The sequence below is a fragment of the Mytilus trossulus genome, chromosome 10 (genome assembly GCF_036588685.1).
Source record: "Mytilus trossulus isolate FHL-02 chromosome 10, PNRI_Mtr1.1.1.hap1, whole genome shotgun sequence".
Classification (NCBI taxonomy): Eukaryota; Metazoa; Mollusca; class Bivalvia; order Mytilida; family Mytilidae; genus Mytilus; species Mytilus trossulus.
In genome coordinates this window covers 11,620,031-11,764,209 of record NC_086382.1, presented here as the reverse complement: position 1 = coordinate 11,764,209, position 144,179 = coordinate 11,620,031, and the positions used below count along the sequence as shown (strand labels likewise).

The 144,179-nt window shown below is 31.7% G+C and overlaps 2 protein-coding genes across 3 annotated transcripts; one reads left to right on the top strand and one right to left on the bottom strand.

Annotated features, from left to right (window-relative positions):
• The first annotated feature begins 41,284 nt into the window (after positions 1 to 41,284).
• On the top strand, positions 41,285 to 48,756 carry LOC134687695 (carbonic anhydrase 4-like). Its single transcript, XM_063548152.1, has 9 exons — positions 41,285 to 41,294; positions 41,755 to 41,808; positions 42,113 to 42,145; positions 42,928 to 43,104; positions 43,725 to 43,873; positions 46,399 to 46,470; positions 47,220 to 47,283; positions 47,783 to 47,940; positions 48,463 to 48,756. Exons 1-9 carry the CDS (start codon positions 41,285 to 41,287, stop codon positions 48,742 to 48,744), a joined length of 999 nt encoding a protein of 332 aa, XP_063404222.1. The 3' UTR covers positions 48,745 to 48,756.
• Positions 48,757 to 65,849: 17,093 nt separating this feature from the next.
• On the bottom strand, positions 65,850 to 139,380 carry LOC134686036 (pyrokinin-1 receptor-like). 2 transcript variants are annotated; one of them, XM_063545734.1, is made up of 5 exons: positions 139,020 to 139,144; positions 94,939 to 95,578; positions 69,739 to 70,278; positions 68,286 to 68,411; positions 65,850 to 66,482 (listed from the first exon to the last, which is right to left on the bottom strand). In XM_063545734.1, the coding sequence occupies exons 2-5, from the start codon at positions 95,333 to 95,335 to the stop codon at positions 65,896 to 65,898; spliced, it is 1,650 nt and encodes a 549-aa protein (XP_063401804.1). In that variant the 5' UTR covers positions 95,336 to 95,578; positions 139,020 to 139,144; the 3' UTR covers positions 65,850 to 65,895. The 2 variants fall into 2 exon arrangements, with proteins under 2 accessions (XP_063401804.1, XP_063401806.1); XM_063545736.1 differs by lacking the exon at positions 94,939 to 95,578 and having other exon boundaries at positions 139,020 to 139,380.
• Between the last annotated feature and the right edge of the window lie 4,799 nt (positions 139,381 to 144,179).

Below are 144,179 nucleotides of genomic sequence, written 5' to 3'. Positions count from 1 at the left end.
AAAATGAAACGTTACCCACGGGAACAGGTGAAAATAAATGCATGAACTGATACTGGCCAGTAATAAAAGGGTAAAGTGATAATAATTTAATTTGATTCCAGCAAACAAGATATGTGTTGCGGTTGATAGTAAATAAACAAAGATAAAATTGAGAATGGAAATGGGGAATGTGTCAAAGAGACAACAACCCTACCAAAAAAAAAAACAACAGCAGAAGGTCACCAACAGGTCTTCAATGTAGCGAGAAATGCCCGCACCCGGAGGCGTCCATAAAAAGTTTTTTATTACTAATAGTAATATAACAATGACGTAAACACAAAGTGGTTGTAGCTGACTGTTCATGTCGTATAACGTAAACCATTTCACAATAAACAACTAATGTAATTTTGTAAAAAATAAAATTGAAACGACACTGTAAAAACAAATGCAAATATCAGGACATACCTGCTCCATGAATTCTCTTCTTAAAAAACAAATTGCTTACTTTTAAAAAGTAAACGCTATACCTGAAACCGAGACTGCTGACTGGTAACCATCTGGTTTTGCTGAATTTATGTTTGCTTATGATTTGAAAAACAATAACTATTTATAGAATTTAAATGTTAAAAAGCCTCTATTGAAAATATGAAAACGAAAAGGTGGAGGACTGGAAAACCCTCTAAATCAAGCTTTGTAACAAAACGGCAGGAATATCAGTATAAACAGTTTCTTCCCATTGGAATACAGACAATTATATGTAAAAGTATACCTCGAAATTCAACCAATATGCTATCAACAAGAAACTCGAACATATTGATATCTTGTTCCTTTGTGAAGAATGTTTTAACTTTTTGTTAACCATTAGCATAATATGCCGCATGGTATCCCAAAGTAGTAAACGTATAGCGTGTTTTACCATGCTCTGTAGATATATTAGCAATACTGATTAATTCTTTTAGACGACTTTACATTTTCACATGGGGAATAGTAGGTAAAAAGTAAAAGATTGACAATCAGCCTTAAGTTCTTTAGACTATTTGTTTTACGTTTTTATAAAGACCCTCTTTCACAGTAGACAACATGTTTGTCAGTCTAATGGACAGTTCGTTTGTCGAACATGCAGATGTTCCTGCAATGTCCAATAGTTTTTATGGATTTTTTTTGGGTACTTATATTTAAAACGTTTCCATCAGTTTGAGTTTGTAAGCCAGATTTGTTTTTTTCTCTATCGATTGATGAATTTTGAACAGCGGTATACTACTGTTGCCTTTATTTGAAGCTTATAAAATACACACAATGTAAGTCCTCCGATTTGCTGTTCAATGTTGTCCTCACAGAAGTCACGCAGGTCATATGATTCGTCAAAATCTCATTCGTGTCAAATGATACGTTTTTGTATGTTGAAGTGTGCATTTGAAATCTTTAACAAAAGTTCGTAGTAGTACGATTTGAATTCAAAGACACTATTATTTGAAGCTTGGTATGAAGAAAAAACAACATACACATCGTTTCATTATGCTTTTCGTATCGTCTTTAAAAGTTAAACAATGATATTAAGTAAGATATAAGCCTCTAACAGTCAATTCAGTAACCTATTGAACTGTTACCGGTTCATGTCCATTACATTACACCAATGAATGTTGATACTGTGGATTCATTTAGTTTCGTGGGTATCAATTTTCGCGGATGGTTGAAAACTTGCATATTCGTTGATATTTGATTTCGTGGTTTTGACCGTCTCTGTATACAAGCCTATTAAAAATGTGCATTACGTTGAACATTTGATTTCGTGGTTCACATGTACCACGAAAATTGGTATCCAACGAATAATAATGAATTCACCGGTGATATTTAAAGATTATACTTACACATACTGGGTCATGTTTATAAACTGACCATTCATCAGTGAATCTATGGGTTGCTTTACATATCTCACAACGATATTTTATAATCTGTTTTTTTACTAAACTCATTTAATCCTTTATAATACTCTGGCCACATTTCCACATTTTCACAAATTTGGCATTTGACATCTTGAATCTTCTACTTATTATTTTGTTTATTTCGTCTGTCACAAAGGCAGCAATGTCATTGTACAAACCTCTTTTAATTTCCGTTTGGAATTCTAAAATCTGTATTTGAATCAAATTTGAACATGTCATTAAAAGAAGCTTTCTTAACTTTGTTGTCTTCAGTAACTCAAAGACTACAGTACCTCTGAAAAGAGCAACTTTGACGTTTTTCTTGTTCAGTGTTATCTAATTCTACAATCCGAAACTTCCTGCTCAGTGAAGCAATCAAATGATTGATAAGATGTGGTGGTAGAAAACTAAATTAAAAACATAACCAGGTGGATTTCTTACATGCATTATAGGTAACAATCAACAGCTTATATATGTCATATTCTGGTTTTAATTTGACCATGCAAGGAACATAGAAGCAAGGTTGTGACTCAACACTGTTTCTGGTTGCAGGTATGATAATATCAAATTTCTCCATAATATTAAAGATATCATCTTTATGTTGGTGATGTTGATACAAAATGATTTTTTCATGTTTAACGATATCGTCTAAAACCTCTGTGTGTAATATTCTTCTAAAATTTAAATCATCAAATTTTTCCTTCATTCTATGCCTGCTTACATCGAATTGAAATTTCTTTGCGGTTACTATACACTTGAATGCATCAGACAGCCACTGTGTATCTAAATGATAAAATCGGGAAGATCCGCAAAATAGACTATAGCTCTTATTTCATGTTGAAATTTCAAAAATAACATTAGTTCTTTATCCTTCATTGGCATTAGAGTTTCGCGAGATATTTAAGTTAGTTCTTTAAAGACTATAAATGGAATGAGTAACACCATCATCTTCTCCTGAAGATATTTGTCAAGCTGAATAAATTTCAATTGATATTCTTTATTCCATGATTGCATTCCTCTGGCTAAGTTTAAGATGGCCTGTTTAATTTTTTGGAACACAAAATCATCATCTTTTGTATTTGAAATGAAGTATTCAGATCGAATATGTTCACATGCATCATCTTAAACATCTCTCACATAGCTTGTTATCCGCTTGTTGCATTCAATCTCTATCTGTAATAGAACAATGTTTTCTTTTTTTTTAACTCTGAAAAAAAAAGAATTTTGTAAGAATTTCAATAATTGTGTGTTAAACATTATGTAAAGTAAAAAAAAAATTTTTTTTATATTTTGTATCTTCTTTAGGCTTTACCAGGACTGGATCAAATAATGATTTATATTGCATTAATGTGTATGGAACTGTTACACACCCTTTCTCTCTTTGAATGTCTGACTTTGTCTTTTTGTGAATCAACAAGAATCACTGGTGGATCTAGAATTTTTGTAGACTGTTTCGTAGTATTTTCATCTATCTTAGCAGTAAAATGTTCAGGTCTATTCTGCTGATCACCAAGTCTACAGTAGCAATGTATTGAATTCATCCACAACTGAATTATTCCTCAAATATAAAGATTGCAGCATGTTCATGTTTTAATCCGTTTTAAATACATTCTATATTGTAATTTCGGTAATCACTACATAGTAGGGACTTTCAAATGTTCAGAAGAGGCTTTAAGCTGGGTAGAGGCAGTGATACGCTTGTTAACAATTTGACTATCTGTGGAGTGTAGACGAATTGAAAATCTCATTTCGGAGAACATTCGTGTAGTATATGCGTCATACTACAACTACATTATTGGCTGCATTGTCTGCCGTTAAGAACACAAACTGCTTTGCGAGTACTTGGAGTTTATTTTTATTCTAGAAACGGAAATATCATTGACCCTTTTATTAATTTCACAATAGTTTTCAAAATGAGATATTTGAATTTTAACAGTACTCATAATTTTACTCAATTAACCGTTCTATATTATTAAAATATGTAGGTATTTGGCTTAAGATGGAAGAGTCATTGAATATAATAGATAAGTTAACAAAATCAATACCTCTATTTATATATTTTAATTTAGTAATTGCGTTTATAACTTTCAGGTTAATCGATACTAAGAAACAGACCTTGGTGACAAAAGGATTAAGTATACGGGTGTATTCATAAAACGGGTTAAAAAGGAAATCTTATCAAACTACAACAAAATAGCATATAATTTATCTATTGGTATCTGACCCAACTTGCTACAAAAGTGGGACGAGAGATACCAGAGGGACAGTCAAACTCATAAATCGAAAATAAACTGACATCGCCATGGGTAAAAATGAAAAAGACAAAACAGACAAACAATAGTACATAGTACACATGACACAACATAGAAAAGTAAAGAATAAGCAACACGAACCCCATCAAAAACTAGGGAAGATCTCAGGTACAAATGATAGTCACAAAACTCCGATTTGATTTAACCATAGACAAAGCAGAATACATGTAGTATTATCAAATATTTCACCTAAATAAACTTTTCATAGAAACCAGGATTTAATTTTGTATTTTCGCCAGACGAGCGTTTCGTCTAGATGAGACTCATCAGTGACGCTCGAATCCAAAAAAAGTCTAAAAGGTCAAATAATGTACGAAGTTGAAGAGCATTGAAGATAAAAATTCCTGAAAGTTTTGCCAAATACAGCTAAAGTAATCTATTCCTGAGGTAGAAAGGCCTTAGTACTTCGAAAATGCAAAAGATTTGCAAACAGGTAACTTATAAATGTGACCATATTAATGATGATTGAGCGTTTATAAAAATTTAGCCTTCCCAAAAATATCTGTCCGTTTAATATAGAACTATAAACCTCAGGCAGTAGTCTACTTACTCAGGAGAAAAATGAAAATATCTTTATAAGAGGGTCGAAAAGATTCCGTAGTGTTTATATAGTAAATCACGACGACATAATATAAACACCACCATCTAGGTTCAGTTATGTTTTATTTTTAATTTATTTTTGGCTTTTTCTTTATAAATTTCTGTTGGTTTTTTTTGTGTGATTTTGCTTTCAATTTATTTCTTTCAACTTCTTAAACGTTACGTAACTTTTCTGTACAATTTATATCGACATCGACATCGACCCAGTGGTGTAAATAGTTATCAAAGGTACCAGGATTAAAATTGCGTACGCCAGACGCGCGTTTCGTCTACATAAGACTCATCAGTAATGCTCATATCAAAATATTTATAAAGCCAAACAAGTACAAAGTTGAAGAGCATTGAGGATCTAAAATTCCAAAAAGTTGTGATAAAACCTTTGGGTCTTTTGCACAATGTAGGGGACATATGACCCTAAAAAAAATCAACCGGAAGTGACATTGTGTAACCCGGAAGAAGCCATGTTTGGGCTTATTTCATGGAGAAGTACCTTGCAACTATATATTTTTTTAAATATGCATACTTAAACCTTTCATGTAAGATCGAGAGTGACCTTCCCAATATCTCCCAATTGATACGATATTCCCGTGCTTGCATTTCCTATCATGATTTTCTTGATAGAGGGTTGCTGCTTACAAGGAAGCTATTAAACCAAGAGTTCCAAATGGTGAAGTTGAAATCATCCCTTCGTAAATTTTACGGACGCCATCACGAGTTGGTTGACCGTTATGGGATAACCATTTCACAAATGATATCGGATATGTTCCTTACGTCGTAACTACAATCCCCTTCCCTTTCATGAATGTGACCTACCGAATTAGACTATTTACCGGATTTGTAATCACATAAGCAACACGACGGGTGCCACATGTGGAGCAGGATCTGCTTACCCTTCCGGAGCACCTGAGATCACCCCTAGTTTTTGGAGGGGTTCGTGTTATTTATTCTTTAGTTTTCTATGTTGTGTCATGTGTACTATTGTTTTTCTGTTTGTCTTTTTCATTTTTAGCCATGGCGTTGTCAGTTTGTTTTAGATTTATGAGTTTGACTATCCCTTTGGTATCTTCCGTCCCTCTTCAATAAATTGGAAGTACCAAATATCTTCCTCTTTAGAGGCAGAATTATATAGAAATTCCATATTTTTGGAATCAGTGGAAATAAAACTTTCGATTTAAAATACTCGTTTTTTTTGCGGGCTGATTACTCTCTGGCCAAAAAGACACCCACCCCATGTCTCAAATATATATTGATGTCGATATTGACTGGCTGCTTAGTAATTGTAATCTCTGGATTGAAGGAAATAGTCAGAATACAATTCTTTGATGGATGGATGGCGACATTATGAGATTGTATGTATGTAAAAGGCGTGTTTCATATATAAAATATATAGAATAGATTTATCCCTCTATAAAATGGCAAACGAAAAACATTTTAAGCATGCAATTGTTATGACGTCGAATATGTAGTTCACAAAAAATCAAGTATGATAGTTCAATAAACGTTTATTTATAGATGACGGTTAAAAAATAAGAGATTCTTTACATTTTGTTAATATATCTTTTAAAATTACTGATTCATAAAATCTGCAATTGGAATAGAAAAACTAAAAAAAAACTCCATACCCTATTCAAATATTCAAATACTGGTGCATTGGAACATGAAAAGCTGTCATCATACTGTATTCAATATCTTTGATTTTAAAATATAAAATTACTGGTTACTGATTAGATAGGATACTTGATAAAAGTTACTTCGGAAAAAAACCACCATTTACAACAAAATTTTCTGAATTTGTTCGTACACAAGTTTAGATAATATTGATAAAAGTAAGGTTTCAAGTCGCTTAGATTACGTTGACCTCAATTGGTTTGTCTATAATTTTTATTTCCATGTTTTCCATTAAGTTCTAAACTGTTTCGGATTCTTTTTATTCTATTTTTCAAGTACATCGCAAAATTAAGATGGTAGGATGTTTTTGTCTATTTCTTAAATGCAAAAATTTAAAAATAAAGTTGGGAGGAAAAACCATTGAGACATTGATTTCCTTAAAAACAAATTATTGATTTTACCAAAGGTGAACTAGTGTATAAACCTTCACTTAACAATAAGAAATCTTCAGTATGTTTTATAGTATTTATTAGTCAGTACTGTATCTGTAGTATTGCCGTTTGCGGAAAACTGTCATACACCTACGATTCGGATTACAATTACACCTACAGGTAGAATATTAATATTGGGCTTTCTCAAATTGTAAACATTAACCGTCGATCCAAAACAATGTAACGATAGTGATTGTTTTCTGTAGTTGAACAACGATTTCTTCTAATATATTTGCAGCAACTTGTGTTAATATTAATTATTGTATACGGTGATATCCAGGTTGAAAATATTATATGTGTACGAAGTTTGATAGAATAAACTAACATTATTTTAAGAATAAGTTTAACATGAGACACACAAAATACCGCAATTGTCGATGCAGTAGCTAGATTGGGACAATTGCTGAAAAAATTCAGCAATGCCATGAGATAGGATATGTGTAATCAACCATGGAGCATGTTAACATGTGTATGCTAAGACATACTTTCTCTTTTTTATTTTGTTTTAAAGAGGATGGGGAAATACAGCGGACGGTAGTTTTTGAGCTATTTATTTTTCATAAAAATTTCACTTGCCGTTCGGTATAATTTTGAAATCTTTCATTTTCCCTAAAACTACTTTTGTCTACATTTTTGGTTTCAATTGAAAATTCGAATGAAAAAAACCCAGTTTTCAACGAACTTCTCTATGTCGGGAACATGTTTTAGACTGTTCGCCAGTTGATTTAGTTCAAATGTAAGAATAGGTGTATTCAAATAGATACAAATTTGCTATATATGTTTTCAACAGTAACAAACAAAAAATAACGAACGAGTTCCAAATTGTTTTTCTTTTATGCAATTATTATGATAGCGATCTTGGGATTCATTAAGTATAGACGGTTTTTTTTTCGTGGTGTCGATAATTATACGGTCCCATTTACATGGGTGAGACTAGTATGCTCGAAACATGAGTCTTAACCCCTATTCCGAGACTGGCACTATTTTCATGAATTTGTAATATAGAGTGCACTGACGACACAGGGGTCGATTCAGAAATTTTCAAAAGGGGATTCCAACCAAAGATAAAAGGGGGGTGTCCGACCACATGTCCCTATTCAAAAGCATTGATCGGCAAGAAAAGGGGTGTCCCAACACCCGGCACAGCCCTTGACCTCTTACTGCGCTGTTGTTCATTTCAACACAATGTTTCAGTCAGTACCAACGCAAATCTATTCAATTGAGTGTTAGGGATAAAACATGCAAAAGTGTAGCAGGCGTGAAGAAATTGTTAAAAAACACAATCTATGTAAGTCGGCAGGGAAACAGTTGCAGATACAAATTTGCAATCGTGCATAACAAAAACGACACCCACATTACTATTTCAAATGAAAAAGTTTGTAGAGTATCCTCTGAATAATATTTCTGCTGGTTTTCGTTTAATAACCATTGCAATAAAAGTACCCTGTATCGCGGGGAAAGTCTATTGCTCCTGCTGATAAAATATCGTATATCTACACTTTCGGTCCTTATAAATTGTTGTCTTCCAGTGTTCAAATATTCGGTTTTGTGCTGTCCTGATGGTAAATCAAGAAAAGCGCTTCTGACACATAAAATTTTAACGTGTTGCTTACATCTTTTTTCTTAATGAAGACACCATTTGCTATTTCGTATCTGTTTTGTTGGTTTGTTTTTGTATGTTGAGATGACCCATTGTTTTTGTCACCTGAAATTGTAAGTATAAAATGTAATCCTAGGTATAGACCTAGTTTCCGCAAATGTCTCTTGACATTATTAAAAGACTTTTGTCTTGCACCAAATTGTATATGTAGTAATTTTGAACTAAAACGAACTGTTGGTTTTATAAAAGGTTTTACACTTTATTCACTTACTCTTTGTTGAAAAATATACATTTATAATAGCCGTTTCAATCCCTTGAATTGGTTATCTGACGGTTGCCAATATTTCAATTTTAAGGTTAGCAATTCGATATGATTTGGAATCAGTGGTTCTTTATATCATAACTGATAGGGAAATTGGAACCAATGAGATTACTAATATACTGAACTTTTACCAGCACACTTGAGTTTGTGACTCCACCCGTCAACTCATTTGAATAATTGATTAATTTTGATCGGTACAACTCTAGGTCTCGTGCATGATGGTAGTGAACATGATTTTCAAATATTGGTATAGATACTGGGGTGTTTTTGAGACTGTTGATGCAAAGTTTAATCCTGGGTTTGCAATATATGAAGTACAAGTATTACACATTAACGGAAAACTGTCATACACCTACAATTCGGATTACAATTACACCTACAGGTAGCATATTAATATTGGGCTTTCACAAAGTGTAATCATTAACCGTCGATCCAAAACAATGTAACGATAGTGATTGTTTTCTGTAGTTGATGAACGATTTCTTCTAATATATTTGCAGCAATTTGTGTTAATATTAATTATTGTATACGGTGATATCCAGGTTGAAAATGCTATATTTGTATGAAGTTTGATAGAATAAACTAACATTATTTTAAGAATAAGTTTAACATGAGACACACGAAATACCGCAATTGTCGATGCAGTAGCTAGATTGGGACAATTGCTGAAAAAATTCAGCAATGCTTTGTGATAGGATATGTGTAATCAACCATGGAGCATGTTAACATGTGTATGCTAAGACATATTTTCTCTTTTTTAATTTGTTTTAAAGAGGATGGGGAAAAACAGCGGACGGTAGTTTTTGAGCTATTTTTTTTCATAAAAATTTCACTTTCCGTTCGGTATAATTTTGAAATCTTTCATTTTCCCTAAAACTACTTTTGTCTACGTTTTTGGTTACAACTGAAAATTCGAACGAAAAAAAAACCAGTTATCAACGAACTTCTCTATGTCGGGAACATGTTTTAGACTGTTCGCCAGTTGATTTAGTTCAAATGTAAGAATAGGTGTATTCAAATAGATACAAATTTGCTATATATGTTTTCAACAGTAACAAACAAAAAATAACGAACGAGTTCCAAATTGTTTTTCTTTTATGCAATTATTATGATAGCGATCTTGGGATTCATTAAGTATGGACGTTTTTTATTTCGTGGTGTCGATAATTACCCGGTCCCATTAACATGGGTGAGACTAGTATGCTCGAAACATGAGTCTTAACCCCTATTCCGAGACTGGCACTATTTTCATGAATTTGTAATATAGAGTGCACTGACGAAACAGGGGTCGATTCAGCCATTTTCAAAAGGGATTCCAACCCAAGATAAAAGGGGGGTGTCAGACCACATGTCCCTATTCAAAAGCATTGATCGGCAAGAAAAGGGGTGTCCCAACACCCGGCACAGCCCTTGACCTCTTACTGCGGTGTTGTTCATTGCAACACAATATTTCAGTCAGTACCAACGCAAATCTATTCAATTGAGTGTTAGGGATAAAAAATGCAAAAGTGTAGCAGGCGTGAAGAAATTGTTAAAAAAACACAATCTATGTTAGTCGGCGGGGCAACAGTTGAGGATACAAATTTGCAATCGTGCATAACAAAAACGACACCCACATTACTATTTCAAATGAAACAGTTTGTAGAGTATCCTCTGAATAATATTTCTGCTGGTTTTCGTATACTAACCATTGCAATAAAAGTACCCTGTTTCGCGGGGAAAGTCTATTGCTCCTGCTGATAAAATATCATATATCTACACATTTGGTCCTTATAAATCCTTGTCTTCAAATATTCAAATATTTGGCTTTGTGCTGTCCTGATGGTAAATCCAGAAAAGCGCTTCTTTTTTTCTTAATGAAGACATCATTTGCTATTTTGTATCTGTTTTGTTGGTTTGTTTTTGTATGTTGAGATGACCCATTGTTTTTTTACCTGAAATCGTAAGTATGAAATGTAATCCTAGGTATAGACCTAGTTTCCGCAAATGTCTCTTGACATTGTTAAAAGACTTTTGTCTTGCACCAAATTGTATATGTAGTAATTTTGAACTAAAACGAACTTTTGGTTTTATAAAAGTTTATACATGTACACTTTATTCACTTACTTTTTATTGAAAAATATACATTTATAATAGCCGTTTCGATCCCTTGAATTGGTTTTCTGACGGTTGCCAATATTTCAATTTTAAGGTTACCAATTCGATATGATTTCGAATCAGTGGTTCTTTATATCATAACTGATAGGCAAATTGGAACCAATGGGATTACTTATATACTGAACTTCTACCAGCACACTTGTGTTTGTGACTCCACCCGTCGACTCATTTGAATAATTGATTATTTTTTTTATCGGTACACCGCTAGGTATCGTGCATGGTGGTAGTGAACCAGATTTTCAAATATTGGTATAGAGACTGGGGTGTTATTAAGACTTTTGATGCAAAGTTCAATCCTGGGTTTGCAATATATGAAGTACAAGTAATTAATGTATATAATACTAGAGCATCCTGTGTCATATGCAGCTCATGAGACATTTTTAATAATCGTGATTAATAGTGACTAGTCATATTTAATGTCTCTTGATTCGGCGTATATTAAAATTTACAATTAGCATTTCATACACTCATAACATGTCTGATTATAACTATGTATTTACTGCTGATATCTTTCTTTCATAAAATGACTATATAATATATATAAGATATTTGTAAAGTTCGAAAGCGAAAGCATAATTTGAAGTATAGCCTAGATATAGACTAACAGAAATGTTGTTTTGTTGTTGTCTTATAGATATACAACCCTTGTAAAGCTCTAAAGACATTAAAAGAGGGACGAAAGATACCATAGGGACAGTCAAACTCATAAATCGAATATAAACTGACAACACCATGGCTAAAAATGAAAAAGATAAACAGACAAACAAAAGCACACATGACACAGCATATAAAACTAAAGAATAAGGAACGCGAACCCCACCAACAACCAGGGGTGATCCTAGGTGCTCTGGAAGGGTAAGCGGATCCTGATCCACATATGGCACCCGTCGGGTTGCTCATGTAATAAAATACCCGTCTGGCGTATTAAATTATAATCCTGGTACCTTTCATAAAAGAGGGACGAAGGATACCAAAGGGACAGTCAAACTCATAAATCTAAAATAAACTGACAATGCCATGGCTAAAATTTAAAAAGACAAACAGACAAACAAAAGTACACATGACACAACATAGAAAACTAAAGAATAAACAACACGAACCCCACCAAAAACTACGGGTGATCTCAGGTGCTCCGAAAGGGTAAGCAGATCCTGCTCAACATGTGGCACCCGTCGTGTTGCTTATGTGATATCAAATCCGGTAAATAGTCTAATTACATAGGTCACATTCACGAAAGGGAAGGGGATTGTAGTTACGACGTAAGGAACATATCCGATATCATTTGTGAAACGGTTTTTCCATAACGGTCAACCAACTCGTGATGGCGTCCGTACAATTTACGAAGGGATGATTTCAACTTCATCATTTGGACTCTTGGTTTAATAGCTTCCTTGCGAGCAGCAACTCTCTATCAAAAAAATCATGATAGGAAATGCAAGCACGGGAATATCGTATCAATGGGAGATATACTCTGTATGCAGGTGCTGCTTGAATAATAACTATTTACACCACTGGGTCGATGCCAGTGCTGGTGGACGTTTCGTCCTCGAGGGTATCACAAGCCAAGTAGTCAGCACTTCGGTGTTGACACGAACATCAGTTGTGTGGTAATTTTTATTAATTACCAGTTACGAAACTTTGAATTTTTCGAAAAACTAAGGATTTTCTTATCCCAGGAATAAATCACCTTATCCGTATTTGGCACAACTTTTCAGAATTTTGAGTTCTCAATGCTCTTCAACTTTGTACTTGTTTGGCTTTACACCTGTTTTTATCTGAGCGTCACTGATGAGTCTTATGTTGACGAAACGCTCGTCTGGCGTATTAAATTATAATCCTGGTACCTTTGATAACTATTTAAACCACTGGGTCGATGCAATTACTGTTTGCCGTTTCGTCCCCGAGGGTATCACCATCCCTGTAGTCAGCACTTCGGTGTTGACAGGAACATCAGTTGTGAGGTTGTTTTTATAAATTTTCAGTTACAAAACTGTGAATTTTTCGAAAACCTAAGGATTTTTTTATCCCAGGAAAATATTACCGTAGCCGTATTTCGCACAATTTTTTGGAATGTTGGGTTCTCAATGCTTCAACTTTGTACTTGTTTGGCTTTATAACTATTTTGATCTGAGCTTCATTGATGAGCTTTATGTAACCGAAACGCGCGTCTGGCGTATTTTATGAAAATTCTGGTTCCTTTGATAACTAATTATAACAAAACAAGTAAATAGTCTAATTCGGTAGGTCACATTCTCGAAAGGGAAGGGGATTGTAATTACGACGTAAAGAACATATCCGATATCATCTGTGAAACGGTTATTCCATAACGGTCAACCAACTCGTGATGGCGTCCGTAAAATTTTCGAAGTTCACCATTTGGAACTCTTGGTTTAATAACCTATCTTTGTTTCATTATTCATATCTGTTTTCCGGGCTGATGACTGTCATGCCCAAAAGGCACCCATCCAATATGGAATGATATATTATTAAAGTCTATATATATTGATGGCTATTTAGTAATTATAGTCTTTCAATTGAAGGAAAATGTCAAAATATAAATTTTGGTACTGTCGGCTACTATATGGGATTGTATTTTTTCAGTATTGAAAAGGCGTGACTCATATACTAAATAATAAAATGGTCAAAAAGAAACAATAGAAGTATTTGATGATGTCGACTTTGAAATTCAGAAACAATAAATTATGAACAGTTAAATAAGGAATAATTATCAGAAGACAATAAGAAACCATGAGATTTTTTTTCATCCTTTTTACATCTTTTTAGACATAGTTTTGTACAATTACTGATGAGTAACATCTGTAGTTGAGACAAAATAAAAATGTGCAAACCATATTTTTACTATTTTGTATATTTTAAAGTGTGTCTAATCTATAGACAAGTACATGCATTTATAGTTAATGCAAAATTAGAACAAAAAGATAGGGTTGTGTTTCCATTTCCTAAATTTAAAATAACTGATTTAAGAAAAATTGTTGCAACATTGATATATATTAAGAGAAACCACACACACACCTTGAAGAATTTTGCCGTATTTTCAGGAGTTGGCATATTTTTGGAAAGCGGGAATAGAAAAGGTTATAAAGCTCTTAGAAAATATCTCCACTTTCTTTTTCAGAAAATCGTCGTTTTCTTCTCCATCTTCCTCGTTTTCTTTCTTTTACGATAAATGTTTTTTTTGTAAAACATATACATTGAAATGCAGTAAAAGTAAGAAATCTATAGTTGAGGTACTCATGCTAATTGATTGAGCTATCAGAAACATCATTTATAGTTTGATAATACTATATAAAATCTTTTTAGATGGCACTGTGTTGAGCTGATTACTATACTATAGGCCTTCTTAAAACTTAAAAGACGTTTATAAATAAGTAAGGCTGATGGGTGGTGCACCAAATTGAAAACAAATGGAATGGTTTATGTAGAAATAAGATTCACTTAAAGTGACTCATTTTCCATAAATGATTCTTCAAAGAGACATAATAGGGAAATTTCAGAGTGAAATGAATTGATCAAAAGAAAACCAGGATGTTAGAAAAGGTGGGAAACTGCAGAAAGGATCATAACTGTTTTCGTTTTTTACTTGCCAATGCCTAGGTCTTACATAAAATTAAATAATGTACCAAAAGTCAAATGTCTAAGGATGCTACCATTTGATTTAAGGGCGAGGGCTAGAACTAAACATGTTGTCATGCATTTTTTTTAGTTGTAATCATTGTGGGGGGGGGGGGATTGGACCGGGATCTGTCTTTTTTAAGCTCGGGATTTGGGGATCCGGTAATTCTTTTTTTTTTCGAATTTCGGGATTTCCCGATTTTGATTTATTTAAACTCGGAATTTCATGTTCTTAAGCCCAGGATTTCGGGATCAGGACCCCTCCTACCCTTCCTCATCTGACATTATTGTCCTGTATTTTTATTTTTCATTCTTTAGGGACCTTCAATTTTGGGTTATTCAGTGAAAGGACATCATCGATATATCGGAAAGTGAAATTAAAGAATTTCGCAAGGCGCTTTTTCTGTTTGTCTTTTAGAAGGGTTTGAATGAATTCTGCTTCATACGAGTACAAAAACAAATCGGCTAGTAGGGGTCCACAATTAGTATCTGTTTAATTAGACCGAATGTTAACGTTCAAAAACGCTTTGATGCTCGTGACGTTACATGCGTCCAGTCGGAACGAATATTTTATGGCAAATAACACGGCAAAGAGGGTACAAAAGGCATATCTTTTTTGCATTTACCCCGGCGGCGGTAAAAAATGAACGATATTCATTTGATAACAGTAAATTGGTGAAAAATACACTGGCTACCAACCAATTAAAGCCCAGGATTCTAACATGAGGTGTAATTATGAAATAAATTGTGAGAAGATAGGTTTTATTATATGTTTTAAGAAAAAAAATTATGATGTCACCGAACTCATTTTCTTGCTAAAAGTAAAAAAAAATATAAATTTCTAACTAAAAGAGTCATCTCCCCTTAAATGGCTGATTTGAAAAAATAATTCTAAAAACAAACAAAAAAGATATTTGTTTAAATATTTTGAATAATATGATAAATCACCAAGTTTTCTTTATATAAATAAACAGTCTTATCATTAAATTGCTAATCTATTTCCAAATTTGCAGATTTGAGCAAATAACTAGACCGATCTTGTACTGTGATTGTGCAATCCAAGATGGCGGTATACCATTAATCTACCTGAAAATATTCTCGAGACGGGCATTATTATAATTGTGAAGTCATAGAACGAAGACAAATGGTTGGAACCTATTTTTTAGATTTAGACTACAAGAAATTTTGTTTAATAGATCATGTTGATGTTTTATATACACAAAGAAGAAAGTTAAGCACTCCATGATAAATTGCAATATATTTTGTTTACCAAAATGTTAATTTGAATATAAATATAGATTTTAACAAGTTCAATGTTCCTTTAAAAAGATGTGATCATACAGGTTTGACCGGTTATTAAGATATCGACGTATCATACACATGAACCATGCCTCACATGCAAATTACAAAATGCAGTTCCCGCGCTTCAAATTTGAGTATTTAAGTCCGGCGATTTAAAAATTTATTCACACTCTGTGAACATGGTACGATGACGAATATCGCAGGCTTAAATATGGCAGATTATCGGCATGCGGTCATCAATGTTATCTTATAAAACTATTGGACGTCAGATAGGCTACCATTATAATGTAGTCAGCAAGCTTGTGCGGAAACACATCCAAACCAATCACGTTAAAGACTTTCCAAGATCCGGTTGACCATTGGTAACATCGAAGCGCGAAGACAGGGCACTGCAACGCCTGGTTAGACGAATGCCATTCGCAACAAGTCCTCTTCTTAAAAGAGAATGGTTACCTCATAGACGGCTATCAACTAGAACCTTGAGGAACCGGTTGAAATCAGCAGGACTGAAGTCAGCATATACCCCAAGGAACATCAAAGAAACTGTCCCTCACGGTGGAGGCTTTCTGATGGTATGGGGATGCATCTCTCATGACTGCAAATTGGACGGTAGGCCATCGGGTAAAGGCAACCGAACCACCTGTACAAAATTAACGTCAGTTGGAAGCAGCGTTGCACCGGGAATGGCGGCAAATATCACAGCAGGAAATCCGACGACAAACTGGAGGGATGAGACGCAGGGTTGAGGCCTGCATTCAATCACGTGGTGGTTTCACCCGATATTGAATACTGAACTTTATGGGTAACGTTAACAGATTTGTAATGGACGTTTTCTAAGTGAAATGACATTAATATCATGCCTAACGAACTCAGAAGGTCCATACTTAAAATGGACACGTTTCAGTGTTTAAACTGGACTTGTGCTTTTGTGACAATCTATTCATTAAATTATCATTTTTGGTGCAATTTTTTGTGTAGTTCTCAAAGCTTATGTTGTGTCCTTACAGGCTGCATTACTAATTATGGCACCAATTGTCCAAGGATCCCTTGTCCCTTATCGTAATATTTGTCAATTCGAAAAAACGTTTGGGTGCTGAACTTTTTTCTTTATGTATAGATACACAATCCGTTTAAAGATCAATATACAGTCAACCTAGCTTCGAGTACGGATATTTGTTGATTTAGCGGGCTTATGACTGTCATGCAAAAAATGCACCCGTCCTATGTCGAACTAACATATTGACGATGATATTGGTGGCTGCTCAGTTAGTGTATTCTTAGAATGACGGGAAATGTCAGTCTTAGAATAAAATTGTTGGTATTGGGGATGCCATATGAGATTGTATATAGGAAGTATTGAAAAGGCTTGTCTTATATATGATATAATTTCAAGCTTTCTTTCTATAAAATAGCTAGCAAGAAACATTACAAGCATCTACGTTGTGATGACGTTGACTTTGTAATTCTGAATGAAGTACGAAAAGTGTAATAAGCAGTTATTAACAGATGTCGATTATTACAACACATCAAATGTTTCTTTTTCATATTTTGAAATATTTCATGCATCAATTTGTAAAATTACTGATACGTTACATCTGCAATTAAAATAATCAACAACAAAAAATACCATATTCTTTCCATTTTGTAAATTTTAAAATGTGTTGAATCTAAAGACATGCACCAACTATTTAAATACTGACGCATTTTGATCATTAACAGCTGTCATCAAACTTGTATTCAATTTATGTGATTTGAAAATATGAAATAACTGATTACTGATAAGATAGTATAATTTATAATAAGAACTAAGAAAAAAAACACATTTACTACAAAACTTTTTGAAATTGTTTATAAACAAGTTTAGACAATTCTGAAAAGAACCCGAAACAGTTTAGAACTTAAAGAAAAACATTGAAATACAAATTCAAATCAAATCTATCTAGTTAGTTCATCGTAAGGCGTCTTCTGAGCGACTTAAAATCTTTTTATCAGAATTATCTTAACTTGTTTATAACAATTTTATAAAAGGTTTGTTGTAAATTGTTTTTTTTTTTCGAAGTAATTTTTATAAATTATACTAACTAATCAGTAATCAGTAATTTTACATTTTCAAATCACAGATATTGAATACCAGTATACTGACAGCTGTACATGTTCACAATGCGTCAGTATTTAAATAGTTGGTGCATGTCTATAGATTCAACACATTTTAAAATTTACAAAATAGTAAGAAAAGGGAATGGATTTTTTTTGTTTAATTATTTCATTTGCAGATGCAACGTATCAGTACTTTAACAAATTGATATCACGAAACATTTCGAAGACGTATAAAAAAAAATTGATATGTTATAATTTTCATCTGTTAATAACTGCTTATTAAACTTTTCGTACTAAATTGTATATAACTGTCAGTCTTAATGGAAGTTTCCGTCTAGTTAATCTGTCTATCTCTAAGATTTTACTGAGAAATGATATTTTGATAGCCCCAATATTTTACCAAGAAGTGTGACATACGAAGGTCAATTAGTGCTTTAGAGGATTTTTATAGTTTTATACTTCCTGGGGAAAATAACCAGATGTCTGAAAATCTGTTAAAGCAAGTAAAACCTGTACGAATGGACACCTATAAAAAAAAGTGTAAACAGTAGTTACTTATTCATGATATAATGTAGAAGTAATATTTGAAGCAGCCTCGTTTTCAACATAACTTTATAGATAATTTTGAATATTATTTGTTTAAGTAATGCCCTAACTTATCAATGGTACATTGTAATATGTTTGCTTTTAAAAGCAAAATCAGTTCTTTCATAAAAAATCATGGCTTATTTAAGAAAAGCTGTAATTCATTAATGGAAAGTAGACTTCCAAAAATAGAAATAGTATATAAGTTAGGCTGAAGAGTGATGCACCAAGTTGGAAACTAATGCGAAGTTTTATGTCGAAATTAAAATTAAATATCAACCGGTAAATATAATATACCTAATAAATACCAATGAGTCAACTCTCCATCCAAGTCACAATGTGTAAAAGGTAAACCCTTGTCTCACATCGAACAGAACGCTTTACAGGGCCCCAAATGCCTAGTATAAAAAACAATGCAAATTTGCTACGTTCAGCAAAAGAGTTTTTAATTGCCCTTCATTAATGTGTTATAGTGATTGAGATGTTGGTCGCATGTAGGAAGACTTTTAATTATATTATAAATTCTGACATTGTCCACAGGAAAAGTAAACGAAAGACCAATAAAACAAACACAAAATAGGGAAAGTGTCTGTAAGTTCATTAGAACCTGCGCGTTGTGTTATATTAATAACTTGATTACTTATTTGCACTGTTGATATTATTACAGCTACATGTATGTGCTTCTATATACTTTTGACATAAAACAATTTTTTGATTTAACAAAAAGTTACCTAGTGTATTAATCTACATTTAACTTGAATTACTGCAGTATGTTTCATAGTATTCAGTAGTCATAACATTGGGCATTAACATAGTTACATGACATTGATCTTGCCCTTATAAAACAAATACCATTTTGTATAATTATATATTCATGTTAACAAAAGGTATTGCTATATGTTCATTTACTTTTTATTGTAATACATAAAATTTATATTTATAGCATACGTATTCTATCCGTTTGATTGGTACACCGCTCCTTCTTGCTCTGTCTCGTGCATGTATTAGAGAATTAGTCTTTTCAAATATTAGTATAGATACTGAGATGCTTTTTTAAAGTCAGTTTTTGCATGGTTTAATACTGGATCCGCAATACATAAAGTACAAGTAACTTATGTATTTAAGACTCAAGCATCCTCTGTCAGATGTAGTTTTGAGACCTTATTTCAAAGCCTTATAAAGAGTGACTGGTCTAATTCAATGTCTTTTGACTAAATACATGTTAATAGTTTACTTTTTTAAATTGTTATTTGGATGGAGAGTTGTCTCATTGGCACTCACACCACATTTTCCTATATCTATCAATTTATAACTAGCCCTTTATACACTCATGCATTGTCTGATTAAAATCATGTATTAACCTTTGGTATCAACTGGTAAATATAATATACCTAATAAAATTCTAAAATATTCTAGAGACGGACATAATTGTGTTTGTGAGGACCCAGAGCGAAGGCGTAGGTTGAACCCTAGCAGTGATATAGACTATAGGAACTGTTGTTTGGCGTCTGTCTCATAGAAACCCTATTCTTTTAAAGTTCCATAGAAAGATATTCGTTTCAGAATACTTGTCTATTTTGCGGGCTGGTGACTCTCTGGCCTACTAGGTACCCGTCCAATGTCCAATATATATATATTGGTGGCTGCTAAGCTATTGTAGTCTCTGGATTGAAGGAAAATGTCATATAATTTTTGGGATTGCTGGCTACCATATGAGATTGTATGTGTGAAGTATTGAAAATGCGTGTTTCATATATGAAATAGCATCTACGTTGTAATGATGTCGACTTTGTAGTAAAAAAAAAAAGTATGAAAAGTTCAATAAACATGTATTTATAGATGACGATTAAAAAACTGACATTTTTTTTTATACTTTTTAACTATTTTTGACATCAATTTGTAAAATTACTGAAATTTGACATCTGCAACCTAAATTAAATCGTTTTCCATAAATTAAAATGATCAATTTTACAAAATGTGACCTAGTGTATTAACCTACATTTAACAAGAAAGAAAAACTTCAGAATGTTTAATAGTATTCAGTAGTCAGTATTTCGGTCATAACATAATTACAAGACATTTGTTTGCACTAATAAAACAAGTACCAGTTTGTATCTACAATAATTTTGAAATTAAACGAATTATTGGTTTTCACAAATGGTAATGCACTATATTCACTGACCTGATACTTTATAACTTTAGAACAAAATCAAGATGAGAATACATATATTGAGAGATTCAGCTTAATGATTGTGGTATGAAACCGATGAGATTATTTATATATTTTTTTTTAACTATTACCAGACCACTTGAATTTGTGACTCCACCCGTAAGTTCATTAAAGTTATCGATAACCTTTAATTGGTATACAGCTAGGTCTTGCCCTGTCTCGTGCATAAACTATACTTTTCAAATATTGGTAGAGATACTCGGGTACTATTGAATTAGGTTTAGGGATGGTTTAGTCCTGGTTTCTCAAGATATAAAGTACATGTTTCTGATGTAGCTAATACTCAAGCAATCTCTGTCATATGTCGCTTTTTAGACCTTATTCAAAAGTTTGGTATTTAGTGACTGGTATAACTTAATGTCTGTTGATTTAACACAGGTTAAAAGTAACAATTAGCACTTCATACACTTATTAATTGTCTGTAAAAAAAATGTATAAATGTTGTAACAGCCAGTAAATATAATATACTTAATCAAACTCTACAAATAATCTAGAGACGTATATCATTATATTTATGCAATCTTAGAGCGAAAAAATAGGTTGGACCTTGCCTAGATTTAGACTAGAAGAAATATTGTTTGGTTGATGTCTTATTGATACAAAGACAGTCATCCCAGCTTCGTTACAGAATAGTTTTCTATTTTGTGTGCTGGTGACTGTCATGCCCAAAATGCATCCTTCCTATGTCGAATGAACATATTGAAGTCGATATTGATGGCTGCTTAGTAATTCTAGTCTAAGGGTTGAAGGAAAATGTCTGAATAAAATTCTTATGATTGTCAGCTACCATATGAGAGTATATTTTTGAAGTATTGAAAAGGTGTGTCTCATATTATAGATAACCAACCCCTTTATAAAATGGCTAATAAAAAAACATTATAAATATCTACATTGTGATGACGTCGACTATGTTAATCAGAAAAAAAAGTACAAAAAGTTCAATAAACAGTAATTAACAGATGACGATTGTACAACATGAGGTTTTTCAAAATATGTTTTCAAATACTTCTTGACATCAATTTGTTAATTCACTGAAAAGTAACATGTTCAACATGTTCAATTGAAATAAAAAAAAAAAACATATTTTTTTCTTCATACCCTTTTTACACTATTTTGTAAATGTAAGAAGGTGTTGAAGCAATAGAATATCACGGATTGTTTTAATTCTAACGCATTGTAAATATGCAAAGCTGTCAACTATTGAAATACAACGTCTGTAATTGGAAAAGATGAAATTTCTCGTTTAATAGCATTATGAAAATAAGTACTTAGAAATAGACATAATTTACAAAAATACTTTCTGAATTGTTCATTAACAAATGTAGCAACAATACGGTTTCAACTCGCTCACGAAACCTTGACCTTAGATGGATTTGGTTTTTTTTAGTGATTTGTTTTTCATAAAGCTCGTCAACTGTTTCGTGTTTTAATTGTTCTAATCTTTACACAAAGTACATAGCCAAATGAGAAAAATAGATAGGTCTGTATGTCTTCGTTTCGTAAATGGAACTATGTAAAAAAAAATGTAATGATCTTCTTCTCCATCATCAATGATAAATGTTTGTTATTTTATTGTATATGGAACAGATGCGTTTAAATAGACTAAGACTTTGAAAGTTATAGATGAGTTTCTTATATACATGTAAAAACAAATGAGCTTTAATTTATAATTTGATAGTGTATTCTGAAATCTTACTATATGATATATCGTTGAGCTGATAACTCTATCCAATCTAAACTATAGCCCTTCTTAAAATTAAATACGTTGATAAGTTAGGCTGACGAGTGCTGCACCAAGTTGAAAACTAAGTTTTATGTAAAAATTAGATGTGGTGTGAGTGTCAATTCCTAGTAGATTCAACATTTTCTAGGTTGAGTTTTTCATTGCTTTTCAGTAATAGGTTAACGTAATTGAAAAGCTGGTCGCTTGTAGAAAGATATTTAATCATATTAAAAATTTGGACATTGTCCACATGGTTAATATGAAAGGATTAGAAAACCAAATAAAGACCATTATCGCTATTTTGTGCAGTTTGTCTTTGATCTTTTTTTGTGACCTGGCGTTGCTAATGAAATTAACATGAATATGACACCGTCGTCATAAGTAAAATAGTGATCAACAGATTATCATTGGTAATCTCAACTCAATTGCTTTTCTCGCTTCCGCCGTACCGGCACAAGCGAGAAAACCAATCTCGTTGGGATGATCAACGTTAATCTATAAATAAATCACACACAGAATAGATAAAGTGCCTCTGAGTTCATTAGAACCTACGCGTTGTGTTATATTGATAACTTGATTACTTATTTGCACTGAGGAAATTACTACAGTTATGTGCTTATATATACTTTTGACGTAAAAAGAAATTATTGATTTAACAAAAAATTACCTAGACCTACATTCAACTGGAAAAATCTTCAGTATGTATGGTTTTAGTTCTTATACATCTTCGGATTTCAAATGTTTGGCTACGAAGGTAAATCCAGAAAAGTGCTTCGGACGCAAACAATTACTAAACGTGTTGTTTTCATTTTTTTTTTTTAAAGTATTCAGTAGTCAGAACATCGTGTATTGACATAGTTACAAGACAGGTGTCTTCCGCTTATAAAACAAATACTAGTTTGTATATATATTCATTTGAACTAAAACAAATTATTGGTACAACACAAGGTATTGCCCTAGTATGTTCACTTACTTTTTGTTGAAAAAAATAAAATATGTATTTATAACATATGTTTGAAACCCCTTTGATTGGTACACCAATAAGTATTGCACTGTCTCGTGCAAGTATTAGTTAACTAGATCTTTCAAATATTGGTATAGGTACATCGATATTATTAAAAAGGTAAAATCACAAAAATACTGAAATCCGAGGAAAACTCAAAATGAAAAGTCCCTAATCAAATTGCAAAATCAAAAGCTTGAACACATCAAACGAATGGATAACAACTGTCATGTTCTTGACTTGGTACAGGCATTTTCCTATGTGAAAAATGGTGGATCAAACCAGCTTTCAGAGCTAGCTAAACCTCTAACTTGTATGACAGTCGCATCAAATTCCATATATAAATATCAGTTTATGCACGGTTTAATCTTGGGTCCGTGTACAAAAAGTTAATACTCAACCATCCTCTGTCATATGTAGCTTATAAGACCTCATACTAAAGCTTGGTGAAGAGTCTTATTTAATGTCTTTATGTTAAAATTTACTATAAGCACTTTATACACTCATGGATTGTCTGATTTATACAATGTTTAATCTGGTGACATCAACCGGTTAATATAATATACCTAATCAAACTCTAAAATATTCTCGAGACGGGCATACTTATATTTGTGACGTCATAGCGGAAAGGCATGGACACTTACATATATTAAAAATGTGAGAAATCATGTTTTGTTGCTTACATATAGATACAAAATCCTTTTTAAAGTCTAAAGACAGTCATCCTAGCTTCGTTTCAGAATACTTGATGTCTATTTACAGGGCTGATGACTGCCTTGCACAAAAAGGCATCCGTTCCATGTCGAATGAACATATTGAAGTCGATATTGGTGGCTGCTATGTAATTGTAGTTGTTGGATTGAAGAAAAATGTCAGAATAGAAATATTGGGATTGTCGGCTACAATATGAGATTGTATGTTTAATGTCTTGAAATGGCGTGTCCCTTATATTAACTATTCTTTCCCTCTATAAAATGGTTAACAAGAAAAACTTTCAGCATCTGAGTTGTGATGACGTCGACTTTGTAATTGAGAAAATATCGTATTAAGTACAGCTCTTTGTAAGAACCAGGCAGGGTACCATATACATGTGATTTATGAGGGTTTCAGATTTTTTCTATAAATGGCCTAGAGGAAGCATTAACTGAATACTGCCCAAAAAATAAATATGAGTGGGAAAATATGAGTGGTTGCCATGGTAACGGACACTCTATTTTTTTGGTTGTGAAGCATAGTAAAATCTTTCTAAAATCAGCTAAATCACTACAATTCGGAGCCTGATTAGGAAAAGAATCAAGCATTTTTCATTAATTTTCATATGTAACATTGATACAACTAGGTTTTAGCATCATTTTAGTTAAGATTGCATGTAAACCAAATTTGTAGATTTTTTGAAAATTTTTGCCAAAAACTGCATATTTTCAAATTTTCTGAATTTGAGATTTTTGCGATATTATCAAATTTTCTATGGTGTTTTTTCAGAAAAGAGCAACTGTGTATAGCATAGTTAGCACTTTAGTTACGAAGTTTGGATACTACTTTACCAAATAAAATAGAAAAAAGCTTGGGACTTTCTTTAGTTTTATCACCATAGCAACCGATTTTTTCCTTAGAAACGGAGTTATTATTTGCAGAATATTGCAGTTTTAGAGCTTAAATGTACTAAATTGTTTCATAACTGATAACAAAATTACATTTAAGCCTGACCTTACTCTTAATTACCATCGTTAATAGTTGCTGACTTCAATAGTTACCATGGAAATACATATTAACCATAGCAACATCTATTTTAAAATGTATCAAATTTAGAAATTTAGGTAAAAATACATATATAACAAATATAGATGGTGTTAATATTCAAATTGGAATATGACTGCATGCTTTGCTTCACTCACGGTCTTGTCTGTTCTTTTCAGAAGGTTTAACAAATGTCATATATAATGAAACATTGGGATAAGAACCAAAGGTTAGGAAAAAAAGGGGGGGGTAGATTTATTTAAAAAATCAAAAAAAATCATACATGTAGATTCTTGAAAAGATGACGTTTGGTCAGAGAGCCTGATTATGAATAGAATCAATTTCATTTTCAGAAATTTCATATACGTGTATAACATCGATATAACTTGGTTTTAGCTTCAGAGCTTAGTTGGTATTGCAGTTCAACCCAGAATTTTAGATTTTGTTAAAAAATACTAAAACACATTCATTTTTTCCGGAATCATAAAGTTTTGTTAAATTATCAAATTTCCTCGTGTGTTTTTTCCGAAAATTGAAAATATGTAAATCATAGCTAGCATTGTAGTAACAAAGTTTGAATACTACCTGACCAAAATAAACAAAACATTGCGTGGGGCTCTCTTAAATTATATCACCATGTTAACGTATTTTCTCCTTGGAGTTATTATTTGTTATTATTTGTTGAATTCTGCAGTATTGGGAATTCAATGTTCTCAATTGTTTTCAAACCATTATAAAAAGACCTGCATTGGAGTATATATAAGCTCTAAACTAGATCAGGATCATGCACAGCTAAGGTGTACATTAACTACCTCAGATATACTGCAAAGTTCAAATGTACTCTTAACTGATCCTAGACTTTGAAAGGGGTGCAATTCCATAAAATAAAAATAAAAACAGATGCGTCATGTTACGCTTGACGTTGCTATATTTTTCATTGCTTTATAATTAATGTCATCCTGGGATAGCTATTTTATGTTATCGAAGTTGTGCACCAACTGTTGTTTGTTAATATAACATATTATCAAAGAGAGCGAAAGATAAAAGAGGAACAGTCAAACTAATAAATCGAAAACAAACTGACAACACCATGACTAAAAATAAAAAAAGACAATCACAAATGATAATGCACGTGACACAACATAGAAAACTAAAGACTAAGAAATACGAACCCCATCAAAATCTGAAGTTTTGCACCGACTGTTGTTTTTGTTTATTTTTATTCAAATGATTCTTTTCATTGAATAGACCATTGTTTCGTTACAGTACGCTGTTTCTTTACGGTGCTCTTTTGAAAACAGCAAACTAACCTTGCTTTGATAATTTATTATTCTTATTTAAGTACTTTCTCAAAGACTTAATAACTTGATAAATTATATAAAGAAAATAAGACTTCAGCTCATAATAGTATATACATATATTTATCTTCCAAAACAATTTAGTCTTTTAGGAGCCTCCATTGATTATACGATCATTCTATATTTTACTGTCATGTCCCTGTTTACTTAGAATTTGTAAAAAAAATAGATGAAATGGATAAACAAGAATTAATGAAAAGATGACTTAAGACAAAATGAAATCACAATTAACTCATCTATATACATACAGTGTCTCATTATATAAATCTTATATTATAAGCTATTGTCTTTTAAACAATGCATAAGTTGTTAAAACTTGGAAAATGTACACACACTTACATTTGATAGCCGCTGAGATACAACCGCATACAACTACTATTAAAACTATGCCGCCTAAAATGCCATCAACAATAGCCCTAGTAATGATTAAAATATAATTTCATTTCGGATGAAATGGACGAAAAGTCAGTATCGATATGAGTTTTACATTTTAAAATAATTAAGATATATATAACAAAAAAATGGTCCCTAATATTCCTATTGATGTACAGCATTAATCAAATTAACGACGAAGATGATGATGATGAAAGTGATGAGATGATGTTGTGTGTATTTGACTGTATATGTAGGTAATAAGGTTGCTGGTAATGGGGATTATTGGTAAGTTGTCTATTTAATGATTAAAATGAAAGAATCTTTTGAAATAATTATATCATCTTAAAAATTGACAATTTAAAAAAAAATATAAATTGAAGAAAGATTCAAGTTGACTTATCATCTTGATGAAGAGGTTTTGTATATTGACTAACCCTCATGGTGATGTGGTTGGTATATCGAGTTTTTGTCACGTGATATATAGTCCTGATGATGTGGTTGGATATATCGAGTTATTGTCACGTGACTTATCGTCCTGATGATGCGGTTGGGTATATCGAGTAATTGTCACGCAACTTACAATCCTAATGACGAGGTTATGTATATCGAGTTATTATCACATGACTTAGCGTCCTGATGATGTGGTTGGATATATTGAGTAACTGTCACGTGACTTACCCTCCTGATGATGTGGTTGGGTGAATCGAATTATTATCACGTGACTTAACCTCCTGATGATGTGGTTGGGTACATCGAGTTATTGGCATGTGACTTACCCTCCTGATGATGTGGTTGGGTACATCGAGTTATTGGCATGTGACTTACTCAAATGATGATGTGGTAGGGTATATCGAGTTGTTTTCACGTGACTTACCATCCGAGTGATGAGGTTGTGTATATTGAGTTTTTGTCAAGTGACTCAGGCTCCTGATGATGAGGTTAAATATGTCGGGTTATTGTCTGTATACTCTGTATGTTTCTTAACCCCTACACAATAAATAAAAATGGATCAGAAGTGGCAATTGTTAGAAGCAGCATTTAATTAACAAAATCAATTGTGATATTTATATCTATTTTAATTTAATCGATCTTACAAGTATTAATTAACCTTTTATACTTTGTGTCTAATACTGTATTATGTAATTTCACATGTTTCATCTTGAAAAATAAAATAAGTCGGGTTATTGTCATGTGACTTACTGAAATGATGATGTAGTTGGGTATATCGAATTGTTGTCACGTGACTTACCATCATAATGACGAAGTGGTGTATATCGCGTTATTGTCACGTGACACACCCTCCTGATGATGAGGTTGAATATATCGAGTTATTGTCACGTAAATTACTCTCCTGATAACGAGGTTCGGTAAATTGAGTTATTGTCAGTTAACTTACCCTCCTAATCCTGTGGTTGGGTCTATCGAGTTATAGTTGTCACATGAGTTATTACCAGTACATGTATAACCACTAGGACAACACCAATCAAGGAAATCAGAACACTGGAAGTATTCAAAAGGACAAGAACCTTAAGTACAGCTCTTTGTAAGAACCAGGCAGGGTACCATATACATGTGATTTATGAGGGTTTCAGATTTTTTCTATAAATGGCCTAGAGGAAGCATTAACTGAATACTGCCCAAAAAATAAATATGAGTGGGAAAATATGAGTGGTTGCCATGGTAACGGACACTCTATTTTTTTGGTTGTGAAGCATAGTAAAATCTTTCTAAAATCAGCTAAATCACTACAATTCGGAGCCTGATTAGGAAAAGAATCAAGCATTTTTCATTAATTTTCATATGTAACATTGATACAACTAGGTTTTAGCATCATTTTAGTTAAGATTGCATGTAAACCAAATTTGTAGATTTTTTGAAAATTTTTGCCAAAAACTGCATATTTTCAACTTTTCTGAATTTGAGATTTTTGCGATATTATCAAATTTTCTATGGTGTTTTTTCAGAAAAGAGCAACTGTGTATAGCATAGTTAGCACTTTAGTTACGAAGTTTGGATACTACTTTACCAAATAAAATAGAAAAAAGCTTGGGACTTTCTTTAGTTTTATCACCATAGCAACCGATTTTTTCCTTAGAAACGGAGTTATTATTTGCAGAATATTGCAGTTTTAGAGCTTAAATGTACTAAATTGTTTCATAACTGATAACAAAATTACATTTAAGCCTGACCTTACTCTTAATTACCATCGTTAATAGTTGCTGACTTCAATAGTTACCATGGAAATACATATTAACCATAGCAACATCTATTTTAAAATGTATCAAATTTAGAAATTTAGGTAAAAATACATATATAACAAATATAGATGGTGTTAATATTCAAATTGGAATATGACTGCATGCTTTGCTTCACTCACGGTCTTGTCTGTTCTTTTCAGAAGGTTTAACAAATGTCATATATATTGGGATGAGAACCAAAGGTTAGGAAAAAAAGGGAGGGGTAGATTTATTTAAAAAATCAAAAAAAATCATACATGTAGATTCTTGAAAAGATGACGTTTGGTCAGAGAGCCTGATTATGAATAGAATCAATTTCATTTTCAGAAATTTCATATACGTGTATAACATCGATATAACTTGGTTTTAGCTTCAGAGCTTAGTTGGTATTGCAGTTCAACCCAGAATTTTAGATTTTGTTAAAAAATACTAAAACACATTCATTTTTTCCGGAATCATAAAGTTTTGTTAAATTATCAAATTTCCTCGTGTGTTTTTTCCGAAAATTGAAAATATGTAAATCATAGCTAGCATTGTAGTAACAAAGTTTGAATACTACCTGACCAAAATAAACAAAACATTGCGTGGGGCTCTCTTAAATTATATCACCATGTTAACGTATTTTCTCCTTGGAGTTATTATTTGTTATTATTTGTTGAATTCTGCAGTATTGGGAATTCAATGTTCTCAATTGTTTTCAAACCATTATAAAAAGACCTGCATTGGAGTATATATAAGCTCTAAACTAGATCAGGATCATGCACAGCTAAGGTGTACATTAACTACCTCAGATATACTGCAAAGTTCAAATGTACTCTTAACTGATCCTAGACTTTGAAAGGGGTGCAATTCCATAAAATAAAAATAAAAACAGATGCGTCATGTTACGCTTGTCGATTTGCAAAGAATAATTAAATTTTAATAACTTCTCAATGTCATATTACAAATTCATTAAAAAAAAACCTAAAGGGGGGTTAAGTTAATAGATATAAACCCGTCACCAAAGTTCGTAACTGCTCAACGCATTGTCTGAAAACTGGAATATTCCACCTTTTTAGCTCACCTGGGCCAAGTGAGCTTTTCCTATCACTTTGCCTCCGGCGTGGTCGGAAAAAATCTTCTCTGAAACTATTGGGTCAAATTAAACCAAACTTGGCCACAATCATTATTGGGGTATCTTAATTGAATAATTTGTCCGGTAATCCGGCCAACCAACCAAGATGGCCGCCGTGGCTAAAAATAGAACATAGGGGTAGAATGCAATTTTTGGCTTATAACTCAAAAACCAAAGCATTTACATCAAATCTGACTGGGGTAAAATTGTTTATCAGGTCAAGATCTATCTGCCCTGAAATGAATCGGACAACCCGTTGTTGGGTTGCTGACCCTAAATTGGTAATTTTAATGAAATTTTACTGTTTTTGGTTATTAATGCAACATTTAGATTTCAACAGTACTAGTAGTTATAGGTGTCTACACAATATGTCAAATTCTAAATCATTACTAATTTATCTATATAAAGATTTTCTTGAGGATTAATTAATATATAGTTGGGATCCTGCTAACATATTTAAGTTAAATTGCACAGGCTAAAATATTTAAGCTAAATTGGGCCAGGCACATACATAGAGAATGTGGCGGGGTTAAAATTAACCCTGCCACATTCTCTATGAATGTGCCTGTCCTAAGTCAGGAGCATATAATTTAGTGGTTGTCGTCTGCTTATGTGTTACATATTTGTTTTTCGTTCACTTTTTGTAAATAAATATGTTTTCTTGTTTGAAGTGATTTACATTGTCATTTCGGGACCTTTTATAGCTGACTATGCGGCATGGGCTTTGTTCAATATTGAAGGCTGTATGATAACCTATAGTTATTGTTTCATTTTGGTCTCTTGTATGTGAAGAGTTGTTTCAATTTGGCAATTATACCACATCTTCTTTTTTATATTAACAGAAATTATCAAAAATAAATACATGAAAGTCGAAAAATATTATATGGCATGTATGACAGAAAAAAAGGGCTCCAGAAACGTTTTCCTTAAAGGTCAGATGGTCCCTTTTAAAAAGGAGTAGGTGCGATAAGGGCCGATTTTGGCCTCAAATTTCAGGTTCATCAAACGAAATTTTTTGGACACTTTTTAAACACTCAAGAGTCTATTTCAATTGATTCGATTAGTTTAAGTGAAAGATTTTAACTGATTTATTCATTACAAACGCTCTGATTCAAGCTTAAATATGAAAAATCTATCAAATATACCAAAAAACGTATTCATCCTCAACCTTTATATATGTTATGTATTATCATCAAATACAACTTACATTTCAATATTATGAATGAACACGAATACGGCCACTTTTATTTTAGACGGAAACCGTCTATAGATTAACCAAAATGCTAAAATTTTGAAGATTTCAGTAATTTAGCATAACGTTATGATGCTAGATCGCGATATTTGTGCATTGTATTTTTAAAAACAGCTCATATTTATTTAGAAAAGGCATTTTTCTTTCCAAAATATAGCTTAAAGATTAAATTTTCACATATTCCGAAAACTGCTATATTTTTGGGCCAAAAAGGGGTCTTACTGAACCTACTCCTTTCTTCACTTAACCAGGTCATTTAAGGTAAACTATATATACAGTTCTAAACTCAGTGGCAGATCCAGAACTTTTTGTAAGGGCTGACACTGACATAAAGGGGGGCTGCTCCAGTCACACTTCAGTGATTCCCTATATAATCAACCAAATTTTTCCCACAAAAGGGGGGGCGGGCTCCCCAGGATCCGTCTATGAAACTGATCTGGTTCTCGGTTTTAACAATTTTTAAAGTATCATACAAAGAAAAGTCACGCAAAACGGGCATAACTCGGGAACAGTTAAATTGACATCAACTAAATTCAAACTTGATCTCTGTTTTGTGGTAATAAGCATTGTGTATATAATGTTTCATAAAATTTGGTTGAGGCAAACTAAAATAAGAAAATAGAAACAAACTTCCTGACGACTAAAGTACTGACGGACATGGGTGAAACTTATGATATGAGACAAATCTTCACAAGAAACGAATTGAAACAGAAATAAATAACCATGTGTCACCCTACGACCTTCAACAGTAAGTAAAGCACATACTACATAGTACCATATGAAGGCTTTGTAAACAGATATCAAACTAGTTGAAAAACAAATTACTTAAAATAAAAGATCATGATTTTTTAATCAGTAACTGTTGTTATGTTATTTGGCATCTGTCAATCAGTTCATTGATTTTTTTCCGCATATCAAAGAAAAACAGGAACATGTCTTAATGGTGTCTTCCTCCTATTCACACTTTTTTAAAAATCACGATTTCTTCAATAAATGTTTTGATTATTTATAAATTGTTTTTATAACAATCAAGTTTAATTTAAAATTCACCTAAACGAAGTTTGATACACTGTTCATTTACAAACTGGGTTTTACTGAGACTACACATCATCTAAAGGGATGGCAAAGCAAGTCGACGAAACATTCCAGCACCCGCGACCAAACATTTTAAACAAATAAAACTACTGAAACATGAGGAATCTAGGCCTCAACCATTATTCACTATGCAGCATTAATACTCCACCAAGAAGTAACAACAGTAGAGTTTGGCGATGCAGCCACCCACCTTATTCACGTTGATTAGAACTACTCAAGCTAGCGAACAATAAGCCAGCGATAGATTAAAAAACTTCAATAGACTAATATACGGTGAACTTCTGATGTGTGTGCTACAATATTAGTATTGTTTGTTTCATATTATAATGCTTGTGTGACTTTACTTTTGAATTTGTGTTATAAAAGAAATATAAGATAATTTGCTACATTTCTTTATTTCGATTGTTTATGCTACATGTATATGGTCACGTTTCTATCTCTTTCACTTATTCATAATTTCCATTATCAATTTTCTTCCATTTCTTTCATTTTTATTTGAATTAAAAATACAAAATTCAAACATATACAAAATGACCTATTTCCTATCCCAAAAAACATTGGCCAATTAAAAGTTGATTAAGGATAATCCTTTGTTTGCATATGTTTTCCTCCTATTCCCACATGAAATTTTAAATTTTCTTACCAGATTTATAAAAAAGCGGGAATAGGAAGAATGAACCGTCTAAATAATGTTGAATATCTTATTTATTTATGATTATTTTTTTCTATAAAATTCGATTTTTTTGCATTAAATATCTGTCTTTACCATAATATGTAAAAATAAAATATATAGCAGCACTCCTTCTAGTCTTTAGTAGCATTATATAGGTCTTTAGTGCACTAATGAGTCCTTAGCAGTGTTTAGAAGTACCATTTACTTTTACGATTCTAGACCAAAATAAAATTTGAATTTTGAGATATTAAGAAAAAATCCAGGAATACAAATTTTTAAGGAAACCATGCACCAAATTCAGCAGTCCTACATTATTAACTGTCTCTCCATCTAAAATGTCTATGCCATACTTAGTTATTACAATAACCAAATGACCCTTTCATGAAATCAAGAGATATGAGTTGAAAATATAGAGAAATATGATTGCTTGTTGAAAGAAGTCCATTTACAGGGCTGCAAAACAGATATTATAAAGTACAAAATAGTTTGTATCAAATCTGAACTTTTTTGTTCCCATGGTAACCAAAAGCAGATCAATTGTAAATTAACTATTTAACTGTTGAGTATAAAATTCAAACTCCATTATTTATATGTATATAATACCTAGAAAACCATGTATTTGATGCTGATTCTGAATTAATTCAGCAATTTCAGACCGGTTGCTAGGGCTTTTTTTGGTTGCTATTGTCTTTTAGCCACTTAAATTAAAGCTTATATAATTTTTTATCATTTTCAAACAAATCATAAGTTTTATTGTCTGTTAGATTACATTAATATAATTAAAATTAGCAAACATTTTGATAATGAACCAGTATTGTGTTTTGTCATTTTTATGAATTTTACCAATTTTTGTTGCCATGGTAACAAAAAATTTCAAAAAAACCCAGATGTTTTTTTCCTGTTTTTTATTATTCAATGTATCAACTTTAAGATGAAGTCATAGTTTATAATGAACTTGTCTGATCAATGTCAATTTTTCTTAATTTAATATATGATATTTAAGCTATTTTCAGAAAATGTCAAAATACGGATTTTTGCACCTTGTTAAATACCATTTTAGCCATATATCCAAAAAAATTTTCACAACTTCAACATCATAATATAAACTTCAAATAATGCCTAATAATATGTTGAAATTTTTTTCTTCTTGAAATTGTCATTATCATAAAATTGCTGCAACCAAAAATTAGACATTTTCCAATTTTCATGTCTGATTTCATCAGAAATTCCTCAAAAAAATGGCTGCATGTTTCCATAGCAACCGATCAACAAAATTAAAAAAAAAAGCTTGCAAACTTTATTTCAATCTTAGCTGACTATTATATAAAAGAATAAAGCAGTTCTGAGACATGACATGAATCACCCCCTGCCTGGATCTTACAAATAGCTGTACTTAAAATTTCAACTGTTATGAACATATGACGATTATAAAACATGAGATTTTTTTACATATTTTTAAAATATTTCATGACATCAATTTCCTCAACTTACGAAAATGTAACATCTGCAATTGACCTTAGATAGATTTGTCTATTATTTTTAGTTCCTTGTTTTTCATTTACGTCGTAGACTATTTTTTATTCTTATTTTGTTTTTCTAATTTTTTTCATAAAGTACCTATTTAAATATGAAAAAGGGGCTTTCCATTTATGAAATATATTGATTCATTCCACCACTGACAAAATGTGTGTTACGATATTTATTCACTGTATTTTATTGTTTAAGGTGGAAGACCTTGGTTCAGGGAGATAACTCTTTAAATCAGTTATGTGTTTGTAAAAGTCACGTTTCATAAATGTATGTTAAGCATTTACCTGAAATAGATTGAAAATAATCTATGTAACCTAGAAGCTTAAAATATATTTATGAAAATGGTTGACACAAACGTACTGATGATTTTAAGAGTTATTTCCCTTCACCTAGGTCTACCTCCTTAAAGCGCGAGGTGTGCCGAATTTTTTTTTAAATAATTGAAATTTAACTGTTGAAAGTGGAGAAATATCGTAATGCAAGAGTTATAGTGGATTAATATTTTTCCTTAATTATTTTTACCACCCTTTTCAAAGATTTCAAGAAAGTTGCGTTCCTTCTATGTGACATCATGAGGCATGGTAACCTTTTTTCATATTAAGCAGGAAAAAAACCCGAAACGTTGTCACAAACACAGTATTCAAAAATCCTTATAAAAATTTGGTTGTATTTTCAGGAGTTGATTTATCAATAAAAGACGGGAATGGAAAATCACTCAGGCCATCTTATTAGATGGATCTTCGTTTAGCTCATTACCAATCTAAACTATAGTCCTGGGGCCGTGTCCACGAAGCTGTCCTAGGACTAGGACAGGTCTTATGATGGTCTTAGGACACGTCTTAGTCCTAAGTCAGGTTAACGAAGGTGTCTTAAAAAAAGATATGTCCTAAATTTGGTCCTAAAGTTAGGATATATAAATAGGTGTCTTAGGATCATCCTAAAAGTTACGATGTCCTAAAACAAAATAAAAACAACAAATATGGCAAACAAATGAAAAGTGTTTGAAAGTTCATTAGTACCCATTCAATGTGTTTTCTAAATCAATCTTTATTGATTACTTCCTTACACTGACTAAACAATTACAAGAATGTGGTTAAATATACTTTTGACGTAAAACAAGTTATTGATTTTACAAAAAATGACCTAGTGTATTAACCTCCAGCCAACTGGAAATAATCTCTAGTATGTTGTACAGTGTTCAATAGTTAGTACTTCGATATTGACATAATTACAAACACTTGTCTTGCACTAATAAGAGAAATTTTAGTTTCCATATATGGTCATTTTAAACTTAAACGAATTGTTGGTACAACAAAAGGTAGTGCACTATATTTACTTACTTTTTGTTGAAAAAAAATAAATATACGTTCATAATACTAGAAGACCCCTTGAATTGGTACACACCATAAGGTCTTGCCCTGTGTCCATCGTGTATAAGTTCCAAACGTTTTAAATATTGGTATAGATATTTTGATACTTTTAAAGTCCGGTTATGCATGGTTCAATCCAGGGTCCAGAATACATAACGTACAAGTAACTGATCTATCTAATACTCAAGCAACCAATGCCATATGTACATGATGTAATTTATTATACTTTATTCAAAAGCTTGATAAAGAGGGGATGGTCTAATTTAATGTCTGTTGATTTAACACATTTTAAAATTTCAAATTAGCACTTCATACATATTGAATTTTCTGATTAAAACCCTGTATAATCTGGTGGCATCAACTGGTTACAATAATATACCAAATCAAGTTCTAAAATATTCTTTACACGGCCATATCTTTTTGTAAAGTCCCATGGTTGAACCCTAGCCTAGATTTAGACTATAACAAATTTTGTTTGGTTGATGCCTTATAGATACCGATATTTTTAAAAGTCAATAGACAGACATATTGACAATGAGACAACTCTACACAAAAGGCCAAATGACACAGAAAAAACAAATGACCGTACGGCCTTCAACAACGATCAAAACCCATACCTCTTCACCATGTTTATATTTTAGGTTCAGCAATGTGTAGGAATTCTTTTGTTATATGATACAGTGATTGGGGTCTTAGTCGCTTTTAAAAAAACTCATCATAAACTCTTACACTGTCCACTCACATTGTCCTACATTGTCCACAGAATTAACGTAAAAAAGAAGGGGAAAACAAAATGATACCAATAAATCAAACACAAAACAGTAAAAGGTTTGAACGTTCATTGGTACCTACGCGTTGTGTTATCTAAATAAATGCAACAGTAATATACCGCTGTTCAAAACTCATAAACCCATGGACAAAAAACAAAATCGGGGTAACAAATTAAAACCGAGGGAAACGCATTAGATAAAAGAGGAGAGCAACGACACAACACCGAAACAGACCAAGCATCAGACAAAATACCACGAGAATAACAAATATAACATCAAAACCAAATACATGAATTTGGGATAGACAAGTACCGTGCCATGTTTTATCTTAATATCTCAAAAATAAGAGAATACAAACGACACAACGTAAAAATGCAATACACACAGAAACGAACAATAATATAACATGGCCATCTTCCTGAATTGGTACAGGACATTTTTAAAGGGGAATAAAAATGGTGGGTTGAACCTGGTTTTGTGGCATGCCAAACCTCGCACTTTAATGGCAAAGTTAAATATAACATTGAAATGACAATATAATATTACAGGACTACAATACAAATAAATAGGAGAAAATAATAGACAAACAAACACATGATTAATAGATAACAAAAAGCATCAGGTTTAAAATTCAATACGCCCAAAACGCGCCTCGTCCACACAAGACTCACCAGTGACGCCCAGATATATGATCGAAAGTGAAAAAAGTACAAAGTTGTACAGCATTGAAGATCAAAAGTTGAAAAAGGTTGTGCCAAATACGGCATTGTTTGTATGCCCGAGATAAGAACATCCTTATTATATAGAACAATTCATGCTATTGCAAACAGTAAATTTTATCAAATGAATATAAAAGAGATATACATAATGAAACTGAAGTATTAACTTATTACAGAAAACTAAACCCGAATACATAATGCTAAGAATGCATATTGCAATACTTATTAATACCAACACAGAAAAGACACACCCGAATCAGTCCAGGCGTCACCGCAATAAATCATAAAAATGACGTCACAAACGATTGTGAAAAGGCACAAACGTTACGCCACATTAGAATTTATGAAATTTAGAAACAGCATGACGTCACATATGAAAAACTAAAATTGAAAAGTAAGATAGAATTAGGATTGATTTAAGATTATATTAGAACTAAATACTGATATTACATTTAAACAAAATGCATATTGCAATACTTATTAATAGCAATTAACTGTAATATATATATATGTCCAGTTTGTTATGAATCCAACTTTAAACGTAAATAATCGTTCAAAATTAAATATAATTAATAAAGGCGGTGATTAATTTTTCTATCCGTAACACCTAAATATAATAAAAAGACGTTTACACATTTGACAAAATCCGATGAGAATTACAAATATTACATTAAACATTTAAACTAAATACATGAATTTGGGATAAACAAGTACAGAAACACGTCTTATAGTAATGCGAATTCACATTCAGCAAAACAGTCACAATCGGGAATAAGTCACGTTTGGTAATTAAAAGATTAGACGACATAATGACAAACCACAATCTACCATTTGGTAAAAATGTCCTAAGCTAGTTTGGTCAAAGTCACATCGTATGGATCCACCAATTCGTGATGGTGTCCCTAAAATTTTCGGAGTGTCAATTTTAATCTGTTTTCCTCATAACTTTGTTGGAGCAGTTTCTGCGTAAGGAGCACACTCCTGTATATGAAGTCCGAATAGTGTGAACAAGCACGTGAATAACGTATCAATTGTGATATGTAAACACTATACGAAGGGGCAGAGGGTATGTTACTACTGGGAAATGGGAAATTGATAATTGGGAAGTTGAAATCGTCCCGTTTATCAAAGATTTTCGTGTGAAGTCGTCCATCTACGTCAATATTGAGGAAAAGATCAAGGTATGAAGCAGTCCTTCTAGTTTCAGTAGTATCCTTAATTTCAGGTTCATTGGTACCTACGCGTTGTGTTATCTAAACGGTTTTATGTTGGTAACTACCTCGCAATGATTAAACAATTACAAGTATATGTAAATATATAATTCTGACGTAAAACATATTATTGAGTTTACAAAAAGTGACCTAGTGAATAAATTAAACCTACATTTAACATGGGGAAAAAAATTATATCGTTTTCTGATATTACTAGTCAGTACTTTGACATATATTTCTTGCACTTGAAAAACAAGTATCAGTATGTATATATAGAAAGTTCGAACTCAATGAATTATTGGTTTTACAAACGGTAATGCACTTTGTTGACTTACTTTTTGTTGCAAACATAATACTGTAAATTCAGAAATTATTGCGAGGTTTTTATTATTGCGAAAAATGCGACAGAGTTGAAAACGCAATAATTTAACCTCGCATTTTGAACTATTTTATATGAATTAACCAGGATTTTTCTCAAAATCGGAACAATTAAAATCGCAATTAAGTCTGAAATGACAAAATCGCCAAAAAAAATGCACGCAATAATTTCTAAATTTACAGTATTATATATATTTTCATAATAAATGTTAAAAACTCATGAATTGGTTTTTAACCTACACATTGTTGGAAACATATATACTGTAATATATTACAAGAATAGGTTTTACGAGGTTTGGTGACAGATGGAGAAGAAGAAAAAAAACTAGAGACTACCAAGAGCCAGTGTTGCTCATCTGTATCGACTGCTTGTGTTGAAAAGCATGTTATAATGCTAAAAATTCTAGTTAAAGCAGTTCATCCTGGTGTAGTGTTTCAATTGTTATTGAAGATCCCTTATATTTTTTTGAGTTCGTTTTCCATTCTAAATTTACAATTGTCCCTTAGACTTTCGTAAACCCCTATAGTATATATAGCTATTTTAAGCGATGCAGGCCAACATGGTTGGATGACAGAGTCAACGGATCCATATTTCAATGTTTTTTTTCCAAACAATTTATTACAAATGGCAATAACTCCTTGAGGGATCAATTGACAATTTTTGTTAAATGACTTTTGTAGATTGTAATCAGCTGAACATAATTGCTGATATATTTCTGACCTTATTAAGGTTTTAAACTTGTTCAGATAAGATCTTAATTTTTGGTTTAGACATACGAGCCAACAACTGCATCCGTTTGTTCTATTCTTACCTATGGAGGCCATCTTGGTTGATATTTGGATTCATCGGATACATTTTCTAAAGTAGGTACTTTAGGATGATTAAGGTCAAGTTCAACGACGACAAACGACAGCCGCCAACTTATGAATAAAACAAGTAGGCCCTTTCGGTCCGGTGAGCTAAAAATGAGTTTTAAGCTATATTTTAATAGTGTGCAAGAAGGGGTTTTAAAAAGCTTGAATAATATATCAGTATCAATATGCATTTTTTCTTTTTATCGGCAAATAATCTCATTTTTTTCTCCTTTTTTTTTTGGAAATAGGAAGTAAAAAATAATAGTAGGTAAAACTTCGTTTACGCAACGTTGGGATAATCTTTTGTGAAATGAATGAAATCGCATGCAGTTCGTTGATAAATTGAAGCGAATAGAAAAGAACACGTGAAGTTATTGCACTGATTAATGACTTAATTGCCAAGCATCAAGTCCTGTCGATAACAAATCAGGCAGTTAGTTCAAAGTGAAAAAGTACTCAGTGCCGATATTTTTTATAAAAACAATACATGATAAAATCCACCTTTTGCACGAAAGATATTTTTGTCAAGAAATTAAGAAGCAAATATAGATTATGTGTCGAGGGAAAAGAAATAACAGTTGTTCATCGATTTGATAATAAAAAAGAAAAATGATTAAAACATATACACAGACGTATTGAAATTCCTCCGCAAATGCACAAAACCCGTAGATAAACTGAGCTAATATTCAAGTTCCATACATTGTTTTTGAACTAACAGAACTTTATATAGAAGTAAATTTAAACAATCCTGTTTCAATTATCACTTGATGTAAATCATTTGTTTTGTTTTTTTTTGTTGGTAATAGTTATTTTTTCTAATTTATTAATTATTTTGACACAGCATCTTAAAATCGTATTCTCTTCTCTTAAATCAACATCTGTCTAGGGTTCAAAGAAATAATGGACGATTTGATAAGGTAATTAAATATGTATAAAACATTTACCATAGTATGAACCTATAGGTGGATCTTGGAGAGAGTAATTTTAACTTTATTTTCCCTCTCTTCTGCCACATTTACCCCAGGCGTGACAAAAAAGAGGGAAAAATGACCACAAGTAAGCATATAAATCAAAATCAGAAAAAAACACGCCAAAATTGTGTGATACAAATCATAAATTGGATAATAAAAATGATAAATTCACCTGCTAGTTAACTGTATATATTTCACGTGCTGCATCAAACATAAGACACTGATCTATTTTTTATGAAGTTCCACATCAAAGGGCGAACTTAAGTGTTCCTCTCCAATGATCACGATGTAACAATCGTTGTATCGAAAGTTAGAATTGCAACATTGTTTTATCTGATTGGTCTAATCAACTTTTAATACAAGAATGACGGCATCCAAGATGTTACCTGGATTGACATCATTGATATATATATAAACGTGCAGTCTGACAATTATATATACTACGAGATAAATTTTCAAAAATTGATATATTTGAATTTTAAAAGTGGAAATGACATCTAACGTTATGTTACTCATTTTTTGTATAGAAATAATTCTTTTTCAAGCGAATGAGGCAATTGAAGAAGTACAAGCGAAAAAGGCGGCTAGAGTGATTGAAGGTAAGATACTTAATTTGTTGAAAACTTTTAGAAAGGTAATTTAGATAAGATTTCAGTATGCATATTTAGTCACTAAGATACTCATTGTATGGTTGTAGTATTTCTCCAGCTCAAAAAGATTATCCAGAATATGCAAATTAATTGTTTATTAGCAGTTTAAAGATTAAATGCATAGATATATAAAAATAATTATCTTCAAATCATAAGTAAATGTTCTTATATTTACCTTACTAATTTTTAATCATCAATATTGATGGTAAAATCAAATCAGAGAAGAAACAACTTCTCATTTTTTTTATTCTAGGTCCTAACTGGGGATATTATCAAGGCGGTATTCGTGAGTAGATAATCTTAACAGCAACTAAATAGATAACGTTATTTACTGATATTAAAATCAAAAATAAATCTGCATTCGAAATGTTTAAAAGTCGCATGTCATTATTAGTTTCTTAAATACACATGGATTGTTATCAAACATTTTATATACATACTTATAACGTTCCAATGTGAATTCTCCAACCCTGCGTCCAATCCAGTGTATCTTGACACTGATTAAAACAATACGTCATAATATGATGCATTACGAAAATGTTCATATAAATCCTTCACTTATTTTTTAGATACTATTGCGAAAAATATTTTGGCATCTTATGAATGTCATAAAAGCACAACTTGCGATACTGTGCATATTATGCTTATTAATAATAACAGAAAAATCAAATGAATATTTAAGGAAAACAATATTTATAAATCTTTCGTAAGTATATGTGCAATTAAGCTCATAAATACATTCATTCATTATATGTAAATGTGCTGAAGAAAACTACCAAATGCATTCTGTAAAACTATCTTGCATACATTTACACTGTTGCAGCTAAGTACATATTAATAATTTATCGAAAATCTATTTCACTATATTAAATTTGTTTTCGAACACCTCGTTCATGAATGCAGATAACTTTAAGGACGAGGTTAAAGTCGTTATCTAAACTATTCTGCCACGATTGGAAATTAAAAACAACATTTCATAAACTTTTAGCCATTTTCTTACTTGTGTTCATTGAAATCATTGCTACATTATCATTTTAACTTTACTAAAATGCCATTCTTGTATTTTAGCGCCACCATTTTGGTCTTGCTTAGCAGGTTCTGAAATGTGTGCTGGTACAATGCAGTCTCCTGTTAATATTGAAACACGTGACGTGGTAAAAAACAACAAGATTAGTCAGTTTTCTTTCTCTGGACTTCGAAAAACAGCAGGAATAAAAATGGAGTTGAAAAATACTGGTCTTTCAGGTATAGGTGTATGAACTTCATTTATTTAATCTTAACGTGTTTGATACATTCCACATTGTTTTATCTGATTAGTTTGAAACCTCATTCATCTGTTCTTCAAGTTTGAAGTTACATTACTTTCGACTTTCATGACACATCTTTTTAGGTTTAAGGGTTCTAAATGCTCTTCAAATTTGAACTTTTTTATTAGAGCGTCACTGCTGTTATGCAGACGAAGCGCGCGTCTAGCGTATCAAATCATCAGCCTTGTATCTGTGATAGCTAGTTAGGCCTTTTTTCTTTTTAATCATTTGTTTTTCTCACTTTTATCTATTTTCTTATTGTAGCATCTGTTTCATTTCACTCTATTGAATATTATTTTTTTTAAGTATTTTCTATTTTCAAATTTTAACATGTTATTATTCTCTGTTCCATTTATTGTTAAATTACTTTATTGTTATGTTGGGCTCAATATTTATACGTTATGATATATACATTGATCAAAACAAACAATGAGTTAATATGTCTTTATATTATTGTGTTTTATTTGAACAATAACGACGTTTTATTAAGTCCAATATCTTCTTACAAATATTAACATGTTATAAATATATTATATTATACATGTTATATGTTTACAGTTAAAGTACAGTTTCCTGATGTTCAGCCAATAATTAAAGGTGGAGGTCTATCGGGACCCCACCAACTTTTAGAGCTCCATTTCCATTGGGGAGATAATATTCAAAGAGGTTCAGAGCATACAATAAATGGACAACATTCTGCTTTAGAAGTACGTATACACAATGTATCATATTTCATTAGGTTATGATTGTATCAAGGTATGTCGTTTTACTATTTTTATAAATACATATTCAGAATGTATCGCAAGTATGTGATATATCAGCCCAGTACGAGAGTAGTCATCACTTATGTGTTGACTAGAGTTATCATTGATATATTCATAATTATAGATTAACTGTTAATAAAACTTAGAATTTTTAAATACTTAGGCTTTTCTACCTCAGGAATATATTACCTAAGCTACATTCAGCAAAACGTATAGGAATTTGTGGTCCTGAAATGCTTTTCAACTTCGTACCTTATTTGTCCTTTTTAAAAAATATATTATTTGAGTGTCGCTGTTAAGTCTTTTGTAGACGAAATGGGCGTCTAGCGTAAATACAAAATTTTAATCCTGGTAAGTTTATTCATAATTGGCACTTCGAAAATCTTTATCTAAAATTGATACTGAAAATTATGGGAAAATGAAAAAATAGATATATGAGATGATTGATACAAAAAACGAACATTCTAATGATAAAATACAAAATAAAAGTAAGCAAGACAGAAATTAATAAATACAGCTGACGAAAACAAAAGATTGAAAAAAAAAAAATTCTTAAAACAAAAGGTGCGCATTTACAAGTTAAATCACATGCTAACTAAATATAGTTCAGAATAAAAATAATATGCCCTGCAAAACAAAACCTACCACGGAATTGAAAAAAAAAATATTAAGTTAATCCACAATGCTTTACCGAATGAAAATTTGACAAAATAAAAACACATGTGTATTTTAACGGTGTTATCATGTTAATAACATGTTCAAAATAAACCTGCAATTGATTTAACAAATCGATACAAGAAAGGATTCAAATCAGGTCAATTGAACGATTTGTATCCGTGAACTGTAATTGTGAAACATAATCGATTTTGAAATATATTAATAGATATTAATGAATAAAAACAAATTTAAAAAAATAAAAGTCACACATATACCAAACTCCGAGGAAAATTCGAAACAAAATGTCCAAAGTCAAATGACAAAAGTCGAGGTGATTATATAGGCCGAGGAAAGATACCCGGGCCGATATGTAAAAGGCCATGTAATAATCTCTCTATCATAATATACTTCCAACAATTGGTTTTTATGTAAGTTACATAAAAAAAAACAGAAAAAAACATTATAAAGAAATTGATTTATGAATCTAAAAAAAACATGTAATTGTCCAACCATAGCATCATTACATTTACCTCTATATATATTTATGGTAATATTCTTTATAAAGCACAAAAATGTCAGTATTCTCCTCACAAACTAACAAAAGCTTTAAATAGACTTATTATAAGGGGATATAGTTACGATACTGTTGTCAGGTCATTAAAGATTGCATATTTTGGCTTTAACATTGATTCACTGATAGGGTCTTTGCATCGGAACTAAACACATTTATTTCTAAAAAACAGTTGTTGGCATGACACGGGTTATGTTCTTCTCATATATTTTATGATAGTATGATACTAAACCCCTAACGGGAGGGATTTTACCTAATATTCATATGATGAAGACATAATCTTTCAATCAGTTTAATTTAGGTTGGAGCTGGCATGTCAGTTAACTGCTAGTAGTCTGTTGTTATTTATGTATTATTGTCATTTTATTTATTTTCTTTTGTTACATCTTTTGACATCGGACTCGGACTTCTCTTGAACTGAATTTTAATGTGGGTATTGTTATTCTTTTATTTTTCTACATTGGCTAGAGGTATAGGGGGGAGGGGGGAGATCTCATAAACATGTTTAACCCCGCCGCAATTTTGCGCCTGTCCCAAGTCAGGAGCCTCTGGCCTTTGTTAGTCTTGTATGATTTTAAATTTTAGTTTCTTGTGTATAATTCGGAGTTTAGTATGACGTCCATTATCACTGTACTATTATGCATATTTTTAGGGGCCAGCTGAAGGACACTTACGGGTGCGGGAATTCTCGCTACATTGAAGACCCATTGGTTGCCTTCGGCTGTTGTTTGCTCTATGGTCGGGTGGTTGTCGCTTTGACATATTCACCATTTCCTTTCTCAATTTTATGGTAAAAGTCCCTATAGAGGCATTTTAAAACATTGAAAATGTGGAAGCTGGCAGCATAGAAGTATGAATAGTTATGATCATTATAACTACACGTTGTATTATGAGATGATTCATAATTTGCAATGGCATTTGTTAGCTTGTACTAAAAACTATAATCATTTTTAAAATCTATATCATTGGATTTAGCAATGTAAACATCTGTTTTTGAATAACAACTGGTTTACCAATTTGTCCATCAAAAAAATTGCCGTAAATTTTAACGTCATAATAAAGATATCTAACGCCACAGTGGAAAAGTAAACCGGAAATACAGGAAGTAACTTGCACGAGAGGCCCCTTATATGGGTTATCAGCCCGGTGGAAAATTATGGCATTAATACATCCGTTCATTACATATATGCATAAGCTATCATAATAATGCTAAGTATATGATTTTGTTTTTGTATTATAGGCCCATTTTGTGTTTGAACCAACAAAAGAAGGAACAAAACATTTTGCCGCAGTGATTGGAGTATTGATTTATGTAAGACCTTTTTTATTTATGTTTTTACAACCGCACTGTATACGGAACTCAACACCACTTGACTATCTAGATTATAACATATTGTCGGTTTAATGATGAGACGCAATAAAGTTTTATTTTGGTGAACATTGTCTCATTACCACATTTCTTTTTCACAAAATCAAAAGTAGGTACCTTTTCATGTTATGAAACGTAAGAAGTGACTTGTCTCACAAACAATGGTATTTTTAAGAGAAAAAAATCCATATGTTTCATTGACATTTAGGTCACACTTAATGGTATTTATCAATAATATCCCCCTGAATAAGTATGTTACCCGGATTTGTTTTCTCTCAATCTATTTCTGACAAATTTTAGCCTTCACCTAAGAGGATCGGATACATGGAACTTTGATGTGTGAAGAAATTGAAGATTGGAGATTATTTTTCTCTTTTGACTAATATGACTTAATTATCCAGTGGATTGGAAAGAACAAAAATAAGATAAATATTAATGTCATTCGATATCAAAAATGACACCATAATTATCTTAGAAAAAACTTCTACAACTAAATAACTGAACTGCATGGAACATTATAAACGGAAAAAGTACCTCATCAAAATGCAAAACCATTATCTCAAACATATTGAACGACTGACTTCGTATAGGCATATCCTTATATAAAAATGGTGGTTTAAACCTGTATTTTGCCAAACTCTCAATTGTAAAACTTTCTCGGTAATAAACATGATTGATTATTATCGTTACAGGCTGGAAGTTATAATCCAAATTATGAACATATAGTTTCTAAGCTGAAAGACGTAAGAAATATTGGTAAGTTTACATGAAACTACAGCCCAAAAATATAGTGACAATGAGTGAATGGGCATTTATTTATTGTTTATAGTTTTCTTAACAAAGGGGTAGGAGCACTAAAAACCATGGAACACACAATGCATTAGATAAAGTACAACCAAAGAAAGATAATAGTGGATAGACATTTATTGATCGTAAGTCCATTTATAAAAACAGATTTGTTTTCAAGAGAAGGTTATGAAAAAATGCTTAGAATATTAAAAAAAAACATGAGACAGAAAAACGTTCCAAATGATATGTAAACATCGTCCATAAACCAGCGAGTCTAGCTTAAATGTTTGGTTCCAAATGGGCCGCGTATGAACGTCTTTTCGCCAGCTGCTCGTTTTTTGTTTTTTATATTTTGTTGGGTGAATATCCATTTCTCCCTGTTTTAGACAAGTCTATTTTTTCAGTTCTTACATTCTAGAATATTGATTTAGAAAAAATCTTCCTGCTCGTATTTCATTTTTTACAGGTGACAAGACAGTCCTGAACACCGTTCCAATCATGGATCTGTTCCCAGAATCCACTCGTTGTTGGTATCGATATTGTGGAAGTCTAACCACACCACCATGTAGAGAGACAGTTATATGGACTGTGTTTGAACAAGGCATTTCTATGTCAGAAGACCAGGTAAATTTAAATTGAAATTTATAAACGAAAAAAAACAATTAAAATGTGTGATCACATTATTCTGATTCTATGTATTTTACTACATTTTAATAATAGGATATTCACCAATTATGTAAAATAATAATACAACATCTACAGAGTTATTATTAATATAAACACATGTTCGTCAACTGTGTAACAGCAAAGGGAAATAAGATAGTTATGGTTACTCGTGTCATTTGGTAAAAAATACTTTAAAACATCCACATTTACCTTTTATTTATTAGTGAATTTAAGATTAATGAATGTGTTCTAGAATTAAATGTAATACTATACTAATCACTCCAAAACAAGTGAGGTAACTTCAAGGTTTTGTTAATTGAACATCCATGGCTGCAAAATACGTAACCAAAGCGAGAAAATAACACATAGCAAATTTACTAAATACAACACAGCAAAATCACTTTAATGGACAATAAAGTTAGGGATTGAGCTGGTACAACTGCAGATTTTATTTATACTGTTATGTGTATATCTTTATAGATCAGTGAATTCCAGAAGTTGATGGGAGAACCAGCAGTATTTACAGAAGGGAAAAACAATATAGTTGATACATTTAGACCTGTTCAGCCATTGTTACAACGCAAGGTTTCATTAAGCTGCCCTCGTAGGGGAAAGAACTATTATGGACATAGTCATCGAAATGCAAACGAGTACGGTTGCATCAACCATGGATATGGGAAACGAAAAAGCCATAAGAAGTACTATAATCATTCATCTGGAACCAATAGCTGTCTATGGGTTGATTGGTATAGAAACCAATGAGTTAATGAGAGATGATTGTACCAAAACGTACACCATTACAATGTTGCATAGTTACGATTAAAAACCCCGTGAACATAATATGTTTTGTTGTTGTTTTTTGAAGCATTCAGCATTGTTTGATAGGCAACCACGACCTATTTTTTTAGGCTATTTCAATCATTGCATGATCTTGACGGAATGTACAGAATAGAAAAACTAAAATATAACGAAAACAAACTTTGGGCAAATAAACAAATGATGGCCAATTTGAGAAAAAAATAAGAATAAGCAAAGCGATAGAGAACCAGGAAGCTACAAAAAGGGAATACATCCAGACTTATTTCAAAAATAAGATAATTGTTTAAAGCAACCAAAAACCAATGACTACTTGCATATTTAGGGATATTCCAGTTCATTGTCAGTTGTCAGTACTTTCCTTTACCCTACACGTATATTATATTAAAAAGGGAGATCTATTATGCTAATAAGTCAACTATCCCTAGACCAGTCGATGAGGATGTCAACAATGAAAGGCCACGCACGGCTTTCAACATTGAGTTGAATCTATACCGGAAAGTAAGCAATGAAGCCCAAATGAGATCGTTTGTAAAACAATTCCAATTTGGAAAACAATGGCTTGAATTGTAAAACAATACAATATTTAAACTAAACACATCTGGTAGATGAAGACTAACGGCAAACAATCTAGTAAACAAGTTGCCGAATTTTGTCTATGTTTCTACCATTTGATACATTAAATTGTCTTAAACTTATAGTTGATATATGTGGTATTCTATTAATACTCTAAACAATTTCAGTAAAAAAACGGAATAACTCTATTTTGATTCGTTGGACCATCACATTTCCTCTCTCGCTGTACAGATATATGCCGATAACTTGCATTTTCCTTTTTTTCATGCCATTTATGTTAATTTCTGAACGAGTATCAATGATATACTTTTAAAGTATAGATCAAATAGGTAGGTGTGTTCAAGTTTGGTCTAGATCAATCTGGTGTTTTTAAAGTAGAAGATTTCGGATAAAGCCTATAACAATAGGACGAAGGACACCGAATAATGACAATAGCGTACATGCTAAATGGAGATAGATGAGCTTAAGCCTTTTTCAACTGATTTTATAGTTCGTTCTTATGTTGTACTGTTATACCACTGTCCCAGGTTAGGGGAGGGTTGGGATCCCCCTAACATGTTTAACCCCGCCACATTATTTATGTATGTGCCTGTCCCAAGTCAGGAGCCTGTAATTCAGTGGTTGTCGTTTGTTTATGTGTTACATATTTGTTTTTCGTTAATTTTGTTTTATATAAATAAGGCCGTTAGTTTTCTCGTTAGAATTGTTTTACATTGTCATATCGGGGCCTTTTATAGCTGACTATGCGGTATGGGCTTTGCTCATTGTTGAAGGCCGTACGGTGACCTATAGTTGTTAATGTCTGTGTCATTTTGGTCTCTTGTGGACAGTTGTCTCATTGGCAATCATACCACATCTTTTTTTTATATTAAATAAAGATCAGACAAACGACAGACTTCAAAACAATTTACATGAGCCTTAATATTTCATTACACGAACTCATTATAGACAAATAGAATAGTGTAAATAAAAAAAAAACATACACAAAAAATACTTCGAACAAAACATATCTAATTGTCAAACAAAATGTGTTTTTTTTTCTTTTCTTCTAGTGATTCTAGATCTGTCGTTTTGCCATATTTATATTTTGTTTAACACGAAGATGAGGAGCTTAAAATTTGTGTTTTGGTATATTCAACTTTACCCATGACTCCAGCTTCATTTCGAAGGTGATAAAAAATTAAACTTTGAATTCATGATTCTGGGTGTTAATGCTACGTAATTAGTATATGGAGTTTGTTGGTTAGTAAAATTTTCGTTCAGTTCATGTGTACTCTTAATTAAGAATTTCTGTTGAATTTTAAATTTTACAGCCGATATAATCGTAGATGACATACACAAAGCGACCTAAATAAACAAGACTCTTTAACAATAACCTTAGTTTTCATGGTTTTCGTTGCAAGCGTTTAAAACTGTACTAAAAATATCATAATTTTGCACCTTCGTATGACAATTCTAACATGCATAGCAATTATACTGTCAACACCATTTTCTTAAGGTGTAAAAAAACCAGATGATTTATAGGAAATTGAAAGGTTATTATTTTTTCATTATTTAGTTGACATGGTTGTTACAAAAAGACGTCACAGGTAAATTTCTAAAAAATGTGTATACATCAAGATCAGGTTTGTAATAATATTATTTGATGTATTTTATTTAACAATTACAAGAATACTAATATAGAATTGTGTTAGCATTTATTGTTTTAATAAAATTGAGAATGGAAATGGGGAATGTGTCAAAGAGACAACAACCCGACCGTAGAAAAAAAACTACAGCAGAAGGTCACCAACAGGTCTTCAATGCAGCGAGAAACTATCTAGCTATGTCGGTTTTTCTTTTAAATTGAACTGTAAAACTAATAAATCGTGTACGTTTAATTGCTTTAAACTAAAATCTTATAAACGAACTGGATGATTAATTATATTTACTTTTACATACGAATAGAAATACAGATCACACTTCGGTTTATCTGGAGATAAGCATTTTGTTTTAAACAACATAAACATGTGTAGGATACATTGTTATTAAATCGACTGCTGCTTAACAAAGTTCCATATAAATAAATGTAGTGTGCATGGTTTCTTCTGAAACAACTATCAATCAGTGTCCAAATGATTTTAAACATTAACGGTACTGATTTTTCTGCACCACAGACGTATTTCGACAAAACATGTCCCTTCAGTGATGCTAGGACCAATATATTTGAAGATCAATGCTTTATGAAACTATGACAAAAATGACAACAGCGCAGCTTTCATAAATGAGAAAATCCCATGCCGTTAAGTCTTTTGAAAACGCTCAGACATGACAAACTGTGAAAAAAAATCACATAAGAAAAACAAGCGTTTGATCTAAGACAAACCAGATATAGCATACCGCAACTAACAACAACAGAAGTCTGACTTAAGACAGATTCAACAAGACTATGGCGGGGTTAAACATTTTGAGGATCGCTTTTACCTCATCTTCATTTTCAAAAATTGTGTATTCATCTCACAACAAAAGAAGAAACTGTCAAATTAGTTAAAATCAACGTTAGTGGTCCGATATTATCACAGAACAAGGAATTTATAGCATCAAAACAATTGTTACGTAGTAAAAGTTGGCGAAACTGTTTTACTAAGTAAAGCATGTATAGTTTGGCAGAAAATTTGTGGTTGCTTCATAAGCATTCTGTGATTATTTATTCTAATTAATGTCCATTTCATTATTGTTTACTATTTTTTGTTTTGTTATACCTAACAGTAACTAAGCTATCATGATAGTTTAATTAGAATCATCAAAGATTCTGTCGATACTGTTGACCCGTTTAATTGAATTATGACACAGATTTCTATCCTGTCAATCGCAGTGTAAAGCACTGTTATCTAGCCCTTGGCAGACATATGACGGTTTGCAATTATTATATAACCCACCTAAAACCATAATAATTTTTGTACTTTTGTATTAATATAACCACAAGAAATCCGATTTAGAAATAACTGACAGATTTTGTGCATTAAATTCAACTTATATTTCAAGATTTGTGTCACATTCGTTTCCAATTATTCTTCATTGGACAAAAATAAAAGCTGTCGAATGAAGGTGTAACACGGATAATTCGGGCCTGGTCAGAAAGCACATACTAGAAAGTAGTCCATGTTTTAAACAAAAAAGTTCTTATGCATGGATGCAACAATATTTAGGTCACTTTGGTATCAAATGAAAGCTGAATGACTAGTGCTTATTGTAGAACGCTTTTTGACTTATAATTTTGAAAACAATACAAATGTGCATGAATTTTTAAAAGAGGGTACATTTTGACTGTTTATCAGATCAGAAGTACCTGTTGTGGTACATCCTAAGTTTCAGTAACTGTTCTTTCTTTTTACCATTAAAGAAATGTGGATTTTGTCAGAACAAAACATCGTAAAGTGTTGCTTTGACATGCAATGATTGTCGCTTTATCATGTTGAACAAATTTCATCATTTTTTAAGCATAACAACTGAGACCATACGAAATGAGCAACTTTTAACAAGATTCGAACAAAAAGACGGTATGTCTTAAAACAAAGTCTTCATCGGAAATTTTGATTACTAGAAAGAAAACTGCCTCTTTGTGTGATTCCAGGGAGGCCTTTTAGCGGAAGAGATTTGTAAAATAATGGTTTCATTATATAATAATCTAGCTTTTATTTACTACAGGTACTGCAGTTACGTACTCGTAGACCAGAAAGTCCTTTACAATATGCAACAATATGCAACAATGTGCAACACCCATTCCGACATAACAAAACATAAAATGGACTTTCTAACTGGGTTTCACAGTTTCTTTTGTTGGTGTATTGTTACAAAATAGGATATGTGTGATTTTTAATAATTTGTCAGAAATCAAAGTGTGCACTCGATTGGTTCAGCTATCATAAGCTGGTTTACAACTGCTGGTTAAACAGCTTTCAAAAGATGATTGACAACTGCTAGTTAAACAGCTTTCAAAAGATGATTGACAACTGCTAGTTAAACAGCTTTCAAAAGATGATTGATAACTGCTAGTTAAACAGCTATCAAAAGATGATTGACAACTGCTCGTTAAACAGCTTTCAAAAGATGATTGAAAACTGCTCGTTAAACAGCTTTCAAAAGATGATTGACAACTGCTAGTTAAACAAATATCAAAAGATGATTGACAACTGCTAGTTAAACAGCTTTCAAAAGATGATTGACAACTGCTAGTTAAACAGCTTTCAAAAGATGATTGACAACTGCTAGTTAAACAGCTTTCAAAAGATGATTGACAACTGCTAGTTAAACAGCTATCAAAAGATGATTGACAACTGCTCGTTAAACAGCTTTCAAAAGATGATTGAAAACTGCTCGTTAAACAGCTTTCAAAAGATGATTGACAACTGCTAGTTAAACACCTTTCAAAAGATGATTAACAACTGCTAGTTAAACAGCTTTCAAAAGATGATTGACAACTGTTCGTTAAACAGCTTTCAAAAGATGATTGACAACTGCTCGTTAAACAGCTTTCAAAAGATGATTGAAAACTGCTCGTTAAACAGCTTTCAAAAGATGATTGACAACTGCTAGTTAAACAAATATCAAAAGATGATTGACAACTGCTAGTTAAACAGCTTTCAAAAGATGATTGACAACTGCTAGTTAAACAGCTTTCAAAAGATGATTGACAACTGCTAGTTAAACAGCTTTCAAAAGATGATTGACAACTGCTAGTTAAACAGCTATCAAAAGATGATTGACAACTGCTCGTTAAACAGCTTTCAAAAGATGATTGAAAACTGCTCGTTAAACAGCTTTCAAAAGATGATTGACAACTGCTAGTTAAACAAATATCAAAAGATGATTGACAACTGCTAGTTAAACAGCTTTCAAAAGATGATTGACAACTGCTAGTTAAACAGCTTTCAAAAGATGATTGACAACTGCTAGTTAAACAGCTATCAAAAGATGATTGACAACTGCTCGTTAAACAGCTTTCAAAAGATGATTGAAAACTGCTCGTTAAACAGCTTTCAAAAGATGATTGACAACTGCTAGTTAAACACCTTTCAAAAGATGATTAACAACTGCTAGTTAAACAGCTTTCAAAAGATGATTGACAACTGTTCGTTAAACAGCTTTCAAAAGATGATTGACAACTGCTCGTTAAACAGCTTTCAAAAGATGATTGAAAACTGCTCGTTAAACAGCTTTCAAAAGATGATTGACAACTGCTAGTTAAACAAATATCAAAAGATGATTGACAACTGCTAGTTAAACAGCTTTCAAAAGATGATTGACAACTGCTAGTTAAACAGCTTTCAAAAGATGATTGACAACTGCTAGTTAAACAGCTATCAAAAGATGATTGACAACTGCTCGTTAAACAGCTTTCAAAAGATGATTGAAAACTGCTCTTTAAACAGCTTTCAAAAGATGATTGACAACTGCTAGTTAAACACCTATCAAAAGATGATTAACAACTGCTAGTTAAACAGCTTTCAAAAGATGATTGACAACTGTTCGTTAAACAGCTTTCAAAAGATGATTGACAACTGCTCGTTAAACAGCTTTCAAAAGATGATTGACAACTGCTAGTTAAACAGCTTTCAAAAGATGATTGACAACTGCTAGTTAAACAGCTTTCAAAAGATGACTGACAACTGCTATCCGTCAACATTTTCTTAAACCTGTAAAAGAGGAGGAGCGAAAGAAACCAGACGGACTTTCAAACTCATAAATCAAAAAAAAAATGACAACGCCTTGATTTGATAAGAAAAAAAACAAACAGGTCAGGACTATATAAAAAATAGCTTTCAGCTTAAATATTTTGATTTACATAATTTTACACAACAGACATCAAAATAGAAATGAACGAGATTAAAGAAGCTACAGGGTTCACTGGATTATCTGATTAATTATAGTTTTTTCAAATTTCATGAATCATTCTTTTCCTATATTTCACAAAAAGCACAGGTTAAATTTCATGTAACTAAAATGTCAACTTACAATTCAAATTATATCAAATTGACAATTTTTTTTCTGTCTTTAAACCATTAAGACATGAACACTATCAATAGCAATGTGTCAGTATGTGTAACGATATAAACAGCCGAAAACAATTTTAATACAGATACATTAAATGATTTTAACAATATAATTAGAAAAATGCATGTTAGAAATATCTTTATACAATGTATTTATTTACATAAATGAGATATTTTCAGCAAATTTTTAAAACAGTTGCAAAATGAAAAGTGGGGTTGGGGTAAATAGGGCTATATAATTTTGTAAGGTCAGTGCATATTGTGGATTCTTTTTTATTCGTGGTATACCAGTTTTCGTGGGTTTCGTGGGTCACAGCGAACCACGAATTTAAGAATTCAACAAAGAATAATCCCGAGAAATGTGTATGGAGTCGGATGTTTATTTCCGGTTATGTTATGCAGTTCTAGTGTAGTGCTAAATAGCGATAAACATTGTAACATAACACGTGTTTTTTATTGAAAGAAGATACAAGTATTTTGATTAAATCTATAATAAATATATCGAATATCAGTGATGATTTACTTTAAAACTTTTTCAATGAATTCCTTCTTTTTTGTTTTGTTTTATTATTGATCAAGCAAAGAAGGTTATATGATCTCCTAAATCAAAACGAAATCCACGAATTACGTATCTAATTTTTTGTTGTTGTAATCAGCGATCCACGAATTTACGTATACCACGAAACATCTTTTTTTCTCTATCCACGAAAATTGATACCCACGAAAATAAATGAATCCACAGTATATGTATTCTTTGGTTATATTAGCTTTAAAATGACAGATACATCAAATGATTTTAACAATATGATTAGAAAAGTTGATAAATGCATGTTAGAAATGTCTTTATACAATGTATTAATTTACATAATTGAGATATTTTCAGCAAATTATTAAAACGGTTGCAAAATGAAAATTGAGATTGGGGTAAATAGGGCAAGTTTATTTAGGTCAATGAATTTATGTAATCTTAGGTTATATCATATTTAAAACGAAGTAGGGCCATTATGGACAGGTTTGGCCCAAGAAAATGAAATGTTAAACAATAAAATGAAAGATTTTAGAATTTTTATCTCATGATGTCACAACTGCGTCATAGTATGTACCGTTTTCATGAAAAACAAATATAGAATGTATGCAGTTTTTAACATTATTGTCATAGTTGAAACATAGAGCACAGCAAAGAAATGACAAAATAATTTAAAAGAAGCTTTATAAAAAAAAATTGACGTAATCTCACCAAAATATAAAGTCTAATTCGGTAGGTCACATTCATGAAAGGGAAGGGGATTGTAGTTACGACGAAAGGAACATATCCGATATCATTTGTGAAACGGTTATTCCATAACGGTCAACCAACTCGTGATGGCGTCCGTAAAATTTACGAAGAGATGATTTCAACTTCACAATTTGAAGCTCTTAATTTAATAGATTCCTTGTGAGCATAACCCTCTATCAAGAACATCATGATAGGAAATGCAAGCACGGGAATATTGTATCAATTGGGAGATATATACACCGTATGCAGGTGCTGCTAGAAATGGAAAGTTCACAATTTGAAAGCTAAAATCATTTCTTTTGTCGTAAAGTTTTGTTTTCAATCGACCCTCATTGTCAATTTCTAGATGTAAGTCAAGATATGAGGCCGACTTAACTGTATCTGTTGTATCCTTTATCTCTAGTTCAATGGTATAGATGCATTCGACATAGTCACCAAATTTTGAATTATTTAGTGAAAGAACATCATCTATATAGCGGAAAGTAGAGTTAAAGAATATTGCTAACTTCTTATCTTTCTTCCTAAGAAGTTCCTGTATGGAGTCAGCCAGCCTTATAACAATAAAGAAACAAGTCGGCAAGAAGAGGGCACAATTCGTTCCCATTGGAATGTCGATAGTCTGTTGAAAAACACGTCCTCCGCACGTAACAAATATGTTGTCAATCAAGAAATCAAGCATCTTGATAATGTCAGTTTCAGAGATTTTTTTGTTTGAATCAATGGGATCCTTTACAAAGTAGGATTTACCCCTTCCCAAGACAAGATACTTGTATCTTCGTTGGCCATTCTTTTTTATGAAACAAAGCAATACCAAATATTTCAATTTGTCTTTTAGTTTGGAAGGTGGAAAACTTGTATAAAGTGTAGAAAAGTCAAATGTTTTATAATACTATTACAAGATGAAAGCGAGTTAGATTGTATGTACTCTAAAAAGATCTTTGGAATTTTTCAGTATCCACATCTGATTCACGACACCTCTAGAATAGGCAGTTTCACAATAACTTTGAAGCCCGTATTTGATTGCTGATAAAATAGATGTTAATAATTTAGAAAAAGGTTTCGTGGAGCACTTGGAAGACCCAGCAATATACTGTTGTTTGTAAGGACACGTATGCAGTTTATGTATCCAATACAGTGATGGAAGATCCAGTTCATCATCTTTGGTTTAAATTCCAAAGGAACATAGAACAGACCTATGATTATCCAGGATTTCCTCTTTGGTAAGTGTCGTTAGGGTATATGTTGGGTTTCCAAGTGAATTTTCATAGCAAACATTAAAATCTGTATGTATGTGACACAAATAAAAAAAAGGCAGCTACGTAATTAACTTAATTTGCATAAATATGAATCATAATTTGTCTGTTTTCAGGAATATATTTTTTCTGTTACACGTACATCACCAAAAGCACAGTAGGAATGTCATAGAACAAAGATGTCAACTTAATACGAATTAAATATACTTCACAATTTCATGTAAATTGTATCAAATTGACATTTCATTGACATTGTCTTTAAACCCCAAAGACATGAAAACTCGCAAAAGTAACAGTAAAAAGCGTTGAAAAGCTGAAAAAAACAAATGACAGAAAATGATTTTGACAATATAATTGAAATGTGAATAATTCTGCTAGAAATGATTTTAGATAATGCAAAAATTTACATAAATGGGATATTTTAAGTATGTTTGAAACGCTTTCAAGGAGTGTTTTTAGATTGGTGTGTATGGGTGCAATTTATTTAGATCGGTTTGTCTATGTCATCTTCAGTTTTATCGTTTTTAATACGAATCTTAGTTTTAAACGGATGTGTACATAAACTGGTACATGCATTTAACTTGCCACCATACTCCACACACTAATAACGTAACACATACTCATGAAATAATTACTCTGTATTTTGTTATATCATGCTAATAAATGTTGCCAAAATTATGGCTACATTAGGATACAAACGTACACATATTTGGTTGATCGTTTTAATTGTTTAATATTCTTATTATATATATATAATACGACGTTTTTTTCTTTGGTTTTGGGTACAAACCAATGTTCTTATTCCAATAAAATATGGGCTGCATGTGATTGACTTTACAATTAAAATTGCAACGTAAGTTGAATTTTACACAACGCCGGATATCAACATGAACATGGTTGGTGTTGTTCGCTAGGAAGTTGAATAAAATCATTCTTAAAGTAAATTTAAATGTATCTGTTTATTTTTATTGTCAAACTGTTGATTTTGTATTACGTGTTTTACATAAATAAGGCCGTTAATTTTCTCGTTTGAATTATTTAACATTGTCATTTCGGGGCCTTTTATATCTGACTATACGTTATGGGCTTTGTTCATTGTTGAAGGTCGTAAGGTGACCTAAAATTGTTAATTTCTGTGTCATATTGGTTTCTTGTGGAGAGTTGTTTCATCGGCAATCATACCACATCTTTTTTTTATATATAGTTAGTCATCAAATCAAAATATATGCCTTTTGAGCGTTTATTATAAGTCTGCTACGAAGTACAAATGTTTAAAATTGTCCTATTAGAATCTGATTTTTCTATCATGTCACGTTCTATGCTAATTTTAACATGGGTTTTAATTGTATTTGTGAGCATATACACATCGCTAACGCTCAGTATTAAGATGTTAACAAAAATAATGTCAACCCATGTTTAAATGAGCATAGAGCATGATATGACGAGACATTTCACAGCTCATTTTACGGTATGGCTTATGTTTATTTTTGAAAGATTACATTGACCTGCAATGTATGTTTGCTTTATTCCATTTCATGTTGGTGTCAGATTACTGACATGACTCTTTGTCAATCTTGTCACATCATCTTTTTTCATATACTTTTATTTTTAAGTCATTGTTCATTTACAACATGTATTAAACTATACTTTTAAGCGTATCCATTTGCCACAACATATAATAACACTTTAAACAACTTTCTACTGACTGTTAATCGTAAGACATACAAAAGAAGGACAAAATAAATCAGAGGGACATTCAGTCTCATTCATCGAACATAACCTGACAACGTAATGCCTAGATAATAAAACAAAAACAATAGTATACAAAGCACAACATAGAAAACTGCAGATTAAGCAACACGAACATCACCAAGTGATATCATGTGCTACGGAAGAATAAGAAGATTCTGCACCACATGTGGCACGTCGTGATGTTCATGTTAATATAAAATTGTAAACAGGTCTAATTTAGTAGGTCATATATTAATGATATTGCATAACCATCAAACATCTCGTGATTGCGTCCGTGAAAAATTTACAAACGGACGGTTTCAACTTACCATTTGAACCTCTTGGTTTGATAGAATCCTCGTGAGCAACAACTCTCTTTCGAAGAAATTATGACAGAAAATACCGGCCAGTCAATAGTGTATCAATTGGGAGATATATACTACGTATGCAGGCGCTGCTGAAATACATTATTTTATCAGCTTGAAAATTTTGATTTAGATTAGTTTACATCACATATTTATTAAATCAGTATGTGTGTGAATAAAGAAGCTACATGTCTCCGAACTGGCTTACATACCAATCATAATTTGTATGTTTCAGGAATAGTTCCCTTCATATTTCGCCAAAAGCACAGTAAAAATGTTAAAGAACAAATATGTAAACTTAAACAATTACTATAACCATTATAATAACCTTGCGATTTCCTGTAAAAAATGACATTTTTCATATCTGTCAAATTTAAAACGACCCTTAACCGAAGAAATGCAACTGTAGCGATGGGAACTGCCGCATGCAGTTAAAATCAATCAAAATTTGTCAACTGGTGCTATTCAGCTTTCAAATTTAGAAGATGAAAACACATGTGACATAAAATTATTTGGACAGTATAATTGATAAAGATGATTAATGCATGCAAGAAATGTTCTTAGATAATGTCTAAATTTACATAATTGTGATATTTTCAACAAATATTGTAACCAGTTCAACAATAAGTGAGATTGAAATGAATGGGTCAAATTTATCTAGGTTGGATTGTTAATGGCATCTCCGGCTTTGAAATATGAAATTCAAGAGAAATTAAAAACCAGGAATAATCCAACATTTTCTACATGAGAAAATGACTATACTAAGTCAAGAATGTGACAGTTGTTATTCATTCGTTTGATGCGTTAAAGCTTTTGAATTTGCCATTTGTTTTAAGACTTACCGTTTTGAATTTTCTCGGAGTTTGCTATTTTTTAGATTTTACTTTCATTATTAAGCTTATGTGTACATACACAAATGTAAAGTGTGCGAAAATGTATCTTACCACCAAGCTACACCTACCAAACAATTTTGGACATTGAAATTTTCACATTTTGTAAAATCAGGCGGTAGAAAATTACTCATAAAATTCGAAGTAAAGCTGGAGCAAGTGAATTAACACATGTATAACGGGATATAAGATATGTAAAAACGACAGGAATATTAGTACTGACATAAATTAGATAACTGTTTGACCATAGAATAACATGAATGAAAATCCACATATGATATATAGCACGCCTGACCCACTTTTATTAATTAATCTTATAATTCCAGACCTCTTAAGCCTATCCCTCTGACTTTTTTAATGAGTTCGTGTTGTTTATTCTTTAAATTCCTGGGGATTATTGTGTAGATGACTGTCTGTCATTTTACTTCTTAGTTCACTTTTCACATCGGGTCATGTGATACGTTGTCATATCGTGGCTTCCGCTGTCCTATCGTAAGACAGTGTGTTTTTTTAATTTTCTCCCCTGAAACCATTAGTCTTAACGAGACCTAACATGCAAAACGGTGGGTGATAGAATTGCCCATTATGTCCAGATCTAAGAATCAGAGTTTATCTGTTATTGTCAAATAGGTTATTATTATCTATCACAATTTTACGTATAATCTTGGCAATGATAAAACATAGACAGACACTACAAAAACAGCAAAACAAGATCTTACAGGTTTGTTTTTGTTTTTTTTTTAAAGCAATTCCATATACATGGTGATTGTTCTACAGCTTAAGTTATCAGTGATTCCTCATAAGAGTAATTGCCATAAAATATAAAAAGGAGACCTAGTATGATAGCCAATGAGACAACTATCTACACAAGTTACCAAATAGTGAGGATTTAAACAACTTAAGTCCTTTAACAATGACTATGTGTACCCATAGATTTTTTTTTATTAGATCTCATCAAATAGATGAATAAAATAAGTAAACACCAAATAAATTGCTGCAAAATAGTACAACCTAAATAATGTGGGTTTCTCTGAAGTCTGGAGAACTTCACTGCCATTCAATGATGATTTCGATCATATTCAGTTTCGTTTTCTAGACAATGTAAATGATAGAGATACTTTGTAAACAGCAAGAAGATCGGGAAGACAAGATGTGTAGATAAGTTGAAATAATTGATATAATCATTCGTCTAATGTATATTGGAATTAATGCCCTTTGGCCGTTAGGATTGTGTTATACGTATGTTGCCACGTAAAATTGATATGAGGACGCTAGGTTCGATGAATCAGGTAGAGAGAGTTATGAGCTCTCTGAAAGTTCAAATATCAAAATGTATCGAAGCAGCTCTGTCTGTGGGTGACCTGTAAAGACAGCATGACAAATTTTCTAACCATGGGCATTATCCTTCATCTTGAAAAAAATGACTTATCCTTTATCTAAGTCGATCGACTTTTCAAAACCTAGTATATACTGGATTTATAATTGTAAATTCTAACTCATGAACTATTTGTCACTGGACATTTCACAAACAACAATCAATCCGTTTATCAATATTGTATATCTTGTTCTCCTCAATGGCTCATACGGCTGATTATATATACAACATGAACAATCTTCAACTATTGTAAACATGATCAAGATTTCATTTATACATACAGTTGCATCAGAATTTAATGTAAAGCAGTAGTCAGGAATATGACAGTTTGTGCTGACATGAATTGTCATTGATATGGTTATATTTATAAATTAACTGTTTACAAAATTTAGAATTTTTTTTTAATATTAAGGCTTGTCTATCTCACGCAGATTACCTTAGTTGTATTTGGCAACACTTTAAGGAATTTTGGTTCTCAAAGCTCTTAAACTTTGTACTTTATTTGGCCTTTTTAACTTTTTTTGGACTCGAGCGTCACTGATGAGTCTTTTGTAGACGAAACGCGCGTCTGACGTATATACCACATTTAGTCCTGGTATCTATGATGAGTTTATTTAGTATCCATTCGTTTGATGTCTTTGAGCTTTTGATTTTGCCATTTGATTACGGACTTTACGTTTTGAATTTCCTCGTCGTTCAGTACTTTTGTGAGTTTACTTATTATCTCTGTATTAACTGAATCATTTATTTATTCGGTCAATTGTTATACGTTACCACTATGAATAATTCAGTAATGTTGATACGAATTTCCTGTTGTTAACAATTGTTCTAGACTTATTTCTACTGTGCCCATAATTGTAAAACCATAAATACTGATCAGAACTAGATGCCAAAAAAAAACAGTACTATTTTATTCACTGCAAGCTGAACATATATCTTCTCTTATATTTCCTTAATTATAATATCCGGAAAAAATGAAAAATCTCATTAAAGAAAAAAAGAAATGTTCGAATTTAAGGATGTTCTTCCACAGGAATCATATATTTACTGACTATGCATTGAGTGTCCCCAATGCCCTCCAACTTCGTACTTTATTTGGTGGTTATCTTTTTTGTATTTGAGAGTTACAAATAAGTCTCTTTAAGACGAAACACCCGTTTGGCTTTCAAAATGAAAAGCCTAGATGATATTGGATGAGTGTAATAGAACTAAGAGCAACAGATCACACCGACAAAAGACCATGTTTTTTTAAAAGGTAACGTCATCCCCAAATACATGTATTTTTAAATCAGGATAGAATTGTTGATTGTAAAACAAACCACACCAACCATCAACCTCCGTACAGGCACAAATTGCGGTGGAACAGGGATTTTTCTTCTTGAGAACGCATAATCGCCTTTATATACCATCTTTCGTAACAGGGAAATACACGAATGAAATTCTTGGAAAGTCTAGCTATTCACAGGATAATAATTAACATTAACAATTAAAACAATTAAACAGAAGACGTTGCATATAGTTATATGGATAGAATCAAAATGTTCTCGATATATCAGGAATCTAACTAAATAACTTCATGTATCACCAATTATGCTGCTCAAGCAAGAAAGAAAACTAAAAAGAAAAGTATCCTTACATATTCTGGCCAATTCAACCTCCTACCCATTAGCAATTACAAATTGGTATTCGTTTCAAAATCTTATGTATTGTTGATATTGATAAGAGCTCAGATTGATTGCAAACGTCCAAGATTTTGGAAATTCAACCGGTTATTACCGACGTGCAGCTATTTTTATTTTGAATTACACATCATTGAATTATCAACTGCCTTTACTGAAACGGCTAGTCGTCACCAGCTCAATAAAGCAAACAACGACTGTCACAAGAAAACAAGATTAAAGTAAATTCACCTGTTGGATACACAATTATTACATGTATGTTGAAGTACATTCGGGTCACCTAGAAACGCAATGATCAACAAGTTTGTCGGGACTTTACGTATTAGAATATGTAACGCCGCCCATGAATTATTATAAGATCTGATATCAATGTTTCAGTGTTGGAATGTTAACAACTTCTGTTTTTCCTATGGTCATATTATCACACATCTAAGACAAACATAAACCGGTAATGTATTTTGAATGGCAGGAGGAACGATAATGATGCGTTTTATTACAAGACATGCTAATCATGCATCTCGATGTGTATGAAATTGCTGCGATTAAAGTCCATACTAAACGTACCACATGTATTCGTTACCACTCACTTCCGCTAGCTAAATGTATATGCATTCTTCCGTTAACTATTTTCATGCTTCAAATGTAATGCTGCCTGCAGATCTGATAAGTCAAGTCTTTCCGAACTGTATGGTTGTGCGAGTTTGCTATAATGTTATACAGTTAATGTTTAGAGGACGTTTTGGGCGCTCACAAGCATCTGATTCAGCTCTATTTTTATTGTGCCAGCTCAAATTTAGGTAACAGTACAAATGTGCCAAGATTCAAATCTCAAAAATCAATATTAAATACTGTTCAAGCAGCCTGAATGTAATGATTATCGTAGGTTGCTTTTTACCTTATCCATCTATTTTTAGATTAAAAAGACCATTGGTTTTCTTTTTTGGACTATTTACATTTTTAAACGTTAAAAGCTAAAAGTATGGATTGTGCTAACTGTAAACAGTGTCCTATTGTTGTTTTAATCCAGTTCATTTTGGTTATTTGTGGATAGTTGTCTCATAAGCAATTATAACACATCTTTTTATTGTTTTAACAGTATTCTTTTACTGCGAATCTGGAAATCAAACGTTGCTTTGTTACTGTCACTGGGCCTGTAACACTGCTGTTGGCAAACCTAAACAAAATATTGTTATAGTGAAAAAGCTATCGTTTTATATTCTTTATATTCAAAAGTGTTTTCAAATGAATTTTCCCATTGAGTTTTATGATTCAAATTAGATTTTTGTCTTAATTAAATATTATTTTATGAAATGTATGATTGAATATTGCATTGGAAATAGCAAACAAAATAAGGTATGCCCCTTTTAAACCAAATAAAAGGGTGTTGGAATGGTCCTACCATGGTAACAAGTTGTGACAATTGCCCTACAAGAGGTATCAAATGTGTCATTGGTATTGATACCGTTTTTATGAATCAGGCCGGCTCGTCAGTTTTTTTCTGAATTGAAATATTTATATTTTTTTCATTTGTATGCCTTTTTTTTAGCCAATTATATGGTTCGTGTTCTTCTTATGTTGAAGACTTTGCGTTTGTCTATAATTGCTTTCATCCACTTCATCTGAACTTTGGTAGATAATTGACTTATTATCAATTATAATGCAATTATTATCGTATTTCCTTATTTTTCATTTTAAATGTAATCACGTTGAAAATGTTTTGTAATAATTATAAAGTCATTCTCCGTAATTGACCATGTTTCTTGAGCATTATGAAACGGCCGATTGCTTAAAACATTCAATTGTGACATTTTACTGTAAAAATAAGATATTTATTTCACAAGATAACATTATAGACATACAATATAGCCATTTTTTTATATATCACATATTAATGATTTTTTAAATTTGAGCATTGCTTCCTCAAAAACAATTACTGTTCAATCTGATGTCGTCTGCCACCACAGCAACCGAGTTAAATGTCGTCAGCGGATTTTTATTCACGTTACTTAATTTTCTTAGTTTATCTATATCCTGACAAGAAGCGTTATTATTTTGCTTATAAAACATTTGACCTTCAATGCTTGGGCGCGTCTTATTACTTGAACAACTTTTATGACGACACAAATAATGTAGGCGTCCATCCGAGTGCGCATGCGAACCACTGTCGGAAGATGATCCTGAACCGTTCGATATTTTCAGCAATGAATCTCTTGTTGACACATTATTATTTGGAAGAAGTCGCTGTTGTGATGAAGTGCAATTCTTTGGACCGTAAACTGTGTTCATCCTAACTGGTTTCTGTGGAAACATATATCGCATCCCACTAGGTGTCGTAGTCCCCGGATCATTTTTACTTCTGAATATTGCTTTTAATTTATAAAAAGTTGGAAATTTATCAAGGTCTATGCAACATCTACAAAACGTTCTTTTAAAGGCATATCTGAACTTTCTTGATAACAGATTATACAGAATAGGATTGACTGTAGAGCTGACGAAATACAATACACCTAAAATTAGATAAAGAAAACTTATAATATCAAAACTTAATGAAACATAAAACTTTAAGCATTGTAAGCATTAAACATAAGACCCAGTATAAGCTTAGTTCGTAGTAATGCCTGTACCAAGTCAGGAATACGAAAGTTGTTATCCCTTTGTTTGAGTTCAGTTTTGTTGTGATTTTACTTTTTGCTTTGTTTCAAGACGATCATCAGTTACACAATTACAAACTCTAAGTCAAGGTCATATTCTGATTGTTAATTGAACGAAAAAGAACACGCAAAGAAGCACCGTCTTATTTGGATAATTGACAGACAAAAAAAAATCATTTTACGATACAATCTTCAGTTAATTTATAGGGTAAAGAAACAAACATGCGATCTCTAGATACTAATTTGTTTTCATAAACAAAAGCTTTGAAGACGCAATTCCCCAATTAAATCCGGTACTCACGGGGGTAAATTTCTGCATGCTATACACGTCTTATCAACCTGTATTGTAGGGTTGACAGCTGAAGTCCATACGTTGACCTTAATATGTCTTTTTGTTTGCTAACGAGCCAATTACAATCAAATAGTTGTAGAAGTGTAATTGACAGTATTATGTTTTATTGTCTCCAGACATTTATTTCTGTACGGATTAATTGCTTCAATATAAGTTCAAATGTCTGTTTGATAAACATGCATGAATTATTATAATATAAAAAAAGAAGTTAATAACTATAGGTCACCGTTAATCCTTTTTTGTTTGTTCTCATGATTTTGTTTTAAATAAAGATGGGCATAAAGATAAGGAGACAGATTAATATAAGCAATTGTTGCTTGTTTCTGGATCCTTATTGTGAATGTGCTTATAATTTATACTTGTATTTTTCATAATAAAAAATGTTGTTTACACTAAAGATGGGCATGCTGTGCATCTTCACAATATTACATTTTGTTAAAAGTACAAAATGAATACACATAACAATAATGCTGTCAGGTCATTAAAGATGGCATATTTTGGTATTTATATTGATTCACTCATAGGGTCTTTGCATCGGAAATAAGCACGTTTATTCTAAAACCAGTTGTTGGCATGATATGTGTTAAAATGTTTCTCGTATATTTTTATGATGATATGATTCTTAACCCTTACGGGGGAGATTGTGCTTGATTTTCAATCAGTTTAGATAAGGTCTGGAGCTGGCATGTTAGTAACTGCTAGTAGTACTTTGTTATTTCATGTATCATTGGCATGTTGCTTCATTTCTTTGGTTACCTATTCTGACATCTGACTCGGACTTCTTTTAAACTGAGTTTTACTGTGTGTAAACTATGTGTTTGTTAATTCTACATTGACTAGAGTTATATATAGGGGAGTTGAAATCTTTGGCCTCTGTTTATATAAAAAAGAAGATATGGTATGATTGCCAATGAGACAACTGTCCACAAGAGACCAAAATGACACAGACATTAACAACTATAGGTCACCGAACGGGCTTCAACAATGAGCAAAGCCCATACCGCATAGTCAGCTATAAAAGGTCCGAATATGACAATGTAAAACAATTTGTCTTGTATGATTTTTTTTAATTTTACATTTATGCTTTGGAGTTTAGTATGACGTTCATTTTACTAAACTAGTACACATTTTTGTTAAGGGGTCACCTGAGGCCCACCTCCAGGTGAGGGATTTTCTCGGTGCATTGAAGACCCATTGATGGCTTTCTTCTGTTATCTTCTCTTTTGTGGGGTTGTTGTCTCTTTAACATATTCCCAATTTCCATTCTCAATTTTACATTAAAAAAATATTTAACAAATGTATCTTACCTGATATATAGAATAAATGGCTATGGAATTCCATAGTTTCAGGAGTCCAATTTTTTGTGTACAACGTCATCAAACGTTGTGCATGGAAAGGTGCCCAACATAGGAAAAACGCCACTACAACTGCAACTATTTTAAAGAAAACAAATGAATATATATATATATATATTTATATAAAATCATAAGAAAAATAAAGTATTATTTATTTATATAAATTCCATTTATTTAAACATGTATTTAATTATTTATTAATCTTTACAAGTAAATCATACATCTATGAATGTTTGTCATATTATTGCAAACAGAATATATTTGCGCAATTTTGCTAAAAACATTTGGAAATCCCATTCGTTGTTTCGTGACAATATTGTATTAGTTTAATATATTCTTCAATGGAGAAAACCATCTACAAATGGCTTGTTTATTTTGTTCTATTGTTCAAACAGTATTGTCCTAATGGCTTCATTATTTATAGGCTTTATATATAAAACGTCTTGCAAGCTTCAGTGGTTGGTGTTAACTTTTCGTTAATCGGAATGTCACTGCATCATTTCCGCGTATAATCAGCATAACAAACAATTATCATTTGCTGAACAATTGATTCCATTTCATTTTACTTCCTCGTGCTATGTCAACTGGAAGGACTGAAATCTTAACAATAAGTTCTCGAATTTTTTCTATAGTTTTGCTTTGTTAATAATGCTTTTATAATTCAATAAGCATCTTTTAAATTAGTTTACTAAGTATCTACAATTCACTGGATACCAATTTATTGATATCTCATTTTCTTATATAGTTATGTGTTTTCCCTGTAATCAGCAAGTTATTGTTCAAAGAACAGGTAATAATTATCTGCTTTATTTGAATAGTTTACAATGTTTTTTTTTTATTAACTTTGTACGTCTTGTGGGTTTCCTCGCGGTTCATTTTTAGGCCATGTAAATTCCGTTTAGATACAATTCAACGTTAAGAATTTAAACGCAAATGTCACACAAAATAGAACAATGGGCATACGTATATTGTAGGTAAATGTCAAATGTAGTTGTTCTCGCAACGACTTGTGTAAATTATAATGCTGTTTGTGCTTTTTTCTCAATTGATTGTACATATAACCGCATGACAGATGATTGTGACATCACTGGATAAGACTCATTCCCGAATCGAACTTTCCAAGATCAACATGACTTGTGCCACATGTAGAACTGGATAAGATAACCCTTCCGAAACAACCGAGGTTACTCCGGTTTTTGTGGTATTCGTGTTGCTCAGTCTTTTGTTTCTAAGGCTTGATTCTCTTTTCGCCATTTTTTTTTTTATTATTATTGTTTTGCTATAGCAGTGTTCATTTTCTTCAACTAATGAGTTTTGAATTCCTCCTATGTTTGTATATCTTCTTTTTATTCATTAATCATTCTGTTTTGTTGAAATGTGTGAGTTTCTATTTAAATATACATACCAAGCATTTTTAAAACAGCCTTCCGTGCACGTGTTGTCGTGTTCTTTGCACTAGAAGTAAGAATCCCATTGGATGAACCTATTTCAGTATTTCTAAGTCTTATACCTATCAAAATGTACATAACAGTAATCACAGTCATTGGTAAAAAGAAAAAAGCAAATGTAGAAACTTGAAACATTATTATCATTCGTTCATGCCATTTTATTGGAATATTGCACACGAGTGTATCTTCCAATGGTAACGATGTTCGTGGATCGTTCAAATAGTAAAACGTTCTTGTGTGGATAGGATATGGTAAGGCAACTATTCCGGATATAATCCAGATCACAATTATACATTTTATTGCTCGAGATTGTCTTGATACTCTTTGTCCTACTATAGGGTGACAGATAGCAATGTACCTCTCTATCGTAAAACCTGTAATTGTCAACACAGATGCGTAAGAAGTTGATTCCAAAAGGAAGGCTTTAAAGATACAGAAAGGCTCTCCAAATCTCCATGGATACGATTCCCAAATATTGTAAACTTCGGGAGGCAATGCTGAAAAAATAAAAATGTTTGAAAATGTGGCCATTTTGTAATCTTGTGAACAAATATAGTTCATAAAAATAATATTTAGACTAAACTCTCTATAAAACAAACGAGTAAAACCGAAAAAGAAATCTTTTCTCTTGGCTTGTCGCTATGCTTTTTTGTTTCTTTCTGTCAAATAAATGTAAATAGCTGTCAGCGATCCTTTTACTATTAAAATCATGCTACTGCATTTTCCATGCCGTGTGGTGACCTATTATAGTTGTTAATTTCTGTGTGATTTGGTCTCCTGTGGAGAGTTGTCTCATGGGCAATCAGACCACATCTTCGTTTTATATAAATCATTTAAAAGTATTCATAATCACTTTAGTTTCACTACGATATCCGTGATTTTAAGCGGGATGTATATATATCAGGTATATCAGGAGACGTTTTTGTTAGTTCATTCGGGTTTCTTTTTTTTTTCTTTTTTTCTATTGGTTTGTGTATTCAAAGTGGATTACCGAGTTTAATCAACTTCGTTTGCTATATATAATAGAAAACAAAGTCAAGCATGTCATTCAAAAGCACTAAATTCAATGCATCTGTTGCTATGTTTAAGCACAGTTATGACACAATGAATTTATCTATGTAAGCATCCGGAGATGCAACACTTTCTGATTTAACTCAGACGGTACTTCCGGAAAAGTGACAGGTGATACTGTTGTAAGAGAGTATCGTTAATGGTTACAGATTATCATAACTGGTTTAGAGAGTATTTAATTAATGGTGATGGAAAACGAACTGTAACAGATCTCATCGCAACAATGTTGTCATTAAACAAAACGAAGACGATAATTATGACGTTTTCCAGATATCCTTCCCGACCACCTTCCTTTTGCAGTAGTTTAAGACTACACATTGTCTATCTTCTGCAAATCTGATGTATTAGCAATGAACTATTTATAGAACAATAATGAATGTCGGTATACGAGTACATGTACATGGTTTGTTATAGAAAAAAGCATATGGATGTTTTAATATGGTTAGCATATTCAGTGTTCACATTATTATAACTACATTATTTTTTTATATATACACAAATGTCATATTATTTTGATTAGAGGACGTGGATTCAAACTTGTTTCTTTCATTTCGTTCAGATATCTATGCTATATGTTAATCTCTTACTAAATCACATCACGTTGAAAAAATATTCAAGACCGTCATTCAACAATGTAATGCTTTTCTTACATGGTTTCCTTTGAACATTGTTCTATATACCTTTCAATATCAAACTAATCTAGATAAAAGGGGCATGTTGCATTTCCTACACTATTTTAATCGACCTAAATGTTTGTGTACCTTAACACAGCTTATAGTTCGTATACCTGTACCAAGTCACATGTTGGTGTACCTGTACAAAGTCACGTGTTCGTATACTTGTACCAAGTCATGTGTTAGTGTACTTGTACCAAGTCATGCGTTTATGTACCTGTCGCAAGTCACATGCTCGTGTACCTTTACAAGGTCACATGTTCATGGACCTGTACCAAGTTACGTGTTAGTGTACCGGTACCCAGCCACATTATTGTGTAACTGCCAGTAGTTTAAAATCACCCGTTTTTGTACATTGTACCCAGTCACATGTTAGTGTATATCTGTACCAAGTAACGTGTTCGTGTACCTGCCAGTAGTTCCAGTCACATGTTCTTGTACCTGTACCAAATAACCTGTTATTGTACATTGTACCCAGTTACAGGTTAGTGTATCAGTACCCAGTCACATGTCCTGTACTTGTGCACAGCTACTTGTTCGTGTTCCAGGAAAAGGAATATCATCAGTGGTTGCCCTTCGATGTTCCTTTATTTGTGTTGTCCTTAAGTCACTTTTGATTCATGGAAGATTTTGTTCTCTTCTATTAAATTGTATGTAATTTTCTTAGTTGAATTTATGAAAATTTCCTTAAATCAACGATTCGGAGTTTGACATATTGTATAGAAACTTGTCTATCAATGTAAACTGTTACCATCACTTGATGAGTTGTAGATGATTTGTCTATCAATGTAAACTGTTACCATCACTTGATGAGTTGTAGATGATTTGTCTATCAATGTAAACTGTTACCATCACTTGATGAGTTGTAGATGATTTGTCTATCAATGTAAACTGTTACCATCACTTGATGAGTTGTAGATGATTTGTCTATCAATGTAAACTGTTACCATTACTTGATCAGTTGTAGATGATTTGTCTATCAATGTAAACTGTTACCATCACTTGATCAGTTGTAGATGATTTGTCTATCAATGTAAGCTGTTACCACCACTTGATCAGTTGTAGATGATTTGTCTATCAATGTAAACTGTTACCATCACTTGATCAGTTGTAGATGATTTGTCTATCAATGTAAACTGTTACCATCACTTGATGAGTTGTAGATGATTTGTCTATCAATGTTAACTGTTACCATCACTTGATGAGTTGTAGATGATTTGTCTATCAATGTAAACTGTTATCATCACTTGATGAGTTGTAGATGATTTGTCTATCAATGTAAACTGTTATCATCACTGAAGTTGTAGATGATTTGTCTATCAATGTAAACTGTTAACATCACTTGATCATTTGTAGATGATTTGTCTATCAATGTAAGCTGTTACCACCACTTGATGAGTTGTAGATGATTTGTCTATCAATGTAAACTGTTACCATCACTTGATGAGTTGTAGATGATTTGTCTATCAATGTTAACTGTTACCATCACTTGATGAGTTGTAGATGATTTGTCTATCAATGTAAACTGTTATCATCACTTGATGAGTTGTAGATGATTTGTCTATCAATGTAAACTGTTATCATCACTGAAGTTGTAGATGATTTGTCTATCAATGTAAACTGTTACCATCACTTGATCAGTTGTAGATGATTTGTCTATCAATGTAAGCTGTTACCACCACGTGATGAGTTGTAGATGATTTGTCTATCAATGTAAACTGTTACCATCACTTGATCAGTTGTAGATGATTTGTCTATCAATGTAAACTGTTACCATCTCTTGATCAGTTGTAGATGATTTGTCTATCAATGTAAACTGTTACCATCACTTGATGAGTTGTAGATGATTTGTCTATCAATGTTAACTGTTACCATCACTTGATGAGTTGTAGATGATTTGTCTATCAATGTAAACTGTTACCATCACTTGATGAGTTGTAGATGATTTGTCTATCAATGTTATCTGTTACCACCACTTGATGAGTTGTAGATGATTTGTCTATCAATGTAAACTGTTATCATCACTTGATCAGTTGTAGATGATTTGTCTATCAATGTAAACTGTTACCATCACTTGATGAGTTGTAGATGATTTGTCTATCAATGTTAACTGTTACCATCACTTGATCAGTTGTAGATGATTTGTCTATCAATGTAAACTGTTACCATCACTTGATGAGTTGTAGATGATTTGTCTATCAATGTTAACTGTTACCATCACTTGATCAGTTGTAGATGATTTGTCTATCAATGTAAACTGTTACCATCACTTGATGAGTTGTAGATGATTTGTCTATCAATGTAAACTGTTACCACCACTTGATGAATTGTAGATGATTTGTCTATCAATGTAAACTGTTACCATCACTTGATCAGTTGTAGATAATTTGTCTATCAATGAAAACTGTTACCGTCACTTGACCAGTTGTAGATGATTTGTCTAAAATATTTCGCCTCCTTTCCTTTATTTTTATTTCATCACAAATTAAAAGTAAATCATGCTTAATCTTGTGGACAGTTATCTCAGTCGCAATCATACCACACTTTTTAATTTACATTTTTATTAATTATGACTTATACATATATACGATCATAAACAATTTAAGTTTTATAGTTCTCGGTTTATTTTTGTTATGTAACATTGCATGCACCATAGTAAAAAGATGGCAAAAATGTCACCCTCCACGTAGAAAAAGACATATTTGTGCTGTTATATATTAATATGAAAACTTGTTCAACATATCATAATTAGTCAAAACAAGTTCCATCAGAAACATAGAAACTTCCTGTGGTATTAATTCTTCCTGTGGAGAATTTAATTAAAACGGTATTTCACACCATTCATCGTAAAGTATGCAGTAACCGAATTAAATAACAGCACTGCAAACTGCCTGTGAAGTTGTTTTATCAACAAGATTATAATTACAGGTTTTTCGCATTGTACCCTGGGGATAAAGTTAACCTTTACATATATTTTTTCTCCTTTGACTTGCATTGGAATTCAAGATACTGTGGGTATTGCGTTTGGTTTGGGTTTTTTTTTGGTTTTTTTAACCTCTCTCTACTGAAAATAAGGAGGCGTATTTTCTTTATCCACCATGAAGCTTTCTTACCTTTTTTAATTCAAATTCTGACTGAATGTGTAAAACATATCTAAATTAAATATTTGATAACGAATAAGTCTTTAAAAACAAGTCAGAAATATGCATCAAAGTTTGAAAAAAGAAAGATTATAGTAATTTCTGTAACTTTCACCTTAATATAATATCATACTCTGTATTTTAAGCTTCATTTAATGTTCCTGCAATCGGTCGCTAAAAATATATTTATTGCCAGAAATGTATTTCTTTCGCCAATTTATACCACAGATGACTTAATATTTTCTTAACGATTTTACATTGCTTATAAAGTTTCATATGGCTACTGATTTCAGAAACTATGAATAAATATCTTTCCATATCAAGTTTTATTTATTTTATCTTTGGTACATGAGGCAATACAAGAACAGTTATTCAATCTTTCTTACGCTGTCAAAAGATAAAATTGAACACATCAATTAAAAGAAATAAACATTATAATGTCAATGAGAGCTTTCTGAAATCATATCTTATTTCTATATGTTGTCAACAGAAGACCTTGATTCAATATATTATGCGTAGTTAAAATGTTCATGCAAAACGCGACTCTGAACTATATGTGATCTTTTTAAATCTATTTTACTTATTAAAACGTTTCTCTCTCTCTAAATATATAAATAAAGCGCAGCAGTGCGGTTATGCAATTTAAAATTTTGGAACAGTTAACATTTCGATACAAAACGCGACTGTGATCTTTTTAAATTTATCTACTTATAAATACATTTTTCTCTCTAAATGTATAAATAATTCGCAGCAGTGCGGTTATGACATTATAAATTTTTGAACAGTTAACATTTCGATGCAAAACGCGAATCTGAACTATTATATGTGATCTTTTCTAATTCATTTAACTTAATACATTTTCTCTCTCTTAATGTATAAATAAAACGCAGCAGTGCGGTTATGCAATTATAAATTTCTGAAAATCCATATATTGTATCCTAAAACATTTGCATCGTCCTTGAAGTTCTTTTTAACAAAGTATTTTAACGTTGTATTTTGGTTAGGTGTAAAGCTTTTAAGAAGACCATAATACTTTGTCTTGATTAAAAAGAACGAACATAAAAATATACAAAATTTCGATTTTCCTTCTAACAAATCAATTAAAATAATTCCCATTTGCATACTTTAGTAATAAATGTATTTTCAAAAAGTACATAAACTTTTTGTACTGCTTTATCGTCGCATTTTTAATCGTCAAGCACCAAAAAAACCCATTCCGTTACTTAACTCAATTAATAGTTCATGATATAGATAACTCAATCATTAGAAAGATGGAAAGGGAAAGATTGAATAATCCAGAGAATAATTGAAAGATAATTGAATAAAAACAATAGACAACTTTCGAGTTCGATGCATTTCCTTCAAAAACTCTGGTTTTAGTGAACATCATTCGTGCGTTTAGGGGGTTCGTCTCTTCCGTTCCAATGTTGAGCGATTGGTTGGAAAACTACAACACTATATTGCACGAATCATTCGGCAAATTAAATTCTTATATTTGACAATCAGCACTGCTCTCATTAGGGAATTGTGCCTACAGAACAAACTTTATTTCTAGTTTATCCTGCACAAAGATGATCACTAATTAAGACACCTAATTGACGAACGTTAATAGTACAGGGATATAGGCGATCCCCTCTATTTGGTAAATTACGTCATAAAGGCGCGCATAATTGACGACTTTTTTCCGGTGAAGGTTGAACTTGAAAGTGGTCTATTAAATCGTTCGAGATAATACATCTTTAATTGTATGACACTATGCTTAAAATTGAAAGTGTTTGTTTCACTATTGGTGTTTGAGGATTTTACCTGAAGTGCTTATTAATTCTATTATATATATTTATATATATGAACAGTTAAATTTCATATTTGTTTAAGTTCTTTTCATATAAAATAAAGAGACATCTTTTCAGGCATTTTTTTTTAAATCAAGGAAATATGATAATTCCCAGGATTGATATCCTTGTTGTCTACTGCTCTGTCTATATTTCCCGTTTTTAAAACACTACCTATGGAGAGATTGTATTGATGTAAAATCAATATGTAGTTATTTTTTTAAATTTCAGAGTTAACATTCTTGATAATTCCAGAAAAGCACTTCATATATACGTTTGAAATTCATAAAGTGATATTTTCATTCTTTATAGTGCTAACGTGATGCACTATTCTGTTGACGTTGAATATAGTTTCAAAACGAAAACTGAAAACTTCCAAGAATAGCATTTCTTTATTTCCCATTATTTTGCAATAAAAACTAAGATATGACAACTGTATTTATAGGGAACAGTCTGACTTGTATACTTTGAGGAATTGTTTTTTAAGTTCAAACTGTGTGATATCGCTATCTGTCTACCTCTTTGATCCTCTTTCGAAAAATTATTCATTATCTCTAAAAAGTATTCTTTGAAACCAATGATATATTAGACAATTGTTTGATTTGTATCGTTAATAAACGACTTTTTTTGTATGTTCTAGATGAGTAATACAAACTAATGGCCTACATAAAGTATAGAGTACAATAGGAGAATGTAGCACAGAAGGGTCATAAAGCGTAAAGACATTTATCTCTATTTTCTAAAATTCAAATATATTGCATACAAAATTACGACACAGATGTAGTCCTTTTAAAACTGGTTTATACAGAGTTTAGTTGACACAAGTTGTGAATGTGTTCTATTGAAGAAGCAACTAAGTGTTAAATGTTTTCAAAGAGCTGATTTCTAAAATTTATGTAGAGTGGACATTCTAAGAAAAAATAAATCAAATCGTCTAACTGACACACCCACATTCACAACTTGTGTCAACTAAACTCTGTATAAATCAGTTTTTAAAGGCCTACATCTGTGTCGTAATTTCGTATGCAATATATTGTCTATCCGTTTAAATAACTATTTATTTGAATGTTAACAACTTTATTTGGAACAGACAAAAATAGTTTTAAACAAAACACAATCCATACAACAAAATTCTTTGATTAATATTGCTGTATCTTAAAAAGTGTACTCGTATCCAAATGTTATTTTCAACATAAGTATTTATAGTGGATTCGGAAACAAGTTATTGCAACTTATATAAATCCCCTGCCACTTTGTGGGTGCGAGTGTTATCTTGTAGCGGCATTAGCCTGCTCTTTTTCGAAATCAACAAGGTGTCTTTCATGTACAAGAGATATGACTCTCTCTTAACACAGGTCAATCATTTATCGTCCCCTTCCGACGGACTATCATCGTTTCTCAAGACCATGGCATACTCAAAAGTGGTGTCAAGGGAGAGCCGAAAATTCAGTCTCTGAAATTTTCTCCCCGGAGCAGGGAACCTCTGTGTTTGTAGTCCGATGCGCTAACCACTATACCACGGATCCCCACTGTTAATGTTTAAACATAATGCATTTATTGTACATATTTTCATATTGCACTGAATTATATAAGTGCTGTCACTTTGAAATTTTGTATATTGAACTTATTTTGAGAGGATTATTAAAAACTGCTATAACTTGTATCCAATACTATTGAATATTTAAACAATAAAATATGTTTAAACTTTAAACTAAAATCATTTAATCACTGTTTGCATGTATCTAATTCAAGATCATGGGTTATTTGTTGTTTATCTTTGTTCAAATGCCTACATTTCCAAAGTAGGTTGATGTTGGTTGGTGATGTCTGTTAAACTGTTTAAAATGATTGGTAATTCTTTCCTTTCATGTTTAATTATTTGATATAACCAAAATGACTTCAACGCAGTATAAAACCACCTCTTAAAATCATCAGGTTCCAAGACGCTTTTTGTCATGGACCAGTTGACCTATACATTATCATATGTTAGGGGGTTTACTCATTGTTTATAATAATGCATAATTGCTTGAAAGTTACATTATGAGGACTTCATTGACAGGTTGGATTATTAATTGCTTGACCGATTCATTTATTGGTGTTTAATAAATGCCACTTTCAGCACTATTGTGCTATTCCGTGTGTGTCAATTTCTATTGGTGGAGGAAGGGGAGTGCCCAGAGAAAGCCACCGACCTAATTTAGTCAATTAAGATTAGAGGTGAGCACACTTGCCACATTCTGGATTCGAACTCACCAACCCAGTGTTTACAGGATAGTGATTGGTAGTTCGACTTCTATGACCACTAGCATACGGTGGAATTTACCATGCGATTTATTAAAATAACTCGCAAGAATTAAATCAACTTCATTTTTTCACATCGTGATCTTTATAACTATATATCTAGCACGAATGGGTTTGTTCACTATTGAAGGCCACAAGATGACATAATTTTATACTCTGCATGGTGGATATACGGTTATCACAGTGGCAATCATACCATTTCTATTTTGAACATGTGAATTGAAAAATCTATTCAAAATTATAATATTTCATGATGGCCATTATTGCACTTTTAATCATAACAAAGATGCCAGCCTCATCTTTTTATTTTCTATAGTTTGAGATATGATAGCCAGACTTCAAGATTGCCTGACACAATAATAGAGTTATTTCTGTGTTTTTCAAATAATTATGTCTTATCAATTAAAAGCATTCTTTAAGTAGGCATAAACTATTGATCTATTACCTGATTATACGTGATAGAAGACTAGGTAGCACTTTATGTGTTCTGAGTGATTTGGAATCTCACGTATGGTATTAGCAAAAGGATTCCAAAGCCAAAATAATGTCTTTAACTAAGCTTGAACGTGATAAATCTTCTTGATACGAACTTTTTAACCCAATTTTACTCCCGAAATAAGTATGTCAAGCAAAAAGTGTGACAGTTTTAAATTATTTGAACCATATATTCATACTTGTCATACGATAAACGTCTGCATGGATTAATATGAAATAGGGTGATTTTTATGAAAACAAATAATTACTCATATAACAATGTTTCATTACATCTGTGATTTTTGTCTAGCCTATGCAACAAAAGTCATTTACAGTATATATTATCAATGCAAATGAAATCGTGTTTCTACATAATATCACCAGACCACGGGTTATTTCATGATTGTCATGTATGGATTAAAAAAAAAACAGGTCTGTTTCACAAGGCCATATTGTATCAAAAGCCAAAGACATAAAAGAGAGCCCCGTGTATGTCAATAGCACAGACCGAAAATAAATCCATGCACGTTTGCTTATATTTTGCGTTACTTATTCACTTGAGATAGCCGTTACCTTTCAAATTCATATATTTTTTTTTATTATTCAACTTTCGAAGGTTGGTTTTATTAAGAGTCCAAGAGATACAATCTATTGCTCTTACAATTGAAAATCTCGAATGCACTGTTCTATGAATCTAGTGCATTCTGGGTTGTATTTTCAAAAGTGCATGTACACCAAACGTGATTGGTTAAAAACGTCCGAAATAATGTCAATTTAACCAATAGCGTGACGTTATTTTGTTTGGGGTACGAACAATTAAATTACCCATCAGTCCTTTAGATTCCAAGACGGCCAATAATTCCATAGTCCATTAGATTCCGAAACGGTCAATTATTCAAAATAAATAATCATCACGTCAGATTTTTTTCTAAATTCTACAAAGTTCTTGGCTATAATTATTGCATGTACGGATTCATAATGTGAAACGTAAAAATCCTAAAGTGCAACAAACTTTATCAGCAAAATAGTCTTGTTTCTCTTTGATAATCAATTACAGAGCAATAAAACACTGTCATTGTCCTATGTTAACACCGAACATCAATTACATGCTCAATTAGTTAAAACTATCATTTCATCTATCGCCACCACGGTAATAATACCAACGTAAAACAAAGCTGAAATCACCAAAGGAGCATAAAAGTATTAACATTAAGGAAAAGATTGTATCAAATTAGATTTTACGTCAAAAGCTAATTTCGTTTGAAAAAGAAACAAACAAGACATTTAACATGTAGTTTTAGTGTAATTTAGGTTTCAAAGTCCTCAAAGAGCTGTGCGTTAGTCTTACAAAATATAAATTCAAAGAATAATTACAAAATGAATTTCAGTGTCGACATTGAAAAACACTAAACCTTAATCACCAGCCAAGTCGTCAGTACTTTTGTATTGACAAAAAAAAGGCTTTCATATGTTCATTTTCTGTAAATTTGCAGTTTTTAAATTTTAAATTACTCTAAATACTACGATTATTCATTACCCTGCCCCCAATAATAGGTCTCCTTAATCGTGTCTAGCATCAAATGTCGTCAAATGTCGAAACTTTTGTAGTTGAATGCTCGTATTCGACTGATGTGTCATGTGCAGTCGATACCACGCGTCTGGCGTACAAAATAAAAAAAACATAGTATCTTTGGTGATTATTTTTATGGGAAAAAGTCGATAGGAACCAAACAACACGCGACGCGTATATGTAACAAGGACATCGTATTCGTGTGCATATTACGCTAAAATTTAAATATTGAGCATTAAATATTATTTTTGTATTTACTTCTAAACTTTGAATAATCTTAACTTCATTTTTCTTACATTATTCATTAAATACATGACCTTCTGCTGTTGTCTGTTCTATGGTCGGGTTAATATTGTTGTCTCCTTGACACATTCCCCATTTTCATTCTCAATGTTATTCAAATATTCAAGTTAGTCGTACAGAAATACTTAAAAGATTAGAGTATATGTGGTATATAACAATACGACAGTAACAACAACACTCATTTGAAACATGCATGGACATAACACAGTCATGTCAATTACTTGAAATTCAACTCGAATTAAGTATGTCAAAAGAGTTGGTAAAAGCTTTATTTTACAGAAATACATATGAATAAATAAAAGATATTGGATAACGAGGTCAGCAACCAACACATAACAACTAAAAAACCAAATATTTAGAAGCCAGCATGCGATCAACACTATCATAATGTCAGCTCAAATTCGCACAATACAAAGGGTATACATGATATGAGTTTGACATAGAAATTAATAATCGCAATCATGACTATTTACATGTTGATATGAATTTACCCTGCCATGTACAAGACCGATACTGCAGATAACGCTCGACATAAAGTAAAATCATGTTACTTATAAGGGTAAGGATGGGGATTTTCAAAATATCGAACTCATGAACCGCTGCATTCGAGGAGAAAATACTTTAGATAGATCACAAAAGGCAGATGGGAGAAAAACGAATAATATTGCCGTGAACAACTTTTTTTTCTTCGGAAGAAATAAAATTTATTATCACCCAATTTTTGTTTTATCTGTTTGCTTTATATCAAACGTTTACTGATAAGACAATTAGTTTACGTCACATTAGCTCTGTACAAAGTTGGGATGTAAATGATCCCGAAACCATTTTGATAACCCAGAAACCAAATGATTTTATCCTCACCATTTCACTCTTCATTGCAATTGTTTTCAAAATTGTTTCATTTCGATTACAACGAGATTCAGGAAGCTAGTTATAAACTAAGCAACGTCACTAGTATCGTGCCCTTGTGATCAACCATTTCAATGATTTGGATAACCTAATTATTATTACTACATTCACCCCTCTTTGACTCCTGTGTGGGAGGTTTTTATTCGAGATAATCATTATTGAAAAGTGATTACAGCTATAGGTCAATGAAATCTATAATTTAGATCTAGCAGACGATAACGTCGACACCACGCTTTACTTTACGAATTATTAAATATCTGTTTAATCTATAGGAAACTGTAAAATCTCAATTTTATGACACGATTGCTAACAAACAAATAATAAAACGGCTATGAATTTGTACTTTAGATTTGAAATCTGCAAAAAAAAATCCAATTCAAATCCCAGTGAAGGGTAATGCAATTATCGTGGGCATGTACTAAAAGGTGGAGTGGAGTGGAGTGGAGTATTGGAGTGGAGTGGTGGAGTGTTGGAGTGGAGTCATGGAGTGAAATATACTTAATATATCCAAAAATCAATATCAATTTAAAAATGGAGTATTGGAGTGGAGTGGTGGAGTGTTGGAGTGGAGTCATGGAGTGAAATATACTTAATATATCCAAAAATCAATATCAATTTAAAAATCATTTATAATTGTTTTTGTTTTTTAAATTGCAGCACACAATGATTTTATATCATTTCATTTGACCAAGGAGGTTATATTAGAAGGAGAGTGAACACTCTGCTTGATACAAAATTAGCATCCCCAGGATAGCAGTTCGATCAGAGAAAACTGATAAAATCATAAAGAAACCGACATGTTTATCACCCACTTGACATGGCCCTCTGATGTACCGGGCTGTTACCGCGAGTAGTTCGGGCTATTAGATAAATCGCATATGTCACGTGATTGATATCAGTGACTTGGTCATTTAAGTTCAGGTGTATTTTCGGTAACAATGCAGTGTATAGGTGTTTATGATATGTAAAAAGATCGGACGCGCAATTTCAAAATCAATGGTCTGTCTACGGTGAAAAAAGATAAAGAAATGACAAAGTTATGAGGGTTTAAAGGAAAGTTAGTGAGCGATTTTTATTCAACACTACATTGCTTTAAACAAAGATTTTCGCTTCACCTGTCAATTTCTGCTTATGAGAATTGGCAGGTAATAATCATAGAAAATATACGAATATGCAAAGTACTTTAGTTACGGTGACCGGTAACGACCGGAAGGAATATTTGCAATTGAAACATAGAGAAATTTATCGGGAACAACGTAAAAGTGACTTTCTGTTATGACTGTTGATATTAATATAACCGGGGGTTTTCAGCGTTATAGTAATTCAAAGACGGAATACCAATACTTTAAACTTTATTAGCAAGGTCCGGACAGTACCAGACCTAAGACCTAAACTCACTACAAAATAACATACAAAAGCATATATAGAAAACAGTTTCTATAGCAAAGGATTAGTGTCCAACGGATTAACTTGTCATGGTCAGAGTGATTTCCATCACGACAAACATATATTTAACAATAGAAATAATTAGACACAAAGAAATGTAAAAGGTTTGATAAACGGATTACTAAATTGTCACGATAGCACTTACAATATATTGTCTGATCTTTATTTATTTGTAAACGCAAATAGTCCAAATCTTCCTGGTTATATTAACATTGACGGCAATGAGACGGATATTCGTTTTATTTCTATTGGTAATAAGTTTATTTTTAACATAAAATTTTAATTTTTAATTACTTAATAAAAAATATCACAAAAAAATCTGATTAACATTTCAATAATTGTATATCCGGTCAGTTTATGACACCTCGGGTGTTTCCGTTCTTACTCGGGTATATGTTATTAGCGGCGTTTTGCATTTGCGCCGATCTGCATTTCATTTGCGCCGATTTTTTCTTCATTTGCGCCGATTTCTTTTCAGGTAAATTACATGTGAATAGATATAAGAAGATATGAGTGCCAATGAGAGAACTCTTCATATTTTTCATTTATAATTATAGAACTCTTCCGTTAGCCACTTGTACAACTTGTACAAATTTAATGAATTAGGACAAAATCTCCCTCTGTGACAGAGTCGATCTCAACTAATTAACATCCACTTACAGAAAAGTCGGTAACATTTTATGTGTAATTATCGTCTTTCGTCCTCTCTCCTTCTAATATAACCTCCTTGATTTGACATATTTGATTATTCATCAAAGTTAGACAAAGTTTTGGGTAGCATTTTATGACAGCTTAGATGGAGGGGGGATAATGTAGTAATCTATTTTACTGTCATGAATTGTTGTGTATTTCTAATAAGAAGGGGGAGACAAAGGTCCAGTAACCTATGCAGTAAAAATTAATTTACAATTAAAACTTTTATAAAAATACACATATTGCTAAAAATAATTTTCAAATTGTGGTACGTATAGTCCCTAGTTAAAAAAAAAGTATGTCTTACTCCTGGCAAAATATGTTAGAAATTAAACAGGCTAAAAAGTCATCTTGTGATAAAAAAAAGATATTTATAGTTTTGTCATCAATGGACTATGATATAATAAAATTAAGTTGTCAATCAACATTTTCAGTCACTTTGATTTTATCTTACATGTTAATTTAATGACTGTACTATTTAAAATAGTTTGTTTCTTCCAATTAACTAGATAAGGAAAATGCATCTAGCCACCATCACCTGTCCATAGAACCCATAAAACTGTCATTACTATAACCTTAGAAACTAAATAACTTTAATAGATGAGAAATGTGGTTGCTTTTGATTTATTTGATAAAATAAACAGATGTTAAATCAGTACAAACGACACATTAAATGTTCTACATATTATGAAAACAAGACAGATAGATATAAGTATATAATGAAAACATTTTCAACAAATTTTATTGTAAAATTAAGACTTTATCTAGTGTTCTGAACATTTAAGGTTGAATTCCGAGCGATTCTAGGAAAAGCAAATGCTCATCTGATAAACTTTGCTTTATTTCATTAAATCTATGAATTCAAACTTTTTTCTTGCACAGTCACCATTTAAATGAAAATATGTGTTTGTAGAGAAACAGATTGCAATTGTTTCAAGATTTTAGATCTTGGAATTAAATACATTCTATCTTTTTAACACAAGATGATTTGGAACATTTCTATATTTATCTGAAAATGATTGTCCACAGCCGAATCATTTTCTTATTATTCCAGCTATGAAAGTAAGATGGAATGGTTGTTTAGTTGAATCATGTCTTTGAACTTCAGTGTCTTGTTTTTAAAATTATTTACACCAGAATGATGTTAACTAAGGTAAAATTGCTGAGAGACCCCCTCCTAAATTATAGAAATCTATCATTTAACATTAATCTTAATTTTTTTTTAATATTCTTTGGAGATATAATCTTAAAAAATGTCCATGACACACCCAAGGTGAATAATATTGGTATAAGGAACATGAATGCAGTTGGATGTTGTTGAAACATTTAATCTATTGTTGTATAGCTACACAAGTATACACAATATCTTATAAATTGGTTTAAGTTCCTAACTCATTGTTTTCACTCCGTGACTCTACTCAAAAACTCCACAACTCCAACACTCCACTCCACCACTCCACTCCACTCCACTCCACAACTCCACTCCACTCCACTCCACCTTTTAGTACATGCCATAATCGTGGCATGGAGAATGGTTAAGCAAAGTAATTTAAATATCATACTCAAATGTTATATACAACTGCAAACGTTTATTAAATAGGTACGATAGTACTAGCAATATCACTCTTGTTTGCTTTCTCGCTTATACAACGCCATTTTTAAATATAGTAGGTGACTAGAATTATGATTAACACATTAGGAACAAAAGGTATCGGCACAATTTCACCTGTATTTGTTCCAATCACAATCATGATCAAAATTTGCAATTGGCAAAATTACATGTACTAGTATTCGAGTATCTGAAAGTCTATATTAATAGTTTATATTATAACATAGTTATAAACAGTTTTACTGCACTGCAATTTAAATGATTTACAAGTTAGCCATTACGTTAGAGAAAACATTAAAAATCTGCTTAACCCTTACGGTACACATTTAAACTTATATATATTATATGCTGTGAAGTTTAGAAAAGAATGAAGGACTTAAAGAAATGGCTCATGGACAAGTGTGGAATACATTCGGGGGAAATTGTCCCAATGATCTATCTTTTTGTATATCGAATCAGAATCTTCAATTTTAAGTTGAATTGGGAATTAGGATTTAATAATGAAAAAGTGTATCCATCAATAATGAAAGCGAGGCATATGCATGCTATTTTACGTCCTGACTAATCTAATCAATAAGGCATTTAATCATTAAATTCAACATTCGAAAACACTTAGTTTAGCACTTTTAAAATCTAACTAATTTCCCTGATTTAGTTAAATTAACTTATTCGTCTTTTTGAATTATCTATTTGATGGATCAAGGATGCCATAGCACAATTACAAGCCAATCTTGCATTCATTATCGAAGTGTTTGGTATTAATTATAATGGTATGTCCTTTAAAACTGATCGATGTTTTCTGAACATTTTGATTTATTTCTAATGAATCTAATAGATTATATTCCCAGATTTGTCTTAGATCCATTAAGGACAAATATACATATGTCACGCACACATATTGTAAAAAGTCTTCTGAAAGATCAGATAGTAAATATAACCCACGACCGTTTTCTTTGGAAAATCCCTGCACCGAGTCAGGAATGATGACGATTGTTTGACATTCTTTCTGTAGGTTTATACTGCAGTCTAACGGTTGACCTTTCATATACTTTAGACTTCTCTATTTTGAATTTTAAATTACCTTAAAGCGTGAAGATAATATCAGAACCATATATGGAATTCTTTTTTGATAAGTTGATAAACCTGCTTATTTAAGATCGATTGCTATAGATATGTTTTTACTCCTGTTTTGTAGCCAACGCAAAACTATTCTTATTATTTGATTCAATAGGAATCTGTTCGAATCTCATTTTTACGCCACATTTAATTTGCTAACAAACAAATAATAAAAAATGACTGAAAACTTTACACTTTAGATTAAGACTGTCTACAAAAAGATCAAAATTCCAGTGAAAGATAATGCAATAAAGTACATATACAACAATGTTATATACACTGTACAACTGGAAACTTTCTATTTATGTTACTTTTGTATATTACCAATTGTATCGTATACTGAATAATAAAACTCCAATCTGACACTAACTGGCTTCCGTAGATTCTCGCTCCTCTTGATTTTCAATTTGTGTCGGATGTTATGAATCCTCTGGTTTTATCCATGAAAACTTTGCCCGCTAACCCTTAGTTTTCTTTTCATATTTCTATTGAATATATTGTTTGTAAATGCTTTTTTTCAATTCTAATAAAAACCTTGTTATTTTTCCATTGATTTTAAAAGAAAAAAGATGACAATGTTAATTTTATGAAAAATCTAGAGAGAAATATTTCTTGCAAAATTTTCAAAGTCTTATATCTCGAAAACAAGATCACGGACCCTTTTTCAGCTTTTTTAATTTCTTATTTACATCTTATCAATTTATAACAATCTTTAAAAAAATATGTTGACAAAGTAGTGAACATTGGTACATACTTTTTTCATGCAAAAAGTCAAAATACGATAATTGATTTGCAGATTTTTAGGACAAGCACACGTGTCACATGTCTTGATTTTTCAACATTATACGCATGTACTGGAAAATTTTGATTGAACAAGACTTTGTTTGTGAAAATTAATTTTAAGGAATATTTCTGACCAAAAATCCGTAGAGATCTATTATATTTATAAAATATACAAGACGTCGTTAAATCGCATGTGCTAAGGCCATTTCTCTCTGTATTTTTTTTTTAAAGTTTTTTTTAGGAAATTTGACTTTTTTAATTTCGACATCATTACCTTTTTCAATTAACTCCTGCTCTTATCCACACGATCTGAACATAATAGTTATAAACACGTGCTTCGCTCTATTCATTTGAGGTAAACACGAATAGATGGGTGGCACATATAAACTACTTTCTATTGTAAGATATTGTTTTTATATAAGACGAAGAAATCTCTTTATGTTGGTAGACACCTCAGGATAAATTTAGCAAATTCAAAAAAACAAATGAAAATATGCTACACTTAGTCTGGCCTCCAAAAAATATTGCAGTTAGAATCAAATTTTATGACTTTACCTTATGAAACCTGTTATGAATGCTGTTTGTGGAAATCTGTTTAACGTTGCAATATTCGACTAACAGGCTAACAGCTGTGACGGAACTGTAGCAGCAACAAGAACAGATGAAAAAAGAAACATTATACGAGCCTTATACATATGGTAAAAGTACATCTATAGTACATCAAACCATAGATGTAATACCCACACGGTCATTCTACCCAAACGATCAATCCGTCGTTGTGGATGTAACAGGTGCTCCTAAAGTAGGAGTCGTTTACAAATTAATTTGGAAAATGTAACAGCTCATGGTTATGATGGTTAAATGAAAAACAAATCAAGTGCTGTATTAGATTTTAATTTAATGTCACTACTAATTGAAATTGATGTCGGCTGCTGTACGTTATAATTCAATGTGCTGTTGATTTAATTCAATTGCAATTTACATTTTAAATGAAATAGATTTATCGATGGTAACTTTTATATGTGTATAGGGATAGCTGATTATAAATGACTTCCGTGTACTGATCTGCCGGCTTAGTGTGAAAACTGTAAATTTATTGAAGTAGAATATTCAACGAAAAACACAAAAGTACTTTCAGTGAAGGAAACCGTGAAATGTTCAATCTTGTGTACACGTAGGAGGGTCTGAGAGAGGTTTGTATAATGGAGAATGATGGGTTCATACAACAGAAAAATGGGGGGGGGGATACAGAAACAAAGGACCCCAATCCCAGACACTCATGTAATTTCGGTCTGTACAACAGCCATGAAGTCGGTCATTTTCTTTTTGTCTTTTTCCTTTTTTTTTTTTTTTTAACACGAAATATGATTCTTTTCAAAAGGCATTATATTGACGGAATGATAAACGAACATGCAAAAAATAATGTTTTCAAATTATTTTTCTTTAATTTTCGATTATTCTTTACGTGACAAATTGAATAGTCTTGACACTTTTCAAGCTAAATTTGATTTATCTTTCTTGTTTATTCTTAATCGAGAAACTAAAAAAAAAATGGGTCAAAGGTAATAAAGAATAATGGTTGCTAAATATTGAGAAAAGATTAAAGTACACAAAAATAAATAGAATAGAGAAAAAAATCCCAAAATATTGAAGAATACAAAAACGAAAGACCCCCCACACAGACACACATGTACAGTTTTTTGTAGTTTTGTTCTGTTACTGTTACAGTACAACATCCATGAAGTCGATCATTTCTTAATTTTTTTAAACCATATATATAATATATGATATTTTCAAAGGCACTGTACCGAAGTAATGATATACGAAGTTCAACATGCAAAAAAAAAGATTCAAATTACTTTTCTTCAAATTTCGATTATTTTTTACGTGACAAATTGAATAGTCAGAAGATTGTCTTTGCACTTTTCAAGCTAAATTTAATCTATCTTTCTTGTTTTCTCTAAATCGAACAACATGGAAGCTTTAGTAATTACATAAGAGTGAAACTGTATGAGACAGTAATTTGAAATTATACCATAAGCTAATTGATGCAACACAATATCCATCTCATATGAAGAACTTAAGAAGAGCTCACAATGTGTGTTTGTTAGTTACATGTACGTCACGCCATTTCTAACCGATTTTTACAGCATTTTCTTATGGTGTTTCATCATCATAATTCTGCATGTGACTGCATACAAAAATCAAGATTCTGTTATTCATTGGTTGAAATTGGTTAATGTATGTCGTACTAGTTTTTTGTTTCCAGAAATCAGTCTGCTTGTATTTTTTCTTGTGCATTTCCTTTCATTTTTTCACGTCGCAAGAATTGCTACACACTTATGCGCATAAGTGTTCAGATAGTGTAAACATTGCAATTATATTCACATTGCATCATTTCAATTATCTAAATACATATTTGTAGTACTGTTGCGCTTGTATGTGCGCATAACCAATAGAGGGATTAATCTTTAATACATGTACTAAAATGCATCATTTAAAGTAAGGATGTATTCTGACGTTTCAGTCTCGTTGAAATCTCGTTCTGGAATTTTTTCCAAAACATGTGATACAAGTGGAAAATAGAAATGAACTTAATAAACATCATTATCAAACTCAACTCTGTGAAAAAATTGTTGATTTACAATAAGTAGTTTTTGAGTAATAAATTTTTCAATTTTTTTACCAATCAAGTCAGTTGTTTTTGGCCAAAATTTTGAGAAAATGGGTGAGGAGTACAACAAATGATTTTACCAGACATCACCTTTTTCATGATATGTATGTTTTCAATCATTTATAACAAAGAAGTTAATAATCTGTATTTTGTTCTTTAAACAGAGAAAAAACTCAAATTGACAAAATTGATGTACAATGTAGCATGGTAGATTTGACACAAAGATGCATCAAAATGTGGCAAAACTTTCTTATATTAACACCTACCTATAGTTTTTTAAGTTAAATTTATTGAGATTGGTCCACTTCATCTTTATTGAAAGTATGAAAAAAAGTGTAATTGCAGAACTATGATTTTACACGATAATAGCCCAAAAAATGGGTAAAAATTGATGAAAAATGGTAAAATCATCAAAATCGGATACTTTCAAAGAGCCATAGCAAAAAAAGAAAAGCACCACCATATAATGTTTTCTTCACCAATTATTTTTTAAAGTCGTAGAAACCCAAAAATAAGGTAAAGGAAAAAAGTTTAATTCCAGAAATTTTTAGCTCCTCAGTGGTGTATATCCTTAATTTAGTTTATATTCTATAAACTGCCTAAAATTTCATTAAAACTTGGTTGTCTCATTCAGAAGTCCTGCCCCTTCAACATAATATTTTTAAGTTTCTCCTATACGACTATGCTTGTTTGTGCATTTGAATATTTCTATTAGAATATCGAAATGAAATAGAAAATTACAATTTGAGTTCCAAACTGCAATTCGATCTTTGAAAATCCCCCATTTGAACCCGATTCTTATTCAATTACGTATTCCATGTAAAAGAATTTATATTTCAATAATTATTCTAAAAAGATATTAATATATCTTGACTGTATTTCAATTATAACAAGCCTACATTTGTTTTCCTTTGATCTAAGTTAAGTTGTCCGACAGATGTGTCTTCAATGAAAAATAGGTACAGTAATGTCAACAAACTAGTCGTCAATTGAGTACAATAAAGATTGCAATAAATGCGTCAAAAACGACCATACTGCACATGTACATGTATATCATACATACATGTGAAGTGCGGTTCGTATTGCTTAGGAAAATAATTATGATACAAAAATCACGGCTGGTTTTTTTTAATAATTGAAGGAAACAACATCACAATGACGCGCACATTCAAAAGACATGTATATTTCAACATTCAGATGGTTCTTAATAATAGATAATTGTCTGTAAAATATGTCAAGCTGAAAATCATCAGGAGTAGAAAAAAAAAGGAACTTGTTTCTGTGTAAAAAAAAATCGTATTAATGCGACGAAAGCAACCATTCTGGGAATATCTTGAAAAAAACCAATTAGTTTTATCTGTATAGTGCCGCCACCTATTGTAGAGGACTGTGTATGTTGACATTTATATGTATATTAGAGGTTTCGTTGTTGGTTTGTTGTCTCCTTGACGTACAGTCCAAATCTAATTCAATTCATACTTTAATTAATAATTATTATAGAACGTATGAATTCTTTTATATATACATTAAATTCTTAGAATATTTGCCACTTTATGTTTAAGACCAAAAGAGATTTATTTAGCTTTAGGGAGGAGTTGGGTTCTCAAGTACTGTAATATTGGTTTCCACTACTAGTACTTGCGGTTTGTATTTGTTTATTTAAAAGTTATAGCTTTGAAACATCGATCTTCTTTCCAAAACCTTTACAAATAGACAAATGATATGTAAATTTCGAATAAGTGACCACACAGAAGACTGCTTGATACAAGAAAATTTCCGTAAATTTTAAACTATTATATACAAATTGTGACAAACTAAGCCGAATTCAATTTCTTTTTAGAGTTTAAAATTAATTAAAAATTAAGAAAAAAATTCGAATTGAAAATAGATCTTATAACTTAAACCATACAAAAAATAAATGAAAACAAATACTTAATCCAGAAATAATACAGGATATCTAAAAAAAAAATAGGCTCTTTTAAGTCACTAAGGCTGCCAGGGCAATGAGTCCTTGTGAGATATTAGTCATTCTCTGTCTATATAGAGAGATAAAGCATGACTATTGTCAGATACAAGACACACTGTATCTTTGCTACCTCCTTTTACTATGATGTGATCAAATTACAGAAACATTTTTCGCTGACAGCTTTATTACTTGAGACACTTCACAAATTATTTATTGTTCAACAAAACATGTTACAAGTCTTCAATAGATTATTGTCTTGTAACTGAAAGTATTATGGGAGTATACCGCCCTTTTGATTTACGAATGATAGGTATGGATTTTTTTCTGAAACAATCAAATTTTGATATAAAATTTTACAGAGATGCAATTAATTTGTGTGGCTTATTCAATTATTTTCATCTAATTGAAGATCTTTATTATATTATTTTACATGATGGATTTTACCGTTTTTTAAATATAGAAAATGTAGACCTACATGTACATTTTCTCAGCAAATATTTTAAGAATTTGATTTATAAAAGAATGCAAGTGAGTTAATTTAGTGCCTGAGTGCATTTTCATTTGTTAATTCAACTTTGTCATAACATTAGTTTTAAAAATTAGTTTGTTACAGTATATTATAATTTGTCTTGCACATCGATTCATATTTTATTATTTTATTATTTGTCTACTTTTACTTCATCGCAGTTTTTCTTTTCTCTTAACTATGCTGTTGCCGAAAGGTGTCTTGATTAAGGTCACTGCATACGGAAGCGCTGCCGGCGAATTAGAATATGAAAAGACAATAAGTCGAAAGCAGTATATTTATGAAGATTTGGATAAGATAAGGATTTTTTTATTATAAGAAAGTCTATAATATACATGTTTTCTTTAATAAAACTAAGCAATTATAGTATATCAAACATATTCAACTTGTTGTTGTTTAAAATTTGAAGTATCGTATAAGTTTAATGTAAGTGTCTATGAATTCTTGTATACGAAACGAACATGCTGAGTTATGCTGAGTTCACATGTAATTCGAATTCGATTCGCATTAACTAATTCGAATTAGTTTAATTCGCATTCAAAACGTTTTTAAAACGTCCTAACGTCAATTCTAATTCGAATTGCAATCCGCGTCAAATTCGCTTTACTGTCCAAACGACGTTAACTCTCAATTCGTATTAACAAAAGCGTATTTCTAATGCGAATTGGATAATTCGAATTAGCTAATTCAAATCAATTCGAATTAAAAAAAGATGAGTGTGTGAACGCGATTAGCGAATTCGATTCGCATTCGATTCGAATTCAATTCGAATTAAATGTACGTGTGAACGAGGCATTCGACGTTTAACTTGCAAGGCAGCAACATAAAGACATGAAGACCTCATGAAGACATGTCAATCTACACATCCAGTATGTGCTCTTATGCTGACTCTGCTTAGCGGAGCAGCAGTAAATAACAATTGTCAAAACAAGTTTGACCTTCCTGGGGATCCACGACATTGAGCTTATATGCAACCACGAGACCACCGCGACGGTTCCAAAGTTTGAAAAAAAAGGCTCAGCTCTCCTTTATAATACTTTTGGATAAACACTTCATTTTGGTAACATAGAATAGATTCTATCTGTTTAAGTTTATATTCCCATTGTACTGTTACCAAACATAAGATATAAATACAGTTATACAGCTCTATATGTTATATAAATTTGAGAAGGAAAATGAATTTCATAAAAGACGGGGTGAGGTGCGGCGTAAAACTTGCTTAAGGATACAACATCCCTTTGAAAAAGCATGTACAAAGTCAAAACTACAATAATACACCGTTTCATTGTCCCTTTTTGAATGTTAGGAATTGGTCTTAGAGACCGTTTCCAAAATGGAACAATAGGATAATGCTCGGTAATTTGGACGTTAATTTCCCTTAAATATTTTTGATTTTTTGTTATTTATTTTTTTTATCTTTTTATGTTTTACGTGTAACCTGGAAGTTTTAATTGTCATGCATTTATATGGGCACACATACATAAAAAAAGTTATATCATGCACAGTTAAGCAAGCAAAATAATTGACTGCTGAGATTATGATGAACATGATTGGTGCTTTGACTCGTTGGATGTTTTAAATATCGTTATGTTTTGATTAACGTCCAGTTGCAAATATTTCATGCATATAACAGACGCGTTTCCTTTTTGAAAGTTTTGCAAAGTTACGAAAACAAATTTTTGATTGCAACAGTTGGCTTACAGAACAGTCAAATATAAGAAATGTTTGCAAGTCCTTCTGAGATAAAAAAAATAATCTTGGAATTCCCCCTACATGATACCCCCGATATAACGTCATCATTCCGGTTAAACGTTTCTGAGTATATCCCACACAGTTGAATTACCCTCTATACTCCTTGGTGGTATATATTTCGTTATTTCAATTTTTATAATTCACGCGATCATTTGTTCATTTTGTCCACATCTACTATGATATATGTTTTCTTCTTTTTTTCGGTATTTAACTGACACAGCAGACTCCTAAAATCTCCCAAAGAATGAAAGAAAACAAACAGTAAAGCCAAAAAGTATAATGCATTCAATATTAAATAATAATTATGTTTTAACTTACCAAAAGTCAGGGTAAGTAAATCGGCTAGAGCCAGAGACGCGAGATAATAATTGGTCACTGTTCTCATATAGAAATTCTTAAGTATAACAATACACGTAAATAAGTTCCCCATTAATCCAGTCACAAAAATAGTTGTATAAATAATAGTTAAACAAATCACAATATAAAACTTATTCCTTTGTGGTCCTAAGTAATCTTGAACATTCAAAGAGGTATAATTTTCTACTAAGTTTACATTTATTCCAGTAGAATTATTTCCATATGAATTCCAATTTTCGGTAATTTTTTGACTATTATTGTAAGAGTTTTGAAATTCACTAGATGTGGTACTAATTTTGTCTGACACATTCCTTAAAAGTCGAGTTAAATTTCCTTCGAAAGGGAAACGATCTACCATGTTCAGAACCTATAATTTGAGGCATTATAGCATATTTAACAAAAATGTATATATCCGTTCTAGTTTACCCCGGGAACTTTTATTCACATATTTCAATAACGATTTTCAACTCGATGATTGGTCAGACGTAAACACACGTAAATTGATATATTCATTGAAGTCGTCAGTTTACTGATTTTCTACTTGATGGGAGATCACTGATTCTTTGTAGTAATAATCTCTATGAGGATTGACTGTAACTTTCTACAATATAAGATCTTAATACGTTATTGAACATTGATAATTGATTGCGGGAAGGTTTCATCTTTCAAGGCGATTCTTTATTCAGTGACAAGGTTAATCCGGTTTGTTTTATTGGATATCATGCTTTGCTAAATATACAATACTTACGGAATTCAGGCAGCACATTCATGTTTTTTAACTTAAATATGCCGCAGTAAGATTAGAAATGAAAAAGAAATATATTTTTAAAAAAAACCCGAAAACGTCAAAGAACTTGTAATTCGATTATAATTATTACAAGTATTATAATTTAGCACTTATTCAAAATTGATGCATACAAATCAATGTCACATACCTCTAATTTCAAGACAATTTTAAAATGAGTTAAACATGAACACGGAACTAGGTTATCAAACAATACAAAAACATTTATAACAACTATCAGTCTCAAAATTTATTCAGCAACATATCCGAATGGGCAGGAAAACAGCACTAGACAGGCACAGTTGTGAGATTTTCAAAAGCGAGTCCTCAGCCTGACTAGGTATGACATTGATTTAGAAGTTTAAATTCCTCCTCTCCAAAAAAAAAGAATTTGTGTGCCCTTTCTGTTGAAAGGGACAAAATATAGGCCACCAACGGATACCTTAAGGTGGTACCAAACACTTTAACTAAAATTAATTTGGCTCGTTTAATTTTCGTAAAATTTTGACAAAGTATTTACTTTGAACCTTTGACATAAATATAAAAATTTCAAAAAAATTGAACCAACCGTTTTATCAGAAAAATTACACTAGTTATATAGCAGTTTGACAAACACTTATTTTGATCATTGAGAAGCTTAATATTCCCTTATGAACACTACGTCATTAAATCGTTCTGCTGATTTTACAGAGTTATCTCCCTGTAGTGTAAGGTACTACCTTAAGAGAGTTGTTACCAGGTTCTTTGATGCGTAGAGAGCGTTTGGCGCACATTTCATGCGACATAGAATTAAAGGTCACCGTTCGGTCGGGCAGCAAATTTGTACATCACGCAAAACCCAACGGCTGCTAAGCCTATCTAAACAAGGAGCATGGTGGCCATTGCTATTTTTTCCTTAGTGCCTCGGAAAGATTTATCAATGTCTATATTTTTACATTGCCCCCAGGAGTATAAAATCTGATTCTGATTTGGCATGGGTTTTGTTTTATTTAAAGATTTCAATGCTCTTCAATTTATAACTGCTTTTCCCTCTCAATGTTATTTGCATTGGTGTGTTGCTAAATAAAGATATGAATCTCAACTATTTTAATCCATTGCAAGCTGTCATGGCGTGTCCTTTGTAGACGAGGCCCGTTCTTATGAACCAAATTATAAGCTTGATACATATGCATTTGATGTGGGTTTTTAGTTGAACAAAAGGATAGTCAAAATAAAATCTGTTCAATACTTAAAAATGTATTTCGAAAATCAACTAACAAATGTTTTACACTAGTATAAAACAAATTGTACAAAGGATCATTCAACTTGCATATGCAGAGTCAAATACAATTGCATACCTTTGAAGTCTAATGGATGCAATTGATTTTTAATTAGTGGTAAAACCAATTAGGATTTAATTGTATCTAAATAAGTGACAGATGGACTTTTATCGTAAAAACAATAAAATGGCCAGCTTCTTATGACAAAAAGTCAATAGACACTACTGCTTCTTATGTACTTTTAATAAGTATATATAGGAAGATGTGGTATAAGGGCCAATGAGACAACTATGCATCCGAGTAACAATTTATAAAAGTATTTCCATTATTGTAACTCAAGGTACGGCCTGTAACACGGAGCCTTGGATCACACCGAACAGTACGGAAGCCGGCAGGTGTCAGGGAAGAGTTTTATTTTTAAGCCGTTATAACGACTTAGCTAAGTTGTTATAACGACTTAGCATATTTATCTTGTTATAACAACTTAGCTTACTTGTTTTAACAACTTAGCTAAGTTGTTATAACGAGTTAAATTAGCTAAGTCGTTTTAACAAGTAAGCTTAGTCGTTAAAACAAGTTAGCTAAGTACAAGATAAGTATGCTAAGTCGTTATAACAACTTAGCTAAGTCGTTATAACGACTTAAATATAAAACTCCACCCTGACACAAACCGGCTTCCGTAGAACAGGAAGCTATAAAGGGCCCCAAAAATTACTAGTGTAAAACCATTCAAACGCAAAAACCAACGGTTTAATCTATATAGAAACGAGAAACTAGAAACAATTATGAACCACATAAACAAACGACAACCACTGAACATCATTCATGAAGACTTGATTAAGGTGGTATGGGTGTCTAAAATAAAATTGATAGAATTTGTTCATACTTTGCCAAAACGTAGTATCATCTATTGATATATGTTGAAAAATATAATAAAATGATAGGTCACCGCGCGTTTTCTAAAGCTACAGGACGTGACAAAATGACACATTTTGTATGGATTACACAGGAAAAAACACCATTTTGTGATTAGAAGCTAAACAAAATGATAGAATTGTTAAATACTTAAGGAAAAGATAGCTTTCAGACAATGCTTTGAGAATATCAAAAGAAAAGATAGGGTCACCGTACGTTTTCTCCAGCTAAAATACAAAATAGCAAAATTCCATGTAGAATCCTTCAGAAAATGCACTGTTTTAGAGTTACCTCCCCTTTAAATGTCAATTTTTTTTTTTTTTTAAACAACCAAAAATAATCATCATTTGCAAAAGTATTAATAGTTTTAAGTTATATTCTTATAAATTGATTCTTTTAAATGAAAATTCACATTACATATCTGCATTCCTGCATCAAATTTTGCTAACTTGATAGAAAATCTTGACCTTTGGTTCTCTGTTTTTTACAATCCAAGATGGAGGAAGACACCCATACCACCTTAAATCAAGTAAATACTGATTCCAATGTACTTTACATAAGAATTATCTAAATCAAGAAAATAAGTATGAGTAACATAGCATGCTTCTTTCATACGCATTCGGTATATAAAGTATATAAAAAATTATATATATATTATATAGTGGTAGCGATTTCTCAACGAGTCCGAACCACGTTTGTTTTGATCACGGCATAGTCAAACTCACGACCTTGTTTTTCTGTTTTTGCTCTAACCTTGTAGCGTTTAAAGGAAAGAACAAGACATTTCAACTAGGAATCAGAATCATTTGTACAATGTAGGGTATTACTTTCATGTTCTACCGAATGTCCTAATGGACTAGCCTTAAATACAGTACTGTTCATCAAGATTGTCGGTCTGATCAAAAAGATTGTGTAATGACATGCCATGTGATGCTTTAAATTTAACCAAACACATGCATATGTTTTATGTACTTGAATTGCTCAGTTTAATTTTTAAGCACGTGCCCAAAGAATTTCTTTTAACAGTTCTTGGCTTCCCTAAATCTAATTCCGAAACAGATTTTCGTATTCATCGACCTTACCATTTGACATTAAGCTAGAAATTCGAACAGAGAACATTGGAAGTGTGGATGGGAAATCCTTGATGAGAGAAAATGTAAACACACGTGAAAAGAAAATGGTTATTTTTTTATTGTTTAATCAAGGTCACAACCGGTAAACTTCTGTTTTTTTTCTTCTGGTTGGTTCCATTAAGACAGGCTCTATTTCAATTTTGTTTTTTGAATTAAATGTATCAATCAAGATTTTGAAAAGTTCAGTTTTTATGTTTCGCTGATTTACGATTACCTCATTACCTTGTTAGTAGGAGAGGTCGATTAGGGGAAGCGACTGAATTATTCGGGTTAGAAATTTATATGTCGTTCATCTTTCTTACCCGTATCCAATAAATGTAAACACATTTTACAGTTTTTAGATGTTATGCAGCATAAATTATCTTCAGCAATATCAAATGAAAGACGTCTATAGCTATCGTGTTAGCACTACTAACACACATAAGGTTCGTTTCAAGGAAAAGAGCACAGGTTAATAGAATTATCATCTCAATATATTGTCCGTTAATTAGTTCACGATCTCATAAAATTGAAATTTAGAACAGCACCCATTTTTGCATGATATAACGGAAGTTCGTTATTGGAAATTTACAACCAAGCTAGCAGTCTGGATTATAATACCACTCTACACGCTTATTGAGGCTTAATTAAACTACATTTTGAAGACAATTTTAGGGGAGTGAAAGGACATTTATTGTTTTGTTAGTTTTTTGCACCAATTAAAAGCGAATGAATATTTAAGGTATTAATCAAACGATGTCTGCTTAATTCAATTATTTTCTTTCGGTTGTTTCATCAAGTAATTTTAAATTATGTCGAGCTAAAGATTCCTGACAGATTAGCCTACGTATTTCATCTATAATTAATTCAAAAAGAGAAAGCAGATTAAAAGGGAAATAGAATTCAAGGCTCATCAACTCTAATACAAAATAATTATATAATATTGTATAATACCTGCCAAAACGACAGAATTTATAATAATTTTTGAAGTAGAATTGTTGAACATTGAATCCCACTTCCCCTTGATTTTTCAGTAGATAAAGCACAACCCAAAGATGTCAATACATTGCGTGCATGTATGAATAAAGACAAATATATTACAACGAGACAGCAAAACGACGATACATTTAACTATAAGACATCAGGTCTCAAAGAATTGAGCAGAATTTATCTGTGTTTAAAATAAAGAAATACTTGGCATGAGTAAAGTTTTATCCAGTCCAGAGTTATAGACAAAATTTCAAATGACATTTCATTGCATGATTATGATATTATTACGTGAGTATTTCTGTAATGACCAATAACAAGGCCAATACAGAAATACACTTACATGTAATAGTATCTTTATTAATTAACTACAGTGTTCTAATATTTTTTTAAATTTAATTTCACAAGATATATAATTTTACCTTGAAGTGGAACTATCAGTTTCTTTTTATAAGATGCAATATCTAATGATCTGGTGCCGTTTCCAGGTGTCTTCACCATGATCTCATTGGAAGATTTTTCTATCATTTTCATTTACTATAAAGTGTTAAAACTTAAATTTAGACACAACACATCAATAGTAATTGGAAAGGTACTGCCATTGCATGTGTAATGCAGAAAACAAATTGAATATATTAGAAAAAAATTAATGTAGGACTTGAAAATGATACAGCTATTCATAAGCCAAATGACCAAAGAACGAAGATTTCCACAATTACAGAATGCATATGCCTGGTTCGGGTTTAAAAATAAGTGAGTTTACAAAACATGAGAAGCTAAAGTAAACAGTAAAACGATTTGTACCATCGTTAAAATTGAAATAATGAGGTCGTCGAGAAATGAACTTTGTGATAATCTACTCGTTCCCCAAACCTGAAATAATTCCATCATCTGCTTTCAAAATGCTTATTAAATGAATGTGACGGTCTTCAGCCTAAAATATATGCCATACTGAACGTTTCAGCATGTTTATGGTAGGTAAATGAAAACTGCGTCTTCCAAACAACTGTTTACTTTCAGTTTGTGTTTATCGTGACTTTCGATCTAAAAGCTAGAGACGTTCCAAAATCCTGTATTGGGCGGATTAGAATTTGGCCAATACAGGAAAAAAATCTATATTGGCCGAGTTATTCTGTATTGACCGATTTGACACCTTATATTGCATAGGCAGTTTTCATCATATTAAGTCCAATAACAGTGTAGTTAATTAATAATAGAAAATTAAAATCATTTGAAGTTAACAAATCATTCTTTTGTGCATGTGAACAAGCTTTACCTTAATTTTCCAAAATATTTTACAGAAACACCAAATAAAAAAATGATGGTGCTTTAAAATACCTAAGATATATGTTTATGGAACCAGACATCCTTTACTGCACTGCAATGCAATGCAGGATTAATTTCCTACAGCTGTGTGAGAATATTTTTTCCCTTTTTCATATGCAACCGAATGTGACATACTATAATTTGGTGGAATTACACCTCGACCAACAAACAGTTTAACAAAACATACAAAGTTATGTAGCGTCAAAATAGTTATAAAAGGTACCAGGCTTATAATTTGATGAGCCAAACGCGAGTTTTGCCTTCATAAGACTCATCAGTGACGCTCAGATCAAAATAGTTAGAAAGCCAAACAAAAAGTTTTGCCATATACGGCTAAGGTATTCTATGCCTGGGATATGTAAATCCTTAATATTTCGAATAATTAATACATTTGCAAACAATAAATTTATATAAACATATATACTGTACAATTGATATTCATGTCAACAGCGACGTGCTGACTACTGTGCTGGTGATACCATCAAGGGCAATGACATCGACCCATTGATGTTAATAGTCACAAAGATTCCTGGCTTATAATTTGATACGCCAGACGCGCGTTTCGCCTACAAAGAACTCAGTGATGCTCAGATCAAAATAGTTAGAAAGCATAACAAGTATAATGTTAAAGACATTGAGACCCCAAAATTTCAAAAAAGGTTGTGCCAAATACGGCTAAGGTAATCTGTGCGTGGGATTAGTAAATCCTTATAATTTCGAATTAATCATACTTTTGCAAACAGGAATTTATGAAAATTCCAATATAATGGATATTCATGTCAACACCGAAATCTGACTACTGGCCTGGTGATACTCGCGGGACGAAACGTCCACAAGCAGTGGCCTCGACCCAGTTGTTTAAATAATGTTTAAAAGTACCAGGCTTATAATTTGGTACGCCAGACGCGCGTTTCGTCTACATAAGAAGAATATGTAAAATAGGTGAATAATTTCAACAATCACGCCATATATGAGCAACGTCAGATTGAAATCGACCTTATGCAAACGCACGTAAACATGTACATGTAATATATTTTGATTGAATGATATGCTGCTGCAAATTAAGGGTAACTGGTACTTTAAGACCATGTGTGGTTTTTATATATAGACAATTATTTACAAAACATAATTTTTATTGCTCTTTATGACACTATTGCTGCTCAGGGAATCAATGTTTGCTACTCCAATTGACAAACTAAGTCATTAAACCGCTGATATATATCAAACAGAAAACATGCTTAGAGGAAACAAAACAATAAACTTGGAACATATTGCATAGAGGGAGATGTAAATGGGACAGAACAACAAACAAAGCAGAAAACAATAAGGGTAAAAATAATCCCTTCAGGTTACAACCTTACTCAGCATCAGTAACGTCACGCACTGACTTCAGCAATTAAAAAAGTAAGTTGTCAGTTAATTGAGGACATACATATTTAATGAGGCAAAAAAATGCCATGGCAAGGAAATTGATCAGGACATATTGTTAATGATATGTTTTGAAAGTTATTAAACAAATAATATTATAGAAAATAAATACAAGTATAGATTTTGTTGTTTGTATTTAAATGCAAATAATTTTAAGATTAGTAAAAATATACCAATTTTACTATGACTTAGTTATTGAATAATTAAACTATAAAAAAGCCACAATAATTTAACAACTTAAATCATATCATAGCTTCGGGATAAATTGAAGTCTTAAGGAGGTAGACCTAGGTTAAGGGAAATAACTCTTAAAATCATCAGGACGTTTGTGTCAACCATTTTCATAAATATATTCTAAGCTTCAAGGTTACATATATTATTTCCAATCTGTTTCAGGTAAATGCTTAAAATACATTGATGAAACTTGACTGTTACAAACGTATAACTGACTTAAAGAGTTATCTCCCTGAACCAAGGTCTACCCCCTTAAAGTCAACCTAATTATCTTCTAAAATAATTCAAAAATACCAAATGCTTGCAACGATAACTGTTCATGAAAAAATATGTTATGAGATGGATAATAAGTGGTCGGTTAATTATCTAGTAACACAGTTAAACCAAATGCACATGTAGTATTTTTATCAGATACAATACAAAGGTAACAAAGAAACAGGCCGGTAACAACCGTTGCCGGATAGTTTTTCTGCACGAGTTGTCAGGTTGACCTGACTACAAGTGCAGAAAAACTATACTGCAGGTTGTTTCCGGCCTATTTTTTTGTTACCTTTGTTTTGTATCTGACTTTTCAAGGAAGAAGTATTACATTTTGCAAGACTGAACATTTGAGAAACTTAAATGGCCTCAAAGCAGTTAATTTAAGTTATAGTATAAACATATTTTTTTTTCATTTCCCTTCAACCGAGTTTTTTTTTCTAGAATCTTTTGATAAAGTTCAAGTAAAAAATGAATGTAATCACATTTGAGACTTTTTAAAATGCAACTTCGTAAAAAAGTTATATATTAAAGAAATAGTTTAGTGGTAAAGTCTGGTAAGTAAGCTAACGTTTGATTTTTATGGATGAAACGGAAAACTGAGAAGGGGGACCTTTTTCAAATAAACAGGCCGTCATCTTTATCTTGATGAAAAAAAACCAGGATGTGCCATTTCAACCCCCTCAAGTTCCGCCTTTAAAAAAATCGTAAAAATCGCACGTTTGCTGCCAAATACATGAATTCAATATTCAGTGGGGGGAGGGGGTTCCGGGAGTTGGAACTCCCTTTTTCGGACGATCAATGCATTTGAAGAGGACATATAGTTAGATCCCACTTTTTTCCAGGGTTGGGAACCGCTTTCTTAAAATGGATGGATCCGCCCTGATAGATTTGTATTCAACTTAAATATAAATTCAATTTTAATATAAATGTATCAAAATAATGAATTTTCTACTTCATTACTGAATGAAATGTTATAAAAAATGTATTTTGTCTTGTTATTGTATATATTAAGACAAATGCATATTTTTTTTATAATTCATGCTTGTCTTTGGAAATGTTGATCGCTATTCATTAAACACGTGTTACTATATGATCCAATCGCAGCCTACCGTCCAAAATTGAGGACATAAATTGAATGATTTTCTTCAAGAGTTGCTGTTTATTTGGACATGTATTACACGAACACTTTTTATTTATAGGATCAATCGTGCATTGGTGAGTTGATAGGGATTTTATCTTTTGATGAGATTTGATTTTTTATTTACATATTTCCTGTCTTTTTTAATTGAAATATAAACGTCGGTATCATCATTTCAATACTTTCAACATTGTCCAAAATACTATTCATGTCCATGAAGAAAATAGTTTATTGACAGATTATTTTGCTCCATTAAAAAGGGGGGTATATTCTATTCTGAAAAAAATAACTATTAACCTTTACAACGCCATCACCAAATATATATATATATATATACTAGAACACACCCGTGATATCGCGGGTCCCTGACTGAATTAAAGTATATAACTATGCGTAAGCCTTATATTATTATAGAACTGGTATTGTCATCTGATAAAGTCATGTCGATTATAAGATGCACAGTTTTCTCTGCTTTCAAAATCTTTCTGTTTGAACCCGTCGACCTGGAACTTATCAATTATTGGTAATAATAATATTTTTTTGAAAAGACAAAAGTGTCTGGACTGGAGTATTTTTTAATCAACAGCATTGTCCTATATTAGTTATAAAGTTGAATTCTTTGATTCGCTGTTTTACGTCATGCCGGCTAACAAATTGAAAACTGTACCTAAACGCCTTAATTTAAGTCCAGATTTTTAGTATTCGTATTGTCATCTTATAAAGTCATACTGATTAAAATACTACAATAGGGAACAATTTGACAATTATTAAATTTAGTAGTGTCAACCCTGTGGTTATGACCCGTGTATATAGCAAAATCATAAATACAATGTACACCGTATGGTGTTGCGCCTGTCAGATGCGGAACGTACAGATAAGGTAAAAGGTAACATGTGAATATACTATTGGTATCGGTATCGGATTCGAGCCGAAACTTGTTAATTTTTGGCAATATTTATTATGTTGACAACAAAAGGGTCTGGAGTTGTTGTAATTCTTAATCAACACCATTGTCTTTTATTAGCTATATATAAAGTTGGATTCTTTGATTTGTCGTTTTTACCCCATGACGGCGGACAAATTGGACCTCGTTATTTTAGTATTATAGATATAATTTTTTTTTAAATTAGCACTATTATATATACGGTATTCGAAAAATCAGGAATCATGCAGATCATTAATTTGTTATCTGCTTGACCATTGTAATTTTTTTCTCATAAAATGTGGGATCAAAATATTTTTTTTATTAAGAAAAAAACATATCCCCCTTTATGAAGTTAAAGGTCGAATCCCTTAGTGTACTGATATGAATAGTAATTTACTTGAAATGTTTAAAAAAAAAATATTGATGCTAACGTAAATATTCTATTAAAAAAAAAGACAGAAAATATGTCGGTGAACTAAAAAGTTCAAATCTAGTTGAAAGTTAAAGTGCACATGAACTCACTGATCATGCACGAGTGATTCTATTAATAAAAAGTGTCCGTGTAACAACCTAAAAGAGTCCGTGTATCGTCTAAAAAGAGTCCATGTAACACCCGTTAATGTACTGTTTTTCTATAGCTCTGCGAGGGGCTAAGTCGTACAATAATAATTACCAGTCTAATTAACGGCTATGTAGTTTACGATGTTCAAGTCTCATAAATTTATTAACAATATACAATGCAATGTTAAAAAAAAAGACAGAAAAAAGAAAATGTTTAACGGATCGAAACCGCATTTATCGACTAGGTTAACGTCGCCTGCTATTTATGTATAATGCTCAGTACAAATCCTCGCCTATTCAGAATGAGACAATAGGACTAAAAGCAAAATCTGTCGTCGAAAGATCTAAGACCGATACACATGTATTTTGTAATTTCCGACATAGGCAATATCGTATCGGTCATCCAATCATCACGTAAAATAAGACGATATCCAATCTCATATTTCAACTTCACATTGCGCAGCAGTCACATAGGTTGTATGAAGTTAACATTTTTCAATCAATACGTGAATTAGTACGGTGACCGAGTAAGGAAAAGTCGCTTATTTAAGGAGTTAAATTGCCATTCGGACTTACTATACGGCTATAAATCACAGTATTGATAGTTCAAAGTTAACATTTGACTTGTCGTCAAAAAATCGTCCGGTGCAATTTTCGCAAAATGGACTTTGAAGAACGTTAGTTTACTTGAACGAAAAATCGACTTAGAAAAGTTTTGAGGTCTACATTGTAAAAGAACATCCGTGATATGATTTATGTTGTTATATACTTTGTTGTTACACCTTATTGTAACGATTTCAAATAAGTTTAGCAAAACTAATCCGTTATTAAAGAGTTTATGTAAAAGATTAGCAATATGAATATTTTGCATTTAATAGAGTATGTTTCAATTGAATTTCTTCTTTATTTTCTAACGCAAAATGTAAAATAATTAACATCGATATGATATTTCATACCTTATTAATCAATAATATTAAATTCATTTATCTCAGAAGCATTATTTCAGCAATTCAAGCCAGACACAATTCAAAATGCTCATATGAAGGAGCTATTTGAAGCTCATACACAGCCTCTTATAGATACTTATAAGCAATGGGGATGTGCTGTATCACTTACGTTCAAAAACTAAGATGTTTCCTTGATATTTTGCTTTCAAATGTTAGTGCAGAACGAGAGGGAAATGATCAATTCCTTGAGATCGTTATCCCAAATGTATCCTTATAATTTGTGTAACCAAACGTACCAATTACTGAAGGTGGATGCCAGTTAACATATTCGATATGCTTCAACTTTCTGATAATTTTATAGATGGCTACTTTGCTTTAAGACAGACTCCTGGACATTTTAACGGTACATGGGCCGACATGGCAACATAAAAGATCGTTATAAAAGCCGAAGGGGATCAGGTGGCACTGTAGGCATAACAAATCAAAAGTCCGCGCTTGTTAGATTGATCCTTACTAGACATTTTTAAGAATCCCTTAGTCGTGTAACGGTAAAAAGGGCTGAAATTGCTGCAAATTATGCGAATTCACAAGATGAAACAAAACCAACAGCAATGAAAAGAGATGAAGAACATGTTATTGCCATTGTGGTCTATCTGAATGATCCATGACTGATCCGTTTGACATCTTCTCCCTGTCTTATTACTATCTCTTCTAGAATGCATGCTACAAGAGATTTTCCATTTCTTTGCTCACAGCTGTAGATGAAGGCTTGAACATGTCTAAACATTGTATCACTAGTGCTCTTTCTTTAGATCCAGTCAAGGAGTTTTTATAGTCAAATATCAAAGTCAAAACTAAAAACGTTTGAACACATGACCACAAAAACATACCTTAAATATAAATCGGAGGAAATACTTTTAGGTCACATAAATCCATAACTTGTATTTGGACGTGCACTGAATTTCGCCAAATGTAGAGATGATGTTACCGTAGAACATGTTCTGTCGAACCCTGTAGGTCCAATTTGAATTTCCTTTTTTTGCAAGATGACGGCACCATGAGAAAATCATGCAAGTCTGATTTGGTGTAGCAATAAGTATCTGAAGTCTCTTGTGCACTTTCCTTACCTTTCTTTGTACCATCTCTCTCAACTACATTAGAGATGGTATGAAATTGGTTCAATGTTTTGGTATTAAGCTTCCACCAAAGTGTATCAGATTATTGAGGGGAGAAGTATTCCTGACTGCAAAACTTTGAAATATACCCTATGATTCCACCTGATGTGAAATTGTCAAAGGCATTTATACTAACACTGTTAATGGTTGTCGTAACTTGTTTAGCACTCAATAGGAGACCTAGGTCGATTGTCACTGCCATAAACTTTGACACGAAGTTTAGAGAAATGGGAAAGAGCGGACGAACAATCATACGGACCTCTAATACAAATGTGATTGGTCTGTGTGTTCACTACTGTAAATATATGAAACATTCAAGCGAATTGTGATTGCAGATGGGGAACATTAGCAGTGTAAAGGATGGCGGAGATTTTCACTTATTCACTAACTATGTGTCTGTTTTCCCGAATAATTTGTTAACTATTAACTGCTATACATGCAGTTACCGGATGAGACACAACTTTGTCTCTGTTTGAAGTAGGTAAACACACTGTTTACAAGATTTTGATGGACACGCACGACTATTTCAGTGGTTTTTAGAGATTGACAAAGATAAACCCCCTGCTTTGACATGAACGTTAATTTCAAAGCTTTATGATCAGAAACCTCTCTTTAAAACTTGCCACCAGTAAAGATGTAAGTTTATTCGGGTCACCTCCCTGTGAAGCGGCAGTAAAACAGCATGTTTCACGTACTTCGTTTCAAACTAAAAATTTGGACCGCATTACACATTTCTTAACCTCTATTCCGTCAATTTTACAATACGGTTGGTGAAAGTTATACGATTTATTACACCCCGTGAATTTTAAAGGGCATATGTCAGCAGATTTCCTGCAGGATCTTGTGTTTTCATTGATGAGAAAATCTCCATGTAAAAAAGTCAGGTGTTTGTTCATGTGTAATACCACCAAATCATGGTACGTCACATCCGGTTGCATACGAAAGTAGGTCTAAAAAAATATTCCCTTGAATTTGACCGTTGTAGGTAATTAATCCTACATTTTATTGCAGTAAAACTATTTCTGTGTCATAAACATATGTCTTGAGTATTTCAAAACACCATTATTTTTTATTTGTGATTTCTATAGAAAATTTTGTAATCTTGAGGTTACATGGTGACTAAACCTTGTACACAGATAGAATAAGGGGAGAAATTTGATTGGTTAACTTCCAATGATGGTTATTTTCTTATATGCAATGAAATGTTATGTGAAACTTTTTCTATAGAACTGGACAGGATAAAACTTTACTCATGCCAAGTATTTCTTTATTTGAAACAAAGATAAATTCTGCACAATTTTTTGAAAAGTGCAAATTTAACAAAGACTAATAGGGGAAAATCAATGGTGGTATTACACCTTCACAACAAAACCCTACATGTCCGGATCTTTGCTACTGTAAAGGGTCAGCATTATGTAGAAATTTTAAATCAAGTTCCTTGACAGATGAACCAGAAGATACTCCTGGTAAAATTCTGTTGTGTCGATCTCTTTGATTAGATTTTTAATTGTAACTGTTTTCGAGGTATTGAGTGCTTTTTGGTTTTAATGAATTATATGAATGAGCTTAGGCAAAATACGCCTTCATTCTAGAAGGCTTATTCAGGTAAATAATAATATTTATCTTTTATTGCTGAGGTTGAATGTCAGCCGGCAAGGTTACTACTGTAACTTTAACAGAAATTGTGTAGAATAGATCAAGTGTTTGAAAAACGCCAATTACAAGAATAAATCGATTTCCTAATTCATTTTTTTTTACATTTTCGAGATAATTCATTGTTATTTGATTTGAAAACATGTCTGTATCTGAAATTTAACCAAAATAGCTGTATATATCTTCAAATTTTAAAAGTATGGAAGAAAAAAAGAAAACACAAAATTTTATCTTCTTTGACCTTATTTCATGCAAAACTGTTACCACATTTCTTTTTGACGACATCGATATTATAAAAGTACACATTTTCCCGAATCCAATGATATATAATATAGCCATATAGTATGTTTGACGATTAAATATAAAAAAAACATTGGGTCTGGTCACCGTACTAAATGTCCTGCACATTATATTGACTTCATTTATAGGGGTAGCTCGTTACAAAAAAAATGCTGAAGCAAAAATATGAGGACAATATACTGAAATCGACAAAACACAAGTTTTACGGTCTATCGAGAATCGATTGAGCTGGACGACATATTGCGTCTGAACTCAATATAGCCAGTTTTAAACAATACAACTGATCGCATTTAAAAAAATCTACAGTTTGATGTAAACACAACTTGTCCTCATATTACAATGTTTATATTGTTTTTATGAGGATATAATTGTTCAATTTGTCGGCAAATTATTGTCATACGAATGTGTGTTACTATCTTGTCTCATGGTTAAAACATTGTTTGAAAATTACTTGATAATAAAAGAAAATGATACAGAAAAAAACCAAAAGGGAATTTAAAATAAATAAATAAAAGGAACGCGTAAATAAGAGATAAATCATTCAACACCATAAAACTATAATAATGATTCAGGAAGTCTGCTATGCACTGTAAAGAGAAATCACTAATAACATTTTAAGTTTATTTGTTTACTTTGTTTTGATAAATATTTCAGTAAGTGTCTCGTTTGTTTCATCTTGGGTCAATATGGGATAATGGACAAGAGTTTAACATGTTTCATTATGATCATACAAATATTTACTAAATGGTGATCGATTGGTGCAAGTGTATTTACATTGATAGTTCATTAAACATGTGTTTACGTCCATTTTTATCTAATGGATTATCTAATTGTACTTATAATGATGTTGACCTTAGACGGGTTGAAAGATCTGGCTGAAAGAAGTCTGGCATGTTTTACAATTACTTGGACCCTACACAGGTGCTGAACAAGTGTGGTTTGCAATTGTTTTAATCATATACATTTGATATACTGGCCTTAACTATGATAGTGGATAAATTAATTTGTATTCCAAACAAATAATTGCATTTTGTCTCATTGTTTTTATTGTTTTTATTGGTTGTTCGAAATGAATGCACACAAAACCAAAAAACTTTATAATAAAGTAGATTCCGATTTTTTATATGACATCAATTGTATTTTTGAATTCGAAATTCTTACAGATTCTTTGTGTAGTGTCTGTTATATTAATGTAATACTTTACTATGATTGACGCAATTAAGAGCTTGAAATATAGCTTTGTTGGCAGATTTTGACAAATGTACATGCAATTTGAATTCCAGTTATATATTCTTGTTTCATTATACCATTTACTTTTATTCGTTTAAAATCAAATAATTACTCTTTTCTAATAAATAATAGAATTCAAAATTAATTGAATTGTGGTGGTATATGTATAATGAATGTTAGAAAGCGCATCGGACGCATGAAATCATTAAACGTTTTGTTTTAAAATTTTTTAGACACGTAATTGAATTATACCCTTTTCCACATCTTTAACAACTAACGAATAAACCAACGAAGACCTATATATGGAAGTTACAGAGGAATGTGTGTCTTCAAAGCGTTACTGGTATGAAAATCTTTCAAGTTTAAATCAACTGTGAATGTGTAAGCACAAACCTTTATCATGAAAAAAACAGACATACAGTTATAATGATGCCAAACATGTCCTTTGGTATTGAAAAACATTTGGAATGTTAATATAACTGCCACATTAACGTCCTATTAGGAAGCTATAGGTGATATAAAAATCCTTTAGTTTTAGTATGATTGAATTTAACATTTAAACATTATTCTGCACGAAAACTGGGCGTGCAGCCGTTCTTCTTCATAGTTTTATATGGCCTGTTAATTAGTTTATTTTGAAACTTCTGGAAGTTTAATTGATTTGTGTCAAGGTTTTTGTTTCGTAACAGAGGAGTCTCATTTCTTCTGAAGCTAAAACTTGGCTCATATCAATAATGAATGAATTAAATTTAACAAACCGGCATCAGTGTTAAAATTGAAATAAAATACATGCTTCAACAACTCTTTACAATGCTTGTATAGAAACGTAAAAAAAAATGAATGCACCAGTTTGCAAAACATTATATCAATCAACTCTCAATTACGACACCAAATAAGCAATTGGACGATCACAGTACGAATTCTTACACAGTATTTGGATCTCATGTTCAAACAGAATTATGAAACTGCAATAATACAAATTCAAATTTTAATGCAAATCCTTATTGTCATTAATTCTTTGGCTGTTCTTGTTTGTTCTTCTTGGTTTATAGCTCTTCACCCTTTTAATAATGAATCAGGTTTAGATTTTCAGATGTTTTGGCCTCGAGCATCACTGAAAATACATTCATTGACAAAATCTCCATCAAGTGCTTCAAACTTGGTTCTGTTTGGGTTATTGTTATTAATAAGACAAGCCTGTGAAAAATATAAAACGAAACACAACGTGGGCTTAGAGCAAAATGAAAAATCATAAACTAATTTATTCAATATAACTATATATAACTAACTGTCCAAAGTTCTAAATAGGAACCAAATTTATTTACTTGAGAGGATATTAAACGGGTTTTACATGATTAAGAAAATCTTTATTTTCAATAAAATGCGTTCCTACATATTTCAATGACACGTATATATTTCTTAGTTGCACGTTAATTTGATGATATTATCAATACAATAGACAATGTTAGACATCCATTGGGTAACTTAAGTGAAATCTAAAAAGAAATAATTTTCAAAAAACAAAAGAAACAACATCTTTAGAGTTATCATCAATGATTCTATTAATAAGATACATAACACTGTAATGATGTAAAGTTCTTTTGTATGATAAACTCTCCACATGAAGAAGCAATGTGCAACAAGGTTTCAACTATCTAAATTTATAATGGCAATGTACATTGTCTTGTAATATTAGTTGAAATTTGAATTGTGTTCCCTTTTCTGTCGTTATAGCACTACGATTGATGCCTTGCTTTATTTTTGATCACACATTGTTGTTAATATAATTGAATCTTATGCAACTATCATACAAGTGAGAGATTAAGCTAGCTATAAAATCATGTTTATTCCAACGTTAGGTACACAAGGAAACGCATATTTACAGTCCGGAATATTACAGTTGATTTACATTCATTTGCACTTATGATTTTGCCATTTGAAAAGGGACTTTCTAATTTGAATGTTCCAATTAATTCTCTTACTTTTTAGTAGTTAACACAAAAGGACAAAGTGAATACTATTGTTTCATGGAAAGGTCGTGCTTCTTATATTAGACAATCATTTCACAGGCCAGTACTGCATTTTCACTAGTACATGAATGATTTGTTCACATTAAAAAAAATAACTAGGAGCCGGGAACGGTTGGCTGTTGACAAAGTTAAAATAAAACCACCAATGTTATTGTCTTATTATTAATCCTGGTGGAAATCAGGAACCTTATTAGTGTCTTTCCTCGTGTTGATGTTTTCAGTTCCGTCAAGGTTTGTGGAAGATATTTGGTATGGTATATTAGATCTGTCTATAAATAGTTACAGGACCAAGGCGACTACGATATACTAGTAAAACAGCTTCTCTTTTGATTCAAATTATGTTATACTAGTATTTAACTCGACATGTGTTCGTCAGTTTTCTCCTTATTTTGGTGCCTCCTGTACAATCGAAAAGGAGGGAATTCGCCTCATTTTTTATTAATATGTGTAATGATTCTTGATGCTACTCTTATCAAATGTCTATAAAAATGATTATGCATGTACATGAACGTGTCCGCCATTGTATGTGTGTTCCATTTATAAATATGTTTAAACAGTAATTGTCTAACACAGCATTAATCAATATATTTGGTTCATACAACATTTTACATACAATATTAAGAAGCCGATTCGCATCAAAACTAAAAGTGTTTAAACTCCATGACGGTGTTAGCACAACAGTATACCGAAAGATCTGAGAAACAACATTATGAACAAAAAGTGTTTTACAAATTCATACAGAAACATTGCAGATAAAACTATTATTCTGGATACTTTATTGGTCCAATATCATCGCTCCTATAATGCAAGTCTTTGAATTTATTTTACCAAATGTAAACATAAGGAGTCTGCAATTTCATTCTGACATAATTGAATAATTTTGAACTAAATTGAACGGGCATGAACGTAAAAACAAAATTGAAACACGATTATTTCAGAGCAGTGCCATTAAAAAAAAAAGTATAAACTTAAAGACAAAATCATATCATGAACAAAATACAAAACTGTTTACAGTTTATAGTGTTAAAAAAAAAAATGATTTTGGACATGGATTTTCATTAAGTATCGAGTAAGTTTATTGTTTTAATTTTTTCGCATTGTGTTATGACCCCCGTTCCTGACAATTTCATATTTATTGCAATTCATATATTTCTAAAAAACAAAAATGATGATAATTTCTAGGGGGATAATATTCTCCTTTAGATGTGATACAAGAAAATCATCTGTGTACATCCAATGATTTAACCAGACACATTTTTTTTTCAATTTAAAAAAAAGCTATTTTTTTAGTTCTATCTTTTGACTTTTCTTTACATATTAACGTTGTTTAAACTGCTTATTGTCTTTTTTAATCATTTGTATTTATTTGTCTACAAAATTCCTAAATCGTTGTCGGTACGTTAAGACTTTAAATTCATGAACCAATTATTTCAGATAGGCTATCGAACTTTTTATAATTTCAAAGCTGTAATTTCACTCTTAACGACTTTAAAGATAACATGTTTTAAATTGAGCTACTATTAATCATTTGTTGTAAACACTCAGTGATCAATTAAAAAAATGCATTCTACCAGATCAAAACATCATGCAATATTTAACAGATGACACACGAAAATCAAGTTAAGGAATGCATCTAGTTAATTACTTTATTTCATGATGTTCAATTTTAAATCGGTGAATTAATTTTCAGTATATTTGTATTGCAATATTGTTGCCATTCTAAAACCACATCATGCATGTATATACAAGCATTATGATAATTTTAATGTCTGTAAAAAAGGATTTTCATGTGGTTTTATGCCATAAAAATAAACTTGAAGCCTCATTACAAAAGACAGGCCAAGGAATTTGCAGCAACACGTTACTGAACTTATTAATGAACAGAACATTCATTTTACATGTATTAATCAAGAAGCTCGTTTGTAGTACTGTGATATTCATTAAAGCCGAATTCATACTGATAAAGTCTGTTCCTTTATTTTGATCACTAGGCATATTTTGTGTTTTTGCATTTGTTTGTTTTCTTCTATGTACTAAGTATGTTTTTATTTTTGTTTGCTGTGCGACTATTTCATTTATATATGTATGCTTATTATTTTTCAATGAACCGTCTATTTGCAATTAGTAAGATCGTTCGTCGTTCATGGACCTCTAGAATGCCTTTACCAAGTCAGGAATATGACTGTTGTTTTCCATTCGTTCCATTTGACGTTTAATTCTGTCAGTTTTTGTTGAATTACCTTATGAATAAACCTTGGAGTTCTGTATTTTGTTATAGCCCTTTGCCTTTACTTGCTATACATGTAATAGCCAGTTTATGATATTCTGATATAGCTAAAGTATCTTAATACTATAAAAATGCATTGTGATGCAAAATTGAAAAACTCAAAGCAACATACAGTTACAGCTGTTCGAAATTAGTCTTTTTACAATACCGATTAATACAAGCATCAAACAATTATTTCAAATGACCTCTTATGCTTAAATTACCCTCTTGCCACAGAATCGTGCCATGTGATTATGGACTTCCCAAATTGATTTTCCTCTGAGTTCAGTATTTTTGTGATTTTACTTTTTACAATACTAACCACAATTTAAAAGGCTGTCCACATAACGAATGTTGTGCAAACATGTCAACAGCTTTTGACAGTCAAAAATGCAGATGTCTTTTTTGATATTAGTACAAATTTATTTTCTGTGCAAAATTTACTAAGTTAAGTGTCAAAATATCTGCATAAAGACAATTTTGTACATATGCGTACCGCTCCATTTGCATGTCAAACAGCAGCAATAGACACCAAATTAAGCGTAACGGACTTGGGACAGGTATATGATGACTCTGGTGAGGTTAAAAATGTTAGTGAGCAATCAACATTACCCTTGTCTGAAACCGTTGTGCAATAGAACAACATAAAGAGCACAAATTAAAAAAATCACTTGGAAAGTACTTAATAATCAAATTAGCATGAATAACACACGAAACTAACTAGACGACATAGCGCTTTGCTCATTGTTAACGTCAGTATGGGGACCTACAGTTGTTAATATATGTGTCATTAATTTGTTCTCTTGTAGAGATTTGTCTCATTGGCAATCATACCGCATCTTCTCATTGTAATAACACACAAAGAACCAAATTAAGAAAATTTGTAAGTACTGTAAGCTATTTCAAAACAAATAAGAATTAAAAAAATACATCATGCTTTGCCAGTCAAAAATACCAATTAGAAGGCATCAAATATTTATCTGGATTAAAATAGACCATTTACGCCACAAAGTCTGAGAAAGGCATGAACTTGTGCAAACTCGATGTACAAATACAAGTACAATGCGTCGACATTAGTGCATTTTGTGTATGGATAGTCAGTTTGATGCAAAAAAAATCTAACATATTGGTGGTCACTGGCTCAAATATTTTTTACGGCCAACACGATGGTCAGGAATTTAAATCTTAGACATGGATGATTATTTTTCATCTTTTCGGAAGTAGTTGTACTTGGCGGGACAACATATTAATATTAATCGTGGTATGGTTTCCACTTTAGAAAAAATAGTGAGCTTTACAGATTGAATATTGATATGTTTAACTATTTGTACAATAATTTGTGCTACGACAGACGTTTCAAAATGCTTAAAAGGGTAATTGAATCTTAAAGAATGGTGAACTGTAATGAAAGCTTTTTGCACCTGATAATGGATCGTGAAAGTGTCTGGTCATTAGATAGACTGTTGGCAAATTGATTGTCGAACTTGATTATACACATAATAGATTTGATTACGACTTCCGAACGACATCTACAACGTAATCTGTTTGGAAGCAGACGCTATTCATAGACAAACAATATACTTTTTAGAGATAATACTCTATTCCCTTCCATCATAATTAGCTGTCATTAGGAAAGTGTAAAATTATCTTCCATGAGTTTGTGAATCGTAACCTTAACGTAAGAAAATGAACGGATTTCACCAATACAGACAATAGATATAATACAACACGTTGAAAGTGTAAAATTAAAATTAATCATCTGGAAAGGTGACTCACATTTATAACCTTGAAACGCACGTTGAACGTTTTCGTATACGTAAAAAGAAAAGAAAAAAAATACCGAACTCCAAAATAATATTAAATCGGAAAGTCCCTTATCATACGGCAAAGTCAAACGCTCAAACCAATCAAACGAGTGGAAAACAACCGTCATATTTATGACCTGGTTTTATAGCTATAGCTAAATCTCATATTTGTATGACAGTCATACAGAATAGTTAGAATTATCAGCCGCGCTAAAAACAAAACCGTTTGAAGGGCATATCAAATACAAAGTTTAAAAGCATAACAAAAATAATGAAAGTTGTGTCACATACAGGTTGATAAAGGCAACAGTGGTATACCTCTGTTCGAAAGTCATAAATCGATTGAGAAAACAAAAATCCGGGTTAAAAACTAAAACTGAGGGAAACGCATCAAATATAAGAGGAAAACCACGACACAACAGAAACACAACATTAAAATGTAACACACACCACAGAAACGAACTATAATATACCAATGGCCATTTTACTGACTTGGTACAGGACATTTTAAGAAAAAAATGGTGGGTTGAATTTGGTTTTGTGGCATGCCAAACCTCCCGCAATAATGGCAATGTTAAATATGACATTCAAAAGACAACATTACAAGCCAATATTTACGTTGCGGGTAGAGAATAAACAACCCTTTTAGATGTCGTCATTCAGTTTACCTAAAAAGTTCATTCATCACCTGTAGACAAAATGAAATGAAAATAGATCAATATAAAAAAGATGTGGTATGATTGCCAATGAGACAACTATCCCCAAAAAACCAAAATGACACAGACATTAACAACTATAGGTCACCGTACGGCCTTCAACAATGAGCAAAGCCCATACCGCGTAGTCAGCTATAAAAGGCAGTTCAGATAAAGTACAAAATTATTTTCAGTTGTATAAATATAGGGTAACATTGCATTAGTCAAGCTTAGGATTTGGTTTATTGATATAAGGATTGGACTAACGTTCCAAACTATTTGTATTGTATGTTGTTTTATTTATCTATTCCTGTATCTGTTTCCACAATACATGTTGCAATTTAGAAAAAGGACGATATCAAGAGAATGTAACTCGAATTAAAAAGATTTTGAATATTTATCCAAAACATTGCATGTACACATATTAACAACTATTTTCTTTAAAAAAAAAATGATTGAGTATACTATTTTTCTATGCAAAGTGGCTGTATACAGTGAATATACCTTGATATGTTAAGAATAAACCTGCGAGAATGCTTTAAATTGTTTCTGTAAATCGAGCAAAGTCGTTCTACATGTTATCTTAATTTCACGATTTGATGAATCTTTCTTTATTATTAAAGACCTTTAAAGGTTATTATATGGAATTTTAACGAGCCCTATCGTCCATAACATATGTGGAAAGGATAACAAAGTTAAACTGACTATAAATTATGGTATTTGCTCGTGATTGAAGGTCGTACGGTGACCTATAGCTGTTAATTGAAGTGTCATTTGGTCTCTTGTGGAGAGTTGTGTCATTGGCAGTCATACCATATTTAAGAAATTCTTTGTTACAACGCTTTATTACTCTTTCATTTTTTTTTCTATTCCTATATAGATGTTAGTCAATACAGCATATACTGTTTTAAAAGAAAAATGCAAGGGTGAACGACATTTACCTGATATCCTGTTCGGCAAAAAAAAATTAGTCATAGTGAAGTTTTTCTATTTAGACATCTGAATAAATATTATTATACTAATAAGAAGATGTAGAATGATGACCGACCAATGAGACAACACTTAATAATAAACCTAACGTGTCAGAAATTAACAACTAAAGATCAGCTACGGCCTTCAGCAGCTAGCAAAGTTCATGCCACATAGTCAGCTAGTAAAGGCCCCGAAATAAAAAATGTAAAACAATTCAAGGGGAACACTTACTTGGTAGGCACTTTAATTTAGAACATCCTTGCATGGAGAGTAATTATTTAAAGAACCATCAAAACAATTGTTAAAAGGATCCGTAAAAGGCCTGCTGGATAATACAAAATGGCTGTCCAACACAGTAAATATTGTGTTTTAATTGTAGTCTAACATTTCATTTTGGTTGACGTACTTTTGATAACATTCTTTTTTTATTTAATATTGTATTTTATACTCTTCCTAAATGTGCATTTTTTTTTTACATTAATCCAGTAACAATTACAAAACAGGAATAACATCAGTTTCATTAACGGAATGCCTGTCAGCAAACTTTTGTTATAAGCTACATAAGACGCTGCAATTAAAGGCTATTGGTGGGTGGACAACTCGACTAATGGATCCGACACAAGGAAGACAATAACAGGCATAGTAAGCAAGTATACCTGTTATGACCAATCAAAATAAGTGATGGTAGAATACAAGTGTAAATAGTTTTACATTTTCTGACATTTCATTAAGTCTTTTTCGTATGAGTGCAGAATTGAAAATTAATGCTTTTTCTGAAACTAAAGTTTCCAGAACTTTCCTTAATAAAGGAAGTGTAAAAAAAGATTGTTGACAATTGAATACGTCTGAAGATTTGCCGTAAGTCTTAGACAATCTATTGAGATGGTAACTGAATTGTTTATATATGTCGATTGTATAGATATGGTTATAAAAGTATATGAGACCTATTTACAGTTGATATTAAATGTCTGAATTTCAAATTCAATGTTATAAGTCATTTGAACTATAAAAAAATAAAAGGACTTTCATTTGTGACTGAATAACCCTATATCAAATTACTGAAAACAGAATTATTATGTTTTTATTAGTTACACCTGAGAACTGAGAAGCTTTACGAATACAATGCAAAGAGAAATTCAAATCACAAGAAAGAATAGCACCGACAACGACGTACCGAAAACTAAACATCAATCAGCTTAGCAAGCACAGATTGAGCAATGTAAGAAAGAACCAGAGCTACTACGATTAATTAACAAGAAACCAACCATAAACATATAGAGCTAATCATCATCATTTCTCTAATTTTGTGTGCTTCTTTGTTACATTCAACGTGACTCTGTACTTAAACATCCAGTCGATGTTTTATCTATTATAATTTCTGTATTCTGTATTCTTGCCTTTTATATATGCTAATATGTTTTGTCTATATGCCTGTTTATGTTACTTTCTTCCGTACGACAGGGCTATATATAGATATAAGAAGATGTGGTATGAGTGCCAATGAGACAACTCTCCATCTAAGTCACAATTCGTAAAAGTAAACCATTATAGGTTAAAGTTCTTTAACATGGAGCCTAGGCTCACTTCTAAATATGTCAAAAGCTATAAAAGGCCCCCAAAATTACATCATTGTGTTGTTTGGCCATGGTTAATGTTTGTTAATATATTTGGTTGTTTCTAGAGTGATTAAAATGATACCTTAATGTCGACTGCTCTAACTTTATTGTTGACATTTTTACCTATTAATGCTATTGTGTCTGTTTGTTTTGTTCATACATCGATGCCAATATATAGAATTTTATGCGACTGTGATACAAATGAAAGGTTTAGCTAGCTATAAAGACAGGTTCAATTCACAAGTTTCTACATTTGAAAATGCCTGCACGCAGTCAGCAATATGACAGTTGGTATCCATTCGTATGATTTGCTAAAGCTTTTGATTTATATATTTGCAATTTGATTATAGTTATCAAAAGTACCAGGATTATAATTTAGTACGCCAGACGCGCGTTTTGTCTACATAAGACTCATCAGTGACGCTCATATCAAAATAGTTATAAAGCCAAACAAGTACAAAGTTGAAGAGCATTGTGGATCCAAAATTTCAAAAAGTTGTGCCAAATACGGCTAAGGTAATCTATTCCTGGGACAAGAAAATCCTTAGTTTTTCGAAAATTTCAAAGTTTTGTTAACAGGAAATTTATAAAAATTACCACATAATTGATATTCATGTCAACACCGAAGTGCTGACTACTGGGCTGGTGATACCCTCGGGGACAAAACGTCCACCAGCAGTGGCATCGACCCAGTAGTGTAAATATTTATCAAAAGTACCAGGATTATAATTTAGTACGCCAGACGTGCGTTTCGTCTACATAAGACTCATCAGTGACGCTCATATCAAAATAGTTATAAAGCCAAACAAGTACCAAGTTGAAGAGTATTGTGGATTCAAAATTTCAAAAAGTTGTGCCAAATACGGCTAAGGTAATCTATTCCTGGGACAAGAAAATCCTTAGTTTTTCAAAAAATTCAAAGTTTTGTTAACAGGAAATTTATAAAAATGACCACATAATTGATATTCATGGCAACACCGAAGTGCTGACTACTGGGCTGGTGATACCCTCGGGGACGAAACGTCCACCAGCAGTGGCATCGACCCAGTGGTGTAAATAGTTATCAAAAGTACCAGGATTATAATTTAGTACGCCAGACGCGCGTTTCGTCTACATAAGACTCATCAGTGACGCTCATATCAAAATAGTTATAAAGCCAAGATTAGTGACTTTCCCTTTTGAAATTTCCTCGGAGTTCAGAATTTTTGTGATTTTAAAAGAAAGCATTAATGAAACAGTTATCATAACTCAATCCTGTTTTGTAAAATATGTATCCACTTTCATTAGTTCAAGGTTTCAGATGTTACCAAATGCTCGGTAAACCTCCCATTTTGAGGTTGAAAATTGAATCGAATGATTAAATATTTCAATCTACGGAGAAAACAATAAATTCTATATTTATATTTTAAATCGTTTAATAGATGTGACTAAAATCTAAACCGAGTAAATAAATCTACATTATACTTTATGATAACAGTTATACGAAAATTCAACACCTGTTTTTTTTTGTTTTTTATTAAATAAATGTATTTAATTTGTAATGTTATATAACCTTACTAAAATTGTCCGTTTATGAAATATGAACTTATAAAGAAAGGCTTTTTCTCAAGCAGGCAAAGTTTACCTTAAATGGATTTTTGTTCATATAGCTCTTCAACTGTTTCGGTTCTTGTACAAATATCGACTTTCAACTATCTGGCTTTCAGCGTTCCCGATGAAGGTACATCAAGCGTATCGCTTCCAACGCATGAGATTATGTATAGTGTTGTTTTCAAATTTTATATTTGAATCCTCATTATTGTTTTTGTAAATCGTGTCAATTGATATAATATCTATTATTTATCCATTCAGTATCGTTCTTGAAATTATCAAAACCGAAGGTTCTTTCCACTTATCAATTTAATATCCGTCTGAATTGTCTATGGTTTATTTGAAGCATCCTTGAACTAGTTTTCATCGAATATTTTTTTATTGCAGTCAAGAATTTATAAAGGCAAATGCCAATCTTTCCATTAAAAGCAGATTGGGCCGAAATTAACATCGATGACATTATTTTCTTTTTACAAAATTATATTATATCAGGCTTTTTTCAAAAATATAATAAAGAGTGTTGGTGAAGTTTTTTTTACATGCTACAGATTGTGTAAAACGGACCGATTTTGTTTATATTAGAGTTTCATCTCAAGCAGGCAAGAAAACCCGATTGTGTGTGAAAAAAGACAATAGCATTTTTAAATAAAATACGAGGAGATAGCTTTTTGGATGTGCTTTCAGATAATCAAAAGATTGCGATCCCCTGATTTCTTTTTCATTAAAAGAAACCAAAACAAAACTGGTCAATTCAAATGACAATCGTTTTTAAAAGTAGCATTAACTGAGTTATCTGTCTTGAAAAACAATGATGAAACTTATATTCTTCATCTAGATGCAAAGTCCTACAAATGATTGATTTCTTAATATTTTTTGAAAAATTTATGACAGATCTAGACAAATTGTTTTCTGCTATTTTATAATTCAAGATGGCGTAAAACACAAATCTACCTTAATACAACATTGTTTAATCAAAAGAAATTCGGCACAAATATGTTTTGCAAATCTTGAAAAAAAGAACATTGACGTTAATGTCAATATATAAGTTACTATTTTTGAGTTAGCTAAATAGAATTTGACTTTGCTTGTATTTCAAGGCAATTAGATAAAAAAAAGTAATTTAATTTTTCATTTTCATCTTCTTATATGTTATATAATTAGTCAATTATTGTGATTTTTATATTTGTCGTAGCTGCCAATTTGTGGCATTTACCTCAAACAAAACATCTAGAAAATTAAAGAAAGGAAACATTGTGCATTCTTTTTTAGATTTGTTTTAATGTTTTGAATGTATGCAATGTAATTCACAAGTTGCAAAATACTGTGCTCTATCCTTCGGAAAGTAATAATATGGTAAAAGTGTTGTAACACAAAAAAGCAACATATTACGTGTCTTTTCATCAACCAAAAATCTAAATAGAACAGCAATAATTGTTCAAAGTCAAGTTTGTCAGAGGGAGTTGCCACATTAGCTTAAGTGCAATTGAAAGATGTTGAATCTCGTTTAAATAATTGTTTTGTTATGAAAACTGTATATTCAAGAGCTTTTTCCCAGAAATAAAATCTAGTAATGTTGATGAACGCCTTCATGTAGAGATTGTGTAACATTATAAAATTTAGTCCGAACAAGGCTTTGTATGATTAAAAATTTCCAACATAACTTAATCGTATTAATTATACTCAACACTTATTTTGAATGGAGTAAATTGATGGACTGAAGATAGCAAGGAATATTCAAAGAAGTAGAAAACAAACTGACAACGCCATGACTGAAACGACCAAAAAGCAAACAAGTTACAACAGCTAACTTAGAAAACTAAGTGATAAACAACACGAAAAACACCAACATAATTGGATGATCTCCGGTCCTCAAATAGATTGAGGAGATCCCGCTCCAAAATAACACCTGTTATTCAAATGTATACTGTGAATTAAAAAAATATAACAAGCATTTATCATTGTGATTTATTTAGAATGGACAAACATGCAGAATTGATTTTTGCGATTATAGGAAAATCAGCATACAGATATAGCATGTATGTATCATATATCAGAATGCGAGTTCATTTTGTTTTGCCATGATTAGCAAAAGGTATTATTCGCATTAATTAACACCTCGCAATAACTTTTGAATTAACTTTATAGTTTTATCTGATATTACAAATCATACTCCAAGAATTATAAACTTTGTCAAGACTTCTTATCGGTTTCTTGCTAATATATACATGTAGTTTATCAAATGTATATAGATTTTGCAATAACATGTATTACATCATATCGATTTTATTATATCTGCAATATACATCATTATTATTATTTTTTATTTGAAAATCTGAAAGGTTTAACGAGCTCTGTGTAAAAAAACGATATCCTTTATACAGACACATTTCAAAATTAAATCGATTAACAAATGATTAATGATATATTGTTCCCTTGTCGTGCAGTTAATTTACTTCATTTTAGTTATATATCAGGAACGAAATGGCAATATGAAGGGACGGAAAGTTGATTGCAATTGACAAAAAGAGGCAACAGTAGTATACCGCTGTTCGAAAGTCAAAAATCAATTGTGAGAGAAGACATCCGGGTTACAAACTAAAACTAAGGTAAACACATCAAATATAAAAGGAAAACCACGAAACAACAGAAACACTAAAGTGCTACAAAAAAACAATCGACAATGCACCGAAACGAACTATTAGTTAACAATTGCCATTTGTTGACTTGGTACAGGATATTTAAGAAAAATGCTGGGTTAAACCTGGTTTTGTGGCTAGCCAAACCTCCCGCTTTAATGGCAATTTTAAATATGACACTAAAATTACAACTTTTTATGACAATATTATAAAATGGAATGTTCAGGATAGAGAAATACATAAATTTACAATACAATAGAACATTTCAACATGCTAATAGTTATTAGGTACCAGGCGTATAAAATACTATTTTCAGTTTGTGCACTTTTCTCTAAAATGAATAAGATTTTGCTCCCTCTGACAAAGAATCAAATCAACTATCATTCTTTCCTAATACATCTATTTTATGCGTGTTTTAACCCTACGGAAAACTTCATTCACTGAGAAGGTATGGGTCTGTCATACTGAATAATTAAACTCATCATAGATAATAGGCAATATTTAATAAACACTGTATATACGTACCTAAAGTCAAATGATGTAAATTTGTTCCTTCTATTTTTATTATTTTTATAATACCTTAATTGACAAAAAAGCTGACAGTTCCATAAATAAATCATCTGCAAGTCTCCGTAAGGATGCAATTGTTTTGTGGTATAAGCGATTCTGTAGGAGTCGTTTAATATTATCTTAAAATAAATTTATATGTTATCAAATTATGTTATTGACTTTAACTACATATGAGTCTCAGACTTCATAAGGAAAACGAATCTGTCAAACAGAAAAAAACCAGGAAAGACATTAAATAACACATCAGTGGTCTTGCGTTCAGATCACTGGCTTGTCGAATGAATATTTGAAAAAATCATTTAAAATAATTTTTAAATTACTTTGCTAATGTGAATTGCGTGACATTAATGCAGTTTTTCCTTCTAAAATTTTCAAGGTTTCTATTCATTGGTTAATAAACTTACAATAAAAGAACATTTTATTGTGTGACTGTAGAAGCTGACAACTGTTTGATCAAATTGAAATTGGAGTGTTAAGAGTCACCCATTAGCAATCTTTCACATGTCTGGTCCGGTTAATTAACATTCACAATTCAAAACTGTTATTTAATTTCATTGATTACTTTATTGAAGAACACAAAAACATTTAACTTGTTTTTATTGAGTTTTAGGTTTTTTCTTATATAGTGATTGTTGTGATTATATCTTATGTGTAACACATCGAGTGTCACTAGCGGCACGGGATATATCTAACCTGCCGGAGTACATGTGGTCATTCGTATTTGGCAAAACTTTAAGGGATTTTTTTTCTTCAATGCTCTTTAACTTCGTACTTTATTTGGCCTTTTAACTTTTTTTTTATTCGAGCGTCATTGATGAGTCTTCTGTAGACGAAACGCGCGTCTGAAAATGTATGTCTGGTAGCTTTGATAAGTATATTCGTAGGAACGTTTTTTTTATTAAATACTCTATTTTAAGTGATCTATGGAGTGTTTTGATTATTTGGTTGTCGTTCAATGTTCTATTGCTATAGAGTTTTTAGTTTTTCTCTAGTTTTGAATATCCCCTTGGTACACTATTTTAATTTTATAAAAGTGATAGTAGAATTTATAGTTTGTAACCTGGAACAGCGGTATACTACTTTTTCCTTTATTTGATATTCATAGTTTCTTAACATAATTAATCGAAAAGAAAATACCACCAACCAAAACACACTAAGCTTTACAAAAATGTACAACCATGACCAAATGCTTCGTGTAAACTTAACTCAGTTTGACCACCACAGACAAGTATTTTCGAACAATGTTGGAGGCTGTCTTTATAATATCAAAAGATTATAAACAGACACGTATTATTCAACAAAATTAGAGTCTGTCTTTAATAGTCAGAAGATTATAAAAGATTTGTCAATGTCAATAAATAGATGAAAAATAATATAATGAAGGTCTGCTGCTTCCTGGTATACACTGGTTACTAAGCTGACGCTCATTGGATACACAAACATATTTGAGATTTTGATAAGGAAATGAATCTGTTTTCAGACAAAGATAATAGAGTAAAAAGACAGCCCTATAAATAATCATTTCATAATGAAATAAAGTGTCTTGTATGAAGGATCAATTAATGAAGTCATACTGATATTTATCAAGAGTTTGGATTTAACTAGGTCTAGAAATTATATTAAAGATGAATGAATGTTGTTGTTGTTATTTTACATCCAATGATAAATATTTTATGTAAATCTTCCAACTTTACCTGTACCGTTAATCAGTCAAACGAAAGTCGAACCCGTTACCCTCTTAAACTTTGAGGAAATACTTCTGCCTTTATAACAAAGCACACCGGGTTTCATGATCCTATACCGCAGAGATTTCCAAATCTTGGGAAGAAATTAATCAAATGTGTGTAAAAAAATCCGGTTCGAAGTCCCACGGAGGAATTAGGCTTTTTGATTATTCACATGTGTCACAATTTGATACAATAAATCATTTATGTTCCGTTATTTGAAAACAAAAGTTAATATCTCGTTTGTAGGCTGTTTTAATTTACCATGATATGAGTACTACATACATAATATTTGTATATTTTTTTGGTCCTTTTCCTCTAAAAAAATATTATAAAATTTGCGTACATATACTTTTTTCTGAGGAAAATTCATGAATTTGTCCAAATTTAGAAGAAATTTACTTTAGCTTTACTATCTCAGGAATGGATTACCTTAGCTGTATTTGGCAAAACTTTTAGGAATTTTGGTTCTTAATGCTCTTCAACGTCGTACTTTATTTGGCCTTTTGAACTTTTCGGGATTCGAGCGTCACTGATGAGTCTTTTGTAGAGGAAACGCTTGTCTGGCGTTAATACAAAAACAAATCCTGGTATCTATGATGAGTTTATTTACTCTTTTTTAATTATTGGCTTCCAGACAACAATTGGCCGACATGTTTACCGTATCAGAAACCTCAGGGTGACCTTTCTCGTAATAATCCGATGATCGCAATACACAAGTGCAAAGGGAAAAAACAACGTTGAAGAGAGAGTCAACAAACGTAAACATCGTTGCATCATGGAAATAAACTATTATTATCTTATTGTACATGTTATACACGTGCTTAGCTCAAAATCGATGCTATTTTGTTGATTGTTTAAAAGTTGAAAATAGGTAAACTTCGGCTTCAGAACACGACAATTAATCACCTGCCATATTTTCACATTGACACTGACCGAGTGAAATATTTTTAGACGATTATCAATATGGATGCGTAAAATGATCAAATTGTTCACAGAAGATTAAGTTCATGATTTATGCAGGCATTGGTTCAATAATTGAAGTAACATTATTTTTCATCGGTCACTTGTTTCATATGACTTTAAAATATATTAATGTAATGATATGATTAGAAATATTTTCTTTTCTTCCATGGTAAGTGTATGGCATGCTTACACACATAATTTACAAACTGTTAGAAGTTAATAAACTAGTTTAAACAGAATGATATAATTAGAAACTTTTTACTTTATGTAAGCCGATGGCATGCTTACACACATTATTCACAAAATATAACAGTTAACTATCAAAACGAATATATGTTGTAATAAGTCTGTACTTATTTACAGAAATAAGAACATAAACTTGTCTAGGCACTGTTTCAAGCCCTTATTAAACGTGACAATGGTTAAGAAGCATAACAGCTTCTTCAAATAACCAATGATTATTATAAATCTATTTTATGTTTTCCCTTTTAATGATACCAACCTGTTGAAGAGAAGTGTGTATATGTCAGTCTTCAGTGTTTTAATTCATGGAAAGAAAACAAAGAAGTGTCAATAATGGAAACATACGTAACAACAGTAACTTATATGACAATTACCAGTCGAGTACTTTGTTTTTATCCCAAGAATGACTTGACATTTTAGTAAAGATGCTAAACAAAGTACCACTATGATAATGATACATATAATAAACTCATCGTTAATACCAGGATATAAACTATGTACCTAAGACCGTGTTCCGACAAAACGCCATGTACAGTAAACATGTTTACAATTAGTTTAATGTAACATGTGTAATGTACACTGGTTTCACATTAAATTTGTTCACATCAATACACATTGTTTAATTGCCTGTACATAAGATTGGTTCACACTTGTAAACTCTGACTCATTTAAATGTTCATTACGTAGAACCGAATTCAAATTTTCGGACAACTTTTCTAGCATTTAGGGAACGACCATTTGACTTCAAAAAGGGGGGATGTTTTCTTTGAAAACTATTCTGATCCCTAAAATGATAAAAAAAAAATATACTGGTCATACAGATGATAAAAAAATATATATGCTGAATCCAGTGTTTCCCAATACATAATAGTGTTAAATATTGAAGAAAAAAATATTTGATTGCTAGCATAAAAAAAAAACTGAATAAAAACGTTCTTGCCAAAAAAAAAACATACACCTCCTTTTTTTTAAGTTAAGTGGTTGCTCCTTTATAAAAGCATTTTTTATGATTTGAAGTAGTTTAGAGATACTAAAGATGTCTCGATAGAAAACGTAGGCTACATCAGCATGCTTACAGACGAAGAAAAGGGATTGACTTGTTAAGGAACACTACATTTCTAATTTTCTGTTTGTTGCAAACGGTATTTCTACTCCAAGGAGTATTCACCAAAGGGAGGGGGTAATGTTTTTTTTTATTTCTAAGTGTATTTAACGGAAACAATACAATTTACGAAACACTTGTTTTAGTAATGCATTTATAAGGGAATCGTTGTTTCAGTAAAGACCCGTGGCAAATATTTCTGTGTACGGCCACTCGATTCGGGAAGACTTTTCAAATGAATTATTTGTTCGGCAATGATGATGCTTTGAGTCTTGATAACGGGGTTAATAAAGCTACGTAAAGTTTTTTTTTATAACAAATAAATATAGCAAGTTTATACAAATATTTCTGTAAAGAAATTAATTAATCATTGTTATAGATAAAATTATATTTATTCAAAAATCGATTTTTCCTTAAATTTACATGGTAAAATTAATGTTGTAAATGCCTATTTTTGTGTACACTTAACCTACACAAGGCCTACATTAACTATCGACTGCATGTAGACAAAACATGATTTAAACTACAGGTAAACATTGAATTTTGTCAATGGGAACCTTATTGTGTTTAGGTTAAGTGTCAGTTACACTAACACAACACTGAGTTTAGGTCAATGTGAACACGGCCTTAGACGCACGTTTTGTGTGTACAAGACTTATCAGTAAAATATTTAGAATGACAAAAAAGTACGAAGTAAGATCATTAACGTCCCAAAAATCAAAAACAGACCATCAGAAATTATTACAAATATTGGACAGAATAAAAAGCAATACTACTCTATCTGACAGACACATATTGCAAAAAGAAACGCTTACTTCAGAAATATGGTGGGTTCGAGTTTTCATGGCTTCCTTTTAGTAGGAACGTTCAAACCAGAAAATTCATCAAAGATCAACTTTTCTGATACATATAAAAACAGTATGTTGTTTATAACCATGTCAATACCTTTCAACAGCTACTTAGCTGAAGACATGGTGACAAGTTGTTCACCAGAACTTGAATTTTAAAAAGAAGCTGCTTTACAAGTATATTATGCGAATATATGTGTACCGGTGTCAGTTGTTACTATTAAACTCACGAAAGTTATTTTTTAGTTGTATATGTTGTGGCATGTGTACTTTTGTTTGTCTGTTTGTCTTTTTCAATTTTAGACATGGCGTTGTCAGTTTATTTTAGATTTATGAGTTTGACAGTCCCTCTGGTATCTTTCGTCCCTCTTTTATAGCTGCGAGTATCGAACCAACCTCAATATAAAATAGAGACCGTTGTGATAAAGATCGTGATGTCGTTATAACAACACAATAACATAAACAGAACTCTTTTTTTTTTTGCACCAGATGCGCATTTTGACAATAAATTTCTACCTGCCATTTCTGTCAAGCTGATGGCATAACTATTTAGAATTCCAGAGCTTTTTATTAAAAAGATAAAGCGATTGTAAACAAAGAAAATAACAAAAAAGTATTATTATCATTAATTAATATTTTGATTGTGACTATATTGAAAAATAACCGTCGAGCCAAAAATAAAATAAAAACCTGAAAGTTCGAAAAATAATGATGAGCATTCTAATATGACGTCCCTATTACGCCGTGTAAACAAAGCCGTGTTCTAATGAGCACAACATATGTTTGACAAATGCGTTAATTCCATATGTATCCTTTAAAATATATACATTAAAGCATCTGACATAATTTTTTATTAAATTTTTTTATGAAACAACATATATTAACCCTGCTTGTAGTTTTTAATCTTATCAATTAAAATGCAATGCACAGACTCCTCGAGGAGGAAAGTGGAACAACCAAATATTTTACGGTAATTTCGTACGCTTCGACCTATAAAAATACTGTATTTGTCCTATTAGAATCGAAATTATTCCTTCATGTCATGCTCTATGCTCATTTTAACATGGGTGGGCATCATATTTGACCATATTTTACACCTCGCTAACGCTCAGTGTAAAATATCGACAAATATAATGCCTACCCATGTTAAAATGAACATAGAGCATGACATGAAGGAATTATTTCTTAAATCATACAAAAAAGAACCCATGAAAAACGCAATCCATTCATTCAACTGTTAACTATTGATGATGTGATGATGTTGGAACTTTGTCGAAATACACATATGGTATAATGAAGTTGGTAACGTTTAAGTTGTTGATATTTACTTTTTTTTATAAATGATATTGTTGAGTGATATCATATTTTCCATTGATAAAATGAAAGGCATATGACATTTGTCCAGTTTAACATACATTATTGTATATTTTGACTACGTATGAAAGCCTAGTAAACTTGAAAGGAGAAGGTTCAGTAAGACCCCATTTTTGCCTCAAAATAAAGCAGTTTTACAAACTTGTTAGAATGTAAAGTTAGGTATTTATTGGAAAAAAGAATACTACTGTTACATGAATATGGGCTGTTTTTGACAAGACATTGCACATATATCGGGTACTAGCATCTTAAAGTCATGCTAAATTACTGAAATCTTCACAATTTTGGCATTTTAGTTAAATTTTAGACGGTTTCCGTCTTAAATGGAAGTGGTTGCATTTGTGTTCATTCTTAAAATTCAAATAAGTAATTTAATGATTATACATAACATTTGTAAAGGTTTATAGTGAACACGGATAAGGCCACTTTCATTTTTGACAAAAACACGTCTGAAAAGGGACAAAGTATGGCATATTTGACAGATTTGTCATATTTAAGCTTGCATTTCAGCGTCTTTAATGATAAAATCAGTTCAAATCTTTCCAATGAACTAATTGAATCGACTAAAGTAGACACTTCAGTGTTTAAAAAGTGTCCAAAATCTTTCATCAGATGAACCTGAAATTTGAGGTCAAAATCGGCTCTTACACTCTAATTATGATGACCTGTATGGATGTTTCCTTTGTTCATTGTTACATATTATGCATATTTTAGTGTTGAGCACTGCACTTCCATGTGCGATTTAAGCGACGCATCGAAATATTATAAATCTTGTGTGAGTACACATGTTTTTTCTACCCAGCAACTCGACACATGAGGTATTTAGGAGAATTCCATATTTGGCGAGTTCATCATAGGGTTTATTTTATGGCTAATTTTCTTATCAAAAAAATTTTGCCAATACTCTTTTATTAAGAGTTAGCGCTCGATAGGCCAGGACTACATATGAAATATATATTTGCACGAAATGCTCATAGTCTATTTTATTCTATTATAATTCGCACAAAATGCATTTGAGCAACTGTACTTCTCTAGTTCATTCACCGACTTTGATATATATTACTAATAAGGAAGTGCATATCCAATCATATCAGTTCATTATAGTACATGTACACATCATGTCTTTTACAATCATCAAATACGGAAAATCAAATATACCACATTCTTCCGAATGGTCACATTATTACGTTGTCATGTTACGTAAATCTTTAATAAACAACAGACAAATCAAAACTTTTATTTATTAAATACTTTTATTTATTGGATTCATATGATCAATTAGTTCATCGGAAATGAACAAAAATGAGAAACCCAGTTCGTGATTGCAAACTCTACAGGATAATTATGACAAGAGCATTTTGTCTAAACAATATAATTTTCATGTGTGAAGATATTGCTTTCATAAGGAAGCAGATGTCTGCTATTTTAAGTTTAGATATATTAAAATGTCAAATGTTTTGTAGTGAAAGAGGAAGCAAACGACAATACAATAAACGTGAAAGAGAGGCTAAAGATACCAAAGGGTTATTAAACTCATAATTTATGTCATTATAAAGATGTACGTGTTTATAAGAGTGGGTGACAATTTATTTCAATAGCAAAACAAATCACTGACTTTTCGGCGTTTCAAATTCTAATCCATCCCGCATGTTCCGGGTAATATAAAAAAGAAGATGTGTTATGATTGCCAATGAGACAACTATCCACAAAAGACTAAAATGACACAAACATTAACAATTATAGGTCACCGTACGGCCTTCAATAATGAGCAAAGCCCATACCGCATGATTTTATTGTTGTATGAGTGGGTTTAAGTCCACATACTACATTGTCATTTGGGGACCTTTTATAGCTGACTATGCGGTATGGGCTTTGTTCATTGTTGAAGGCCGTTGAAGGTAACCTATAGTAGTTGATATCTGTGTCATTTTGGTCACTTATGTAGAATTGTCTCATTGGCAATCAAATCACAATTTTATATTTATTTCCTGTTGGAAATTTGTGTCCCATGTTGCGGTCGAATCAGTGTTCACCAAACATATATAATTATAAGAAAAAGACCGAAATCCGTAGTATGATCAACATAGGGAAGTGTATGTCATACATAACGCTACCAAGTTTTTATTATGACCTCAAGCAAACAAATTAGAAAAACAATTATTTTATAAAGATACCTCAGATGGACGTCACCGTGTAGAACGCCATATGCGGGTAGTCGGCTATGTTTGACACGAGGTAGCAATTTCGAAGCGAAGACAAACTATTAAAGAAAGTTCAAGCATCAAAAGTTCTTTTTGAGAATTCTTAGTACCATATAATGTATGGCAAGGAAGGAACTGAAACACAATCTGTTTCCTGCAAGCAGAAGCAGTCGATTTCAGCAGAATTTGCTTTTGAGCAGGCAAAACAAAGTACCTTTAGTTTGTAATGTGTTCTTCTCATATAGTTTATAATAGTATGATATTAAACCCCTAAAAGGAGGGATTGTGCCTAATATTCATATGATGAAGACAATCAATTTAATTGATGTTTGGAGCTGGGATGTCCGTTAACTGCTAGTAGTCTCGTTTTATTTATGTATTATTGTAATTTTATTTATTTTCTTTTGTTACATCTTCTGACATCGAACTGGGACTTCTCTTCAACTGAATATTAATGTGCGTATTGGTTTGCGTTAACTTTTCTACATTGGTTAGAGGTATAGTTGGAGGGTTGAGATCTCATAAACATGTTGAACCCCGCCGCAATTTTGCGCCTGGCCCGAGTTAGGAGCCTCTGGCCTTTATTAGTCTTGTATGATGTTAAATTTTTGTTTCTTGTGTATAATTCGGAGTTTAGTATGACGTCCATTTTCACTGTAGTAGTATACATATTTGTAAGGGGCCAGCTGCAGGACGCCTACAAGTGCGGGATTTGCTCGCTACATTGGATAACCATTGGTGGCCTTCGGTTGTTGTCTGCTCTATGATTGGGTTGTTGTCGCTTTGACATATTCTCCATTTCCTTTCTCAACTTTATCATAATATAGCAGATGTGTTTGTACTAATAATTATCAATTGAAGACCGATGTAAATGCAAATCTATTCTTTTTTTTTATCAAATGCCACTACCCCTGGAGATGCAAAATTCGTCACCTCGACCGACACTTTATATTTTGATGAAAAACTAGTTTTAAAACAAATTAATCTTAAGTAAGAAGCTGGTGTTTGGATTAATTCCATGACATGAATTCGTTTTTTTATAAATGATAAGGAGGGGGGGAACCAGTCGTCTTAAGTAGTTTTTTTATCAAGAAATTTGCATGTGAAGCCTCAAAATCTGCAACACTGAAAACGAGGGCTAGGTGTTTCAGAGCACTGAAATCGACTGATTCTGCTTGCAGGAAATATATTGTGTTGCAGTTCCTTCCGTGGAATGTATTATATGGTACTAAGAATTCTTAAAAAAGAGATTTTGATAGTTAAACTTACTTTGATAGTTTTCCTTCGCTTCGAAATTGCAACCCCGTGTCAAACATAGTCGACACTCCACATGTGGCGTTCTACACGGTGGAATTGTTTCTAGTTAAAAAAAATATTAAAAAGTCCAATCTATAACGGAAAATACAATAAGGTTTATATCAGACATATAGCTACCTCTTGGTCACATATTCAGTAGCAGATACATGTATATTATTCACATGCAAATCCACAATAAAGAACAATAATTAACGATATGTAAATTGTTAACGTCTGAAACCCTTTTGAGGATTTACTTAAGTCAAGATGAAAAAACAATCAGTAAAAGCATTTTTTATTTTTAAACAGGTACGCGTACGTTTGCATCTGTGAGTTTGTAGGTCTTTCTAAATAGTACATCTGCTTGATATAGATAATTCAGCAATGACGTAGTTCCTTGTTTAATTTAAGCAAACACGAAGAAAGATATAACTTTGCTTAAAAATGTAACTGCATAATATAATCTTTATCCACCGTAATGTTCTGCTATCTTTATGTATAGATTTTAATTTTCATTTTATGGCTGTTTCCTTGTTTTAATGCTTTGATTATAATATAAAAACGGTGTATTGTGTACTCTTAACAATTTCGACCTTCCAAATGTTTAATGTCTATGTAATGTTCAGGGGTTTCGTGCCATCATGAGGTTTGACATAGCAGGCGTTCCAATATGTATGAGAAAATCATACTTCTATATAAAGCTGATATAAATAAAGACAACAGTGGTATACCACTGTTCGGAAGTCATAAATCGATTGAGAAAAAACAAATCCGGGTTACAAACTAAAACTGAGGGAAACACATTAAATATAAAAGGAAAACAACGAGCCAACAGAAGCACCACAGTGCAACAAAAAAACAAAACAACAATGCAACCTACAAAGATATGTTATTTGACAGAGAAAGACCACAAAATAAAAAAAGCACTACACGGTTTTTGGGAAAATCAAATGAAATTTACGTTTAGATACATTATGCACCAAGCTTCTAAATATTCATATCTTCTCCCGTGTATCATGTGTATCGTGTACATATGTTGGGCAGAAATACATTGAGCCCATTCAAAATAGACGGTTTCTGTGAACTTCAATTGAAATTAACGTTCTGTTACATTATGCACCAGGCTTCACAATATTTATATCGCCTATATATAACACTGTTTATCATTTACATATGTTTGATTAGTAATTTATTGTATCAATTCCACAATTGCTGTCAATTGTAATTAACTCATTATTGTTGCAATAAAGTGAGATGACGTTTGTAAAGATGATATATAAGACATATCTATCTATATTAATTAAATATGTTATAATTTTGTCAACATCAAACACTTGTAAGAATGGAGCGGGAAACACCGATATGACAACGAACATATATATATAAGATCTACAGAAACAGAAAAACAAACAAACGTATAAAAATGATACCAGGTGTTTTTTAATGTTCATCTTACGTTGATCACTTAAAACGATAAAAGTATATTAACAAATGAGGATTAACTGAAATCTATGGTTAAAACAAAGACTTTATAATCGATTTCTGTAACGGTTTATCTTGTCGGAAACCGGATGTTACTGTCAATGTGCTCCAAACAGCGGACTTCTTAAATGACATAACAGAAGACCAGCGTAAACAATATTCAGATGTCTGTCTTTGTTTGTGATTTCTATAGGGCAGTGTGGATAGTTTGGCTGTACTTTTTTTCATTATTTTCTTACACATATCATTTTACTGTCTAAAAACGGCACATTTGTTCACAAAATAATTTTACGATGAAAATTAATCGTATGTTGAATTGAAACGAATATGACTAAAATGTATTTTCCATAAAACTTTGTTTTGTAGAATATGTTTCTGAATCCGTTTAAATTGTAAGTTCTTTGAAAATAAAGAAGGAAAATCAATAGTCGAATTCCTGTATTTCTTTATAATATTCAATGTCAGACTCATTTCAATGCCATTTATAAAAAAAAACTCATTGTGCATATCTGCTAATTAACAACAGTTTTGTTTTCTGCCATTTATGAGAAACGATTGGTTCTAATCATAGAGGAGGAGTCAAATGTGAAACTATAAAAATCCGGAAATGTTTTCGGAGAAAATTTTTAATTCAGGAATATGATTTTGAAGTTCGGTTAAAGATAAGATAGTATTATGAATTCAAAATATAAATACATACAGTACTCTGTTCTTAAAGTGCCTCTAGTCTCGATCTAAGATTACATGTACCACTCATTATCGTTATATTTAAACTGCATAGATTCAAGACATTTATATTTTTAAAGAGAGCGATGGACACTAATGCAATTGTTAACATTATGCGATAATTGACAGTCAGTATGTTGTTTGCGCTTCATGATATTTATAATATTATTTAACTTCTTACTGCTTTTATTCTGTATTTCTGGTGTAAAATTATTCATTGCTATCTGAAATGGCAAAGGATGCGCGTACATAATTTATCAGCAGGTTACATATCGTACATCAGAAAAAGTCAAGGGAGCAATCCTATATCAGAACAAAATATAAATACAATACTGAAAGTGTGAGCAGTATTTTCCGTAAAAAATAATAAAAAGAGTTGATATATGTGACTTCCACTAGGTCTAATCCCTTGATGATTATTATAAACGTAAAATATTACTTTTTCGGTTCAGATAATTCATAGTAAAATTATTTGATTTAATTAAGTAATAAAGCAATCAGTTTGACAAGCGCTACATTAAGCAGAACAATATGCCAGAGAAAGGTTTACTCACAATCACTGAACAATAAGACAGCATTCTGTACATATGTAATCTTTTAAACTCAATAGGTAATATATACACATGTATAATGTATATGTCTCAATGTCATGAAAATCACGTGCTTTTATCGAAAACTACTCTGCTGTCGATTTATACGTATACTTTATTATGTTTTGACCTCTTGTTCACGTTTGTGTCTGAGGAAATAAAATATTTTGTATTTTGTCTTGTCTTGTGTAAAGGGAAAGGAAAAAGGGAAAAGGGCGTTGTTCAAAAATTAAGAATTAAATCATTTGGTATCAAGTTTTGAATTATATTTTTTACATGCTTCCGCGCACATGTTTTATTCCCTTTGCATATGTTAACAAAATGTTTTCAATTCTAAACACTGATGTCCCATACATGTATACTACTAAACATGGATATGGCAATATTTGCTTTTAACTCTAATAATGTGTTGAGCAAACTTGCGAAATTAAACTGTTACCAAACAAAAAAGAAACATTTATACAAAAAGGAAAAATAACAAAAATACCAAACTCCGAAGAAAAAATTGCTCCTAAATAAATGACAAAATCATATGCTCAAACACATCAAACGAATGGTAGCAACTGCCATATTCCTGACTTGGTACATGCATTTTCTTATGTTGAATAGATAATCATTTTTCTGACCATAATATACTTTTTACTATACCCTGTTTTTTTTTTTTAAATCAAATTCTTAAACAATGAAGAGTAAAATTACAATTGGATCAGTAAATTGATATTTCGTGTGTTGTATTGCCCTCTTTCCTAAGATAGGGTGGTGTTAATACTTTGATTGCAATGAATATTGTTGGTTGCGGGCCGCCGTCCGTTTTTTCGTTCATTGTTTTAGCATAAATAAGTTAATTTGGAATTTTCCCATGATATCATGCCAGCATCTTTTATCATGTTCTATAAGGTACGTTTTTGGCTTCTTACTGGGGAACATATTGTGAACTTTTGTTTACATCATTGGTCTCTAGCGGATTCGCACTCTTACCTTCAGGGCTTTAATGGCAAGACGTTCACAGCCTTTAACAATGAGAAAAAAAATTGTGGTCGGTTATCATAACGCCATTTTAACATAGAACACTTACCTAGAATTACTATTAGAAGGTCAGCAAAGGCAAGATTTACCAAATATAGATTTGTTGTCGTATGCATATGTCTGTTTCTTTTAATTACTAGACAAGTACTTGTATTCCCAAAAATACCACTTATGAATATTACTATGTAAACACACGTTAATACCGATGCCGAAAAGGTGTCCTCTTGTTTCTTCCCTAAATGTCGGATCACAAAGTCAAATATGTCAGAATCAGTTAAATTGACTTTACTTGAAGTATTATCCAAAAATTTTATAAACCCGCGATTTTCTATGAAATCTACATATTCAGTGTGTTTCATGACTACAATTCAAAACACACGGTAGTAATATAACGATCATTCATTCATAAAATCAGTTTCTCTGTTATGTTTTTGTTAAGTGTGTTATTATCATGGGCATGGAAGCGCGTCAAGAATTTTGATTAAGTTGTAAGAGTGTTTTATTAATGGTCTGTATTAACATTGTGGTTTAATGAGATATCATATTTCATCATCTCTGTTACCTGCATCAAGAGTTGATTGATATGGACAGGTACAGCCTTGAGATTAATGAAGACTGATGTTACTACTGTTTATAACCCTATCTTGTTACTAATAGTATTGAACCACTTAAAAGAATCATGACATAATATCTATTTTAACATAATGTGATATGATAATAAAGATAAGAACTTCTATTCTTTGTTGCTGTTGCTTTCATTTTTGCGTGCAATACTGAAATGTCTTGAACTATTGCAATACTTTAAATTGCAAGATTCAATTAGGAACAATATTCACCGGTTTTATTTTAATAATACTACAAAATTTGCATTGGTCTCAATAAAGAGGCGAGTATATAGGGAAAATCATAGTTTATAAGTTGAATAAACGAGTTCGACTAAATCATGAGCAAAGAAGAAAAACGACGACAGGAAGAATACATCTACCAGCCTGCAAACAAAACTGAAGACTTAGAAACACACACTGGGGTGATACCAGGTGCTCCAGCATATCATGATAAAATATGCGACAGCCGCCGTGTTGCTTATGATTAGTCAAATTCTGTGTTAAGTTAACAATCATTATGAGGCATGTGAGGCAGACTGATTTGTTTGGTTTCTATGACAGGGTAGTTCAGGTAGTTGTTCGACATATTTTTCTATAAAATTCTCTTTACCTCTTTCATGTGTTTAGTCCCGTTGAGAGACTCGACTTCGAACAATTAACTTAATGATCGAAGCCTATCTAATCGATCGGTACCCGAGTAAAGCCAGTCATTCATTATTTTTTTTAATTTTCTTCCAATAATGAAATGGCGGTTCTGAAACTTGGTATTAATACGTTGAAATGAAAAACATACCAACAAACAAACAGATATAAACAACTTGATGGTGACCAGCCTGATAACAAATAATGATAAGATATTACAAAATAAATGTGTTGCATTTATTTTTGAGCTTTTTTTCGATAAAAATGATACAATTACTGCTTTTTGGTAATTTCTTTATTTCTACGACAAGGCAGTAATAATAATAAATTACAAGAAAAGATAATGAAATATCTTTATAAATGAATGACAACCTTGCATTAAGAAAAAAAATATTTGTAAATGTTTACAAATCAAGTACAAAAACTACAATTTATTTGAAAAAAAGACAATAGCGTCAAGCATTCAGGGATGAATAAACACGTATGACAATACAAATCATGTTCGAATACAAAACCAGCAAAAACCAATGCCCGATCTTAAAAACTCGTAGTGTAACTATTTCAAAACAAACAAACAGCATACAAACCAAACATTAGATGTCAAATGTTTGACCTAGCATTGAATGTTATATACAAAAAAAAACTTTATTTACACAAATGTAGTTTCAATGTTATAAGAATGTCCTTTCATTTAAAATCCCCTTTGCAAAAGTATATGTTTACCTTGAATTGTGAAAAATAACAACAATATCTACATTTAAATATGTTTAGAAACCAAGTATAAAATCTATAACTCAGATGAAGAAAAAAGACAATAACGTCAAATAAAGGCAACAGTAGTATACCGTCAAATAAAGGCAACAGTAGTATACCGTCAAATAAAGGCAACAGTAGTATACCGTCAAATAAAGGCAACAGTAGTATACCGTCAAATAAAGGCAACAGTAGTATACCGTCAAATAAAGGCAACAGTAGTATACCGTCAAATAAAGGCAACAGTAGTATACCGTCAAATAAAGGCAACAGTAGTATACCGTCAAATAAAGGCAACAGTAGTATACCGTCAAATAAAGGCAACAGTAGTATACCGTCAAATAAAGGCAACAGTAGTATACCGTCAAATAAAGGCAACAGTAGTATACCGTCAAATAAAGGCAACAGTAGTATACCGTCAAATAAAGGCAACAGTAGTATACCGTCAAATAAAGGCAACAGTAGTATACCGTCAAATAAAGGCAACAGTAGTATACCGTCAAATAAAGGCAACAGTAGTATACCGTCAAATAAAGGCAACAGTAGTATACCGTCAAGTTTGCTGTTGACCAATCTGCTTTCAAATAAAGAAAAAACTGAAGAAACGAGTTCGGGTCTCGCTTGACAAATCTGAAACATTCACCACTCTGGTCTAAGGAATCAATCACATGTAGTCAATCATAAAAGAACCAAGTAACTATTGAAACCTTTTGGTGGAGATTGTATAAGTATTTTATAAATTACTTTGCAAAAGTGTTTAAAAAATATAAAAAAGCAAAGAAACAAAAATTACAATGTTTGACAAAGTACCGACAAACTATTGAAGCTATTGTTTCAGCAAAAAAAAAGGGAATCAAATCTTACTATGAACATATATAGTCATTTCAATATTTTAATGTTCTAAAAAACCTTTCTTTGGAAATTCCTTTTGTAGAAATATTATAGCCTTGAGGAATTAAGAACAAACTTTGCATATGTTTACAAGTAGAAATAAACAAATACAAGAACATGAAAAAATATAACTATAAATTCAGCCGGCTTACGTCAAATGAATTGTCAACTAAAAAAAAAAAGATTAAGTTCTGAATGAATACCTACAAGTTTCTAAGCAGGACACTTCAAAAACTATTATTACACGTGTTCTAAAATGTCAATCACATCTATTCGCCTGGCTATCGACCTTATTCAATTCTCTATCATTTTCAATAGCTTAATGATGACACTGTTTGTTATAGATGATGTCAATCTGAGATACATAATGGCAGCAAATAACAATATGTATAGAGTCAATCCTTAATAATACATCATGAAGTCACTAGAAACAACTTAAACGGTCAATGGTCTTTACCAATAACAATCTTCGTGCTAAGATATTCATTACTGGCTTACGGAAATGAATTCACATCGCGACTTGTAATTATTTATTTTTTAAACAAGCCTGCAATTACGCAACTTTTGGTAAAACGCGAGCGATTCGAACAAAGTCTTCTCGTCTTTCCGAATGGAATTACATCAACCCCCTCGCTGTATCATGTTTAAAATTCGTCATGCGGCGCTCTATTCATCACTGGTACCAAATAGATTTATTAAACTCCCTACGCTCATATTCAAAATCGAAATTTCGCAGTGGCGAAAAAATTTAATAAAACTGAACACGAGTGATTTCTAAATCAACCTTCCGCACAATAGAAAAGCATCCACGAAGAAATGCATTATATGTTATTGAAAGAATTGAAATGGGCTTTTCCAATATCGCACCATTTCTTAAAGTTGTCTTAAAAAGTTCACTGTCGTTTTCTTAGCAAAACAACTTAATGCATTGGAAACTAGAATGTCTAAATTCATGTTGATAATGATCATGTTTTGGACTCAACTTGTCAATGTGTTTCCATTATCTGAACAGTAGTAATATTGTAGAAGCATCTATAATGTAAAGATTCGATTTAGACTTAAAATAATAATTTTTCGAAAAACTTAGGATTTTCTTATCCCAGTCATAGATTACCTTAGCCGTATTTGGCCCAACTTTTTGCAATTTTGGATCCTCAATGCTCTTCAACTTTGTAATTGTTTGGCTTTATAAATATTTTGATATATGAGCGTCACTGATGAGTCTTATGTAGACGAAACGCACGTCTGGCGTACTAAATTATAATCCTGGTACTTTTGATAACTATTTAGTCTTATACTTATTGCAACTCATGCACGTGCACTAGAACAAAAAAGACGTTTGATTCAGAGAATTGGTTCAGCGGCTAGTATAACGTGTGTATCAAGATGGGAATTGGTAACCATCCTTTTTCATCTACTGGACTGTCTTTTGCAGAATTTTGCTGACTTTAAACTTGGCTTGAAATTTTTCGGAGAGATTATGCTGTACACCCGTTCTTTGTCCTAATGAAAAGCTAATATACACCGTAATTTGATGTTCTATTTATATATACATTTATGGAAGGAAGTGACTGGGTTAATCAATATCCAATAAGCACACAACTTTGTCTCTTCAAACCTCAATTGTTTCAGTCATCAATAATTGTTGAACAATATTATCTCAATCTACAGCATAATGTTTCTACTTCATAATTATTTTGCAATAAAAGTAATATCACAAACGTGATAAATTTTATAGTTTCAAATAGATAACTGTCTCTTTTTTGGGATTGCAATTTCATAGAATATGAATGTTATATGAATAAAATTGAGTGTACGACAATGATTTAGAACATGACAATTATATCACTGATACTTATTCTTGTATAAAGAGCTTGTAAATAACGTTGTATCTAAAACATGGTACAGCATCATCCTAATTATAAAAAAAAATCAAAGGAACAATACGAAAACATTTGTCGTTGTAAGACTTTCCGCAATCTGTAGGGTAAACAAATATAAATAGTTCTCCAGATGTTATTCTCATATTCCTTTTTTTCCTTCGCTCTTTCTCTCTCAATTTTTTTTTTCTTATTTTTCCCTTTGTTTTAGATCAACTTAATTATTGTCATTCCATCGCATTTTACAAACCGACTTAATTCTTTATCCATTTTCTTAAAACCTCATTTCTCAAATAATTCTTGTCTTAACTTAATTACATTAGAAATTTGATGTTGCATAAAACTCTTGCTTTTAAATATTCAATTATACTAGGCAATTAAATAACACCAAAACTATGTATTTAATTTCTGAAAATGTACTTTGTAATTCTCCTACAG

What these genes read in the sequence shown, in the direction of transcription:
- LOC134687695 (XM_063548152.1), top strand. An exon ending in GAAAAATACTGGTCTTTCAG is followed by an intron (nt 43,105 to 43,724) that starts GTATAGGTGTAT and finishes ATATGTTTACAG; the next exon opens with TTAAAGTACAGTTTCCTGAT. An exon ending in TTTCTATGTCAGAAGACCAG is followed by an intron (nt 47,941 to 48,462) that starts GTAAATTTAAAT and finishes ATATCTTTATAG; the next exon opens with ATCAGTGAATTCCAGAAGTT.
- LOC134686036 (XM_063545734.1), bottom strand. Translation starts at nt 95,335, where the DNA reads ATGGTAGATCGTTTCCCTTTCGAAGGAAATTTAACTCGACTTTTAAGG. An exon ending in GGCTGTTTTAAAAATGCTTG is followed by an intron (nt 68,412 to 69,738) that starts GTATGTATATTT and finishes TCTTTAAAATAG; the next exon opens with TTGCAGTTGTAGTGGCGTTT. An exon ending in CCATTTATTCTATATATCAG is followed by an intron (nt 66,483 to 68,285) that starts GTAAGATACATT and finishes ATCTAATTTTAG; the next exon opens with GTGTATTGTATTTCGTCAGC.